General features: G+C 42.5%; 5 protein-coding genes across 14 annotated transcripts; 2 read left to right on the top strand and 3 right to left on the bottom strand.

Annotated features, from left to right (window-relative positions):
- The first annotated feature begins 553 nt into the window (after nucleotides 1-553).
- On the top strand, nucleotides 554-4,860 carry LOC140564760 (enhancer of rudimentary homolog). The gene is made up of 4 exons (XM_072690394.1): nucleotides 554-654; nucleotides 1,221-1,308; nucleotides 1,530-1,650; nucleotides 4,033-4,860. The coding sequence occupies exons 1-4, from the start codon at nucleotides 652-654 to the stop codon at nucleotides 4,133-4,135; spliced, it is 315 nt and encodes a 104-aa protein (XP_072546495.1). The 5' UTR covers nucleotides 554-651; the 3' UTR covers nucleotides 4,136-4,860.
- A 3,887-nt stretch (nucleotides 4,861-8,747) lies between these two features.
- LOC140564214 (BRD4-interacting chromatin-remodeling complex-associated protein) lies at nucleotides 8,748-23,192 on the top strand. Of its 4 annotated transcripts, none has more exons than XM_072689449.1 (14): nucleotides 8,748-8,985; nucleotides 10,097-10,263; nucleotides 11,491-11,536; nucleotides 11,765-11,807; nucleotides 12,139-12,204; nucleotides 12,449-13,957; nucleotides 14,068-14,292; nucleotides 14,395-14,851; nucleotides 15,942-16,063; nucleotides 16,195-16,253; nucleotides 16,454-16,602; nucleotides 16,832-16,926; nucleotides 18,489-18,591; nucleotides 19,782-23,192. In XM_072689449.1, exons 3-14 carry the CDS (start codon nucleotides 11,496-11,498, stop codon nucleotides 20,498-20,500), a joined length of 3,588 nt encoding a protein of 1,195 aa, XP_072545550.1. In that variant the 5' UTR covers nucleotides 8,748-8,985; nucleotides 10,097-10,263; nucleotides 11,491-11,495; the 3' UTR covers nucleotides 20,501-23,192. The 4 variants fall into 4 exon arrangements, with proteins under 4 accessions (XP_072545550.1, XP_072545553.1, XP_072545552.1 ...); XM_072689452.1 differs by having other exon boundaries at nucleotides 15,942-16,051; XM_072689451.1 differs by having other exon boundaries at nucleotides 14,071-14,292.
- Nucleotides 23,193-23,312: 120 nt separating this feature from the next.
- exd2 (exonuclease 3'-5' domain containing 2) lies at nucleotides 23,313-32,605 on the bottom strand. Of its 3 annotated transcripts, none has more exons than XM_072689455.1 (9): nucleotides 32,477-32,605; nucleotides 30,465-30,870; nucleotides 30,104-30,360; nucleotides 29,069-29,195; nucleotides 28,540-28,832; nucleotides 27,532-27,638; nucleotides 27,251-27,386; nucleotides 26,426-26,836; nucleotides 23,313-24,731 (listed from the first exon to the last, which is right to left on the bottom strand). In XM_072689455.1, the coding sequence occupies exons 2-9, from the start codon at nucleotides 30,846-30,848 to the stop codon at nucleotides 24,515-24,517; spliced, it is 1,932 nt and encodes a 643-aa protein (XP_072545556.1). In that variant the 5' UTR covers nucleotides 30,849-30,870; nucleotides 32,477-32,605; the 3' UTR covers nucleotides 23,313-24,514. The 3 variants fall into 3 exon arrangements, with proteins under 3 accessions (XP_072545556.1, XP_072545554.1, XP_072545555.1); XM_072689453.1 differs by having other exon boundaries at nucleotides 30,450-30,870; XM_072689454.1 differs by lacking the exon at nucleotides 32,477-32,605 and adding an exon at nucleotides 31,842-32,468 and having other exon boundaries at nucleotides 30,450-30,870.
- Nucleotides 32,606-33,370: 765 nt separating this feature from the next.
- Nucleotides 33,371-74,811, bottom strand: numb (NUMB endocytic adaptor protein). 5 transcript variants are annotated; one of them, XM_072689459.1, is made up of 11 exons: nucleotides 74,640-74,811; nucleotides 51,865-52,004; nucleotides 47,141-47,215; nucleotides 40,405-40,437; nucleotides 39,643-39,717; nucleotides 38,329-38,469; nucleotides 37,696-37,900; nucleotides 37,130-37,414; nucleotides 36,888-37,031; nucleotides 36,079-36,225; nucleotides 33,371-35,736 (listed from the first exon to the last, which is right to left on the bottom strand). In XM_072689459.1, exons 2-11 carry the CDS (start codon nucleotides 51,988-51,990, stop codon nucleotides 34,946-34,948), a joined length of 2,022 nt encoding a protein of 673 aa, XP_072545560.1. In that variant the 5' UTR covers nucleotides 51,991-52,004; nucleotides 74,640-74,811; the 3' UTR covers nucleotides 33,371-34,945. The 5 variants fall into 5 exon arrangements, with proteins under 5 accessions (XP_072545560.1, XP_072545562.1, XP_072545563.1 ...); XM_072689461.1 differs by lacking the exon at nucleotides 74,640-74,811 and adding an exon at nucleotides 52,900-52,917; XM_072689462.1 differs by lacking the exon at nucleotides 40,405-40,437.
- A 6,889-nt stretch (nucleotides 74,812-81,700) lies between these two features.
- On the bottom strand, nucleotides 81,701-119,232 carry galnt16 (UDP-N-acetyl-alpha-D-galactosamine:polypeptide N-acetylgalactosaminyltransferase 16). Its single transcript, XM_072689465.1, has 15 exons — nucleotides 118,788-119,232; nucleotides 108,904-109,085; nucleotides 105,394-105,492; nucleotides 105,088-105,155; nucleotides 101,752-101,817; nucleotides 100,916-101,037; nucleotides 94,556-94,643; nucleotides 94,224-94,308; nucleotides 92,604-92,707; nucleotides 90,544-90,670; nucleotides 90,306-90,398; nucleotides 90,048-90,131; nucleotides 89,123-89,246; nucleotides 88,763-88,879; nucleotides 81,701-83,383 (listed from the first exon to the last, which is right to left on the bottom strand). The coding sequence occupies exons 1-15, from the start codon at nucleotides 118,995-118,997 to the stop codon at nucleotides 83,240-83,242; spliced, it is 1,713 nt and encodes a 570-aa protein (XP_072545566.1). The 5' UTR covers nucleotides 118,998-119,232; the 3' UTR covers nucleotides 81,701-83,239.
- Nucleotides 119,233-127,154: the final 7,922 nt, after the last annotated feature.

Here is a 127,154-nt window from a genome sequence, read left to right on the forward strand (position 1 = left end):
TAATGTATGTATTGTATTATTATTGTATGTAATAATTAAATAAGGTAAGGCTAAAGTAAGGCTGTAATTTAGCTCGTGAGAGTGAAGGATGCATGTTGAAAGTCGCTTTCCTATATCAAACCTTTTATTTTTCGAAAAACATGGGAAAACGTTTTTGCACAATGTGCGATTACTAGCTATGTGCAATACCCCCCCCCCCCCCCATGTGCAATTAAGAATCTTTTGCTGTAAATAATGTTGTTATTGCTCTTTTAATTTGTAATTCTTATTTATATTGTGTATATAGTGTAAATTATTTATCCAAATTTTTGTAACTGAGTGTCTTGCTATCCCTTTCTGCTGTTACACTGGGAATTTCCCCACTGCGGGACTAATAAAGGACTATCTTATCTTATCTTATCTTATCTTATCTTATCTTATTTTTGGGTAAACTGCACTAGACGTTGTAATAAGTGAAACAGGCCTCAGTACTGATGGTGGTGGTGACTTCTCTATTGCACATGTGGGGACTTTAGGTTTGAAATTCGGGACAGTGAGCAGTCGTGGACTCCCCCTGTTGAGAATACGAATCGGAGAGCAGGATACGCTGTTTGCGGAAAAGCAGGAGGAAAGTCGGTTATACTTGTGGGTCTCAAAACTACTCCGTCAAATATGGTTAGTCGATATGATTCATTTCTAAAATACGGTTTACAGTTGTATGCCTGTTCTACAGTTAAACTATGTTGGATATTCCGTGTCATTCGCTTAATATGCTCAGAAACTCGAAGTGAAACCATCCCCATGGAGAGCGATGAAGCTAATTTGCTAGCTAATGTTAGCCCACAGTGTAACCTGGCTATGTAGCACTAGCTAGCTATAGCTTACTTATAATTCCAGCTTTTCTATACCTAAGTGAGGTGCTAATTTTTAGCATTTGCTCAAGTCAGTTTACTAAAAACGAAGACCGTAACGCAGAGCTTGTGTAAACGCCTTAATAATAAGTAAAGTTATTTAGCTATCTAGCATTAGCTAGCTAGCCAAGTTAACCAGTAATGTTAGCTAATAGCTGGCTAACCTTTCTTGGACGATTTGAACGAGCTGTAGTTTAGCTAGCTAGTTAGCACTAGCACTAGCTAGCTACCCCGCACCCCTCACAAGCACAGCGTTTTAGATGGGCTGTGTTACTGATTCATTTGAGTTTTATGAGTTATAATCTACATAATCCGTATCTTTTATTTCAGTCTCACACTATTCTACTGGTTCAGCCCACCAAGAGGCCAGAGGGAAGAACATACGCCGATTATGAATCAGTTAATGAGTGCATGGAAGGTAAGGAGATCACATACTACATAGTGCTACAAACAGCCTTGGATATTTGTTTACGTTTCATATTCATGTCTTTTATGGTCTTCTGTAGTGCTTTAGAGTTGCATTTTAGTCTTGTTTTCATTAAATGGAAACTATAAAAAGGCGAGTAACTGTTAATATGGGAGGAAATGTACAGTGTAATGTATGAGTGATGTGCTGATGCCAGATGTTGTGTTTGGCAGGAGTGTGTAAAATGTATGAAGAACATCTGAAGAGGATGAACCCCAACAGTCCATCAATCACGTATGACATTAGTCAGCTGTTTGATTTCATTGATGACTTGGCAGACCTCAGCTGCTTGGTGTGAGTAGGCTTTCTGTGCTGTCTTATCAAGTACTTTAAAACATGGATAATTAGTAAATGAATGAGTTGTTACTGTCAGGTTGAAATGTGCTTATTATAACACTTTGTTATAATAGTCAGTGTGAGATTTGGATACATGTTTTTATGTAGTTTTGTAATACTTGCCTTGATGATGTGTTTTACTTGTTTAGCTTGTTTGGCTATATAGAAGCATCTGATATTACATTCCTCACCAGCACAACCAACCAATGTTTCACACTGCTGTTGGGAGATCATGTATCAAATCCTAACAGTATCAACAAAAGTACTTATTATGAGAGCAATGTTGTAGGACCACTAACATATCAGACAAACCACCATATGTTATGAGGAACCAAGCCTCCAAAGAAGAGGGTCCCAGGATCCTCTGGACAGTATCAGATAGGTTCTTGTCATAGAGAAGTTTACCTGAATGTTAGAGTGTTAGAGAAAAGGTCCTTCCTGTAATCTGTAGCCCAGTGCTAAACATTGTCCAGGTCTTGAAGAACTAGATTATTGTTCGGCTTATATGAAGATTCAGAGCACAAGGTTTGTGCAAAAGACCAAGAACTTCACTGTCTTCGTGTTTGTGCCTATAGACTTGTTCAGCAAAATACTACAAAATAACAACCAAATACTAAACAGAAGCTTCATGTTTACATGGGATGTATCTAAAAGCCACAAAGATTTAGAATTTACTCAGTCAGGTTTTAGAGAGTAGAGGTTGATGGCATACATATGAAATACAGAACCTGTGAAACGGGAGAGTTCCTAGAACAGAGACCCAAACTGTGCTTTAGTCCAGAGAATTCTTTGTTTAAATTTACAAACTGGAAAGTCAGGTTCGGATCTAAGCAAGGAGGGTGCCAGTCAGCGGGATTTTCCCGTCTTTCTAGAATTGACACTGTAGGACCAAATGGCACAGATAAATCTCTGTTTCTCTACAAGATTGAGTGTTCTGTAGCTGCCAAGATTGAGTTTCGATTTCTTATTAAAGAAAAACAATTAAGAAGTTTAGGCAAACAGCAAATCCTGAGAGCAGAGCTTTTATTGGTAGCAGAGGCCTGATGTTTCTGGTTGCATTTATTTGAGTATGCACATAGGCATTGGATTAAATGCACAAACAGATTGCTTTTGGACAGTGTCTACACTTGCAGTTAGTGTACACTAACAGTGCATTTCCAAATTTAGCAAAAGTCTTGTTAAGGCCTTACACACTATCTATCTTATTTTTGTGGGTCCTGCTGCAGAAACGGTATGCTAAAATAGCACAAACGCGTTTAACTGTGGGATATATGTTAACTGCTTTAATCTTCAGTGTGATTAGCGTGGTCTTGCACACTGTAATTGGGCAGGTTTGAAAAATGGGACACCCTTAAATATGTACTGTGAACACTGGGTAAGGCCATTTGATGTCGGCTGAATGAGCAACAAATAACAAATAATGGACTTAGATTGTCACCAGTCATCTGCTTGTAAATACTCACACAAATCGTCATTCATTTGCTTCAAAAATCAAAGTTTATACCTTTATGTGGTTTAGTAAAACATGACTAGACCTTATGGGGCTGTGGTCTATACTATTTGCATTAATTGCATTAGTGGCTCAGGTCAGGATGGTTACATGCAGAATTGTAATCTGAGGTGTAAACACACAGTGAGTTGACTGTAGTGTTTTAAAGGAACTGGGAGCTGAATGGTCGGGGTGGGTCTTATTAAACTAAGTTATTAAACACTCTATAAAACAAGTCCTTTTAAAAAAAAGTCTCTACTAAACAAAATCAGGCTCATTATAAGTCTCAAAATTGTATAGTTTATACAAACACAAAGATTACATCAGTATTGGCATTAGGGACTTGGATTCGATTGGGACATCCCAACTTCTAGATCTCCTCTCTTTGGCTTAAGAAACTATTACCATTTTGTCAGTTGCCTGGCCTTGGCCTAAGATTGACAAAATATTATTTAGTTTTCTGGTCACTGGAGAGGTTTTATAACTTCAGTGTTACCTTGCTTGATCTCTCTTTGATTTTGCTTTGGGTCTGAGGTGGCTCGAATGAATGTTCTGGAACTAAATCTGTTACAAACAATTACTCAACTGTGTTTGATTCTCAGACTTTGATCAGAACCTTCAAATAAAAATGTATATAGTTTGGGGAAATGTCCCTGACCCTGATAATGTGTTTATTGAAAGTTGTGTGTTCATAATTTCAGCTGTTATAAAACCCCTTGGTAATGTGAGGCCATGTAGGTCCTTTAGTTTTGGTTTTTTTTTTCTTTGAAAGGATCTCAGTCCAAAGATATTACATACAGAGCGTATTGAAGATTAGGTCGATCACCCAGTGTCTGTCTTCTCTCTTTCAGGTACCGTGCGGACACACAGACATATCAGCCCAACAACAAAGACTGGATCAAAGAGAAAATATACGTTTTGCTACGTCGACAAGCTCAGCAGGCTGGAAAATAGACTACACGTTGTCCTTGCGCACTCATCAGACATAAGCTTTGCATTTCAGGGATTTGGTGGGCAGTTCATCCTAGATCAGTCTGAAGAGGAAATGTCTGATTAGGAGAAATGGGAGGATTGTGGGTCAGAGATTTAAATCAGTGGTTCTCGGTCATAGTCCTGCAGTCCTGGATGACCACTACATTTTTCTCAGAGAGGCCATGGAGATGAGCTGAAGGGTAGATGAAGGCAAGGCTAAAGCTGACATGGCCAGTCTTGAAGATCTACTACCCTGTGGAGTTTAGTGCCATCCCCCAGTCTAACCTACCTGATTCTTATGTGCAGTCTTGGAACTCTACGGAATATGTCATCAGTTCCTGTCCTGGACGGCCAGAGTCTAGCACAGCTTGGTGAGTTTTCCCTGCTCTAGTATAAAACCAGAATCTGAGTTGAGATGTGTTGGAGCAGGGACTGCAAAACTGTACTGGACGCTGGCCCCCTGGACCAGACTTAATGTCCCACTACTATTAAGTCTTTATATTTACTCTTGAACCTTCTAAACCGTTTATATTACAAGGGGTTCCAGGACTAGGATCGAGAACCAGTGGTCTGTATGAAAGTGTGAATTGAATACTGGGGACAACCTTTTACTGTATGTTAGTTGTTTATTAATTATTTGTTTTCCCTCTTTATAAGCAACTCTGATATTTTCCTTCTGCTGAATTCTAATAAAATGACTCTGTTTACGATGGTGTTAGACAGTACCTTTTTAACGTGAACGTACAGTGCAGTAAACAAAGGAATATATGGCTTGGTTATATGGTTGGAATATATGGTTTCTAAAGCGACATACTGTAATGTTATCAAAGTGAGAAATCCTCAAAAAAAAAACACTTAAGTCAAGAGGCTTTTATTGTCATTTCAGCTCTGTACAAGTTCACAGTGGAATCAATGGTGCAACATGGAACAAAACGTGGGTCCTTCACAATGCTGATGGCCGTACGGGTGCAGCGTGTGGGGTGAAAGTCTTGTCCTCACTATTCTCTGCAGGGTCTTGCGGTCTGAGGCATGGCATCGGGAATCGGGGGGACATCAGTACTCAGTATGGTGGTACTGAAGTACCTTGCTAGGTAGCCAGCACGACTCCCCAGTTCTGATTAAAAAAGCCAACAGACAGCTGTGCTGACCAACATCACACTATGAGTGTTATGGGGAGGAAGTGCTATCAACCCACCCCTGAGAGGGTTATGCCAATTTTGCTCTCTCTGATTCTGGCTGCTGATGAGAAGCATCACTGGGATTTGAATCGGTGATCCTCTGATCAAGAGGACCTTAGTCTAATAGAAAACCCACACATTTTAGCTTCTATTTTAGCCTATACTGAAAGCTAGTTTGCCCTGGATGAGTATATATGTTTAAGTATTCAAAAATGTTTAAAATATATGAAAAGTTGGGAAACTTTTAATAATATTATATAACAAATAGGTGTCAAAGAAGTGTATGCATTTATTTTAAAATTAATTGTAATTTAGGTGCTCACTAGCTCGTAAGATAACAAATAATTAGTAGGAAGCTACTAATGAAAAAAAAAATGAAATATTGTACACGTTATAGAAGATACACTATAAGTTAATGCTGGGTGATATGACCTTAAATCAGGGTCATGATTCATTGAGCATTTGACCTCGACTATGATTAATGGACGAGTATATAAACTGCCTATATTGCTTTTTGAGTTCTCCTCCATGTCCCTGACTACACATGCGCTAGTATGTTTTTAAGAGGACAGTATGAATGTGTCCAAAATGGAAGGCAGCTGCCTTGATGCCTTGCTGCCTATGCTGTCTCAGAAATCAGTACCTTAAAAGGCAGCATTGTTATTAAGGTACGTACAACCAAATTGCTTTTGAAGCACCGTTTGAAGGCAGCTTTGAATACCTCATGAGGCCGCTAGCATACCGACAAATACTGTCAGCTGGTGGCATGACTTATTAAAATCCTTAAAAGCCAATATTTGGCTATTACTACTGGCAGTATATTATATATAAATACTGGTAAATAAAATTTGTACAGACTACTGCTTGCTTGTGCAGTGTTGCTTTTTCTCTTGAAACAAGCCAGTGCTAACCCAAAGGATCATGATAATACGTTAGCCAGCAAAGGATGCAGCTATGCTGCCTTTACAAACTGGCCAGATGAAGGTACTTTTAGCTGACAGCATTTTATGCAAATACTTGATATGGACATGACTTGTTCCTTCCTGCCCTCGAAGGCTGCCTGAGTGTTTATTATGTTTCAGACACAGCCTACATGAACACACAGTGGAGATAGTACTAACCAAAATAATGATACATATAAATATTAACAGAATTGAAAAATAATTGTCATGGACAAGATTCTGAATGTCTCAATTCATTTTTGATAAATTACTCAGCCCTACAATAAAGTTGTATTAAATGTTGCCACAAAAATATCCCTGATGTGTAAAACCTTTTAAAATGTGATCACATCTCCAAGAGGACGACAATAAAAATCCTATAAATAGATCATTAATGTGCATTATGAAAACATGCATGTCTAAATGCAAAAACATGTTAAAAGTAAACATCGTTGTCTAGTTAAGATTGTAAAAAGCTGTGTGTGTTATTTACATAGAAAACTTGATTTTGAATAGTGTATATATCTACACAGACATCTAGTCTGCGCTTGGATAAGAGTGAGCTCCACAGCTCGGGGGGGGGGGGCTTATACCTCAGTGTTCTCTAGAGCTCTTTACTGACTTACATCCATACTGACAGAAAAAAAAACTTTAGAAATGAATGGCTTTTATTTCTCCTTTATTTCTGAATAGAAAAAAGTGATGAGGAAACTGAAATCCGTCATTTACCATCACAACCGTTGGTGCTTGTAAAGACCTGTTGCTGTAATGACAATTTTGACTTTCAGGGGAAAAAACTAAAGCTATGACATAGTTTTATAGCCCTACTCGACAGCTAATATAATATACACTTTAAATGCATACAATAATGTCAATATTTATTTATTTTTAGTTTTGGTTTTTTTTTTATTGCTAAATATTACTGTAACGGTATAAACGGTAATGCTGTTGAAAACATCTACTCAGGTGGATTATGTGCTTAAAATACTCTTATTTTCCACACATCAAAATGTCACTTCTTTCATGGCTAACATGCTCACCTCTCAGTCTTTGTTTCCATGGTTACGACATAAACAAGTGCTCCCTTTAAATCACTTCTTACAGAAATCACAGGCTGTTGCAGTAATGGCTGTACTGTTAAGGAGGGTAATATATTGTAAGGTTGGGCTGGAGGCAGAAAGCACCTGAAGCTTAGCCAGTTCTGCTCCTTCTATTTAAGCAGAAGGGTTACAGCACTGGAAACATCAAAAACACAACACTTCAGTCTGCCTTTTAAAATGGCCCAAATCTATATCTTAGCCTGGCTGACACCATGACTGACCATCCAATACTCTCCAAAACACGAAAACCTATCCCTTAGAACCTCAAAACAACACAAACTCCTAAAAATCCTTTCTTTAACTAACTACGAAGACGAAGGCACCCACAGAATGATGAGAGTGCTCGTATGCCACATTATTGTGACGAAATCAGCAAAGTTGGATAGAAATGAACATAAACAATACATCATACAGACTAGATTTTGGAACATTTCTGTGAAGATTTGATTGTATTCAGTAACAAGAGTGTTAGAGAGGTCAGGATGTTGGATGATCTTCACACCAACCCATCCCTAACTCACCCCAAACAATATTACAATATAGATGGAGCACCGTTATTCCAGAGCCCACAGTTCCACTGCTCCACAGCTCGGTGGGGGGTGCCAACAGGCTCTTGTTCCAGAGAGTCCTATTCTATTGGCAGAACTACTAGACTACAGAGACTAGACAAGCTGTGTGTGTGCATTTGCACATCTGTTTGTTCAGAAAAGTTCAGAAAAGCATTTTAAAAGTTAGATGTGAACATAAACGATCCTGTATCTTACTGAGTTATTGTAATGTTTGCAAATTCATTATTTTTAGCGTTTTATTTCTTATTATTATGTCTGGTTTATGAAGAAGGCAAAATAGAAAGGTGTGGATGTTTAATGTTTTATGTTTTTTTACAAATGGAAATCATGATTTTGGTTGGTGCAATTTTGATGCAATACATAATTTATTTAATGACATTTTTAGTGACAAAATATAATTAAAATAATTGTAAAAAATAAGCTTTTTATTTCTAACATTAATTTATAAGTTGGGTCGACAAAAGTGTGTCCTCTAATGGAAAAATCATTTATATAACTGATGTTTTAGAGAATCAAGTCTCTTTACAGGAAACCTGAGATTGGGGTCGCGCGTTTCCCTCCTCCTGTTCTCCCTGGTGACTCTGAGGTGGCGCCTCGTTTGTATGAAGTCTCAGCAGCAGCTCGGTGTGTGCGCTTTATCCAGCGATCATTTTAAAGTTTACTGTTTTTCTCTCTTCTCTCTCTCTCACACACACACACACACACACACACACACAAACACCCCCCCCCCCCCTCTCTCTCTCTCTCTCTCCCCGGTGGTCCGCTGGGGTAGAGCATCGCGCGCCCTGCTTCTGCCGCCGCCTGCACCGAGCACCGAGCGTTGCGCGCGACGTCTGATGGAGAGACCAATCGCGCGCCGCTCCGATTTTTTTTCCCACCTTTGTGTTTCTCTCCCCCCAGCCCAGTCTCCCCCCGTCTCCCCTCAGTCTCCCCCTCCTCCTCCTCCTCCTCCTCCCTCCCTCCCTCAGCATCTCTAAAGGCTACTGAGTGAGAATCGATGGCGCAGAGGCCCGCCTGACAGGACAATAAAACCACAAAGAAGCGGTGAGTGGGGTTTTCTCTCTTTATCTCTCCCTCTCGCTCTCCCCGTCCTTCGCCTTTCAAGTTACGGTGGGAGATTTCTTGGCTCGGGGGCTCGGGGGCTCGGCGGCGGAGCCCGGCATGCGGGCTGATATTCACAGCGGATTTTGAACAGCTGCCTTTTGTTGGTGTGAGGCAGCGGGTCTGTGTGTGTGCGCGTTTTCACCTCCTCAAGACATGAGCTGCATCCCAGCGCTAAGCTAAACTGAGGAGCATCAGTGTGTTATGCTAACGCACGCTCGCTACCACGGCGTTACGTGAAGATGGTACTGAGAGGGTGGGAGAGAGAGAGAGGGAGAGAGAGGGGGTGGGTGGGTTGGTGATGATGGAGGGAACAAACGGTGAAAGTCACTTTCGGTATGATGTTATTAGGGTCTCAAACACTTTCCCCTCCGGGTCTGGCCGTTTATTGTGGCGCTGCGGCACTCACACACACACACACACACACACTCTCTCTCTCTCTCTCTCTCACACGCGCGCCGTTAAGGGTCTCGGCTCGAATGCGGCGGCGGCGCGTGAACAACAATGTGATGGGGGGGTTGAGCTGAGGAGGAGGTCTAAGGAGGTTCTGCCTGGCTGAAAGGACCTCCCCTAGAAGAAAAACACGACAGGCAGACACAACAACAAGGAGCAGCCTGCGTGGTGTCTCTCAGCCTCTGGTTTTAAATGGTGTCCCCACGTTCCCCACCAAGGCGAGTGGAGAAATGCCCTCGGTGTTCTCAGGCCAGTGTGTGTGTGTGTGTATGTGTGTGTGTGTGTTTTTTTGTGTGTTTGTGCGAGCAGGAGCTCCAGAATGTCATTATGGTGAATGCAGAGCACAGTCTTCTCATGTTATTATCACACGCCTAGCCTGGGCTACAGCCTAATACACTGTGTACTAATAGACTGTTGACCACTGTGTGAACCGTGATGCCAGCCCTGAAGGTCGCTGTTGTTTAGAAGGTATCAGACGGTGTTAACTGCATAGCTTATTTGGATCGCATGGTATCTAACCATCCTCATTGCTGAGTGTCTGTTGGTGAGCAGACACTCTCCTCTTTTGCTGGTGTTAATGACTTTCTGCCAATTCTCCCAGGTCCTTTTTTTAAGTGAGAAGATTGTGATGTACCTGCTGTGGGACTTCACGGCCCGCTACCTAACCCTAACGGCCTGGCCCTGGTCCAGAGCCAGTCCCTGAAGTGTGAACATGAGGCGTCCACCAACTCTCTCGCCCTGCTCTTAATGGAGCCGCTGTTTCATGAGGTGAGCCTGCATGTATTTCACACCGTGCTACGGTCTAAGCACTTATCCTCATGTTCTGGGCCAATACATTGGGCCTCATTCACCAATATCTTCCTAAGACTTTTCTTACGTTTGTTCTTGAGAAAGGCCCTAACAAAAAAACTACGGCAGATTCATGATGTGTTCATATCACGCAGACCGGCTCTTTTCTTAAAATTATGATGATTCCACTGTCCTTGTAAATTGAACAAATCTCAAATAAAACACTGGTGAATGTCAGAATCATTGCCTGAGTTGGTCTTAAGAATAAGTTTGTACTTAAGACCTGTTGGTGAATTAGGCCCATTGCTGACACAGATGTGCACATGCACACACACAGCTTGTTTAATTCTTGTAGAGAAGTACTGCCTCTGTGGAGCAGATAAACATGCCAGACATGGGATAGAAGGGTAGAACCCCCCCCCCCAGTTTTAAGATGTGTCCTCTGGAATTATGGTGCTTCATCTAATACTTGTGGGATGAGCTGGGAGTAGGGAATGAGGTGGGGGATCATCCAACATCCTGACTTCACATCCTCAAATCCTCACAGTATCCCCTGGACAGTAGAAACAGTTACTCCAACAATAGCAGGATAAACTGTTTTTCACCATTTTTCACCATTTATATTTATTTTGTTGTAATGTCTGATATACACTGTATTTTCTATTGATCTCTTCCCATCTGCACTAATGTTTACCATTTCACACCCATGGTCTATTTGTTTCGAATAACTTGAGGTTTGAATGTATTACTGTACTACTACTTATTATAGCAATGGTTACCAAACCTGCTCCTGGAGATCTACCAGCCTGACAACCTCAGTTGCATTCTGTGTTGACCTCACCTGGTGCCCCTAATTATTGCCTTTGGAAGTCCATGGTTAGCTAAATGGGGTGTGGTAGATTTGGGTTGGGTTGAAACCTGCATAAAGATAGAATTCCAATAGGATAGTTGGTGAACATTAATTTACAGTATCATCTAGAATAGAAGTACTTTATTGATCCAGGCAAAACTATGACTGCATAGAGTAATGGTTGGTGATCCTGGACATATGAATATACAGTATCCTAAGGGTTAATCTTTGATGTGTAAGTTATTCATTGTATATCCATTATGGAATGCATACATACACTTAAGGCCTAATTCCTTTTGTCCTTCGTGGTGTTTCTAACAACCTTACATGTCCTGCATCTCTCACACATGCTTCAGTTGAAATGGAGGATGAAGATGGGACATGTTTACTTGATGTGCTGTGGTAAGTGCTGCCAAACTCTCCTTGCACAGAAAGTACTAGAACTGGGATGAAGCTTAGGCTTCTGCCTCAGATGGGGAGTTGGAAAGTCATTTTTCAGTGACAGATGTTTTGCTATGCAGGATTCATTGTAATCAAACCTCACTGGACATTAATAAATGTACGTGTTAATCCTCTTGTTCTCTGAGCGAAACGTTGTGACTGATTTATGCTTTTGTCTGTTTTTTAAAGTGATCCACAAGCTCTGAATGACTTCCTTCATGGGACAAAAGAGGTACTTATCTCTGACAACATAATAATTATAGCTCCTTAAGTATTCCTTAACTAATTAGTGTCAGTCTAGCTGTTACACTGTACCCAATCAAGTAATTTACATGTAAAAACATCATTTAATATTAATTTACTAAATTCACAGGCTTACCAGCAAGTAAAATAATGTATTGAGTACATAGCAATTTATTATATTATGGTAACATAAAGCTCAAGCCTTATAAATTGTACACTGGTACTGTTTGTGAATGAGAAAGCATATTTGGGAAATAGATGAAAGAGTCCGGTAAACCCTCCCTGCAATTAAACATCTCTCCTCCCCTCTGTTCAAGCAGCTGCTGAGTGGAGACCTGCTCATTAATTCCTCCTCTGGGGAGCCATCCCTGTTCACAGACACCCCGGTAAGTCTGGGCCTCTGTCCCTATGGAGGACATGGTAGATGAGGAAGATTTTTTACTAGTACTAGCTCAGCATCACCTATCTCACTCTTTCTCTTTCTAAAACCACCTACTGGTAAGTTGGTTACTACTGAGAGTAACAGTGCTCTAATTAGTGGTTTCAAGGAAAGCTCACTATTTTATCATCATGATTTTTATATATCCACATTTCTCAGCTGATTACTTGTTCACCTTTCTCTTTCTGCAGAGTCCTGTGTCTTTGTTGGCAGATGATGCTGGTTCGCATGACACGCCTACCTCAGGCTGTGTGGATCTCTCCTTCTTGGATGAGGCCTTGCTGGCTTCGCCAGCTGGAGGAGAAGATTCAGAGGAGCCACACGATGCCTCAGAAGTACAGGCAGAGGTGCCACAGCAGCAAGAGGAAAATGAGGAGGAAGAGGAGACGTGCGACATCTTGCAGCAAAGTCTCCAGGAGGCTGACATCACTGAGCACACGCTAGCGTTGGAGGCAGGTCTTGCCCAACCTGGAGAACCCTTGTCGCTTTACCCTGCTAGTTTGCCTCTTCCTTCACCGACATATCTGTCCAAATCACTTAACATCTCTGGGGTCACTGCCTTGCCCAGGGACACACAGGTTGCAGTAGACCCTCCGCAACCATCCCTGTTAGCTGTTGGACCAGGCTGTCCCTCGCTCAAACCTGCAGCACCCCAGTTAATGGGACTGCTACCTGGGAACGTATTCCCTGCACCTTCTCCTGAGACTTCTTTCTCCTTGAGTCCTGCACAGGGCTCCAGCATGATCATCCGTAAAACCCTACCTAGCCTTGCTGGCCGCCAGTTGATGACCCCTGCTGTTAGGACCACAGCAGCTCCAGAGATCATACTGCAGAGGGCTCCTCTGCCCATTCAGCCCAAGCTGCCAGTAAACATTCAGCCTAGGTTGGTGCAAATTAGCCCTAAGCCATCAGGGCAGAAAACATCAGCAGGACTTACTTTTATTCCACCAGCTGCATCACAAAACATCCTGCTGTCCACTCCTGTGGCCTCCAAGCAGCCTCCATCATCGCATCCGTCTGCACCCACACTAAACAAACCTGTCAGCCTCCAGCTAGTCAACCAAGGGGGCTCCATCGTCATTCAGCCTCAAGGCCTCTTTCAGGGCCAAAGTCACTTCCTTTTGCCTAGCCAAAGCTCTGTAACTGTGGCCCAGTCTACAAGCACTGCTAGGCCTCTTCTCACTACAGTGAGCAATCAGATGCCAAGCGGAGCCCCTCCAGCAGGACACCTCGTTGACGGCTCACAGATTGTGACGGTACGCCCTAGGCATCTGAATTTCAGCCCTGTATTTACAACTCCTACTGGCCAGCTCACGCTTAGACAAGGAGCTCTCCTGTCAGGGCCCCTGCAGCTTCAGTCAGCACCTCCTACCGTCTTCCAGATGCCAGCACAGCTAACAGGGGCCTACACTCCACATCAGCAGGGGCAGCATGGTGCTGTGGTCCACAGCCCTGCCTTAGGAAACCAGATCACCTTGATCAATAGCCCCAGTGTGCTCACCCCTGATATGACATCCATATCGATAGTGAACGGGCCATCAGTGGTGCAGAGCCTGCCCTTTGTGTCGCAAGCACAGAGAGTTATGGCAGGAGGCCCCGAGGAGCAGCTAAGTCTTCCACAGACCCCGGTGCTTCTCTTGCCTGAACGACCTGGAACAGATAAGACTGAAACAAACGAGCAGCTCCAAAGCATCTTACAAGTGAGCTCCCTTTTGTCACTCTACTGTTTGTGTTTTTTCTTGTTGCTGTTTGCTGAGTGGTCTGGGCATGGTTGCACAATATTTACCTGCCATTTTTATACTTATTCCAGCAGAGTAGACTGTCTTCTCCAGCCTCGGTCCAGCCACCCATTGCAGAAATGCACTCACAGCCTTCTCCAGTGGTCAGTCTTCTGCAAGCACCACCAGAGAGCGCTCATAACCCTGAGCCTCTTGCATCGTTACCCAAACACCTAATTACCCAACCAGAGAATCAACAGACTGCTGAAGAAGACCATAGTCCTCAGAATCAAGCCTTTATACATCATCTCCAACAGGTAAACCAGATGCTTGAGGTGTCACAGGCGAGACAGAATAGGCACCCTAGAATAAGCTAGCCTTACTCAAGTCAGACTGTTTTTTATTCTTTCTGCCCACAGCAAGCACTTAAACCTTCAGCCTCTGCCGAGTCCTTGTCCGAGACGCTGTTAGTGGATAGTCACATCTCTCCTGCAGCCAGTGAGACAGAAGCTTCACCCATAGCCCTGGCTGTGTGTGGTCAGTCCGATGCTCTCTCTGTTCTGTCTGAGTGTGGTGGGATGCCCACCCCAGCACATTCTGGGTCAGAGCACAGTGACATGCTGTCCTCGCCACCTATTCTCCAATGCGCTGGAAGCACCCCTTCCACCATGTTCCCTACACCTCCTCTTTCAGACAGACAGCCTGTGGCCTCCTCTACGTTCATGGCTCTCAGCACAAACCCCCAGGGTCAAGAGGAATCTGTGCCATGCCTGAGTCCATCTGCTCCAGAAAAGATGTGTGTGTCCGAACAACAGCCTGTATCCAACCCTGCTTCTACTGACATTAGTAGAGCTCAGCAGCACGTGAAGCAAAGCAGTGAGTAGGACGAACCACTACAACAAACCTCAGAACAGAGGTCTTCAGCCCTAGTTCTGGAGATATGCTTTCCTGTAGTGTTTACTTCCAAGCCCCTTCTAACATTTCAAGCCCACCCACTCTGTTTTTCCCTGAACCTTAGTGCTTCTGATCAAACCAGTCAGGCACTACTGAAGACATTCATTAGCTGAAACAGTTGTGGTTGCATCATAGGCTTCTCCAGGAGCAGGGTTGATGGTTGGCTTAGGATGTATATGTTAGGATGTGTATCTCTCCAAGCAATAAATGATAGGATTTCAACTCACCTTAAATATATTAAACCTAACAACTCACACTCATAAAAAAGTTAGGTTCCTAAATTGTTCTTGTTTAAAACATAGAGCTGTAGAACAATATTTAACATTTGCACCTAAGAATGAAAAAGACTGTCTGTAAGATCCCCTGCATAAGATAAAGGTTCCAAGCCAAGCCAAAAAACATTTTGCTAGTTCAGACCATGCCATCAGCATATGATGATATGGATGGAGACTGAAGAGAGGGGAGAGTCCAGGCTGCTTGTGGTAGAAAGCGATTCTAAAAGGGAGGAGACAGGGGTTGTAAAGATTTGTCATGGACACATGAACAAGGTAGAGATGGTTAAATATTTTAACACCCATTTATAAACCTTTATTTTAAAGACTGAGACATTCGGTATGACGGCTAAAAAAAACAAAACAAAAAAAAAACAGGGATATAACCTTTAACGTATTACAGAGCTTTGCTGGATGTGCACATCTATCTATGAGACATTAGGTTTGAAAGGAGTACTGAGAGCCTTAGCATAAGGTAAAGGATTTGCAACCTGCGTCCAGCCTTAATTTTTAAGAATGTAAGACAATAAAAAAAGTCACTGCTTAGGTTATATGTCACATAAATGGAAATCAACAGTACATTTGAATGGAATAATTTTGTATCACAATTTACATCTACCTATATAGCTTACAGCATTTTGGGCCCACGTGTTAATTTTATAAAAAAAGAGAATGTGGATTTGGACCTTTTAAGTTTTATTTAAGTTCTGCGGGTGATGTTTCCTTTTTATCTGTATCAGATCTCAGAGCTCCTGGCGTGGTGGCTGAGAGTGAGCTTGTCTCGCCAGACCTTCAGGAGAGCCACAAAGTTGTGTCATCACAGGGCACTCAGATGAAGACCAATATTCAGGTTAAGATACCAGTATGCAGACATTGTTATTTACTAAAGTTCCCATGATGTGACTAACAGACATGGGATTAGATATGACCTGACATTGTATGCAGCGTTCACAAAGTGTTCTGTTTGCCGGCTTGGTCTCTCTGCTTCTCTAGGTGCCCTCTGTCAGTGTGGAGGGAAAAGAAAGTCTCACTCTAGCAATGCGGCAGCACAGGTAAGCAGACGTTCATTAAGATCAAAATTCTTTAGGAGAGTTCAAGACATGGCAGTTCAGTCAGAATCTAGGAATTAATTTCAGAACACAGGACCTAATGCAATCACCCAAGACGAATTGGAATCTTGGTCTTAAAAAATATTTTTTAGGCTCAAGAGATAACATGGTCAAAATGTCCCTTTCATGTGTGTCATTCCCAGGATTAAGCAGCAGCTTTGTTTGGACCACAATGCCATTCTCAATCCAAACACTCGTTCCCGGTTCACTTCGCTAGAGGATGCACTGAGACAGCTGTTGCCCTACCATACCTGCTCCAGAGCCTTACCCAACCAAGCTGATCTGATGACAGGTTAGGCCCAGGTCAAGTTGCTCATCCAAGACCTCTAAACTGCTAGTAATTTAAGACTGACATAAATCACCTGATATGCAAGAGTTCTGTCTTGTGGAAATTCCTTTGGCTTTTTTTTTTTTGGATATATATGGAGGCTTTTGTTACCATCTCATCTCTTTACTACAGTGAAGCAGATTTGAAATGAATACTGCACATCACTGAGTCTTCCTTATCTGTCTCTGCGCAGTGGATAAGCAGTTTGAGAATGTATCAGGGCTGCTGCTGAAACGTACCTCAGACATGCTGAACAAGTACAGGAAACTCTTACTGGCAGAATCCCAGGTGAGCCAGAGCATCACACGCCTCCTTTGCTAAGCTGCCTGCCACATCACTCTAGGGCATTTCTCTAGGTGTAGAAGAAAACTTATAGGGCTGGTGAAAAGCATTTCAGTGGAAAATCATCATTGGCATTACAGTTTAGTCTTAGACTAGGCTTCATCTGTGTCTTCACCAGCCTACAGTATCACACATCTTAATATACACCTTAAGAATGGCTGCAAATGCTTTGTTTTTTAATGGTAACAATTCTAAGATGATCACGAGAAGACCAGGCTGAAAAGTCCTTGTGTAAATATCCAGCTAACATTTGGTCCTCTAGACATAACCTGTAGGGCTGTGTAAGAACCTGGTGAGATAATGTGTATCACGACATAAGATTTACAGTTCACTATGTTTTGATTTATCATAGTATAAAAAAACACCATCATGTGCATAAAATCTGAGTAAAAGAACTGTTTACTTTTCATGAAATCAGATTTCATAAAAAGTCTAGGGTTTGGGGCTTTAACCATCACGCACCAGTGCCTCAAATTCAATGGTTCTCAATGTTTCTATTAATATCATTGTGATAACACAGCTCAGAAATACGGTACACGTGTTTCCAGAATCTGCAGATCCCGCCCCTTTGACTGCATTGTAATGTCAGATCGTACGTGACTCAGATCCGGAGTTATGCGGCTATGAAGGCAGGTTGAGATACTGATCTTCCTCTCACCATGTCTTAACTGGTGGATTTGTGTGTCCATCACCTGCCTCTAATCTGTAATTGGAAGATTCACACGTTCATCTATGAAACTGACTAATTAAAATATTGTAAAAACTGTCTCTCGCAATAATAGACTTTGGTAAACTCATTTCAAGCACCAAAACAGTGTGTCTGCATGAGGAAAGGCATGTTTTTACAGGTATTATAAAAAAATCCTAAAATCAGACTTACATTTTTCAGGTTCTTTAAGAAGATATGCAAATATGCAAATTGAGAAAAGATGCAAAAGTGGAGAAAAGGCCTTTAGACTCCAGAAGGTTTAAACACAACACAGAATGAACCGCTGTCTGCTACCAATCATTACATGTAACTATTCATCAAAAATCAATACTGTGTTTTAGAAAATCGATACTGTGTTTTAGAGAATCGATATTGCAAAACATAATATTGGGATTCTTCAGTATATCAGTATTTTCTAACTTGCTTACTGATGAACACCTGATGAAGTCAAAGACACTAAAATGAAGTGTAATAAAAAGCAAAGAAAGTTGAGAGCAGATTTCCTGTATAAACATTTGGACATGATGGCTGAAGATAAGCGATCTTCCCTGGCAAATGTTATATTTTTAATAAGAGCATATTTTAACCAACAAATTCATTCATATTTTTATGGACATGAAAAGTAGACATGGATGCAGGAGTAAATTCCTGTGGGTCTGGCTGAGTGAATAGATGAATAAGAAATTAGACTGAAGAATTCAGAGTTCTGAGCTGCAGAAGGTGAACTTATGGGTATTAGGTGGAAATATAAAATGAAGGCATTTTCTCACCATAAAAGCGCTGTTATTGATCTGTACAGCAGGAGAGTCCATCAGCAGAGATGGTGATGCTGGAGCGGCTGTTCCTGCAATCAGAGAGATTTTCACTGGGGGAGGAGAGACGCAGAGCCAGGGGAGATCCAGGTCAGTTTTGTTGTTTTTCATAACTCCATGTGAGATCCAGATTCTTACAGTTAATTAAGAGCACTTTTACTTCATAGATAGTCTGATTTGCCAAGTAAATGACTTCTGAGAAAGTAGCGAACAAAAGGCATTCTTCCATGATTGCTGACCAGACATTTGTGGATGTATTTTGAGGTTTTTACCTACTTAATGGATGTAAAATCACTGTCTGGTAAAGTGGAGTAAAAACTGCATCTTTCTGATATATTTTACTTATATTACTCAAACCCACAAAACACTTCTAGAAGTAACTTCACTGCCTATCACTTCTACCACATACTGATACACCAGAAGTGCTTCTGCTATGTGTACATGAGCTCTGTTCTAATTGGCAGTCCTGTGCTATGTTTTATTCAAAAAGCAGGCCTGGCTGAAACACTCCCTATAACTTTGGCATAATTGGGTGAAGTTGAACTGCTGCTTTTTTTTTTTTGTGAGTTTAAAGGGGAAAATTAGGTCTAGGCGAGATGATATTTATTGTTATTATGGCTAAATGTCAGAGTGTGCTCGTTTAAGTAAAATGTGATTATCGTCAGTATTTCTCATTAGCCCTGTGTAATTGGATTTTGTATACCTCAGGGTGTCAAACGTTGCATATAAAGCATTAGGTCTATCACGGTAATTACGTTATCGGTTTATCGAACAATATATGGACATGACCTCGGTTTCTGCTGACCTGTATATTGCTCTTTGTGTTTAATTTGTGAGTAGAGCCTATTACTATGAATGAGCAGGTATGATTTATTTATTTAGTATTTTTATTGCAATGTCTGAATATTCTTAATTATGAAAAGTTCATTGCTCTTTAAAAGGGTGTAATTGTATTATTATGCTATATTATCATTATATCAGCGGCATTAAAAAGGTCCTAAAATGACAATAATGTCATTTATAGCAGTTATTTCTATATATTTATATTTTTTTTCAATAAAATAAAATAATCTGAATAATAATAACTAAAATACTTAAAAATACTGTTTTATTATACTGACTGTAATCAATTATTTCATATTTATTAGTATTGTGCTTTTGTCATTGCCAGCAATAACAGCAATGTATCTCACAGAATAGTGAGATCCCCTTGCTCTCAACAAACTATAAATCAGTGCTGCTAAATCTTATCATCTGTGCACCATTTGGTCGTTTCACAGAGTCGTTCCTGATGTCCTTGCGTAAAGCCTCATTGCATCACAGCATGGTTCCCTCAGGCCGTGCTGACGCCTCAAGCAGTCCTCCTTCTCCACCTGCGTGGGCTCTGCACTCGGACAGGCCTCCGGGCCTTAAGACCTATCGCTCCAGAAGCAGGGGGGCACTCCGCCTCACCATCAAACATGAATCAGGATCGCGCAAAGTCATCCACAACTCAGCCTGCGATAACCCGCACGGCCCCTTGGGCCACAAGCGTACCTCTGCCGGGCAGCTAACCAACGGAGGAGGAGACACGCAGGAGAAACCAGAAGCGCTTAAGCCTCCGTCGCTCAGTCCCCCAGAGAGCAGCTCTCAGCCTGTGCAGCAAGCAGTGGGGAGATGTCATACGGACACAGAGACAAGCAGGACAGCCTGCGATTTGCAGGAGCTCCCACATTCCACGGACAATTCGGAGTGCACAGCTGCAAGTCCAGAGAGTTTACTTCCAGAGCTTTGTCCTCCAGAGCTCAAACGGACAAAGCTGGACTCTTCAGACACACTGTGTCCAGGTTCCTCTCCGCTGGTGGAGGACAGCGGTCTTAGCGAGCACCTGCAGAGCGCCATAGACAGCATCTTGGAGCTGCAGCGGTTGCAGGGCCCAGCCGCCGGGGTCAAACCCAAACTACAGCAGAGCCACTCACTAGAACAAGCAGTCAGCTGCATGCTGGAGGGCGAGCTGTAACACACAGAAGACCCCCAGGACAAGAACAAGTGCCATTTTCACCATTTACTTTCCTGCAGCTGAATATACAGTCTAATGCAAAAGTTTGGGTAACCCTTTTCTCAAATTACGTGTTGTTGATAAGTGACAATAACTTAACATCCTCTACAGAGAAAACACCTCTGCATATTCTTTACCACCACATTATACGTGGTGTGCAAAAGTAATGGCACACACACAGCACTGTGCGGAGGTATAGAGGCACTGACAAAGTATGTTGGGCCTCGTTTTCCAGTATCTTCCCAAGAATTTTCTTAAAAATGTTCTTGAGAAAAGTCCTAAGACAAAGTCTACGTCAGATTCATGAGTTTTTAAACAGCAGAATTGTTCACAGCAATGCTCTTATAATGATGAATAAGAAAACACTGGTAAATGTCAGACTCTTTGTTAGAACTGTGGAAGTGGATTTTAGGAAGACATTTATTTTTAAGAACAGTTTTACTGTAAAAACTGCAAAAGTGCAAGAAAACAAACAAAGTAAAAAGTATTGTTGTATTTCTTGTTTGGAAGAAAAGAGTTGAGCTTTTATGAGCTAGTTTTAATAACAAAGCTTAATTCCAGATATCTCCTGGATGCCCCCAGCCAGTGCGTGGGTTTGTTAAATTCCACCACTTCTTTGTATTATATTATTTGTATTTATTTTAGTATTAGTGTTTTACTGAGCAAATAAACATTTACTGCCCAGAAATATTTTCAATTCGAATTGTCACAGGTGCCAAAAGTACAGCACAGTACTGTATATAAATAGTTTTATTTTTGCCAATATAACCATGTTTATATTTGTCTCCTGTAGAGGACCTGTTCACTTATATTTCCATTCAGGAAATCAACAAAATGTGTAATTTTAACAAGAGTGCCCAAACCTTTGCATAAGACTGTACCTTGAACACTGTCTGGTGTCCAGAGAAGACGCTAACTTCCTTAATTTGCCATCTAAGAGGGGTCTACCGTTAACCGTTTCCTTACAGGCACGAGATCGTTCCTTGGAACAAAGCACTGGAAGTGAACAAGTTCAATAAATAAGTTGATAATTCTAAATGTAAAAAGTAAAGTAGCAGTTAGAGGTTGGAAAATCTGATGTGCATCAATTAAGTGGAGCATTTTGTTTGAAACATGCACCACTGTAATTTTTTATATTCTTATTGGTTTAGTGTTACGGAATCCTCCAATGTGCTTGATTTGTGCCAACATCAAAAACGGTGTCAGTTACATTTGCAGAGTGCCTGTGTGTATTCTTGTCTTTTTGAATGTATGTATGTACGTATGTATGTGTGCGTGTGTCACAAGTATGAGCTTATGTATGAAGGGGAAGAATTCTTGTGGTTATAAATAGATATATATATATAGATATATATACACACATATATATAGATTATATAAATACACTACAGTTTAAGCAAGTTTGTAAAATGGAGATTCTCACACTTCCAGGTGTGAATAATCTGCAGGTGACTGTACATGAAATCCGTTTCAGCTTGTTTACCCCCAAAGAACGTGTGCTTCATTCTGAAATCACCAGCAAAAACCTACGACTGCATCAGTGAGATTTTAGTCTTTAAAAGGAATCGTCTCCAATTCAAAAATCAACAAAAAAAATGTAAAGAACATCATCCAGATTGGCTCGCGTCATTACTGTGCTGCCAGCTGTGATGCAGATGCATCTTCCCATTTTACATCACTGTCCGGACGGTTGACAAGGAGACAAAAAAAAAAGAAAAAATCTAAGATACTTTAAAGAAACAAGCAATAATTAATAGTTGGTCTGAAATGTGGTTGTGCCTCATTCAAAACGTCTAGTCCTTTCCTTTTGTGTTTGTTGGTTTGTCCTTTATCAGCTGGCATTAGAAAAGTGGTCAAATACTAAAGCACCAGTAGACTTAGATTCAACACTGGGCAGTTGATGCAAATTGATATAAAAAATGGTGAGATTAAGTTTAAAATGTTTCCTGACAATCTCAGTTTTTTGTTTGGAGTTCTCCACAACCATTTCCATACAGAGCTAGTCCTGCATCATTAGGTTGTGGGATTGCTGTGGCCCCATTATTTACTTATTTGAGCGCGGCCTGATTTATGTAGTTGGAGACCTCACTCCGTGTACTAAAGCTTTGTTTAACGATTCACCAAGTCAAACATTCATCGTCTTCATCGGACCTCAACCACAGATCTGCAGTGTTACTCCTTTAAATTGCCAATTTGATATTCCTCCCCAACATGCTATGCACTAATCTAGATTTAAAACCAAGTCAATACAACGCACTTCACCCTGTAAAACTGTGACCAGCCCGAAATGTGACAAAAGGTACCACTTTTGCAATGTATGATGTCATTTTGTTCCTGGATAGTAACATTTTTTTTTCTCTTCAGTTTACTACTGTGAACTTGGTAGCATGTGTTGAACACAGCTTCAGATTACGACACATTTGACTGACAGATTGTTCTGATGCCAAAATCAAAGAGGCCTTAATTTCGCAGTACCAGATTGTAAAAAAAATAAAATAAAAAAGTAACAGGAAAAAAAAAAATTAATGTAAAATCCTGACTATTGATTCCTGTGAGCCAATGTAATGTTAGTGATTCATTTAAAACATATAAAGAGAAAGATCTTTTTGTACACATTTTTACAAACTATTTATTTAACTGTGATTTTGTAAATAATAAAAAGTAAAATGGTGAATGGAATTGCTCTGTGTTGATCTGTGTGTTGAAATGGGGTGAGCCATGGGGTGAGCAGAAGTTCTCATGCTTTCCAAAGCACTCTCACAAAAGACACGTCTTAACATTAAATAATTCTTTTTTATTAACTGTTTAAGGAAACACAGCAGCTTTTAATGGGGTTACATCTGGATAAATGTAAATAAAATTAAACCGTAGTGTTTCTTCTTCAGTCAAATCAAAAGTATTTTCCGTGCTCAAATGTGGAAATCAGTGTCCTCTTAAAGGATTACAGGTTTCAGGACCAACTTCCTTTTATTACTGCTCACAGAGCCGCATCTCTCTGGTTGGATGAACCTTTATATCCTCAAGTACGTCACAAATCAGAACTTGATCACGTTGCCTTCACACAACAAGCCAAATCATGGATATGTCCCTGGTCAAGACAGGGGTAAAGAAAAATGGTCTGTAGTTAGAGGTGTCCTGACTGACCAGGGGCCGTAGAGGAATGCAAAATAAAGGAGTGGTCACATCCTTCCATACCCTACATTCAAACTGGTTAAAGGTTCATCAACCAGAGAGCCTAGAAGGTTCTGAAAACCCTGCAGGTGAGTTAACCGTAAAGAAGTGTCCAGTTTATAGTCATGTCAAATCTATTATAAAAGACTGACAAATAGTGTAACAGCAATTATTCAGATGTGGGGCAAGAAAAGAGTATTAGGACCACAATCAAGAGCCCCATAAGGCAAAACAACTGATTTAACCACACGCTTATTCAAAATATTTAATAGGGCCACAAACCTGCAGTAATTTTAGACTACATACATTTTATTTTAAGTTATTTTTAAGAAATTAGGTCGGTTTGGGCTGTTTAAAATATATCGATTTCATTTTCTGGAAAGCTGAGAACTGTTCTCCCACCACAAATATTTCTTTTTTCTAAAGGAGTGTGCACATAAATGTCTTTAACCCTCATCTTCCTTGTTTTTTTTTTTTTTCTTTCTCCGTCTTCTTGCTTAGTGATCCGCCATTCACCACAGTGACTTCCAGGTCCAAGTGCGAGAGCCTCTGGCTAGTCTCTTCAGTCTTTGCACTACCGCTAGGCTCAGCTCATACAGGATTCGGTATTGGATCTGGCACTAGCCAGGCCAAGTCTCCATCTCTTTGGAACACACTGAAATGACATCACAGGTTTTGGGGTGAGACCGCCCGGGTCCGACCCACACCGCAGTGACCCTCCTACCTGCAGGGAGAAACTGCAAAGTCTGCTGTGCGAGAGAGGAGCACGAGGGGGGGAGGGAGGGGGGTATTGGGTGGTCTGCGTCAGTTCAGGTTGATGACCAGGTCCTTTCCGTACTTGCGCAGGTACTTTTCGTGGTTGTGGTCCACAGACCACAGAGGGGGAAGGTGGCTGGGCTGCATACTGGACAGGAAGTGCTGGCGCCAGCGGCGCTCCAGATCAATCAGACCTTGCAGCCCGTGTTCGGCGTACGCTCGCACGACCTTCAACCCGTGTGGGACGTAATGCTCATTAAATATCCTGCAGATGCACAAAGATGGACCAGAGGTTAGGGAGCCACTGAGTGCCACGCAATTACAGCAAGTCAGAAAGTTCTGTAAATTAGTGATTATCAAACCTTCAACTCTAATCGATCCCAGCTGATACTTTTAAATACTACCTTCAGAAGTTGTTGATTAGCTTAATGGAGGCAAGGTAGATTTGTGATGGAGGTAAAACCTAAAGGAAGGTAGACCTCCAGGGTTGTAGGAGACCACATTCCAAATAAGTCCTATTCTAAACATCTGCATTTTACCTCCAATCTGCATCAATTAGGCTACATTCACACTGCAGTCAAAAAAGGGATTGAAATTTACTTTACTGCCCAAAGCCATTTTTATTTGTTTGTTCAGATCTTAAGATAAATATGCAAAATACCAGTGATCCACCCTGGTACCACCATTCAACAGGTGTCTGGTTTCTTTACTTAAGATTAATAGAGCTCTTTCAAATTATGCCTCAATCTGCTGAATAAACGACTACTTTATACTCAGAGGACAAACAGTAGACACCAAAATGATCTGCTGAACAATCTTTTCACTCTTTCACTTAACTGCCGTGAAGAAAAACACAAGCAAAGAGACTAACTCTGTGCGAGGATTAACACACTCTTTTCCACACATTTTAAGTAAATTTAAGGAGCCAGTAGATTTCTCTCATTAGACACTGCTGTGTTTATCTGTTTTCACAGCCAGCACACCCTCCCTCATCCTCCTAAATGAAAGACAAAATTTGTAACCATGGTAACATGAAGTATCTTGACGATACCGCCTTAAGGGTTCTGCTCTGATGATTCACCGGGAGAGTCAGGTGTCCTTGAGCAGGAAAAAAAGCACAAAACTGTGCAGGAATCTGACCCTTCAGGACTGGAATTGCCCATCCCTGGTCTACTCTGTCTGACAGAGTGGTTCAGCTCCCCTGCCAGGTCAGCACTCAATAGCCAGAATGCTAGCTAGCGCCCTCTGCCCTAAACCTGTTTGCTGTAGAAACAGAAATATACTTTACAAAAAACCTTGCCATTTTTAGCCGTTTAGCCCCATTCGTCTGCATAGCACTCGCTCAGGAGCGCCCTCTAGTGTTTTCACATTTAGTATAATGGAAGAAACAGGCAGATGCCAGACTCCTGAACAGACTCTGGTACCAAGAGATGACCACATGCAGACTCTGCTTGTCAGAGGAGTCTGTCCCAAATGCGCATGTTTAAACCAAGAGCCCTCTTGCTTCCTTCTTGCCCTATAGGTCTACAATTTTATTTACACCAAACAATTTATCCATTTTAAAATGATACATTTTATATATGCAAGTTATACATATTCAATAGCTGGAGCAATTGTTTAACCATGTGAAAGTTTCTGCTCTGAAAATATTTTACTAGTTTTAAAACACAATTTTTTTGATCGATTTTCAATATTTATAGCTGTTCATAAATTGAGGGTCAAAACATAACCAGTATGCTTCCCTAAGGGCAGAATTATTGTTAATGTGCATTAGAAAGAGTCTAAGCAAACACTCTTACTAACTCTGGGCTGTGTTTTCCAAAGCATCTCAGCACAAAGATGATTCTTAAATGGCCTTGTGAGCATCACACACTCTTGACCAGTTAACGTGATCTTAACTTGTCAGTGCCCAGCTTAACTTGTCAACAGCATGTTCATGTCAATGCTCCCTTCTCTCACCTGGTCTCCAGGTTAGCAACTGTCTGTAGCATTTCCTCTGTGACTTCGCCTTTCTCTTCTGTGACCAAGCCTTCCTCCTCTATGACCACGCCTTCCTCCTTCTCAGAGAAGAAAGTGCGGATGAGTGACAGGAGCTCGTCTCGTCTGGTGTCCGGCATGCTCTCTCCAGCGCTGAGGAGGGCACGGGCAGCCGAGCGAACCCGACGGCGGTCAGAATCTTCCAGCATCCTCACCCCTTCCTCACAGCCCTGAGGGGCAGAGTACTCATCAGCCAGCTGCTGCTTTAGGAAGCCATCATAGACATTGGACGCTGCATGACAGGAAGTACACAGCAGCAGGATGTCATGGGAGTTGTGGTCCTTCATCTCGGCTGGGAAGTGGCGTCTGTATTCGTGTGGAACGATGTTCTTTCTGATAGAGAGAGGACAATGTAGCTCAGATTTGATATACACATACACCATATAAGGAAAAAGTATTTGGACTCCCCTCATTCAGGTTCAGGTGTTTTAGATAACGGGTGTGCCATGCAATCTCCACAAACACTGGCAGAAGAGCAAGTTTTACTGAAGCTCTCAGTGACTTTAAAATGTAGCACAGTCATAGTCAGTGCCACCTTAACTGCAACAATTTCTGCCTTGCTAGAACTGCCCCAGCCAACCATAAGTGCTATTATTGTATCATTCAATCTTGTGGAAACCCTCGAATAGTGAAGGCTGTTATAGCCACAAAGGGATGATTTTGCAATAAAATAATCAATATATTTGTTCATAAGTGTGATGGTGCCTTGCCCATAGTGTGTGTAGATACACGGTGCAGAGGACAAACCTGATGTAGGACTCTGCTTTTCCACACACCACACACAGATTTTCTTTTGCTGTTAGGTAGTAGTCCTTCTGTGAGTCGGGACGGCCTGACGGCTCAAACAGCAGACGCACGATAAAAGGTTCCTCGCTGATCAGCTCTGAAAAGGAGAGGCAGAGGCATTCATCAACACTATGCAGACAGCAGTGCATGAGACTGTTTTGAAAGCTTTGTTGACAAATTCAGGTCATTCACAACACGTCTGCTTAAGGAAGTATCAAGTCAGTTTATTTGTGAGAACGTACCTCCTATTCCTTTGTCGAGGTACCATTTCGCCTTTTTCTTGTCACATGTACAGAGTGGTTGGCCATCGGGCGCATGAAGAAAGCAGTTATCATACAGGGGGGATTTCCTGGGGAGGCAGAGACAAAAAGTGTGATTTACTTTTTGTAAAGAGTGATCTCACACTCTGATTAAAGGGCAATTGAAAATGCACACTCAACAGGCTGTAATAGTTTGCTTCTTTCATTTAGCCTTGAACTGAAGCTGAGGCTAATGTAGATTAGTAATTAAAGTAATAATAACTGCACCAAAGTAATGGGTAAACATTGCGACCACATCAAAAGTCCTCTCAACAGGCTTTGTTTATATAGTTTTCTATGTTGTAGGACATATAATGAGTAAAACTGACAAAAGAATGGACAGCATTTAAGGTTTAAGATAGACCTACTACGATTGTGCAAGATCTGCTGATATGGGAACATTATGGAGACTAATTGTACCTGAATCAGCATTACTGGCTACAAATTACAGCATCATTTCTCTGGATCACAAATGCAATAAAATGAAAAATGCTGGAGTACAAAACACACATTTCCCAACATTAGCCAAATCTGTCCAGAGCCAATATTTTTAAAGCATCTGCCAAGATCAGGATGATGGCACATCTCTTCATCAGAGCAGTCATTAGCTCTTTAATTGGATCTGAAATGGGGGTCTGCATTCAACACAGAAACTTTCTCTTTGAGCCTGAACCAACCCACAGCACCACGTTGAGAGTCTAAACTAGACACCTAAACCCTACTCTAAAATGGCAAAAGAAAACCTGATATTTATACTAAACGTGCCAGTTAAATTACTGTACAGTGACAAATAGGATGCATTACACTATGGGTAAATAATATTAAAAAAAACTAAAATGCTAACAGCCACCAGAAGTAATGTGATTTTTGTATGGTTAAACTTCCCGTAATTCACAGCTTCTCAAATTCCACCTTCAACACTCTACTGCTTTTACCATCTGTTGCTCTTACCTAGCTGAATATCCAACCCCAAGAGGTTTGCGCTTGTTTCTGCGAGGGTCTGGTACTTGCTGGTCTCCAGACTCGGGACTGTCCACAGTAGACCTGCGGTTCCTGCGCCTGCGCTCACCCTCGTCTCCTTCACTACGTGTCCTGAACGGTACGTCTACCAAACCCTGGCAGGATGAGGCCAGCTTTGAGTAGGCGGTCTCCCCCTCACTTAACATACAGGGTTCAGAGTGGAAGCCCAGCATGTAGAGAAAGAGGGAAATGGACACCTGGGCATCACGTGCTGCATACACCATCTAGCACAAGCAAAGAGAACGGACAAGCCCATGAGGTGAGTAACGACATTTGATCAGTCAGGTTAACTGGATTTTTTGCTAACTTGTTCCTTCCAGAATAACCTCAAATCTAAAAATCTTCATTTTTGACTCAGACTCCAGAGTACTTTTCACATGCATAGTGCCTGCTTTCACTAAAACAAACATTGGATCAACTAGATCGAGTATGGGAAAGGGGATGAGGAGAGGTACTCCACCTGCTGCTGGGTTAGGTGCTCAGCCTCCCAGTTGCTACAGCGCAGCTCCAGTGATTTGTCCAGGCTGACGTTGAGTAGGTCTGCAGCCAGGGACTTTAGACTTAGTCCATTATTCAGCACAGCATGCCTTCATCATCCAGAGGACATGAGCACACATTCACTTAATCTCATCTCACCAATATTTCATAAAGAGAAAACTTCATACTGAAGTTAAAATGTGTGCAACACAATCATCACTAAAGGTCAAAGAGATCTACTAAATAAATGCAAAACTAACAGATCACTGTGAATCTTGAACCAATGTTACACTGGTAAATTCTCTATATACATATACGTTAATACTGTCAATGTGTATCGGCATGATATCAGCAGAAACTGCTGGATTCAATATTAAAATGGAAACAAAGAAAAACAGCCCAAAACACCACAAACACTCACTCAAAAGTAGCTCCTTCAAGCTTAGTAGGTTTTTAAAGAGGACATATCTGATCTATATCTGTCAATACTTAATATTTCAATATCAGCTTGGGGAATAACAAAAAAATGTCTTTCAATGCCAGCCCTACTCAACCTATTATTTAAAATAAATAAATAAATAAATAAATAAAGAGTCGCTATATGCCCATAGAAAATATTCTATAAGGTTCTTTAGGCAAGTGATTATCAACCCTGCTCTGCACATTTTAGTGTTTACTTTGCTCCAAACACATCTAATTTAGCTAATCAGAGAATTAACAAGCCCTCACTGAGTTGAAGGTAGTATTATAGAACAGGAAATCACTATACGTTCAGGATAGGCTGTCCTCCAGGTCCAAGGTTGAGAACCACAGCTTTAGGCATTGATTGTAGACTTGTGAATAGGATTCTTGCCATTGCTAAGGGCTTCTTCAGTTTGAATTGAAACCGCTTATAGTATTCTTTAGGGTTCTGCTACTGTAACAAGTCTCAGAACTATACAGACCCTTCATTTATTTTTAATGAAGCATCATTATGCTTTAATTTCTGAATGAGAGCACATTCCTGAATTATCATTACCTTTGTCTAAGGGCCAGGTATCGCAAGTCCACCGTGCACACCAGAGCCAGGCCGTGGTCATGGGCCAGGCGCTTGCCATCCTCATAACAGCCCACCCCCACCTTTAGCACATGAGGGTCCCGCAGGACCTGCAGCAGGCCATTGGGCAGAGACAGCTGGGCATCGCGAAACGCCAGCAGTCTGACCAGCATACAGCGGCCAGAATACGTAGCCATTTGGAGCAAGGACACCGCACATGCTTTCCCTTTGATGGACACCTGAGGGCAAGACAAACAACTTGTGAGGGAGGACAATTTCTAAGAGCAGGGGATTTTTCAACTCCCAACACTTGTAGAGTCCCTCTTACACGCATGCTCTTTACCCATTCACAATCCAAACCCAGAACAGGAAAGACAGCCAGGTCCTTTTGGAACGACGGCCAGAGTTCATCCCATTCTTCTGAGGAGCTCACCACCACCGCTGGGACCTCAAGCAACTTCTCGATAGATGGCACTGAAATACATGTCAGAGTTTTTGGAGGTGGTAGTGGTGGCGGTGGCGGTGTGGGCTTAGGTTGTAATTGTTGAACTGGAGCTGTAGTACATTCCACAGGTCCGAGCTGTTCCACAGGCAGGGGGTTCTGCTTTTTGGGGCTTTTCAGGGCTTTTCTCTTCTGTGTGTATATGGTGTGCCACAGGAACAGGCCTCCAAGCATAGCTCCTAACATGGTGGCCACTGCTGCAGTGAGGGTACTCTGTCTGGACATCTTTAAGGGTTGCAGCAGTTCTCTGTTAGGACATCATAAACAGGTTAAGGATAGGGTGATCATACTAAAAGTAAATGCATTTCACCAATTTCTGAACTTTCTACACAAATCATAACATTTGAAACAAACAATGTCATTAGGAGTGGTTTGAGGACTTCTTTACTATAGTGGTGATAGAAAGCAGGGGTTAAGATGTTTACAGCACAGATATTTGTGGGTTTAGATAGTAAATAAAAGGATAAGGCATTGTTATATTACATTTTGAGGGCAAAACAGTGGAGAACCAGGGTGTTGTATTTTGCTTTACAACATCCTACATATAGCACTACCTCTTCACCATTAAAAATGTTAAGCCAATATCTCTAATTATTGCAAAACAGTCTCAGGCACCAGACTTAGTTACTGTTACTTTGTTTACATCTTACTTAATTATTAAATCTCAGAACTATACAGAACCATTATGCTGTCATTTCTGAATGAGTGCACATACATACATATATATATACATACATATATATATATATATATATATATATATATATATATATATATATATACATATATACACACATATATATTTAAAAGACTAATATATATATATATATATATATATATATATAAAAGACTCTCTCTCTCTCATATATATATATATATATATATATATATATATATATATATATATATATATAGTCTTTTAATGGTGAATTTTTCATTAGGCAGGTTGTCACTTCTTGTCATGGGCACCACCTGCTGTGTGCCCCCCTGCGGATGCAGTTAAAGGGGAGAATCTGAAGTGAACTTCTTGAGGGGGGTTTTCTATCCCCCCCTTAAATGACAGAAACCACCCACCCTGTATTCAACCCAATATCCAAAGGAACTGCTGCACCGGTTAAGGTGGAATAGGACATTCAACCCCCTGCGAAAACAGCAGAGAAACACTTCTACGAGCTGCAGCAGCAGCAGCAGCAGCAGCTCAGTAGCTAGCTAGCCTACCTGGATCACAGCAGGGCTTTGGATTAGGAGCCAGTAAACAGCGACCGCTTCAGGGAGCGAGGAGGAGCAGGACGGCGCCGTTACCACCAACCGCTACTCAACGTCTAATGTAACGTTACATGGAGTTTTACAGCGCTCCACAGAGACTGTATCTGTGATTACACTCCTGTATTTGCCTAAATTGCTTGACCTACGCTGAGAAACTGGGGTCTGAAACGTTGAAAAGCTCCAAAGCGACAACTAAAGTGTCCTCCGTCCACAGACTGTTAGAACTGAAGCGAGGGAGGCTCAGGGCTCCCCAGCAGTCACTCATTCTCCTCGACAGTGGCGTTAACTGAATGTAAGTTCTCGAAGTGTGCTGTAAACACAAGTATTAGCTACTATTCTGAGTTTAGTCTCTTTCTCCGCATTAAGTGTGTGTGCTGGCGTAGCGCTAGCTAGCTAGCTAACGTTACCGTTCCAGCCAGCTCCTGGACCTGGTGAGTCTCTAGCAACGACTCCTGCACGCGCTCGCTGCTGTAGCTGTAATGCAGCTTTATGGAATTAGCGCCCAAACGCTGACAGCACCAGATCCCTTCATATCCTCTCAGGCCACTGTGGAGCGATCATTAGCCCATATAACGTTAGCTACTCACCCGGAGCTGTGAGCGCTGTGATCCAAACCTCACTAAATAACACTGCACGCGCGCACACACACATGCGCGCGCGCTCTCACTCTCTCACTAACACACTCGCTTTGGTTGGGATAATGAACAGCTGCAACGCTTCTTCTTCCGCCTCTATATCTACCACATAACTGAGTGTAGCGCTCACACCACAGCGCCCCCACAGGCAGACGGCGCTTCAGTGCTGATAACAACAGTAACCTACACATCCCACTGAAACATATTTCCATCACACTCCAAATGTAGTGAAGGTTAGTGTCTGAAGTTTGCTTCTTAATGGTGCACTCTCTTCTTTAAATGACAAATCTTGAATGTTGTTGGAACTTTGGGAAAATGGTGAAGATGGATTTTTGGGGGACGGTTCTTTGAGGGGTTTCCTTTGCTTAATAACAGTTTTCTTTGCAGTAGCCATTCATTCATTCATTCATTCATTCATTCTCTTATCCCCTTCTTCCTGATCAGGGTTACACAGAGTCCGGAGCCTACCCTAGACAGGGCATCAGTCCATCGCAAGGTACCACACACCCACACACACCCATTCCTAACACTCACACTTGGGGGCACTTTGGCACAGCTAATTCACAATTGTGATTTTTTTAGGAAGAGCACCGGACATTAATGGTAATAGTCTGGCCAGAGTTGGCTTGGAGTGACAAGTTTATAAAAGTAACGGAAAGCAATGAACTTTTATATTTGACTCAAAACTTGCAAAAAGTGCAAAACTAAAAGAGACTGGAGTTGGAACCAAGTGAAATAATTAATAATTAACAAATAGAAAACAGTGATGATTATGTACATTATCCCCTTTTTGACTCTCACACAAATCACACTGACGCAATATGAAAAAAAAAACAGAGACATGTCTGACTGTAGTCCTCCACCACCATCATTTTATTCAATCTTTTAGATCTAATTTTTTTCTGGAAAGAAGTGGAATAAAATAATGAATTACTTACAAAATGAGGAGAAATAAAACAAACAACTAAAACAGAACCAAATGTCTCCACAGGGTCGATAAAAAAAAGAAGAGACACTGCAAAAATGCCTTGACTTTCCCCTTTCCCCTCCTCGCAGCAACTAGTTTAAGACCACAGGTCATTTCAGAGAGATCTCTGGTAAACCTCAGTTGTCTTCAGGCATTATGGCTCACCAATGCAGTGCACTGGCCCTTCTTATCCAAATGGCCAAATCAACTACAATAGTGCTTGTGCAATGTGCAGAGATATCTTCATTAGAAAATAAAACAAAAACAAGTGGCTGGAGATGACATTGTCGATAGTGTTAAAATAAGTTTTAAAAGCCCCCCCAAACCCCCTAAAACATTCAATTAATGTAGGCAGTGGAAGAAAAATCAAAAGTACTGAGCGCTATAGTACAAAATGAGAAAATAAACCAGCAGAGATATGAGAGCATTGAGAGATCTCCCATTTCATCAGAGTCCACGATGATGATTGTAGTTGCAATGATTCATTATTTACAGAGGGATGCACATCCACAATGGGATGTTATATATACGGCAATGAGATAAAAAAAACAAAAAACCTCCCTTTGCTCAGTCTCTCTTTATACAACACATGAGTTTTAACTTGAGCTCAATGTGTTTAATAATGAATATAGATTTGTTTTATTTCTCTAGATATATCTATATAATATATGCTCATTTCCTGTATACACACAAAATCATTTCCACTGTAGCCTGCACCTTTGGCAAGATTACTTACAACTTCTCGTTATATTCCAAAGCTATTTAAAATATACTTAATGCATAAAAATAAAGATTTTGGCATTCTCTCAGTTCTTCTTCTGATTAGGAAGTTTTATGAAAACTTCCCAAATCTGGAAGCTCAGTTCTTCTCTCAGTGCCTCTGTCCTTCAGATGGGAGGAGCAGCCGTTCAGCCCCTCTCTGCTAGGGGGTGCTGTGAGCTGGGCTATGGGGAGATAGGGGCATGGAGGCAGGACTGGAAAAAAATCCAAAAACATAAGAATGTATAGCTGCGGGAGGTTCGTTACCAAATCAGGTTGGCTTTTTGTTTTGTTTTGTTTTTTTTTGTTTTGTTTTTTAATGTCAAGTAGCATTGTCAGCCGTTGATCAGCCTTCCACGTTTAAGGTGTGGAATCCACAGTTGCACCAGACAGAGTGAACGAACGGTAGCTGAGCATCACGTGTCCCCCCTCACCTCCCTGCTACTGTGCCCTCAGTAAATTTCACTGAAGCACCTCCCGCTCACCGGGTCATCCGCTCAGCTCATACTTAACACTAGACATAGACTGACGGACAGCAAAAGAATGAGACAGAGATACGGGGCTAAAGTGGTATGAGTGTCAATAGGGTCCCATCTGGTTTTTAGTCCCTCCCCACAACCCACCATCCATTTTCTCCTTCACGTGTCTATGCCAGCCTTTTTCCACTCGCACCCACCCCATAGTTTGCTTTTTCTTTACAGCTGGATCTCAAAGGTCTTTTGTAGCTCACTTGAAAAGGGATTTGTGGGTGATGGAGTGGTGCGCTGCCGTGAGCGGCTCTCCAGAGCAGCCCACTGGGCCTCGAAGGCGTCTGCCTGTTGCTGGGGTGGGAAAGGGGGCGCTGAGGAGGAGGGAGCTACCCAGCTGTCCGCACCGTTGAATGTAGCATTTCCGTTGGGTGGCTGAAACAGTGCCGGATTTGCTGTTGGAGGCAAGGGAGGTTTGCCAAATGGACTGCCCACACCACGTGCATCCAACTGCGCCAAAGGCGGAGTAGAGAAAGGCGAGGGCTGCAGTGTGTGTGTTTGGGGAACAGGTACGGGCACGGGCACCGGCTGGGTTTGCGTAGCTGAACCAAAGACGTTGGCCACCATTTGAGAAGGCGTGATGCCGACTACGGGCACACTTGGCTGGGCGTAGGGCAGCCCGTTGGACATTGGGTAGGAGGCTGGTGCCTGCGCGTGGAAGGCGGGCTGGTGTGGGGGCAGAGCGGGCACAGCAGAGGGCATGGGAGGCATGAAGGCTACAGGGGCTACAGGGGCTGCGGGAGCCATGGGGACAGGCATGGGTGTGGCAAACGGCTGCTGGGTGGGGGGAGTAGCGGTCCTGGATCCAGGCTGCTGGGCTCGTACAGACTTTGACACCTCCTCCAGCCAACGGTCAGCTTCAGATGGGGTGCGCTTATGATTAGCCACAGGGACTGCGAGAGGCGTGACAGCTGCAGGTGGAGCCACCACTGCGGGTGTAGGACTGGGCCAGTCACCTCCTTTGAAGACAAAGTAAACACATGATTACTGATCTTTTGTAAACATTAGTTACAGTAAGTCTGTAACCAGACATTTGCTATGACCTCTTTTTCCACCAACCCATATCTCATATTTAATCCAGCTAATCAAGGACTTTTTGATTTTTATACATTCAGAACATCAGGTATGACAGATTAGGGATGGAGATGCAGGCTGTGTGATCTCCGGGAGGCGTTTTGGTGACCACTAGGCATTAGGAGTGACATTATCAACATTAAACGAATTCACTGAATTAATCAAAATGTCAATTTGATCTCCGCTCTACTTCAGGGTCAGGAAGCATGTACTATAAGCATTCTTACCAGGATGTGCTGTTGCAGGGGGTGCAGCAGGGGTCTTAGACCAAGGGTTAGTGTCTCTCGCAGGTAGTGGGGGTGGCAAGGTTGGGAGGTTAGCAGCAGCAGTGACAGTGACAGCAGGAGCAGGGAAGGCAGGCGCTGAGCCATTCACTACAGTAGCAGATATTAAAGTGTATTAGAGACAAGCAGAACTGTGCAGAGCGTGCACGAACACACACGTCTATGTTGATTAGGGCTGGGTGATATGGCACAGACATATCACAATACCAAATATATACACATTATTTATTCATTCAGCTTCCACTATGGCCTGGGGGTCACGAATTTGAATCCTAAGCCATGCCGCTTTGCCATCAGCAGCTGGAATCAGAGAGCACAATTGGCTGTGCTCTCTCCAGGTGAGTAAATGGTGCTCTTTTAAAGTGATGTTGTTTAACAGCGATCTGTGTTAGGTGGTGTGATGGAGCTGGGGACCTCCTAGTGTGAGGGGCATTTCTAGTGCGAGGGGCAGCAACAAAGGGGTGGGTTAAACTGCAGACAAACTCATCTGACATTCAATTAGCATTTCACACACACTGCACTACAATACAATTCTGCTTATTAAAACATGCAGTTGGTCAGTGTTACAGAAAAAGTTACAGAAATGCTTGAATTGTAAGATACTGTTATATTGCCCAGCCCTAACATTTACCTACATCTCTCATACGCATGAAGATAAAAATCTTTCAAAAGCAGAGAAGCTGAAAAAAAAATGCATCTCTTTCTGCATGTTGGCTCTGCCAACAGAGAGCACAAGTGTTTTTGGTCCTGACCTGGTGCAGCGGGGGACTGTGGGGAGGAGCTGGGTTTAGGCATGGGTGCTGAGGAGAAGGGGTCCTCAGGAGGTCCACTGAAGGCTGATGTGATCTGAGTGCAGAGTGAACTGATGCTGTCCACTTCACCTTCTACCTCCGGCACTGATGGAACAGGTAATATTAGCTGAATTCTACTACTTTAAAAGTGTTTTTAGAAAGGTAAAATGGCCTATTATCTGTATGCGGTCAGCAATTCTAACCTGTGTTTTTGATGGGGAAGTCAGACTTGCGCTGCATGGTGGAGGGCAGATCATTCATGCGCAGCGACATCTGCCGCTTGAACGGCGAGGTCTTCTGGCTGAGGGCCGGGAAGCCGCGGAAGGAGCCCTGACGTGCCAGCGCCTCCACGGGGGCGTGGCGGCGCGGGATGGCATGGGGGTTGGCTTCCTGAGAGGCCAAGGTCAGTGGAGGGGAAGAAGAAGGAGAGGAGGCTGTGGCCGGGTTCACGGTGTTGCTGCCAGAGTTAACAGTGACGGTTTCTGAATCTGCAGAGACATACAGCGACATGCGGCATGCTGACTTTACCACAGAAAAAAGCTGGTTAGATATAAAACACATAGTGGAAGTGTTAACAGGAGAGCAAATGGCCTCACTGAGTTTAAGAACAATCCTGCTGCGCAGGGGCAGCCAAACTACTGAGCCTATTTACATCTTACACCACTGACCCGAATTCCTTGAAAACTGAAAAGTCTCGCTCCAAATCCTTTCTACAGGATTGCCATTTTAAAAAGCGTTCTATTTTAGTCCCTGTCGCTAACAAACCTACCTTTCTTGGCATCCTGTAATTGCCGCATGACCTCCTCTCGCTCAGCCTGTTCTGTTGCCGTGGTAACTCGGAAGGAGCCTTCACGTGTGAACGTGGTACGGTTGGCGTCAAAAGTGGCCGTGACTCCACACTCTTTCTCTCGCTTCTGCTTCCGCTCCAGACACGCCGCAAACGCACAGCCCACTGCGTGGCTGAGACGCTCGCCCTGAAACGAGCACACGTGCACATGCATGCCAGGATCAGCCTTGTGTTTCTGTTCTCACACTACCTGAACCATCTACTAGCAGAGCCTAAGTGACTAAGTGAAATAGGATTAGCACAGCAGTGGAGAGAGAGGGGGTCAGTGATTACTGCAGCCTATTCGACAGCGCTGGGCATTTAGCTCCAGCAGGACCTCAGCTAACTCCATTATTAGGTTCAGAGAGAGGACAGAGACAGGCAGCAGCTAAACAAGGCTTGGGTAAAGGTCAGATTACGAAGGACCATTAATACTTTGCTATCAGACTTGAAAAGGACATCATAATGAGATGAGAGGGCGTTTAGATCATCAATAAAAAGCATGAGCAGACTGGGTTAGACTGAAGAGTGTCTTTTCTTTCATCTTCGACATTCAGCGTAAATGGGAGCACTCACTGAATCTTTAACGGCCATGAAGCAGTGGCAGATCCAGCGTCGGGTAGTGCCATCTCTGCAGATGTAGGAAAACGCCCGTTCAAAGTTCCGGTCAGGAGCACAGAATGACACCTTCTCTATTGTCTGGTCCAGAATCAAATCCTGAAGAAAAGAAAAGCAGATTCCACTGAAACCATTTAACAATCCTCAATCCAGAACTGCATTCACATTTGTTTTTTGTTTTTTTTAACATCCTTCCCTATTCATTAGGAATGCACACTTGCCACCACTAGGTGGCAGAGAAACCCATGTTACGCTTTGCCCCACTGGACCCAATATTGCTTGTGAAGCGAATGTTTAAAATACAGTGTCAGCTTAGATAGAGTACAGCTTGGATTGTTTACTTTAGGCAGAGGCTGAAACAAAAGCCCAGTATTCCTATAAAAAACATGTGTGAGAGAGAAACCCCTGAAAGACAATAACAACCGACAAGTCTCCAAAATGATTTAATAGGGGTTCGCAATGCAACGCATCATATTGTATTGTAGTGCATTGTAGCTTATGGTTGCATCATGCCTACTGTGTTAGCTTATGGCCAGTGCATTAGCTTGGGCCCAACCTTAACGTGTGGCAAGAGTCTCAGAATGGGGATTACAAAAGCACAGAGCTTGTATAGTACTTCTACACTGACAGACAATCAGTCTGAATAAAATCTAAATACATTTATATTGAACAATATACAACATAAATATACTGATATTGAAGAACTTTCACCAAAATTCTCCAAAAGTCATCAGAAATCAACAGTCATGCCCCATGATTATTAAAAATGTACTCATTGTATCTAAGTGTGGAGTAAAATGAATGTCGTTAGGCAGACAAAATAGTTGCAGCATAAATGTGCTTCTTTTCATTTAATATTGCAGGTCCTGTGATGTGACTACTGCTCATGTTGGAGGGAAAGGCGTTCTACTAGATTTTGGAGCACTGCTGTGAGTGTCTGATTGCATCAAGGATTGAGGTCAGGCTGTTGATAACCACTCCACCTCATCCCCCAACTCCCAAAGCACCATCCATCATTCCAAAAACACGGTTCCACTGCTCCACAGCTCAATGCTGGGGGGGTGGGGGGGCTGTGTGTGTGTGCACATTTGCACATCTGTGTGAGCAATGGGTGCAACTTAGTAGCTAAACTCCATCAGGGGCTTACTGGAAAGCAGACTGAGCACACACTGTGATGAGCACAAACATGTGGATTAGTGGAAAAGCATGCTTCAACTCTGTGGCAGAGTAAACACAGGTGTGTACACAAGCAGTCAGGAAGACGCGAGTTACCTTTGTTTTGTCATCTACGACCCTCAGGCCATCAGCGGATACCCACAGTACAGCCCTGACCGCCTTCTTCCCTGCCTATGGGAGAGAAGGAGGAGGAAAGAGAAGGAGATGAAGAGAGAATGAGAGAGGGTGAGAGAACAAAGTGAGTTGGCTGGAGAGATGAATACGGAAACTCGCAGTACTTTCCCGCTGAGTCTGTTCACACTTCTGTTCTTTAAAACATCCAAAAAAGAGACACACCTTTATCTACAAACAGACCCTGCAAACAAGAACCATCAATACCACTCTGAGGAGATTATTCAGGAAGAAGAAGAAAAATGTGAGTCAGTGTGTTTTGTGAAGGGACCAGAGTGAGAGAAGAGGGGAAATGAGAGACAGAAACAGCAACACTGCAAATGACACAGTGCCCCCCCCTCCCCTTACCCCACATTCACACATATGCACACACACGGTCACACACTTACTCTACTGAGGACAGCCCAGCCCAGGTGTTCACCCTTACTAGTTGAAGGAGAAGAGTACCTCACTCAACCCGGTTTTCTCACACACACACGCGCGCACACACACACACACACACACACGCGCGCACACACGCGCGCAGGACACAGAATTAGGTCCACTTTTTCTTGTTGTTCCAGCAGTGATTGAAGTGTGAATAATTATAAGAGGTATAGGAACACTCGTTCTCTTTCTCTCTCACACACACAAACACACACAGTCTTGCACGCACCAAACACACTAGCCCCACACAGCAGAACTTACTTTTGTAAAGAAGCCCTTGAAGAACTTTCTGTCCTGGAATTGAAGATTTGGTAAAGGGAGATTGGGGGGTGGGGTGGGAAGGACAAGGCAGGAGAGTGTTACTGATTGTGCTACAGAAAATCCTGTGTGTCCAGATAACTCAGGAGGAGTGTGCGTGGGGGTGAGGGGTAGGGTGGTATATGAAGGGTGCTAGTGTGGCAGGGGGGAAGGGTTTGAGAGAGGTTTGTAAGAGTGGACGAAAGAAGGCAAAAAAGAGTGTGGGGGGAAATAAATAAATAAAATCACACATTTCTAGCTGGTGAGCAAGGCCACAGGCTCAACACGAGAGCCATCCATTGTGTTTGACTTGATCACATCACAGGTGTCATTGTTTTTAGTTGATGTTATTACAGTTATTAGTACTGTTATTAATGTTACCATTAGGTTAGTGACGTGCCTACTGGTGGCACAGGGAACCATCACCAAGCGCCTTGACGTCCACCGGCTATCTGATTCTACATCACGCTTATGTACTGTGACTTTAAAAGGAAGAGTCAAAAACGCATGACTGGCCAAACTACAGGAGAAGCACTCGTGGCTCGGTCCTTCAGTTTGGTACAGTTGTATTTCTTTCCACACACACACACACACACACACACACACACACACACACACACACACACACACACACACACACACACACACACACACACACACACACACAAATACCAGCACCAGCAGAGAAGACAGGATGGAACAGTGTCAAGGCAAGCTGAGGTCCAGTTATAGGGACCTTACAAAATCTGCATAATCAAACAGTTACGATGTAAACAAAATCACCCACAGAGGTTGGGTGAGAAATGATCCGTTCTTTGGAAATGTACAGGAATCTGTCAATTTTTACAAATGTTTACAGTGGTGGTGATAGGAACCAGACATCTGAAGCGTTTCTGTAGTATTTTTACCTTAAAAGAACAGCTTCAAACTAAATGTTGATCTCCTCTCAGCTTGTTCAAAAATGCATGTGTAAAACGTGTCCTGTAGGGGTGGCTCAAAACACTAATTACACCTCCCAACTATAGGGGGAACCCAGGAGCAAGAAATACCAATTCTCCCATAAGGCTGCTTTAAATGCTACCTCACAGAAATCTATTACACAAAATGGCTCTGAATACACTGCTAGATTGTCTGGAACATTGTTTTTCAGCAACATTTTTAAAACACATTTCATGGTGGAGCGGTACATGAACAGTGTTGATTACTGTGTGTCAGCGTTCCACATTTCTAAGACTTGTGTAGGTTCATGGTTGCTTTTGAATAATTCATATTGAGGCCATTTGAATCACGTTACACAGGTAGGCAAACAGCATTAGCATTAGCGTTGCTGCATTCTGGATAAGTTCACACAGCAGGTAAAAGTGGCCCAAATCTTTTTCTCCATATGTGACAGAAAATGGACGATAGCAGCGAGGGAGGTTTTCCAGTGGCGGGACAGCGAAAAAAACGACCTCATAAATATTTGATGTCTTTGTTCAAACAAAATTAGAAGTCATCACATATTGCAACCATTCCGTGTTTGAAGAAACAGGAAAAACGCTGCAACAGGACTTCACTGTATAAGTGTAAAAAGCTTAAAAACAAGTTTAAAGGACGCAAATCTAAGAAGTGGCCGTGACCAAATAATGTGCCCTTTTCACAGAGCTTAAATACGTCATCAGTGATAAGCCCAGCTGTCAGCCACGGGAACTCCTTGATAGCTCCTGTGATGCTGGCATCACATCATCACATCATTGGATTTGGGACACTTGGTTTGCTGTGTGAACGTAGCCTGATTGTTGTAGTGTGGTGTGCTGGCCCAGCTGGGGAATCAAACCCTATTCTGGCGTGGAGAAGGCCGTGTTGTTACCCACTACGCTACACCCTGGTTCCTATCACCACGGTAAAGAAATCAGTCGGTAGGTTTCTCTGCAAATCAACCCTTTCACGTTAAACCACTCTGAATGACTTTGTTCACATGCCAGTAACTGGATTATGCAGACGTTTTGAATAGCAGGTGCAATTTCCCATTGGGGAGGTTTCAGATGATAAGCAGCAAAGCCACTTTGTGCAGCATCAAAAGAAGGCGACACCACTCTGCTTAGGTGAACAAGGGGACCGCCAGCACAGTCTTGAGTGCTGTGCACCACACAGATTTGCCACTTTGCTGCTGCATCTTTCCACCATGCTGCAGCTGCTGCATCCAAAGTTCAATCAAAGTTTGACCCATTTCGCCGCTGACCGAACAAATTGTATGATGTGGATACCCCTGAGCTGAGATACATCTTTGCATGCGAAGACAGTCAGGTGGATAGTCTGCAGCGAGTGCGTGCTCAAACCCAAACCAAAGTGGTGCAAGCTGAGTGGCAATGTACTCCCAACCTAGCAAGAGTCGATCCTTCTGCTAGCTTATCATCTGAAAGTGCCCCAGGTTTGACCACCTCATTCACTTGCAATCCAACATCAGCCAGCTTTGGTACCATTATTGGAACCGTTTTCTCTTGCTCATTTGAGTTTTTAAAAGCTATGAATACCACTGCTGTACATCAGTGCCAGCATCTCATAGCAGAGCACTTCCTTGTGTATTATTGCTCAATCATTCCATCTCTCTCTTTGGTGAGCTAACAAACATACCCTTAAACAGGTGCTGTGGCAGCAGCTCACCTGCTGCCAGCTGCTACCAGGCTTGTGGTTAAGGATACGGTATGTCTAATGGAGAGAAAGGGTTAAGGAACCATTAGCCATACACACCGAGCGTGAGTGTATGAGTCATGCAGGGAGTCACTCACGCTCACAGCTACAGAAGAAAGGCTACGATCATTGGGTTAAGGGCATTGAGCTAAGGGAAGTTAAGGGTAAAGGGGGGTATTAAAGAGGCTCTTTGTGGGTCATTGTGAACACAACCTGCTAGAAAAAAAATATAATACATACATAATTTAGAATACATACATAAAAAAAACACATATGCAAGGGAAGAGAAAGATACAACTATGAATGCTAATAACAGGCACAGAAAAAAGGCCTTTTAAAATTGGTTCAACTGGGAGAGAAGGAAAGAGGACTGCAGTCACTGAGTCAGAGGTATGGAGCTTATAGCAGGAAATAAAAAGGAGGTATTAGATCACTAATGAAAAGGAGCTGCATGAGGGATGGAAGTCTTTAAACAGGAGTCCAGATGAGTAAGAGACTCAGTTTAGTCCCTGACCTTTCACATTGTGATATTACAAATAAGGTCCAGCGAAAAAGCCTGGAGCATTTGTGCTGAGGAGAAGCGGAGTTTCAAGAAACCTCACTATCTATATTAGCACCACTTGGGGTAGGGCGCTGATCCGGCAACAGGAAGCTTGTAGGAGACACGCTACAGTTTGGAGGAGACAGGAAGTTACATGACAATCAGCAGAACAGGGAGTGACGTGTTGGGCGGCAGACTGTGTGATGTCACGCTGCAGACGATACTCCGTCTCCTTCCTCAAAGCTATGAGTCAGAGGACAAAGAATGCTTACTCACTCAACTCCCTTATTCACTCACTTTCTCTCCCTCTCTCTCTCACACACACACACACACACACACACACACACACACACACACACACACACACACACACACACACACACACACAAATCCCTGGTAACAGAGTAAACATGCTGATGCAACTACCCTTTGTGACAAACAGCAAAACATTTTATTACGCCAATCACACACTTTCAACCTAACACCTACACTTGTTGAGCAGAAGGATGCGAGTATCTCTGGACTGAACAGAGTTAGCGCTTACACACACCTAAATGGCTGCCTGTGAACTGGATCTCGATCAAAAGGTCATATGGAGCCCCTCCTCAATTACAGTTTGTCCAATGCCAGCTTGCGAGTAAAGTTCAGACAAAGTTCAACTGGCAGCCCGAGCCCAGAGCATGTGAGGAGTTCCTAGCATGCCAGGAACCCAAAAGACACACGCTGGATGACATCAATAAACATAAGTGTGTGTACAGACACATGTGCTTCCAGGAACCAAGTGGCTCAGCTCCAGCGAGAGGAAATCTCATTACAGTCCATGTGGGTCAGAGAGATATTCCTACTTCAACACACACACACACACACACACACACACACACACACACACACACACACACACACACACACCTTATTAGGAATGCTACTAGGTAGGGCCTCCTTTTGCTCTCAAAACAGCCGTAGGTCTTCGTGCTGGGGAGTCCAGGAGAAGCTGAAAACATTCCTTTGAGATTCTGGTCTGGATGCATTTTGCATCATCGTGCTGGATATACCAGTTAGAAGAAGGGTACATTGTGATTTTGCAGGGATGCACATGGCCAGAAACAATCCTCAAACAGGGTGTGGTCTTCACCTCCACCAGCCTAGACTGCTGACACAGTGCTGGTTGGTTCCATGGATTTATGCTGTTGGGGCTGAATTCTGTGGTGTTTCGACAGAAATCAAGATACATCGGACCAAGCTACATTTCTCCAGTCGTGGTGAGCCTATGAAACTGCGGCCTCAGCTTTTTGTTCTTGGTGGACAGGAATGAAACCTTCTGCTTTCTGTTTCCTATATTGCACCGTTCTGCGTAAACTGTAGAGCACAAGAATCCAATCCTCTAGCTCCAACAATCATGTCATTCTCAAAATCATGAGGATGCAGGTCACATTTTTCCACATTCTAATGACTGATGTTAACATTTCTTAAAGCTGCTGGTCCAAAATCCAGTCCAGGAATACAGATAAGAACAGTATAATAAAAAGAGAATAATTTCTACTTATTCTACTTCCCAAAAAAGTGCTAGTCCATTATTCTGGTTCATGTTGTTGACAAACACCCACTGGTTTCTGAAGTTAGCTAATTGACAGACACAGAAGAGCTGCTTTAGTTAAAAATGGGCGGGGCTGAATGAGGTGAATGCCGCAATAAACAGCAGGCCAGTGCGTATTAGCGATCGTTATTGATATTAGTGCAAATGTAAGTCTCATGGCACATCACAAGGCAAAACAGTATCTATATGTGGGCTGAAAACAGGATGCAGCAGTGATAAGAAGGTGGTATGAGCATAAGCGTATAATGTGTGTTTACATCAGAATCTATGGCCTCCTGAAGACTGTGCTACGTGTGTGGTTTTACTGAGCCATGTGAGTTAGACTCCGAGATAAAGCAAAGGCATGCCATTAGTTGGCTCACAACAAACCATCCCACGACCTCTTCTACAAATCACGTACAGGCCAAGACCAAGCTGTAAATGAATGACTCGAAACACCCATTTTATTATGCTAAACGCAAACCCTCTGGCCATATAGGAGGCTCTGTCAGACCATTTATGAGCATTTCCAGACAAGTAGGAGTTTATGTAAAGATAGTAGAGGTCTGCTGTAGCTTAAACACGCATCATGCTTACATCTATCCACTGTTTCTTGACTCTACACGCTATTGGGTCTGGCCAGGTTTCCTGCCTTGAGACTCCTGCACAATACAGAGTGAGCAGCACTGACAACAGAGCAGGAAAGGAATAAATAGCAATAGAAAAGTACAAAAAGGAGTGGACACTACTGAAACTTTCTACGAATATTATGGGTGAAGGACAGACAGAAAGAGAAAAACTCAGTAGATAGAAAGTGAGAGAGAGAGAGAGAGATAAATGTGAAGGAGAGAACTGGGCTGCAAGCCACATTCTCCATTAACCAGCAGCAGAATGGTCTTCTAAAAGCAGCCATCATCTTTAAGCCTGCAGCACTAATGCCATTAAAAATGAGTCTCCTGCCAGCAGGATGTTCACTACTCCCCGCACCTTCCTGGAGGATCCCAAAAAAACATCAGAAGAGTCACAGAGAGAGAGAGAGAGAGAGAGAGAGAGAGAGAGAGAGAGAGAGACAGGAAGAAAGAGGACAAGAGGAAGAGAGAGACTGATATGGGCCCACTGATTGTGTTCTATCTAACCCAACTTCTTAACCTGGGTGGAGGCGTGCAAAGCCTTGTCAGCTTGGAAAATGGATAGCTCAGTGGGTTTCCTTCCCCTTCAAGATACGGCATGTCTTCCCTTTTATAAACTCCCAGTGGACGATGGCTGGACCAAACAGGAAACATGCGTCTGTCCGTCCCCAGGGGCACTACGCAGGAGGGCAGGGTGACAGGCCAGCAAGTGTCCGTTCACGCCACTGGACTGAGCAGGCGTTTCGGGGCAGGGTGGAACACTTAGTCATGTTGCTGGTGAAGATGGGCAGGCACTATATGAGGTGACCTCATGCTACGAGGAATGGCACCACCCTCTTTACCTGCTGACTTTGCTGAAGGAAATATGGGCGGTGTTCGATTAAAATAAAAATGGAACAAAAGGATGCTCTAGAAGACAACTGGGATCCTCTTAAGGCAGGTGTGGAAGAGAAGTCTGGGATTGCCTCTCTTTTTGGGAACTGGAACTCAGGGCTGATATGGGAGAACTGTAATAAGACTGTAATGGTTTATGGGAGAAGAAGAGAGGTGTGGGTATGGAATTAAGATTCAAGGGAAAGCCTCAAACAGATGAAAAAAGTGTACAGTTCACCCTGCTCAAAAGGAGAAACTATTGCAGATAAGAAAATAAAACAGTCAAGAAGATCAGGAACATGGGTCAGATTAGTAGACAGGTCCTAGCTTCTGTGGCTAGCGTGAGAAAGAAACTGAGAGCAGCTGAGAGGTCCTGGCCTGTAGACAGCAGAGCTCTGTGCGGTAGACACCTACCGTCTTCAGCCTCTTCACTGCGTCTTCACAGATGTGCATGCCTCGAGACTCCTCCACCTCCACATGGCCCAGATACTGCAAAAGAGAGGGAGAGGGGGAGAGAGAACAAAATTTAGCTATGTTGAAGGCAGTGGCAGTGAGTCATCTTCCCCTCCTGTCAGCACAGTCACATTGCTGGCCTTTCTGCTCTCAACTACAGGACCACAGTGGCCACCGTCATTTACAGAGGAGGAAGCCATCGTGCGCACACCATGCCCTCACTCAAGTTCCCTCTGCGCCTCGCCCCCCGGCCTCAAGGGAGATTGGAGATCAGGCACTGAGGCACGCGGCTATTGTGTATGTGGTGCTGAGAGGAAGTCCTATCCCTTCCCTTAATGAACGCACAAATGTACAAAGACCCCCCCCCTCCCCTCAGGCCCCCACCCAGCTCAGGCCTCCATATAGCTATTCTGAGATCGTGACACACTCAGGACAGAATGAATAATTAGGCACATATAGAAACAAGCACATATTTATACCATCTAGGGGTGTGTATTGGCAAGAACCAATTCAATATATTGTGATATATCAAGATACAGTAAAACAATATTTTGCGATTTGTTTATTATGTAATTTCATTAAAAAAAAAAAAAAAGTCATACCAAAAAAGGTCATTAAATCGAAATATCTAGCGAATGAATGAAACTGCCATCAATTTATGTATGTAAAGTCATTTGTTTGGGAGTCTTTTCCCTCCTTGAAATAAAGATTCTGACTGGCAGTTTAACTCCCTGTTGCCCCGCCCCTCTGTTATGCCTATAAGTCAGTGTTGGTGCGGTTTAGAGAGAATGGATTTGTTTTATTATGCAGCTGAACTCAATTAAAAAGTTGAGCCGTTGAGAACACAGACTCTAAATTTACCTGGCGAGCCGTATCCGAACCTTAAATCGGGTCATTTGTTCGATACCCCTGATGTAAACTATTAATTAACTGAACACGGTTTTTGAGAATTGATACAGTATTGCTAAACATAATATCGCAATACTTCAATATATCGATATTTTCTTACACTGCCAATCGCAGTGACTTCCAAGGGGCAGCTCAAGCTGCTGCTGGTTCACAACTCTTCTTTCCTGATGCAGTTCCTAGAGCAAAAGTCAGGCACTCTTCTAAAAGAATGGCAAAATAGGTCTTCGAGTCTAGCCTCATTCCAAAGGAGAAGGCACCCCTCTGACATTGCTATTTATACCTGGCTCTGAACCAGTTATTGAGCATGAGCAAGGAAAACCAGCTGCCTATAGCCACGTGAGCAGCCGTTTTCCGCTCGGTCTGAGCGGGACGGTGTTAAGACTTACCGCAAAGAAAAATGCAGATATCAGCCCACTTTCCAGCTGCTCCGTCCAAAAAGACACTCACTCAGCTTTTGCTGAGCATCAGCGCAAAGAATGAGACGTCCTACGCAATGTATTCTTGACATAATACTGTATAGAGAACAAGTCAAGCGCTATATGACTGAACTCTGTCCACTTTCTAACGGTTCTAAAGCCGTTAAACAAGAGGAGCGTCAAGTTCGAAAGCTCACAGGCGGACACATGCACAGTTTTAGTCCCTCGCGGCGGGATAAACCGCAGTCCAGAGGGAGTGCTGTGCTGGTGTAATGAGCGTAGAATTGGGCTTTTCCTCTCTACTCGCCTCACACTGCAAAACGTTTATGAGGGGGAAGTTTCGACACCACACAGCCTGGCTGCAGACCCATTTCGCCATCCAATTCCCCCACTTCCACTTTCTCTCGCCATCACTTTCTCTCGGTCATCCTTTACCACCTCCAGCCCCTCTGTTAAAAGGCACTATGCACTAATCTCCCTGCAACTATTTCAACCCACACAGATCCTTAGGGGATGGGGAACACTGAGAGGGGGACAGAGATGGAGAGACCAAGATGGGGTGTGAGAGAGAGAGCGTGCGAGAGAATGCAGGACAGAGAGAGCAAGAGGGAGGGGAGGGGTGAACGAGCACAAGGCTAGCTAGCAAGGTAGGTTGCACTAGCACAGTGAGAGAGAGAGAGAGAGAGAGAGAGAGAGAGAGAGAACAGAATGGTGACAGAAGGAGGAGAGAGAGGACAGGGCTTGCAGTTCCAGAAACAGCACTCCGTTTCTCCCTCTGCACATACAGGCCACAACACACAGAAACCCGGCTACTCGGCTCAACAAACAGGCACTCGGGAAGACTGGTAAATCAAGTAAACCCTGAAATGCCACCAGAACGTGACCACACTTAATGAGGCCATAGGCACACTGGAAGAGGTACAGGGCAGCATGCAGAAAGTGGACCATCTCAAATGTTAGCAGTATAGCAGTAATTTATGATGAGCAGCTGGGAGAAGATGAGAGAGCATACTACTGACGGCACAGGAATCTGGGCCATGGCAAAAGTACACACAGTATTATCGGCATTAATGTAATGCCTACAGTCTACATCAGACACCAACAACACTACATAGTAACAACATTGCACAAATATCATAAAACCATACTTCAAGAGCTTATCGTATATCATTTATATCATAATGTATACAAAAACAATACACATCACAATCGAAGAGCCACGCTGGTAAAACTGCCATCAAAATGTTTTTATTTCACATGCTGAACAGCAATACATCCAACTGAGCAGAGCAATTATGCCCTCTTGGACTCCAGTATCAGGGTGATCTCCCAACAATAGAGTGAAACCTTAGCCAGATCCGCCACTGAGGAGCCTATTCTAGAGCCCTTTTGAAAGACGAAGCTGTGGAAGCCCTAATGACACCCATGATACCCTCTGAAAGCCTTATCATAGCACAATTTATCATGCTAAAAATATAGTACCACAGCTAAAGTGAATCAGGGCCCAAAAATAACATCCTTTCCCCTCCCCCCAACTCCACTAATCAGGAAAATGAACTCAAAATTCACAGTCTCAAACAGACAGACAACTTTGAAAACTGACAAACGTGTACTTTTATTTGTCAAATATAAATAAGCAAACATAAATAACTCATTTTTTTATTCTAGCATTATTATTATCATGATCATCAATCATGGAAAAAAAGACATTGCTACACTCTTTAACGGTCTCCTGAGTACAAAATACACATCTAAGCATTGGCCCCATCATCAGATTACAGGTCAGATATCCAGGTAATACACATCAATCAATGGTTGAAAGTCCCACAGAGCATAACTGGCCTCACTCTGCCCCCCAACCACTCAACAGAACTGGCATTTATCGTTCTCCTCCAAGTGTGCTGGTCCTTCCAATGGCGTCATGTTAGCAGCAGTACATGGCTGGCTTCATGTAGCCTTCATGCTCCCAGCGCTAGTAGCATCATGTGATCAGGCGGTTCTATCTGGTCATCTCGTCCATGATATTTCATATAATGTGATAGGAGGATTCCTAACTAGTGGGTGGGAATCGAAATGGACTAAATGAGGAGAAAACAGGGTGCTGTATTACTAGTAGAGTCCTCAGTGAAAGCAATATAAAAGCTGTGTCATATTGAATTGAATTTTTCACACCATGATAAACTAGTCAAAAAACACTGTACGTCACTGTATTAAGGAATGGTTTACAAATAGGTAAAAACTGCTTGTCATTAGGACCTTCTAGCAACTAACGCTTTTTCAAAAGCTTGTCCAATTAGGGAGAAATACTTCTTTCCTTTGGAAAACTGTAGATGGGAAGGAAATTATAGACCAGACAGCTCATCATTCTTTTCTAGAGTTCTGTATTTTCTGCTTAATGCCAGCACACTAAAGTATAAACAACAGAGAGCAGCTCTAAAACCTGCTTTGACCTGGTTCAATCTTTCACCTTACTCCATCTCTCCTCCCTGCTCAAAAACATCACATGACTCCCAGCATTACCCCGACCCACCCCCCTCCACCCTCACTGTGGAGAAGGCAAAGTGACACCACACACACACACACACACACACACACACACACACACACACACACACACACACACAGGGAAGCAGACCATCTCAACACCATGTTGCCAAAAGCCTGGACTGTGTTGCCTCAACACAACAGGCTGTGAACTGCTGTGTGTGGACAGGCAGCAGTGGGCCTTGACAGAGAGGACTGACAGGGAGGAGGAAGGACCACATGCAGGCCGCACAGCGAGAGCCTTCAGACGAAGGGGGCAGCCACTCGCACAAGTCTCGGTCTCTCTGGGCTGCTTGTGTGGCAGCAACAGAGGTATGAGTTACATCTGAACACAGCAGCACTAGGGCTGGCCTGCATGCCTTTGCACAGGCTTTCAACAGAAAGATTTTCAACAGCAGATTCATTCATTCATTCATTCATTCATTCATCTTCTTAGCCACTTATTTCTGTTGAGCATTGCAGGGGGTCCAGGCTATACCCAGAATCGTTGAGCGCAAGGCAGGAATACTTCATGGAAAGGGTACCAGTCCACAGACCAATTCATTCCCACACAGAAACCTTGGGGAAATTAAGCATGACCAATTCAGCTACCATGTGTGTTTTTAAAAGTAGGAGGAGACACAGGAAGAACACACCCTACTCCTTACAGATAGAGACCAGAGCGGGGACTAACTTACAACCCCTGGCCTGACAGGGCTCTAAAATGTGACCTCACTGTGCCATCAGCATTACAGTGAATCAGGGGGTGGAGGAGAGGAAGAGTGGTGGTATGTATTGCAAGAGACCAAAAAAATAAAATAAATAAATGATTGTTACCTTGACTGCGAAGCTGCACTTGCCGCTGCGCACTGCCTCCTCGTCTGTCTGCCACTGGTGCGGCCTGCTGGACTCAGGCACGTACACATCTTTCTTGCGGCGGAAGCTCTGCCGTAGCTTATTCATGGTTTAGCCTCCTCCTGCACAGGAATTGAGAGGAGAGGAAGTGAGGGAGGGACACATGGACACATTGCTTGGGTGGGAGAGCTTTTCACTTCCACAAAGTCAACTGCCTGCGATAGTGACATGGTCACTTCAGCAGGTCAGTAAGTTGTTTTAATTCTTATAATTTTTTTTAAGAATTCTGGGAATTACTGATATTGCATAATTGTATTTTTTTTATAATTAATGTTTTTATTTTTATAATTACATATACATGTACACACACACACACACACACACACACACACACACACACTTCCAAGAGAAACAGATATGGTTTAATGGGGGTATAAATTCCATGTTAGGAGAAGTTATATAGGAGTGCGTTATATAAATCACAGAGAAAAGCTAAATGTAACTTTCTTTTTCCAACAAGAGGAAAACATCGTTGTACTATTTCATGGCAAGTTTAAACATTGGCAGAATCCCAGAAGCATACCACGTAAGTTCCATCATTAACTGTAAAGACATGTCAGTAATGCCATGTCTTAAATGTGATTATTTGTATGGTTTAATGCTGACATTACTTTTAAACTATATTTTGGCTCCATATATCCATATTCTAACTCCGTATGACTTCGTATGACACAGAACCCATATGTGACATTGATGTGATCATACCTACAGATGTGACCAACTTTTCCATGACAAGTTCAGCCTAGTGTCTGCTTTTTAAATGTTTGAGACCTCAGCTTAGCCTCCTGACTCTGAACTGGCTGCAGCCTAAAACAAGCTGTGACACATATTACAACGGTATAGCTACACAACATCTACCCAGAAATGGCGCACACACACACACACACACACACACACACACACACACACACACACACACACACATGCAGCACGAAGTCAGATTAGCAGGGCTGTCACCTGCAGAGACAAGTGGAGTGGGAGGCAGTCACTCTAAAGCAGACACTCTGTCCCTCTGATAGCCAGCAGGTCCCATCACACTCCAGCACAGCAGGCCCTGCCTCACTGAATGCTAACTAACAGAGCTACCAGAGCACAGTGGAACAGTCAAGCAGGAACAGGGGCGAGGATGAGAATAAGAGGGTGAAGGAGATAGACACAGACAGACGGAGATCAGCCAGAACATTAGTATCACTGACAGATGCAGTGAAAAGATTGATTATCTTCATCTACACTGGCATCTGTCAAATGGTGTTATATATGAAGTAGCAAGTGAACCATCAGTTCATTTAGGTGGTGTGTTAAAGCAGGAAAAAATAGACATAAGAAGCATAAGGAACTGAGACACGTTGACAAGGGCTTGGACGACTGGGTTAGAGCATCTCCAAAACATCAGGCAGGTCTTGTAAGGTTTTTCGGTTATGCAGCGGTCAGAACCTTCCAAAAGTGGCCCAAGAATGATAACCAGTGAACGGGTGACAGACAGAGATAGAGACTCTGCAGTGGACACTACTAACATCATTTAGTTGGACTAGGGCTGCTGCTGTGGTTCATGCTGTAGTCAATGACGTTGTTGCTGTAAATATGTGATTTGCATGTGCGCTCATTTTCTTTCCATGTTAAAAGACCTGAGAGGCTATTTCTAACCCTAATCTACATTCTAAGGAGCCTTGTTTGGTAGTTCTTGCTGTTGGGTTAATATATCACACTTTTACAATCTTAAAAACGGCTTTACCTTAAGAAATAAAATGACTAAAAGTGTTAAATTAGCCAAAGGTGGTTATTATAGCCTTTTTTCCGTAATCAAGCCGTTAAAATGTGTTGCATGTTATGACCTTCATGTAACACTTCATGCTACTATCTGTAACTGGAGTTACTAAAGCTCTCACTTGTTATTTTTATGCAATTAGGAAAACTGTCAGATGAGCTTCTCTCTCTCTTTCCCAATGTAGACTCTGTGTAGACAGTGCTGGTGTAACCAGATTTTAGCAAAAAAAGAGACACAGATTTGTATAAACACTCGCTGTAATCCTGCACAGTTTTCTGATACCATCATAATCCAATTTGCGAACCTAATGCAAAAGTAGACTGTGATCTGACAATAATACAGTCATACTCTGCTACCACATGAGTATAAAAGTTGCGAACATTCAACAACTGCTCAAAGAGCATTACCAACAGTGCCTTTTCAGCAGTTGTAACAGTACCTTAAAGCTGAAGGCCACCACAGTTAACTGGAAAATAACAGCCTGCAGTTCATAAGTATATTGGTTTGCCTCGTTTATTATTTAATCCACTTAGCATAACGTGGTTATTTTGTTTTGGCATTCTACATATTAGCCTCTACCCAGCTCAATTATTCCCTGGAAGTCTGGATGCAAGCACTTCCTCTCAGCGAAACAACAAATTGTCCAATTCCAAATAAACATACGTATACATATTTGACATATTTCCATAAATATTTCCATAAACATCCAACCGTACCAGATCTTGAAGTGGGAAAGTGCTGGGTCAGCAGCTTTCCGGAAGACTTGCACTTTTAGGAGTCTTCAATAATATTGCTGGGCTACAGACTGTGTGTTTTTCGTGTGTGTGTGTGTGTGTGTGTGTGTGTGTGTGTGTGTGTGTGTGTGTGTGTGTGTGTGTGTGAGAAATGGGTCAGCGAGTGTAGATCTGCAGGGGAGAGAGAGCAGAGGACTCATTTGAATGAGCCAAAGGAAAGACTCATTCAAATGCACGCGCACACACACATACACACACGGCTGCGGTCAGCACGGTCAGTGACAAACACCTTGGTCTGAAAAGGGGGGGAAAACTACAAACGCTGCATCGTAAAAGGCTTTGCCCAGCACACCTCGTGTGTAAGCTGTGAGCCAGAGAAGGCACTAGTGACGAATCCCATAAGGGGCTGCTTCCTTATCTCCCAGTCACACACCCGGCCTCTAAGGCTCTGCGCACCAAGCTCACACTGCTGGGCCTGTCTCCAGAGAAATACTGCTGAAATCAGGTTCCCTTCTCTCTCTCTCCACACACACACACACACACACACACACACACACACACACACACACACACACACACACACACACACACACACACACACAGTTCTAAATATGGCCTGTGATGCACCCACACACACTTAGACACTGTATATATGTATCTTGTGGGTATAAATTGTCTTGATTTTATAAAGAATGTGCATTCTGACCAATTCTGAGTATTTAGTTAGCTCGCTGAGGAACACTTAAACAAAGGTTAAAGGTGCACGTATTCGTCACTGTACAGTGTGGACTGTACAGCGAAATGTGTCCTCCGCATTTAACCCATCTGGTAGTGAACACACACTCACACACACACACGTGTTAGGGGCAGTGAGTACACACACACACCCAGAGCGGTGGGCAGCCAACTCCAGCGCCCGGGGAGCAGAGAGGGTAAAGGGCCTTGCTCAAGGGCCCAACAGTGGCAGCTTGCCGAGCCCGGGAATCGAACCCACAACCCTGTTATCGATATCCCGGCGCTCTAACCGCTGAGCCACCGCTGCCCCCCATGTTGAGTTATAGCACATGAGCTCATGGGTCAGTACAATAATGAACGCAGATGAGCACTTGTCTTCTATACAAGGTCTCGGATAGACAATCTAGCATCAACTACACTATTTAACATCAACTAGCAGCCTCATTGCCTCCACCCGCTCACTCAGGTCCTTAACAATTCATCCTTGGAAACATGCCAACCTTTTGCAGTCACAGAATTGCAAATACAAGGAAACAAATCAATCAATTTAACCATTTACTATACGCTATATGTCCGAATGTTTGTGGAAACCACTTCTAACAAATGTATTTAGCTACTTTAAGCTGCACCCGCTGCTGATGCAGACACAGCTTGTCTGGTCCCTGTAAAGAAGTACTGCTCACAGAATAGGTCTCAGGAGCAGACAAACATGAACCTGTTGGCACCATGCCTAATGCCAGGTGTGGACATTACTAAGAGGAGCTGTATGTAGAAACGCAAATGTACGGATCAGCTGTATATATACATAACCCGGACTTTATCCTGCCAGCCCCCCCCTTATACAACGTCCAGTACAAAGTCCAGATAAGATAAGTGTCCAGAGAATTCACAGTGAGCGTGTTGATGGAATAAATACAGATGAGTCAGGAGCCTCGTTTGCCAGTTTTGATGTGCTGTTAACAACACTGCTATTTAAGCAGCATACTTTTTGGTTCCTGCCGCGCCTCCTGAATGCGCTACACCGGTGCCATCCCTTGCCTAGATCACGTGGAACATTTCCTGTAGCGAGAAGCAGTCAGATACTGAAAATCTCTGGCCTAATACTTTTGTCCATGTAGTGTATTTTTCCAAAAACCTTGCATGCTGAAATGTTCAATACCCAAATAATGATATGGTCACCTCACCAATCCGAGCCTCAGCATGATTTAAGGCTCGGATTGGTGAGGTGACCATTTCAAACTCTACATAAAACTACTGACTGCTATGAACAGGCCCAAAGTGTGCCAAGAAAACATTCCCCACACTATTCATGTCTACACCAGCATGGACTGTTGACAATAAGACAGACTGACACCCTTTAAGGATGTTGAGAATTATGGCAAATCACACCATAACAAATCATATAATGACAATTCTTAGTCCAGTAAGTGTCCTTAAGGTCTTCATAGTTCAATTCTTCTAATACATTTACCGTTCAGTCAACTGCATATTTATTGCTGCCTTTTGCTCAGCCTTTGGACTGTCAAGTCAACTGGTGCATTACTCAAACACTAATAGGCGTTTGTGACAGCCCTGCACTAAATATTGCTTTCTGAAGTGTTGAATTCACACATTAGACACACATTATTTACAGAGCAGCCTGGAACGTCTCCCTCAATGAAAGGGCTCATAGAAACGTCAAAAACAAAGACGCAAAGAACATGAAAATGCTAATCGAATGGAGCATGCGGCGTGCAACCAAATAATAACATGGAACAGAAAAGTCTGTGTGTGAAAGCAGACTGAATGATATCTAAAACTATATCTTGAACTCGATAAGCAGTGTGGTGAAGATCAACACGCAGCAAGAGTGAAAAAGAGGAGCAATCTGTTCAGCGTCTGATCAGTACATCTCGCTCAACTCCTTCAGGACAAACAACCAGTAATGTCAAGCCACCCCCCACCCTTTCTCTCCATTTCTCTCTCTCTCGCTTTTATTTAGGTCATATTATATCTGTGCTGAGTGCAGGCTTCAGGCGAGCTCCTGTCACTGTGCTTCCACAGCAAAGCTGAAGAGAGAGGAGAAAGAAGGAGGAGGAAAAGATGAAAACTCTCCTCCCTCTTCTCTCCAACAGATTTCTGCCACCACCAATTCACTTCATTTGCCCCTTTACTCCCATTAGTCTGTCTGCCTTGCTTTCTCGCTCTCTCTCCTCTTCAATGGGCCTTCATTTTTTACCCTTTAATGTTTTGGCCCCTGCGCCCTCTTTCTTGTGCCCTGGACTCGGCGGGCCCTCTGTACGTTTGTCTGTCCTTCTCTCTCTGCCTCTGAAGGTTCAGACGTGTGTGGGAGGGAAAGGGGGGTGGAGGGGATCTGGGAGTTGTGTGTGTGGGGCCAGAGAGCTGAGCCAGAGGTAAGACAGAAGCAAAGAAAGGGTGGGAAACGAGAGGAAAAAGTTGGAAGAGAGAAAGTATGAGAGAGAGAGAGGTGGGGGGACTGGGAAAATAACCCACGGGGCGGGCTGAGTCATGTGAGAGGGCTTTGCAGTGGGATTGTCTGAGAGGGGTCCTGCTGTAGGAGGACTGGCTGGGATGGGGCAGCAGGGTAGGGGTCAAGAAGGATCCAGCACGGCAGGGGCCCTCAGTACCTCGGCTGTCCCACACACACAAACACACACACTCAAACTCTCACATTCTCTCTGTTCTTTAATGAGACCATTATCACGTGCCCATTAGGACTTGAGCCCGTGCCAGATAGAAGCTCACTCCTTTCACAGGTCACTCCCCTAACTTTCCCTCAGATCTATCCATTCATTCATTCATTTATTTATTAATGGATGAGAAAGACAAATGATAATGCAGAATAATATCTAGAAACAATGGAGGAAGCTGCCTCAAGTATCTTGATGGTCTTGAAAAGAGAGAGGCAAATAAAGAAGGACAAGAGAGCAGGCCAGAGAATGAACAGTGCTGGCCTGCAGATATGGGAGTATTTGAATAATCTCTCCAGGAATGGAAAACTGATTAATCCCTGCAGAAGGATCCTGGGGAAGAGCACAAAAAGCCTTTGAGAAAGGGGAGGGTCTGAAGGGAGGAAAAGAAGAGAATCTATAGGTCCATCTCCCCCCTCTCCCAAAACACAAGAATACAGGCCTCTCTTATCCTTAGGCTCCCTCAATCACATGTGCACACACACTCACACTCTCACTCACACTCACACACACACTCACACACACACTCACACACACTCACACACACTCACACACACTCACACACACACACACACACACACACACACACACACACACACACACACACACACACACACACTTTGTGACGGCTCCTTTCCGTGTCTCACAGTGCCATGAACGCAAATGCCAAAAAAATGCTGTTAGTGTAGTAATCCAATTTTCAGCAGCACCAGCTTACGTAAAAATGGAAAAACTCGAAAGCCGGGCACATTACATAAAGTTGGGCTCTACGCACGCTGATGCTGGAGGAGCCGGCTCCAATCAGGCAGTGCTGCTCAAAAATGAGCCCATGTCAGCAGGCGCCAGCGCATGCCAGTCAACAAGAGAGCTATAGCCAATCACTGCCTTTATATAGCTGGCCTCAGCTCCTCGTTCTGCAAAAACAGGAAGTCCAATTAGCATGGATGACACGGCTAATCAAGAGGTGATGGTTTCCATTACAACAGTAAAATAAAGTTGATCTAGACGGCCATCTCTGATTAACAGATTCACACACAGATCTTTAACTAATACTACTAACATACAGTCCGCAGAGCAACACTGGGCCTTTTTCTTATTAAGAAGTTATTAAGAAGTACTGTTGGCTTAGCTAAACCTTAACATAGTCTAAACTGTGCATTTATTATGATTATTATGATTATTATTATTATTATTATTATTATTATTATTATTACTACTACTACTACTACTACTACATGCATTCAGTAAAATGAAACTTTTTGTAACAATCAGCAGAACTCAAATCAGGAAGTGCAAGGTACCCAGTCTTTGTATAATCTGCTATGAGGCTAAAGGTGACCCCAAAGCACACATGGACATGACTGAAAATCAGATGGAAAAGTAAGAAGAAAGGACACAAGTTCGTGAGAAGAGTACACCCTGACAATATTGAGTAATGAAGAGGACAAGCGCACACAGTGTCATTAACACAAAGCACCACAAGCTATTTAGTACTAGGAGAGTGGGAGGGAGAAAGATACCAGGTCCAAGCTAATTTATTTATGCACAATTTGCATAAAAAAAAAAAAATAAATAAAAAAACCTGCAAATCATATTGTCAGTCATACTGCAAAACCCATACAATTACTACATTATATCCAATAAAAACAAACCCTGTGAGATATGCTGCAACATCTGAAATCCCAGCTCCATCAGAGCAGAGAAGCAGGACCAACAGAGAGAGGGCGAGAGGGGAAAAGACATAGAAAGAAACCATCTGTGGAGAAAATAACAGAATATCTTAAGTGTTTGGCCAAGAGCTCCAGATTGGCCAGCCAGGGAAACTGGCAACAGTTATGGTCCATGCCCAGGACTGTAGCTCAACAATAATTACACTCAGTGGTGCCAGATAGTGCTGAAAAAATGTGATCATTTTATTGCTAATTAATTTCAATTGATCTTTAAATGGCAATGCATTTAGAATTGAGGAAAACCAGTAGAATTATGCAGGGATCCTAAACAGAGAATACTGTGTGGCTGCCAATGCACTAAACATTAACCTGAAACCACACTAAAAACACAAAACACAACCTGTGACATTCAGTGTCATTGAGACATGAAAGCTGTCTGTACCTGCTGTTTGGGTACAACGTCTCAGCTTTTCAAAGGAAAGAAAATACAGAGAACCACAAGAAACAGAGCCCAGGAACAGAAGGAGAGGGGTGTGAAAGAGCAGAACAAGAGCAAGGAGTATCAAAGGAGCTTCTCCCTGCTGTTTTTTAACTTGGTGGATACTCAGTGGGGGCTGTCCGCTTCAGAAAGACTTGCCTTAATTGCTGTTAATTGCATCTAATGACCCCAAAAACTAAATTCAGGCCAGGACTGTAGGATCTACACTTGATGCTGCATTAGTGTCTAGCTCAGGGTGTGTGCTGCACATCTCAGTCATTATGAGAATGTCTCAAACCTGTTTACTAAGTTCTTCAAATCACCGGAAGCAATTCCTGTCAAAATGAAAACCATAATAATGAACTACAACCGTGATTCTCTGCCCCGACTTTTAGAGCTTCTACTACTCTAAAGACAATGGATGCAACTAATAAACTAAGTAAAGAAGGGTTTACTGAGGGGGGGAAAAGAAACTCACATACCCCAGATGTAGATGATCAGTCAAGACTTGTTTGAATCAATAGTCATCCAATGTCTTTTCATAAATTCACATCTCTCAACCCACTCAGGCTGCATTCAGGCCTTCATGAAGATTCTACAGCCTTGTCAGTGTAATGTAGGGTACAGAATAAGCTGTGAACAACAAGAAAGAACAGAACTTTGTGGTTTAGCTGAACGCAAGGAAAGCCATTTTTGACAACAGGTGTTTCAGAAAAAGAAACCCTTCCTGAGGTGAAGTTGATTGGGTCAGAACAGCAGAAATGCTACAACATGCAGAGCAGGACTAAAATTGAGAAAGCCTACTGATCCTGAACAGAAAGCTCTAGAGAACGTGTTTTTAAATGAAATGTATTACCAAAAATGCTAGCTCTGTGAAATTAACCCCTTTAGTCCACTTAAAGCAACAAGATGTAGCATTTATATCTTAACATGACAGCAAAATCATTATGATGCTCCACTGACCTGTAAAAGGGAGACTAGTGTCTCTATCATTGCTACTGCAGGCTAAACGCAGCTAACTAAACTATTTAACTTTGATGAAGCAAAGGCAGGACAACACTTGTGAAAAAAACACAAACACTCCACAGCTGTAGGAGGAGGCCAAGAGCAAGAAATGCCAATTCTGTGTAACACTGCAGTAAGGGGTCAAGTGAGTTGTGTTCAGACCAAGCTAGACTTTATTTATATTGTTTTTAGGGCAAAATGAGGTATTTCAAAAAAGAATCCTGTTACTTTATATATAAGGGAAAAAAAATAAAAAATCTAAAATAATGAACAAGCAACAAACAGTGTTAACAGTCCAAGTTTTAGAAGATCTTGGAGAGGAAGGTGTAGCTCCAAAAACTACATATTTGACACCCTTAACAAGTGCCTCAGTTTTTCCCACTTTTGATCAATCAGCAGCAAGACCTGATATTTTCGAGCCTGTCACTTTGCAACTGACCTACTTTCAAAGTTTTTGGGCAGGATAACTGGGCCCTACGTTAAGGCAGATTTGAAGACATGTTCCCAAAGTTTTGATACTTTGGGTCATTTGCCTGTTTTCTCAACAGTTCTGGAGAACAGAGGAAAAAGTTGAAGCTTTTGATTATTTAAGCTTCTTTCTGTCTAATATGACTTTGCATTGTTTTATGTAGTTTCATGTAGCAGAATGTGACGTCTGCGGCGTGGTTCAACACGCTGTTGTCAACAAACAACAGTTGACAGAAAGTGATATCCCACACCACAAACAAATCATTCTGTGACTTACTAATGAGTTATAAAGTTTTTTTATGGCACGGAAAAAAGTGAACTTTCTGTCCAGACAGCTACTAAAACTTGCAGATCACAAAGCTACAAGAATACAAAAAGTCAAACTATATAAAAATTCAGTCCCTACAGCTCCATCAGTCAACATCCCTGAATGCGGTCCACTGTTCAAGACTAAATCTACACTGATGTTTCAGTGTGTGCATGTGTGTGTGCGCGCTCTATTCCATATTCAGTCCTTTATTTGTATCATTACTACTAATTTCTTAAGCAACCACTATCTCGCTCTAGCAATAAGACCATTAGCTAAGGTGTCATTGCTGTGTTGGAGGTGTAGCGCCTCTGAAAGGATGGTAGGAGGCAAACGCTAACATGTTTCTGATGCAAAATTCTCATTTTTAAACATTTGACCGGCATCCTTATTCTAAGGCCAGTTATTCAGTGCACATATATTGAATCCTCAAAAATCATCACGTTGCACCTTAAATGTGACAACATTAACCAGGCTTTTCTGCAGTGTAATCTTTTAATTATTCAACAGAATTTGCATACAGACGATTTTATATAGGAATCAGCCCTTGTGTGGACATTTCCAAGTTTCTGTGGACCATAAGGAACAGGACAATTTGCTGCTCAATTGTTTTCTGGGCCAGCTGTGTGTTGTTGCATCATTAGTTTGTGCCTAGAGGTGATTTAACAAGTGGTACCTGAAGTCCATACCACTGAACGTTAGGAGCAAATCAACATGAACAGCTGTAAAGCATGGCACCGTTAGGCTCACCAAAAAAATAAATAATTAAAAAATAAATAAATAAATAAATAAAAATTAGGCCTCAGCCTCAGTAGAGTTCACCGCAAGACCTCTGGTAAGCCCCACTAAGAAAAAAGGCTAGAACACTGTTTACTAAACAGAACATAAAAGCCTGTTGCATAAACGTTGCAGAGCAATGGAATAAACATATGTGACAACAAATGATAATCTGTGAAACATGGTGGCGTGGGCATTTATGGCTGCTAATCTCAGTTCTCTTTATTGGTGATGTGACTCCCAGGGGCTGCGACGGGACAAATTCTGAAGGATCAGAACATCACAGATTCAAACAAATGCCTCAAAAAAGGATGTTGCTTCACCTAAAAACATAACCATGCCCAAAACATGGGAATTATGGAATTTAATAATATAGATTTAAATACAATCAAGTAAAAGCTGGCGTTCTGCACATTAGCCTTAGTCATCGTTTCACTCCAAATCAATTAGACTGGAGTACAGAGCCAAAACAATAAAAACCTACCTCACAGACTGCAAAACATTCTTCATTTGAAACTGGAAGAACTCTCTGCTAATTAAATGGCTACTTAAAGAATGATCATGCTTGCAATTATGGAGACGTTATTATGGAGTGTAAGGGCTTTAGTGTACAGCACTGTGTGTTAATACAGTAAAAAAATTCATACAGAGCACGTCGCTCGAATTATGGCATTCTAACTGCTGAAAGTAAAGCTGCAACTCTGAGTGAATGGCGAGCTAACGTCAACGGCTGTCAGCCTGCATTTTTACAGCGTATGCTCTTTGCTGTATTTTGTGTGGATGCCTATTGATTTGTGATTTAACAAGGCAGGAAAAAGAAGCAGGCATGGGAACATCATGGCCACAGTGAGACTTAGGACATAACAACAATAATATTAGTTTGTCAATATTGATTACAGATGGTTATAGAACTAAGGAAATTAACCACGTAGACCAGTGGTGGGAAACTCTGGTCCTGGATGGCTGGATTTCTGCACAGTTTTGCGCTTTTCCTGCTCAAAGTCACCTGAAATCCACCCACCTGTTAATTTGTCAGGTTTAGTAGGCCTGTTAGAGCAGGGAAATCAGCAAACTGTGCTGGACTCTGGCCCCTGTTGCCCACCTTTGCTTTAGACCCTGTATTTCTTCACTTTTATAACATCAGTTTTATAGGCCCTAATAGACAACCTGGTGGGACTCCACAAGGTATGCTAAACCAAACGGCTACCCAATAATTCACAATAATTTCTACAATACGATTAAGAACTGCATAATAACCCTAAGGTTCAAGAGGTTAAGAGGTTTGATAGAGTGCGAGCTACAGGATTTCCATTCAAACCTTTTTAAAGTCAGGCAGCGAGAAAGGTACACAATGTGAAAGAGGCTTAAGGTATTTTATAGACAAACCACTGTTGCCCCCCCCCCCAGTGTTCTTAACACTGGTAATAATATGTGACTTATTAACAGGGCCAATAGCAAGATCACTCAAGGTGTGGAGAGAGAGGCTAATGTGTCGCACATGTAACCTCTACACTTCGTTTCAGGTGAGACCGAGCTACCCCTCACAACGAACAAAAAGGTAGACAGGCGTACGAATTATTCAAAGAGAAAGATGGAGGGAGAGAGAGAGAGATGCATAGTGACACAGACTGCCAGACACAGAGATATAAAACGTGTGTCTGCGCTGACTAAGTACCCTCGTCCAAGGACAAGCTGACTGACTTATCTTCCATCAGAACAGATATGTTTCAGATGAGAGCTGCAAGCCCTGCATTATGAAGCCACTCACTACAGTTACGCTTTCCCAACCAGCAACAGACAGAGATGCTCCTTTTTCCTTTAGTGTACTCGGCATATAATGCAAAACAGTAACTGCTGAACAGAAAAAGCACATCATCCACAATTAAATAAAAGCCCCTAAGAGATGTGCTCCAATTGGTATTACTTTTTCCAGGCAGCAGAAAGACGCTGAAGCACCAAGATAACAATGGGCTCTTGTTTTATACTATTTTCACACAAGTGTGGACTTGGGTTTTGCTACTCGAGTGATGGACCGCATCTGGACAGGTCCTATGGCAACCCAGCTGGACAATAAGAGCCAACCATTTCACCTTATAATTCCCCATACGTCCCATTACAGTACTTGATTCAGAACACTAGAAAAAAAAGAAGGAAGTTTGAATTGCTAACTTATTGGCGAGCATCAATAATCTGTCAGTAGCAAGGGTGTAGCAGCACACCACAGTTTGGACATCAGGGTTCGATATGTGTTCGGTACGTCAGGAAAAACACAATATTAAGCCCCATAATGCATTAGGCCAATATATATATATATTCTGCGAAGAATCACTTTCTATTTCTAACACATGGCACCTCACTTCTTTGGAAAGTCACACAACAATCTAGGTCTGTATGTCCAACCAAATTAGTCAATGCAAGGACTGTAGAAAACATGGACAGTGCAGCACCTAGCACCTTTGCTGGATGGTTGCAGTATGACGTGTAGCTCCGCTCATCCCCATGTTTCATATGTATGACAAAACAGCCCATTTTCCATCTCAATTCTCCCCTATAAATCATCTTTCCATCCCCAGTGTCCAACTGCTAGTTGTCCCACTGGCAAGTTTGTTTTGTCCTCCAGAAATCAGTGTTTAAGCGGTCCTTCTGCTAGATCGTAAGAAGGTGGGTTACACTTTAATATTAAATAATTGACAGGCTTGGCTGGAACAGACCATCTGTTGGACCTGCTTAACCCCTTTTCTGTTAATCACATTGAGTAACTGAGTTGTAGTGGAACTTACATGAGCTGCACTTTTACTGTTGAAACTTTACACTTACCGGCCAAACTGGGTATCCACAGGAAAAATCTGCTTAGCTTCAGCACTGTCAGCTCAATGAAGATGGTCTGAGAGAAGGGGGTGGGTCTACCAAATGAGAAGGCATGTCTGGCTTCACCTCTGCTCTCTATTTTTCAAATATGACAACATGGCAGACATGTTTTTGTTTTTTTTTACAGTCATTGAGCGACATTACAAAAGGGACACCTCAAATTAGCATTTTAGCCCATCATGTCTAACCCTTACTACGCACATTAAAAATAAGGTGGCAAACGGGCAAATATTACAAGAGTGCGCGTATCTTCAATTGCGCAAACACATATAAAAGCAATGACTGAGCAAACCAAAGTTCAAATGACTCATGCCTTCCTCCTCCGAGAAGATATACCCTGCGGTACACTGAAGTGTAGAAAGTACACGCAAAGGCATTGGCTTCTGTCACCTCAAGGGTCAAGGTATGCACCCTTCCCCAAAGTCAACCAGTTAACGCTTATGGAGTCAGATTATTACCGTAGCTTAACAATAAGAAAGATGGAAACAAGCATCATGTCAACAGTGTTGCAAAAATGCCTAGTAAGATCAGGTAAAGAGCATACAGCAATGTAGTACTTTACAAGCTCGCTGTTTGCTGAGTTACAGGTCTAGTGAGAGTCCGGTCAGAGTGCTGCTGAAACTGGAGCCTTCTGGGAAGGCTCAGCTCATGCTTTATTCAGGGGCTGTCAGTCATTTCCTTCAACAGGACAAACAGATCTGGAGGCTAGAGTTGTGCTCAAAACACCGTTATGAAAATATAACGATATTACATTCTCATCCTTACGTGAGTCTTGAATAGGCTTTGGTGAGCCCTGTTTACATACATTCTAATATATATATTAGAAAGTAAACTGCTCAAAATGACTCGTTTCTCCAAGATATGTTTTGTTTCTTCTAAAGACTTACATACTATTCTGTTCTGGTCCAAGGCATCTATTGAAACCGGCTATCATGCCAGGATCAGACTCAAACCTATTCTCATTAAAACAACTCTGGGTTAGTTCATTTCTCTAAAATAAACTTCAAACAGATGTTCCCAGCTGGGGAAATAGGCTTGGAGCCTGAACAAGAAATGAACACAGATCTTAAGCTCAAATCTCAGATAAGGTAGAAGCATATTAAAGGCTAGCTTGAACTCTAGCCCTTTAAGTCCGGGACCATGTTTAACCTGCGTTCAAGGGTTGCTGTTTAAAACATGCATTAATGTCCGTAAGGGAAGCTCCAGAAGTAAATGTTAAGACCTGTAAGCATCACTTCCCATGTGAAAGAGGATATTGAGTGAACAGGTAACAAGAAGCCATGTGACTCAAGCCAACAGGGGAGATTTCATCACACCCGATCAAACCAGTCTTACTGCTCAAAGAGGCCCAACAAGGCCGGTAGTATTTAACACTAGCCTCTCGGGTGACAACCCTGCACCTGACTTGCACTCAAAGCAACTAATCTGCCCATCTTTCTCTAGTTTACTCAAAACTTCAGTGGAGTTAACTGAAAGAGGTCAGTGTGCATTTCGCAAGACAGTGAAACCAGTGGTGGCACTACCCCAAACCAGCCCGGACCTCAGATTATAAGGGGGCCTTCAACTGGACGAGTGGAACTTTCACTTATACAAGCCCAAATGGCAGCTTCTGAGAATGGAGGCTGGGGGCTGAAACCTAGGCCGGAGGGTTTAGACCTAAATGTAGGTCTAATCAGCAGATGCTGTAGACTCTCCAAAACCATCAGGCCTGAAAGCTAGGTTAAAGCTCTTGGCACAGGCCAATGATGGCTGGATCAGCACAGCAAGGGCATTGTTTCCCCGCTGTCACCTCAGTGGAGCGCCAACTTCACATGGCCTGTGCCAGATTCACTATGGTCCGAGTGGCCTTTCAACTGAAGAGGTGCGCCCAGACAAACTCTGTCTGACTCACACGCATACTCACCTCACGGGCTGTAGCTGTGATAAATGCCTGAATGACTGGAGGCAGCCCTGGCAGGTTTCTGACGCAATCCAGAGGAAATGCACTCCCTGCCACGCTACCGCCTCCTTCTCAAGAAAAACACACACTTGCATTCTTCACACATCACTTACACTACTCATGTCTGAGGGAGGACACAGTAAGGGGAGCGTGGGGTGTTCTCACACTGTCGTTTACCCCATCATGGTCAAGTCTTCAAGGACATTTGCGAAGATAACGAAAACTTAAACAGCATGTTTATGATCATAACTGTGGGTATGTGTGAGGCAAAGGTTGAGTTTTGGTTTTTGTTGGGGGGGGGGGGGTGGGGAGGTGGAGGTCCTCCATATTACACATTAAAAAGCATGTAACCCCCCCCCCAAAAAAATAATTAAGTTCAATTGCTATAATTGTCCCACAGTGAGGAGCCAGTGGTTTTCTTCCACAGCAAAATACCTGTAAAAACACTTGTATCAAGTAATAGCAGAAATCAAACTGTGCTCCCCTTCTTTCTCAAATATGAAACACACATCTTAAAAACCTCAAGCCTCATTTTTGGCAACTGTCCATCGTGACATGTACGCAGGAACAAGAAATGCTACAATGTAACCTCAGTACTCCACAACAACATCTTGCAGTTTGAACAGCATAGACATTACTGACAGATCTAGGTGTAGAGCCAAGCACCACCACAGATTCACACAAGTCGGTTTCACACGGGGTAAAAGTGGCCACCTCCCAGAATCCCTCAGAAATGTCACTTGGTGTTCATTCTCTGATTTTTCTCCCCATCATGAAAACCACGGAAGACAAACCAGAAAGCTCGTCTTTCTCATATTAACTTCATCCAAGTGTGACGCGCTGCAGTTGTCCCAAGAAGCCACAGAAGCAAACAGAAAACAGCACCACAGCAGTTTGTGTACCCCAACGTTCCGTTACACAACACTGTGTGCTGATTCAAGTTAACAGGCCAGGTTGAAGGTCTGTACAAACCATGACTCAGCAAAAAGAACAGATTTCATGACAGCAAGGGGTAGAGGAAAGGGCCTTCTGTTTGGCTTCTTTATGTGTCCCAAAACAACCCTGTTTACAGACAGTGAGCCAAAAAAATTGAACAGGGTGTGTTAGACTGAGTTCCAGAACAGCTGAGGCAAAGATGTGAAGGGCTGCAGCAATGATTCTCCTCCCCGATGGGGTGTGGATCTCTCATCCCAATAGCACACAGAACCTGCAGCCGTTACCAGGGAACTAGATCCAAACTAAAGTACACAGTAATCATGCACATAAAGCTCTGTGACTCCAGCTGCACATGTAAATCACCCCATTCAACTGGCTGTTAATTACTATTACACTTTTCTACACTATAGGGGTTGTGAGGGGGACCAAATCATTTAGAAGAAAAGAGTGGAAAGTGTTTCTCAAGGTCGCTAGCTTTCGCATTGTTTCGGACCTTGGGAGCTGGACTTGCACATTAGATTAACCACCAACAAAATGAAGTGCTGAGAAGAATAAAACAGAGCTTAATCCTGATGCAGCTCCGATCCTTTGTTTTAGCCACTGTGTTCTAGCAGAGTGCCTTCTGGCATACTCTAGTGGTTCTAGTGCTTTAACTGTGTTTGAGCTGCTTTTTCTTCTGATGTTTCACAATTTTCTGTAATTTTTTAGCTCATGCTGCCAAATACAATTTCACTGTACTTGTGCAATGACAAAGATATTCTGTTCTGGGCCAAAAAAAAATCATCATCATATCTTTACTCTAACTGTCACAGACCGCATACTGACATGAAATGTATTCCACTTTTTTATTAAAAACATCCCTTAATCTGAATTAAAAATGCAACCAAGGGAAAAAAACAACAACAATAACTTAATCAATAAATAATATCCATTATACTGCATTTGCACTCATATGTGATCAACTGTATTATTATTTACTACTAATAACCTTAAGTGTAAAAACAATGACCTGTGAATATCCTGAAAGTCTCTTCAGTTCCTTTACATTTTATCACAAGGAGTTAACTTGTCTGTAGTGCCTACCATTCAGTCAGAACTGACGACTGAACTACGCATGCCTTTGTCACAGTCTCAATAAACAAACCCTGCCCATTTTTTTTAGGTAGTGGGGGAAAAAAAAAGTGAAAGCTTGCTTCATTCACAATAAAGACACCTAATGACAAACTTCTCATGGTGCATGAAATTCTAGGAAATGAACACCCATCCTAATTAAACGTATTGCTCTATTATCACATGGTTGCATATTTCATATTCAAGAACTAACGCGCTAGAAACAGGACACAATTATACGCAGTACAGCAATTATCTCAGTTAGAACACAAGTTCACAAACAGGTTTCTGCTTACAGCCTCGTCTACATCCACTTAAATGGTGCAAATGCACCCAAGACACATTCGAATTCCAATCAAACCACGTCAAGCTGTGTTTTGAGACGCATCCCGGTCCAAAGTTAAAGTTACAACAACTCAAACTCCTCCCGCTGGCATGCAACATAGGTGTCCAACGTTCACCTGAAAGAGGGAACGCACATGGTTTCACAATCACAGGAACAGACTACAAGCACGGGTGGGTTTGGGCAAAGTTTCATGTTTACTCACACTCACACTGACCCATGTTCAGTACAAGCTCCGGCTGCGGCTGCCGCATTCACTTCTATTTTAAACATTCATCAGCCGTCGTCTGTGCACTTGACTGAAGAAGATAGGGTCCTGTATATGCAATACAAAATCGCAGTTCTGAAAGTGCCTGCCATCTGTCACTACGCACTATTTCACATTCTACAGCAGTTCACAGTGTTGCATGTGCACAAATAACATCACACGTTAGAGAAATTGCAGATGTTATTGATGGCGTGGTTCTCAAATGAATAAGAACTTCAAGACTTGTTTAAAACTAAGGTAGTGGGCAGATGTTTCCTATTAAAAAACAGAACGTCTGAGGTTTTACTGAGTTGCAGCCTTTTTACTGTTCACATCTTGTTTGGTCTGGACTTTTGAACTTTTCAGTTTGGTAGGAAACAAAATAGTAGGTGTGCAGGGTGCCGCAAAACACAGTGCGAACCAAAATTTGATGGTCAGGTCAAAAAAAGTTGTCTTTGTCCGGATCAACTGGTTGGTTTGCAGCATGAAGACGCTTTTTCGGATGGTTCAGACTTTTTGACCAATAACCAAACATGAGTCGTGGTAGTCGAGAGAAGGAGGTGAAATGATTGCTGGCAGTCTTTTCCTCGCTATCTGTCGGCTACGATATAATTGCTGCACTACAAGCATGTTCATTTGGTGAATTTGAACTAGTTTCAAGTACTGTGCCTGAAGTTGGTGCCGCTGGTATAAATACAATCATATCAGTAAGAAAAGAGTAACAAATGAACACACCAACGTCAAGCAAACACGCTCCTACTAACTAATCAAATACAGAAAGATTCAGCCCACATAGGTGACGACATTGGGACAAAGGTGTATCATGCAAGTCCTTGGTCTGGACTTTCAGGTGTGAAAACGCCTCTTAGAAGAAGGAGCACATCTCCGACCCTACCAAGAGGACCCTCTTCTGATCAGGGTGACTTGGTATTTATTCACTGGGAGAACAGAACAGAAAGATGTTGAGAATTAGGTTTGCTTTGGGATAGTTGAGAGCCGACTGGCCAAAGGTAACGTGTTTAATCCAGTTTAAAGGCACAACACAAGCATAGGTATTTTTGAACTTGACCTTAATCTGACTGCCTCTGCTTAAACACAGCCTAGCCGGACTTCTCCATGTGGCTAACCTGAGACACACCTGACTGTAAAGAGGAAGTGGAAACGCACTGTGGTCAAATCAGATCCAAAGACATGCTACACGAAATGACCAGACGTAAAGGGAGCCTGGATGTCACTGATGTTTGTGCTGAATGTTGTAATCAAACTGGCCTACCTTAGTATCGGTTCCATGGTAGGTGCACAGCCTTAATCACTCCGGCTACCTGCCAGTTCATTCATGTCCAAGTAGCTTTACAGGACTTGGTGTTCCAGCACTCATTCCTTCACACCGAGATGTATGGCTCATCCTTCCTGACGCAACCTAAGCTCTTCATGAATGTTGGAGCATGTGCTGCGGTGTGGCTGTGAGGGTTTGTCTCTGAGACTATGTTTAAGCAGGCAAGTCTGAACACTCAAGCTCTGGTCAAGGGTTCTCCTCAAGCCAAGTACAGTCATTGTTTGCCTTAACGGTAAAGAAAACAGAAATCGCCCAAGTTCCACTGATTGCAGAGCGAACGCATTAACTCCTAATCACACAAAGGTCTTTGTTTAACATAAGCCCAACAGATACCTGTGACTTAATAAAAACACTGTTTGGAACTGCTATACAGCTAATTCTGGCAAACATGCTGGAATCCTTTAAAGCTACAGACCAGACTGAGTTACTATGGTTGTACCCTGGGGAGCTGCCAGGGATTTTGGGCCCCATGAAAAGATATTACACTTGGCCCCACATCTCTCTGCCAATACATTAATACATGTTTAGGGCCCCTGTTAGTCACAGGCCCTTCCCCCATACGGCACCCCTGGTTGTACCAACTGTGGGAATTCTAGGCCAATGCTCAAATGCACATATTTGCTTTTCTGAAACACAATAAATGTGACATGCTTATTTTTCGTTTCTGCTGTAAACTGGCAGAAACAAAAAGAGTGGAAGATGTGTGGAAGAGAACACTGAAAAAACCTTAACCCGATTCATAGTATCCAATAAATCAAAGGCTAAAAGTCCATGAATGCACTGTCATTGTGCAGCAGAGTGTGTGAACGTGACGTCAGCGATCAATCAGCGTGCTGGAGGTTTGCCAGAGCAGAGTCCCTGAAGCCGGCTCAGTGGGCAGCAGAACAGTCTCAGTATGCCTCACAGCACCCGTCACAGCTTTCCTACTTGTCACCATTCCCTAAACTGCTGCTCCGCACACCCTGCGGCTTTGATACTAAGAATTAACAGCCTAAATCCTCCAGAGGTATCAGAGATGCACGGTGCTCCTTGCTATTTTCTCATCTGCGGTGGAATTGGAGCTGCCATCTGGTTACAGGCCTTTTTTTCTCGAAGAACTAACACTATCATACCTAATCCAATGAGACGGAGCTTGTTTCTAATAGTATAATAAAACGCAGCTTTAAAAAAAAAAAAAAAAACAGCCAATATAAATCAACTTGGGCATAGTGCAGATTCCTGCAGTGATAACCATTAACTGTTTAGTATCATTTCAGCTTTGCTGGACAATCTTGACAGAGTTACCAGATAAGAGCCTCTTTATATTCAGGCCTCAGAAACACACCACATTAGGTAATAGGGGCTGATAAAGAGCACAGAACACTACACGTGTATCTATTGTAACCTTACCCATATTAGACTCGAGAAACCCAATGACTTCTAAGGATTGGACATTTCAGCAAGGTTTGCTGAAAGATGCCATTCAAAAATGTTGACTCGTAAAAAAAGAACAAGGGTCATTACAAATATGTTACCAGGTATAACAAGGTAAACAAGGTGCAAAAAAAAAAAAAAAAAGGCACAGACCCTCACATTAACACTTTAAGGCATATGCAGGAGACAGCATTTATTTCTGCTATGTAACCTGCTTCTATATTCTACTAAATGATTTCTCCATGCTGTTATTGCATTCGTTCTGACATATAGAGAACTCGCAAACTAACAAGCAACATTTTACACTTCGTGGCCTTTTACTGAGAAAACAAATCAATAATAATTGCAGATTATTTGCACCTGAATTGCAATATTTGCACAGGCTCGAATCAGAAACTATCAGAGAGCATCCAACAATAAAGGTAGCGTAGAGCTTGGTTTTGTTTTTGTTAACTACAGTGCCGGAAACATGGCAGCACACAGAAAGCTCTAATTCCACATGTGGATCCATTTTACTGACTAATGTGGACCTGCATATTATACTATACTCTGGAGGCAGACTTTAACGAGATAAAGAGGACAAAGCCAGAGTTTCTGAGCTGATCAATGACAGGGCATTAGCCATGATAGGGTTAAGCTTCGAGGCTACTGAGAAGAAAACTGACAGGATTTTAAAAAGCTAAACCAAAGATATAGGCACTTTTAACAGCTGTTATTGACGAGTTTGATGTCAAATCGTAGTCATACTGTTCTCAGAAAGCCTTGAGGAAGACCCAGACTTATGCAGAGCTAAGTCCACGATCAGCAGCCGCATTTCACTGGATTGCAGCGATGTAGATTCAGATGCACTGGTTCCAATTATTCTGATTTCTCACAAGGAGCCCTAGAACTACTCCAGGCCAAAATAAGCAAGTTAGCTAGCTGGCTGGTTGTGTAAAACATCTGTACCCGGAAAGGCTGGTTAGGAAACTATCGCTTGTCCAACTGACAGACTTTGCAATGGTTCAAATGCATGTCGTAAGATCAACAGCAGCTAGTAGCAACAGCGGTGTGTTCACGTAAAGGTAGTTAACTGAGCAAAGCTGTGCATTTCGGTAGGTGGGGTAATTCGTCTAGCTGGTACGACAAGACTGTGCCTAGTACCCTAAACGCCGGGCTGGTTTATAAGAGCTTTTGGTCAAGTTAAAACCAACAAAACGTCGAGACAGACTATATTCTGAAGCTAGACCCGCCAGGTTTAGCTAGATAGCTACGTTAAGTTAGCTAACCTATCTAGCACTACCTGCTGGAACAGTTCTTGCCCTTGCCGAGCTCTGTCTATGTAGCTATATGTGTGTGTGTGTGTGTGTGTGTGTATATATGTGTGTTAGCAAGATGGTAGCTACAGTTTAACATATCTGACCATCTAGCTAGCACTGCGTAAGTTAGCCAAAACACCAGCCTGTACTGCGTCGGGTCTGAGATCACACATTAACAGCCTCAGTAGGTGAGCTGTCACCAGCAGCTGTATCTAACTAGCGCTAAGACCTGCTAGCTATGCTAGCTATCACGGTTCTCTAAACCGAGGTCTGTAAACTCGGGCGAGACAAACTGCAACAGCCCTGCTAGCTTCTTACACCAAATATGTGTTAGCTAAATAAAAGTAAGCTTAGCCAGCTACAGCAATGTATTTTGTGAAACCCCTATTCGGTTCACAGCCACTATAACTAACTAGCAGCCAAAAGTCACCGGGGTCGTCCAAAAAGTCCAGCTAGCCGCGGAGCAGGAGCCCTGGAAATTAGCTTGCTAGCTGCGCCGCTCGCTAGCTCGCTAATCACATCACCGCTCTGCTGAAAGAGGCGAGTTGGAGCAGATCTGCAGACTCCGCTTTACTTACCTGCTCAACAGAAACGACAAACGAGCTCCGGCGTATCCGAAAGCACGGTCAGAAGGGGTCAATGTCACTTGAGCTCCAAATGTACGAGACGAGGTGAAACATGAAATGTAACGTGCCCGAAATCCAGCGCTCCGACAGCCGCGGCTTCACCTGCCCCTCTCCCTCCGTCCGCTGGTCCTGCAGCCCGGCTCAACCAAACCTCGCCCTTCCTTAGCAACGGACCGCCCCCATTTACATACAGGGCGGCGTCATTCGGCCACAACACACGACCCTGGAGTGGATAATGCACAAAATATGGGACGATCAGCACTGAGTAGCATTGCCGTCTTTTATTCCAGATAAGAAGCTGAATTGTATATTTAATAATGCTGTTTTGTATATTTAAATATGCTGTTGCTTTCAACTATGAGTCGGACTGGTAGTACAATCAGTACTGTGTGTGTTTATTGGGTGGGGGGGGGGGGGGGGTTTAGACCACTGTGCTATTAGCTATTTAGACCCTGGAAATTCAATGCTGAAAAATCACATGGATGATTAAACATAGTGGACGTGGATTAAACATCTTTAACCTTATTAGGGCCACTATGTTAATGCTAATGGGCCTCTGTTGCTCTCTCAACAGCTTCTATCCTTATTGGCATGATTTCCCGCAAGATGCTGAAATAATGCCAAAGGTGTTCGATTGGATCCAGATCGGATTAAGACACGCTGAACTCATTCTCATGTTTATGGAAGTTGAAGATGACCTTTGCTTTGTGATGAGGTGAATTATTATGCTGGACGTTGTCATTAGAGGAAGGGTAGCTAATCTATGCCTATAAAAGGAATCACATGGTCAGCAACAAGAACAATCAAATAGACAGGCCCAAAGTGTGCCAAGAAAACACCCCCCACGCCATTACACCACCTCCACCTGCCCCCGGTTGCATGCTGTTACGGGCAAATTCTGACCCTACCATCTGTGTGCCGCAGCAGAGATTTGAGGTTCACCAGAATTGGTCTTTAACTGTCTGGTATCTTGGTGGATCTGGGCCCACTGCAGCCTCAGCTTTCTGTTCTTGGCTGACAGAAGTGCAACTCAACGTGGCCTTCTGCTGTTGTAGCTTTTCTGCTTCAGTGTTTATTGTGTGGTGCGGTCTGAGATGCTTTTCTGCTCACCACTATTTTACAGAGTAGCCTTTTGTCAGCTTGAATAAGTCTAGCCAGTCGTAGACATCTCAGTCTGCAGAACTGACACTCAGTAGATGCTTTTCTTTTATTGCACCATTTTGAGTAAACTGTAGAGACTGATGTGCTGAAATTCTCAGGAAATCAACATTTATAGAAATACTTAAACCATCATGCCACTAAAATCACTGAGATCAAATTTTTTGATGTGAACATTACCTGAAGCTGCTGGCCCATACCTGCATGATTTTATGCATTACCCTGTTGCCGCACAATTATCAGATTAGATAACTGCATGAAAGAGTAGGTGTACACATGTTTTTGAAAAAGTGATTGGTGAGTGGCGGCTTAGTCTTAGTCCTGGGCTAGGAAACCAGCTCAAAGTGTCTTAGGCTGAGTTTCATGGCCTTGGTCTAGCCTTGTCCTGGACTACATTGTAATGTCATTGGTGAGCTTACTCTTGATCCAGGAAACTGGATCCGCTCTGAGCAGAGCAGAGCACAGCGGCATGCGTGGCACGCCAAAGGGCAGTGACTGTAGAGGGGCAAGTGGACTCATCAGAGCTGTCTAGGCTGTTGTCCTCTGGATCTATTTATCTCTAGTCCTTCCCACTGGCCTGTTTCTGTCAGTGGCTCACACCAGATCCTGTGTCGTCTGAGTGTCACGATCGCTGGGAGATCACTGAATGCCTTTTCTTTGTTCCCCACCTTAAAACACTTGTGTGAGGAGAGATATGAATGTACCGGAACAAGAAATAATTGAATGTTTTTTATTCAGTGTTACGTGAAGCACACAGACGCACAGACAGCTGGACTTTCACTGACACATTTGATCCATAGGTCACTATGACCTCTGAGTCGACCTTTAAATACCAAAGCATCAATAGCCTGCTTTGACAAATTGTCAGAGCTGAAGGACAGGTTCTTGAGTGGAGGCGGATGTCTGCTGAAAGTACTGTCAAAACATGACATGGAAAGCATGAGAGGTGTCATGCGTTGATAAACAGGTCAGTATTAATAGCTTTAATAAATATTACAGTGATGCACAATGTAATGTGATGTAAAATGTGGATCATGCTTTTATGAAATGCATTGGTTGTTTATTAATATTCCTGTCGATTAATTGCATGTGTGGGGAATGCAGCCTCAGGGGGCCACGCTGAAGCGTTTCTCATTTATTTAAAATGTTTCAGCATGAAATCTGAATCTGCTGATGTTGCGGTGCGCAGTTGGACAGAATCCATCTTCCATTTTTTATGGCAGCTTTCCACCCAGTGGCCACATTCTGAACTGCAGTCAATAAACTGCACTGAAGGTATTAAATACAACATTCCTCCAATTTCCCAACAGCATAGATGAGCAAAATAATGTGTGCTGAATATCAGTGGTGGGACTTTCCTATTTTTTCCTAGTTTCTGCAGTATGACTAGTCAGTGCCTGTGCTGACTGACTACACTATACAGTTGTATGGAAAGGTTTGGGCACCCTTGGCAAAATGACATATCCATCCACCCATCAATTCATCTTCTTGGGACATCCTAAAGCTGGCACCCCAACCAGCACATCCTAAAGCTGGCACATCAACCAGCACATCCTAAAGCTGGCACCCCAACCAGCACATCCTAAAGCTGGAACACCAACCAGCACATCCTAAAGCTGGCACACTAACCAGCACATCCTAAAGCTGGCACATCAACCAGCACATCCTAAAGCTGGCACACCAACCAGCACATCCTAAAGCTGGAACACCAACCAGCACATCCTAAAGCTGGCACACTAACCAGCACATCCTAAAGCTGGCACATCAACCAGCACATCCTAAAGCTGGCACATCAACCAGCACATCCTAAAGCTGGAACACCAACCAGCACATCCTAAAGCTGGAACACCAACCAGCACATCCTAAAGCTGGCACACCAACCAGCACATCCTAAAGCTGGAACACCAACCAGCACATCCTAAAGCTGGAACACCAACCAGCACATCCTAAAGCTGGAACACCAACCAGCACATCCTAAAGCTGGAACACCAACCAGCACATCCTAAAGCTGGAACACCAACCAGCACATGCTAAAGCTGGAACACCAACCAGCACATCCTAAAGCTGGAACACCAACCAGCACATTCTAAAGCTGGAACACTAACCAGCACATCCTAAAGCTGGCACACCAACCAGCACATCCTAAAGCTGGCACACCAACCAGCACATTCTAAAGCTGGAACACCAACCAGCACATCCTAAAGCTGGAACACCAACCAGCACATGCTAAAGCTGGCACACCAACCAGCACATGCTAAAGCTGGAACACCAACCAGCACATCCTAAAGCTGGCACATCAACCAGCACATGCTAAAGCTGGAACACCAACCAGCACATCCTAAAGCTGGCACACCAACCAGCACATCCTAAAGCTGGAACACCAACCAGCACATCCTAAAGCTGGCACACCAACCAGCACATCCTAAAGCTGGAACACCAACCAGCACATCCTAAAGCTGGCACACCAACCAGCACATCCTAAAGCTGGAACACCAACCAGCACATCCTAAAGCTGGCACATCAACCAGCACATGCTAAAGCTGGAACACCAACCAGCACATCCTAAAGCTGGCACACCAACCAGCACATGCTAAAGCTGGAACACCAACCAGCACATCCTAAAGCTGGAACACCAACCAGCACATCCTAAAGCTGGAACACCAACCAGCACATCCTAAAGCTGGAACACCAACCAGTACATCCTAAAGCTGGCACACCAACCAGCACATGCTAAAGCTGGAACACCAACCAGCACATCCTAAAGCTGGCACACCAACCAGCACATCCTAAAGCTGGAACACCAACCAGCACATCCTAAAGCTGGAACACCAACCAGCACATCCTAAAGCTGGAACACCAACCAGTACATCCTAAAGCTGGAACACCATCCAGCACATCCTAAAGCTGGCACCCCAACCAGCACATCCTAAAGCTGGAACACCAACCAGCACATTCTAAAGCTGGCACATCAACCAGCACATCCTAAAGCTGGCACATCAACCAGCACATCCTAAAGCTGGAACACCATCCAGCACATCCTAAAGCTGGCACACAACCAGCACATCCTAAAGCTGGAACACCAACCAGCACATCCTAAAGCTGGCACATCAACCAGCACATGCTAAAGCTGGAACACCAACCAGCACATCCTAAAGCTGGAACACCAACCAGCACATCCTAAAGCTGGCACACCAACCAGCACATCCTAAAGCTGGAACACCAACCAGCACATCCTAAAGCTGGAACACCAACCAGCACATCCTAAAGCTGGAACACCAACCAGCACATCCTAAAGCTGGAACACCAACCAGCACATCCTAAAGCTGGAACACCAACCAGCACATCCTAAAGCTGGAACACCAACCAGCACATCCTAAAGCTGGCACATCAACCAGCACCACCACACTGTTTGAGCCTTGAAGATGGATTCTCTGGATCTTGGAGTTTTCACTGATGTTTTTATAATACAGAGGTCATTCTGGGTTCTATGGTCCATTCTCAGCAGAGCTTGACTCTCTACATGTGTTCATAAGCAGAATCATGCAGATTCATTCAGTACACGCAAAAACCGCATGTGTCAGCAAGGCAGGGAACCTTGTGTGATCTACAGGAGAGTGTCTTTCAGATGAGTGCGCTTTAAAATGTAGACTAAGGTCAGTTTAAAGAAAACTAACAGCAGTGTTAGTGGACTGTTCTCATGTGTGCCGCGTTCATTACCTTTAACTGGCCAGGGTGACTGTCCAGAGTCCAGATCAGATTCATATATTGTAATTAATTTACAGCTGAGATGTAGTCACGCGATGGGTTTCCTCTACAGCTGTTGTAATGTCAGTCTGGGCGCTTTCTGGGGCGTTTACGCGCGGCGCGCCTTTTTACGCACTCGGTGCGTTTTTACGCGTCTGGGGCTTTTTTTACGCACGCGGCACTACAGTACACTCTACGATAGGGGTCGTCTCTTCTTTCTGTGCTGTGACGTGTTGATAAATGTACCCACACACGCTTCATCACCAACACGCAGCGCCCCTAATGTGGAGAGTCCTGTTTTACCTAAGCTTCCCTAAAATGCACAGATGCCTCAGTTTAACGGTGAGGAGTTCAACTGAGTCGATTTATGAAACATTATAATGGATAATATTTATATTTAAAAATGAAAAACTGCAAAAGTGGAGAAACAAAGTCTGGTTATGAGGAACGGGGAAATTACGCACGGAGCGGCGGAGCAGCTCGTGAACCAAAGGTTCAATAAATATGACTTATCATTCATTTTTTGCGCGGTGTTCGTCTTAAGGATGTGTGAGGAAGGAAGGTGGTGTATCAGCTGCTTTAGGGAAAGCTTTAGGGAAAGCAGCTGCACTGGCTCTGCCCAGTCCTTGAGTAACGGTTCTGGTCAGTTTTCTGTTGTATCTCAGCTTCAACATGGACTAACTTTTCTCTCATGCAGGGCTCTGCGCTCTCTGTCGGTCTCATCATTTTAGGAGCAAACGCAGTGTTCACAGCAGAACCCCCGGATTCAAACGACCACCAGACATTCAGAGCCATCAACTGTTTAAACAGTCAGTCTAACAGGGCACACCTGGGCAACAAGAAACACCTTTCAGTCACATGTTCAGATATTGTTCTTACTTTAAAATGGGTTTAAATGATAAACCTGCAGACACTTAAACAAAGGCCTGAATTCTGTCACTAAAAATATTTACTTGCTGGACAGGCTTTGTCCAATAGTACAAGCTCTACAACAGTCTTAAGACATGTCATTTCATTCATTTCATTACATTTCTAAATTCCTAACTACAGTGATATTTTTGGCATGTCCTTACTTTCAGTACTTTATAAAAGTGCTGTTATTTACTGAGATTACCCACAGTCAATTAACAGTTAATTACAGTACAAAAATATCTATATTATATTTAATAAGCCTCATCTGTCAAGTTGAACAAATTTGTTTGGGGCAATCCAGAGCAAATAAGCTCAAAGATCTGTAAAATGAGCACAAATGTTCACCTAACTCAAAGTAACTCGAGTAATATAAGAGATACATCCAGTGTTAAGTACAACAGACTTCACTTATTTGGCCAAAAACAGCTTTTGGGATTACAATATTTTACTTTATATATCATTTTTATATTTATATGTATAATTGTGTGACATCTAAAGTGAGCAGCTGTTTTTTAATACACTTTAAACACAAGTATTTCAGAGGTTTATTAAATGCACTTAAACTAATTCTTAGGTAAAAGTATTACTTCATATTAATGTATTTATTAAAACAAATTACTATTTGTAAGTGTGATCAAGTTTCCTGGCAAGCATAGTATTCATGTATTTTTAACATATATAAAAATAAGTTCATAAATTTCCTGGTATATTTACAACATGTTTTAAATACAATCAGGTGCAGTTTTTTATACTAGGGTAACAGTGCAGATGCATCACTGTATATCTGCAAGTCTATACTCTTGATTTAACAAACACTACTAAAAGGGTCTCTGAGTGATGCCATAAAAGAAGCACTTTAAGGTTTAAGGAAACGTATCTTGATGGAAAGGTTCTTCACACTCACACATATGTATTACAAAAATGGTTCTTCCATGGCATCAGTATAAGAACCTTTTCTAGCACCTGGAGAGCTACTTTCCTTCACGCTCTCTAACCCACCCGCCTGATTCCTCGTATATCCACTCAGAAGCTGCTGCCTGGTTGAGTGAGGTGTGTTAGATGTGGGTTGAGGTTCTTCAGGAAGGTAGATCGGGTAGATCTCCAGGAGAGGAGTGAGTAATGCACAAATAAATTCAACATCAATGTTTTAAAACGTGACTCCACATGTTTGTGGAACATTGATACCATGCAGGAAGACGTTTTGGGACTATAGATACTTTATTTTTCAAATGACAGCTCTTTTTGATCATGGTTTTGGTTCAAGTATTTACAAGTCTTAAAATGATAAACAAACAAACAAGAAAAACAGTCTTTGGACTTGATATGTCACATATGCTTTTTCGTGGTGTTTCACAGTACCATGCAAAATGAGAAATCCTTAAAAGTGCTCACTCTTGATCTAACGCTAAACAGAACGAATCAGTTCGCCCACACTCGCAAATCAGTTCATTCGTTCATTCAGTCCTGCTCTGCTGGGTTCTCCAGCCCACAGCCTTGGATGAAGCTTCGGCTAGGTGGGCTTTCCTCATTGCTCTTTGCTACTAGAAGCAGTTTTAAGATCAAGTTTCCAAACTTTTCAACACGAGAATGGTATTTACACCGAGCCCAGATCAGAGCCTGGAGAGCAAAGTCATAACAATAATAATAAAAAATGAATTGCTTCAAATCTACTAAACACTCTTAAAGTTAAAGGTGCTATAAAGGGTTCTCTAAGAAATGCCATGGAAGTACCACTTTCGTTTTTATAGAGAACCATCTTTTCAAAGAAATGTATATGAAGAACCTTTGAAAAGTTTAAAGAATGTTAAGGTTATTTGCCAAATGAAAGGTTCCTCTATGGTTCTTTTATGGCATCCCTCAGTGCAGCACCTTTATTTTAAGGAGAGTAGCTCACCTTAAGAACTGCCGAATCATGGATCTCAAATGAAGTCTGTCTGGTGTTTTGAGAAGCAAAGACAGTTTGATTGGAGGGTGGCCTTCTCTAGTATGTACATTTTAGTCTCAGCATATTGTAAATTGTCCCTTCATCAGAGCCATCAGTGATCAGAATGGTTAGACATTTAATAATGGTGTTTAAAGACGCACACTGACTCTATTAAGAGCTTTATGAAAACAGCTGCTTAGGTCTACACTGTGGGGCCACAACAATTGTGGATAATGAGTGTTTACAGGTGGGCACTCTGTGACCATTCTGAAAGGTAGTAAAAGGCATAAATATACATAACTAGTCTCTCTCCCTTTGTGTCCATTAACCAACACTACAAAATAGAAAGCTCAAAGACGTCACAAGATTCTCCTGCCAGCTGCGGACAATGGCATTATGATTCTTCTCTTAATGTAAACGCTGACCGTGTTCAAATATGTGACTGAATGAGAGTAGCCTGGACAGAGAAAAGTCCATTTTAGGAACCGCAGCTTTAGAGGTGAAGGTTTTGAGGTGTGGCTCATAGCGTTTTCCTATCTGGCTACTTAATATCAGTGGTATGAGCACAGAAGCAGGATTACAGGTGCTGAAGAGTGTTTTTTGGACATGGCCACGGTCTACTGGTCTGAAAGCAGCACCTTCAACTAAAACAGTGTGCAGACATTGTTCCTCTGGGCCTTAAAGCACCGCAAGCTTCTGCGACCCTTCCAAACTCCTCCTTCTTCTCCTCCTTTTCCTTTTCCTTCTTCTTCTTCTTCTTCTTCTTCTTCTTCTCACCCTCCTCGTTACCTCCTTACGACCCGCCTCCACAAACTCAGGTGACCAGCTGAGGCTCCCAGGACTGGCTGGCCATCTGGGGGCGGCATTGTGCAATAACCGGCGGACCCGCTGGGGGCTGGCTGTCCAGACACAAACCACTGATCATGTGTTGCAGAGCTGGACCTCTGGGCCTCCATTTCTGTTGGCCAGAAGGAACAGAAGACAGAAAAAGAACAAATTACTCACATAATTAAGACCAGATGCAACCTGATGACAGTGATACATACAAGAGGTTACTAGCTCTTATCCTGCACATCATCACCATCATATCAAAACCTTGTCACTGCTTTTATATGAACTTCAGAAGTCTATAAATGGGTTTCCTGTTAACATACATTACTGGGTGCATGCAGCCAGTGGGAAAAAAGGGAGATACGACCCCAAAGCATGATGTTGCCACCCCCATGCTTCACAGTTGGTATGGTGTTCTTTGGATGCAACTCAGCATTCACTCTCCTCCAAACACAACGAGTTGTGTTTGTACCAAATGCATCCAAATGCTCTCTAGCAAACTTCAGACGCGTCCAGATATGTACTGGCTTAAGCAGGGGAACACGTCTGGCACTGCAAGATCTGAGTCCTTGGCGGCGTAGTGTGTTACTGACGGTAGCCTTTGTAACGTTGGTCCCAGCTTTCTGCAGGTCATTCACTAGGTCCCCCCGTGTGGTTCTGGGATTTTTGCTGACCGTTCTTGTGATCATTTTGACCCCACGGACTGAGATCTTGCGTGGAGCACCTGATCGAGGGAGATTAGCAGTGGTCTTGTAGGTCTCCCATTTTCTGATTATTGCTCCCACAGTAGATTTTTTTTCACACCAAGCTGCTTGCCTATTGCAGATTCAGTCTTCCCAGCCTGGTGCAGGTCTACAATTTTGTTTCTGGTGTCCTTCGACAGCTCTTTGGTCTTCACCATAGTGGAGTTTGGAGTGTGACTGTTTGAGGTTGTGGGCAGGTGTCTTTTATACTGTTAACGAGTTCAAACAGGTGCCATTAATACAGGTAATGAGTGGAGGACAGAGAAGCCTCTTAAAGAAGTTACAAGTCTGTGACAGCCAGAAATCTTGCTTGTTTGTAGGTGACCAAATACTTATTTTCCACCATTATTTGCAATGTGATCAGACAATGTGATTTTCAGAATTTTCAGAATCTCATAGTTGAGGTCTACCTATGATGTCAATTACAGGCCTCTCTCATTTTTTTAAGTGGGAGAACTTGCACAATTGGTGACTGACCAAATACTTTTTTTTCCCCACTGTATACCCATCTAGCCACCACTTTATACCCCTCTAGCCCACACTTTATACCCCTCTAGCCCACATTTTATACCCCTCCAGACACCACTTTAAATCCCTCTAGCCCACACTTTATACGCCTCTAGCCCACACCTGGAAGTAGGTGTGGTGCCAATAGATTCATGTTTATCTGCTCCAGAGAGTCATATTTTATTGACAATACATCTCTACAGGGACTAGACAAGCTGTGTGTGCATTTGCACATCTGTGTTAACAATGGGTGCAAAGTAGCTATATGTATTCATTAGCAGGGGTGTCCACAAATAGTGTAGATTACTTTAACAGAACTGGGTTTGGTTTATTTTAAAAGAACTATACATGAAAACACCCTAAATGTGCAGTGGGCAAGGCACTGGCTAAGACAGGGTTAACAAGCCCTGGCTGAGCTGGAGTGGGTGTGTTCCAGTAAGAATACTCCAGGACCAGGGTTAGGAACCACTGACGTAAGACATTTATAATACACATGTAAAGCCAGGCGTATGGCAAACACTGCTGGAAAAAACGCTTACTGCAAACCATAAAATGATATGATACATTCACAGGGAGCTCGGCTGTATTACAGGCACTTACATCAGATCAATATGCACAGCAGTAAAACCCAGTCCGGACTGGATGCTGGATGATGTAACTGGCTAAAAGCTTTGGCAGCGTTAAAGAGTGAAAGGCTGGGAGTGTGTTTAGCAAGTTTAATCAAAGAAAGCTTTCTAAATGCTGCAGCTTTTCCTTTGCATACAAGAGTTTGAGGGTCTGAGTGTTTGTCTCTCTTGGTGGCTGTGTGGAGCAGCAGGTTTTGTTTAAGGATGAGCAATGAACTTTCTACAGAGTGACTCACGGAGTCACAGAGTGTTCTAATCAGATGGCTGATTGGGCTGGGCGTTGCGGAAAATCGTGGGCGGGCGAGCCAGCGAACATAAACTCTCCTCAGTACTGACAGTGACCTACAATGCCTCTCCAAGGCGTTCCTCAATTACTCGATTTATGCTGGCAGCTGCTCGGCCCTGTTTGTTGACTATAAATTTCATTCATTTGGGCAAAACATGCATTTCTTTTTCTTTTTTTCTTCCCACTGCTTAAAAGTGAATAATGGGTTATGCACCATTTATTTCTAATGACTGAGATGCTGTTTCCAAAGGACAGTCATTCAGTGGAAAGGTTGGGGGTTCTGTGAATAAATCTGCTCTCTAAGAAACGCTCCCCTGGTGCCCATTACAAAGAGGAGTACGCAAATAGCTGAGCGGTCTTCTAATGGAGCGGGGTCTGTTTGTGCAGGGCGCTCGGACTTCGGGGATAACTCTAAATGACTGCAGCGTACGTCATTATGCAAGACGCAAGCTCAAACTGATGATAGCTTAATAAAGATCAGATGGGAAAAGGTGCAGCAAGGTCTAACATTAGTAAATGGAGCCAGATGCATGACAGTTAGAGATGTGTGTGAGTGTGTGTGCTAGCAATAGGTAGGTAGAGAGGAGAGAAAATAGTCAGTAATTAAACAAATTCATATTTGTATGTGGTTTTAAGCATATTGTATGTTTTTGCCTTCATGCAAAAACCTTGTAACCCAGTTTTCCACATTTTGACTTTTTTTTTTTACAGTTTCATGATGACTGGACCAATAGAAATACTCTAAAATGACTTTAAAAAGATTTTATTATTGAGTTCATAAGGTTCTTTCTTCTTCAGTAAAGTTGCTATTTTGGATGATTTACAGTACTGTTTAAAAGGCTTTCCCCAAGATTGTTTAAAGCCATTAATCTTGGCAGGAAGTGGGTTTCTGCCAGTAAAAACACTTCAAAACATTGAACTAATACAAATGCATAATTACAGTAGCCAGCAGTCAGATCAGCATCAGACAGCTTATACAAACAATGTATCTGCTTGTATTCTCCTTTAAGTAGGTGGTATATCACCTTGGAGAAATATGGAAGAGGTCTGAAGAAATCAAGAACAAGAACTGTATGACACCCCATCGCTATCGTGCAATAAAAATCTCAATCTTTGACTTTTTTTTAGCTTTTTTTCTCATAATTTGAATCTGACAGTTGTTCAAATGATGAATGGACTAACAGAAAAGTTATTGATATGTTGATTGGAAGAAAACAGTTAGATACACATGTTTGATTTTCTCCAAACTTCAGTCATTTTACAGAGTTACTCTAATAAAGGAATGATTATAGAAAATACATATTTGAAAGGAACTAGAAATACTGACTTTAGACTCTAGAAGAAGAGTCATATAACACATGTGCAACATGTATTAACAATGGTTAATGTAATACTCTTAGTTTATTTGTATTTATTCTAATGTAAGTGAATTAATATAGAATAAATGATTACAGTTCAAATAATTTATTATTTAATGTATACTAATAATCAGTCTACTTGTAATTTTCTATAAAGCCTAAAACATTTGCTAATTCTGCATATGCCACACCTACAGTCATATTCAAAATGTTGGCCACCCCTGTTCATATGACATTTTTATAGATTTTCTAAGTGAAAACAGCAACAAATCCTCAGTAGAACCACAGTAGTTCTCAAACCAGTCCTGAAGGACCTCTAGACAGTCTAGATTTGTGCTCCAATGTAACTCATAATACAAAGAGAGCTGTACAGCTGTACCGCTCTACAGAAAACAAACTTAAATATGACTGTGTTTCAGAAAGTAACATACTGGGGACAAAAATAATATATATATAGAGAAATATACCATGCCACACTTTAGCTTTTTCAATATGTTACACAGAGCACAGAAACAGTATTAGTAACTGTGCACTAGAAGAGAGTTTTCTGTACAGGATCATTTTCCCAGGGGTGGCCAAACGTATGCACATGAATATAGAAGTTAAAACACCACAAACATTTACAGCATTCTGTTTGTGTGTTTGCTAAGAACAGACCACATGTGATGAGAAAACACCATGTCATCAACAAACTATACAAATGCTTGGGAATCTAAGAGGAAGCTCAACGTTATCCTATTAAAACTACCCTCGGACACCACAAAGCCAAGTTCCCATAGCAAGACGACTCATCTGAGTCCGTTCCATGAAAACACTTAAGAGCTAATTTTCTTCCCCTCACCACAGAGCTCTGTGAAATGAGGCACTATGTGTAAACACACATGTGCACAATATGCAACCACGTTCGCTAAAATCATTGCTAGTACAGATACACACACACATCCAACACACTCACTCACACATGGTCTGTGTTTAGGCCCAATCTCAAAGTCGTAAATCAGGCCTGGGTCAGTGCCAGGTCTAGCTGTGCTAGATAGAGAGCATGCTCTCTTATGACGGATGGGGAAAAGATACAGGGGAATTGCTCTGCCTGATGTTTTGGTACTCGAGACGCCAAGTTCCACAGTAACGTGCCAATCATACCTCAGCATGTTAAGACTTACATTAGCTACAAAAAAAACAGGTTAAAAACAAAGTGACGGTTCTTTAAACTTTAGGCCGAGCCTTCAGGGAGAGGCGTGGGCAGTCAGTGTGAGAATAGCACCAGGTGGTTATAATGTAAATTACAAAACATTATATTTTCACAATTTTATTTAGCCTGCTTGGCAACACAGACTTCCTTTGTGCGTATATTATCAGTTTCGTCTTGTTACACGCATCTGAGATTCATTTTACATCCAGATTGGTTGTGATAGCAACGTAAACTGCATTGATATGTTTGTTTGCAGTTTGTTCTGATTTGCAAGTTCAGGCAGGGGGTTCTTAATAATAACCTGATGGGTCCCAAAGCAAAACAGAGATGTTGTTCATAAATGTCTATTTTTTGAATAAAATAGATGTAGAGTGTGGCTCACAGTATCCTCCAAATTATGAATTCTTGGGTACTGACATTTAGGGGTTGTTTAGTCACTCCCCAGAATGGGTTATTATTTTAATGTCTAAGACTGTACTTATAATTGAGTATGTAATTTGCATTACCCATAGGCTTATTATGAGTTGAAAAACTACTAAAATTGATTCTGCATCTACTATTAATGATTCAGTAACTACTGGAAATGATTCTGTATCTACTACAAATGAATCAGTAACTACTATAAGTGAATCTGTCATTCTTATAAATGATTCAGTAACATCTATGAATTATTTAGAATTTATTATAAATTACTCTGTATCTACTATAAGTGTTATAACTGTTCTATTTTATTCCGTTTTGTTGACTGCAGTACATGATCACCGTTACCATATTTGCTAATCTCCAATTCTCACCTGTCTGGACTCTTTAGGGCTGCACGGCTCTAGCCTAACCTTAGACCCTGAGGAGAAGGCTGTGCTGGCCAAGCACAGGTCCTGCTGGCGGATTTGTGGCTCCATCAAAGTCCATTTCTAAAGAAAAGAGGAAGAGACACTGTAGGTGAGCCTGTGATACATCAGACAAATTCACTCATGTTCTCCAGTGTGTTTTAAGCATTATAACATGGTTATAACATGAAATCAGACCAAAAAGACTTTTTATTTACTCCTTTATCATCATCAACAAAGTCCATGATGATCACTAATTACGGTTTAAAGAGCACGGCAACCGCACACTGATCTATAGTAGATAAATAACACACTGACACTTATTACCTGTGACGCAGGTATACTTGACCCACTCTTGCACTCTGCTAAACCCAGACTGTCTGTGCTGTGGCTTTCCAGGCAGAGCCCACCCTGTTTCAGCAGACTGTAAGCAACTTTCTGCTCTGGAATCCTGCCAAAGACAAATACAAATGGAAAACATTAACTCTTAAATGCACACCCATCAACGAATGTAGCCTCATTTTCCCTCCTCTACCCTGTCAACTATTTTCCCAGAATTGTTTTCATCATTACAGCCTGATAGAAAATCAGTTTCTATTAATAATAAGTGGCTGTTAATAATAAGTGGGACACCTGCTTAATCATGGTTCATCTCTACTGTCCATGGAAGGCTTTCTCCTAGAATTTGGAGCATTGCTGTGAGAATGCAGTAGCTAGTAATAGCTAGTTAGTGAGATCAGGATGTTGGATGATCACCACCCCACCTCATCCCAAAAGTATTGGATGAAGCACCATCATTCCAGAGGACACAGTTCCACTGCTCCACGGCTCAATACTGGGGCTTTATACCCCTCTATCCCAATCCTGCTATAAGGCATGGTGCCAGTAGGTTCATGCTGATCTGCTCCAGGGAGCAATACTTCTCTTCTACAGGGACTAGACAAGCTGTATGTGTGTGTGTGTGTGTGTGTGTGTGTGTGTGTGTGTGTGTGTGTGTGTATTTGCACATCTGTATCAGCACTGGGTGCAACTTAAAGTAACCGAATGCATTCATTAGAAGGTGTGTCCACAAACATTTGGACATATAGTGAAGTTGAGATTTAAGGGGGTTAAATAAAAAAAGTGATAAGGGTTAATAGACAGTGCAATAACTCTTGACTGTTGACTGATGTGTTACACATGGAAAGATGTCTGACATTCCTTCCTCACTGAGGCTGGTACAGTCGCTCTAGACATAGAGAGGCTGACTCACCTGAGCTCAGGGTACACATTCTCCAGATACCAGCGGAAAGAGTTACAGTTCAGCTTCCTTCTCAGAGCCAAGCGGTCGGCGATACTGCAGAAGGAAGGGGAGATAAGACGGAGAGGTTAAGGAACAAGGGACAGAATGTGATGATTTCATTTTCAGATAACAGACAAAGCAGTTAGACTTGATGAATTACAGCAACAGCTAGAAGCCTATGTTAGATATTAATACAAAAACAGCAAGGGTACAGAGAAGACTCCTGACCTCCCGAAGGCCTTGCCCTGAGCAGAGGGTCTTGCAGCATAATAATACTGCTTATACTCATCCATCCACACCTCTGCAGCTCGCCGTGTATTCCTACACACACACACACACACACACACACACACACACACACACACACACACACACACACACACACAAAAAGGTATATATGATGTTGAAAATATAAGCAAAGAAATATTATTTTTATTGCGTTCTGAAAGGAAGAGATTGCACTCACTTGATGTAGGTGAGAGCATTGCCTTCTGGGAAATCATATGGATGGCGTTTTCTGAAGACGTGGCCCACACGACTGCAGGGCAGAATCTCCAAACTGCCTCCACACATCCACACACGGAACGACAGCTCTATAGAAGAGAGAGAGAGAGAGAGAGAGAGAGAGAGAGAGAGAGGATAAAGACCCATGAAGTTTAGAAAAGGAGAAACCTGGAATTCAATTATAAAAACGCATAGCTTTAGAGAGAGCGAAGGTACTTCAGGTACAATGCAGGGGTCTGATTTGAGAAGGGAGTGATTGAAAGAAATGTAAAGTTGAGGTTATTTAAACAAAAGGTAATTTTTAGTGTTTTAATTTCAGGGATGTTAAGCATTTAGAATATATAACATTTAAAATTATTATTTTATTATATATTTTTTTATTATTATTAATAACAATAATACTATCAATAATAATAATAGTGTGGATTTAAATATTACAAATTAGTTAAAAGTCAATTTCAGTGATGTTAGATTTATATTATTTACTATAATATATACAGTATATATATAATTTAATTATATACTTTAAATTACAATTTAGTGTATCATTTATATATTATATTACTTTAAATATAATGCACTCTGAATATTGAAATGATCTACTAATACTATTAGAGCTCACTTTATCCCTTCATCTGAAAGCTTTTTTTAGTTACTTAATTTTCTTTCTTTATTACTACGGTATAATTGCAAAGGCAACTTTGGATATAAAAGGGTTTATTAATTTTGTGCTCTGCATGTTTTAGTTTGTTTAAAAGAATCACTGTAAGCAATACATCATGGATGTGCCAAATATAAGTAAAATATGCAAAGTGTTATTGGATTTTTTTAAATAATTGAAGGTGAAATAAACCCTCCAGTTGTAAATAATTAGATCTTTCTGGTTATTATTTGATGGTTTAAGCTTTAAAGTGTTAACTGTTAATAATATAATAATATAATTTCATAATATATATTATATATACAGATCATAGATGTTAACATCTGCAATATGAAAGCACTGCATTAATAATAACATTATTTAGCCAATAACCAATTTAGCCAAAGTGTTTTTACTAACATGCAGAACTGACCTCACCATGCAGTAAAAGAGAAAAACAGTCTTTTACTTTTTAATGGGAAACTGAATTCTTTCACTTTTGGGATGGTTATTGGAATATTTTCAAATCTCTGAAGGGGATCTAAATAATAGATCATTTCTCCACACATAACTAGTTCAGTGTGGATAAAGCTAACACAGCACAATTTCCCAACTCTAATGTCCATAGATTAGTGTGGAGGTGAACAGCAATAAAGCCTTTAGGCTTTAGAGAAGCATCCGGGAGTAATATGACAATATTATTCGCTCAGCATTGCTTTAATATTAAGAGCAGTAATATTTCAGTTTCAGCCAGCAGAGGGCTCCAAGCATGCAAGCACACACACACACACACACACACACACGGATACATGCACACACTTGCCGAGCACACAAACTTGTGCATGCATACGCGCACAGACAGAATCTGATCTCTATTATCTTTATCCCACTCTGGCATCATTCAGCTTCAAAAGACTGCAAATAATAGCAGCAGATTTCCTTGCTTCTGAACTTGCCATAAATTATACATTTTACATTAGACTGATGCTGAGGAGATTAATTGAGACGTCTCGGATTTTGAAGGAGATTGTTTATCAAACCTGACAGAATGGGCACACTACTACCAGCTTCACCTCTCTCCAAAGACATTCAAGTAGATGTACTCCAAAAAAAAAACCCCAACATACTCAAACTAACAAACACAAGCATACACACTGACAGACAGCAAACGTGCAGCCACAACCCCACAGTTTAATGTACCTAATTAACACTCACAAGGAATTCTGTCACTCATTCTGGTGTTAGAGACACCATGACTTCCTCCGTACTAATACGCTTCATTCTATACACACATTCTCAGCGAGAGAAATTTCTATTAAATGCCAAAAGAAGAAATAGGGCTCAGTGAGCCCAGTGCAGAGTGTGGCGTCTAGTGGACTCACCAAAGTTTTCACCACCCCAGATATCCATGTGTGTGTCATACTGGCCCAGATGATTAAACCAACTCTTGTCCATAACAAAGATCCCACCAGCAATCACTGGAGTCCTACAGGAGCACACAACAGCGATTAATCAGAGAGAATGAGAGAGAGCATGTACAGTCTTGTCATCATGCCATGCTAATAATAAAGAAATAATGTAATAACTTGTGGAGTGCAAATTGAAATATGATAAGCTAGAAACAAGAAAAAAAATTGGGACCATACAGAAGCAATTACCCACTATTACTTCTATTACTTTCTTATTACTAAGTAATATATTATAATTACACTCTGTGTCTAATTTTTTTGCTTCTGACACAGATGTGCAAATGCACACTTACAACTTGTCAACTCCCAGTAGAGAGGAACTGCCAATAGAGTAGGCTTTCTGGAGCAGATAAACATGAAACTAATGGCAGCATGCCTAATGCCAGGCATGGACTAGAGAGGTATAAAGCCCCCCAGCATTGAGCTGTGGAGCAGTGGAACTGTGCTCTCTCAAATGATGGTGCTCCATCCAATACAATTGGGATGAGTTAGGGAGTTGGGGATGAAGTGTGCTGGTGATCATCCAACATCCTAAGCTTACCCAATCAAATTTCTTAAAACAATGCTCCAATATCTCTCCAATAACTATTTTTAATACTCTTGATTTCAGAAGAAACAATGAACGAGCAGGTGTCCCAATACTTTTGTCCATAGAGTCTACCTTATCTGCTTTTTGATCACTCTGAACTGATTTTTACAGCTATCAGTTATTTGACAGTAATCAGCTACAGCTCTGCTCATCCTTTTGTACACATCTGACTTCTTTATAGCCTATTAGATCAATCCTATAAAGCTGTTATCATAAATGAAATAATTATACAAATGTAAATCAACACTGTATCTCCAAAAAAGGCAAATTTACAGGAGAAGAACAAATTCTTGTTAACTTTCAATGGAAGTCAATATAAAAAATATCTTTAGAATTTAGAATTTTAGATTACCTAATTACCTAACCCACTCGTTCGTATTCTCTCCCATCCCACATAACGCTTCCGACACTAGGAAGGTGAGGACTGACACATGCCTCCTCAGACACATGCCCAACCAGCCTCTTTTCCAGCTTCTGCCGATTCAAAGTCACCAGGCAACCAACATGCTCAGAGTTAAGTGCAGGGTACCCTGCACTGATGCGTCAGCCAGCCAGAATTCACACTAAAGTGATGTGGGGAGAGAATGAGCCATCTACCCACCCGGAGAGAGCAGGGTCAAATGTACCCATTCTGGCCTTTAGCTGCTGATGGCAGGCAGCACAAATTTTGGAGCATTTCTATTGGTCCATTCAGTTTTTAATATAATGTAAAGGACAGCTGGAGTTCTCAAATGATGTGGAACAAATGGAGACACAAGGTTTTGTTCCAGCAATATTCAACAAAATGACTTTAAATTACATACACATTTTATATAAACTTTCCATATAATCATATAAATTGTGAATATTAAACTGGCAGAGAATGTGTGTGTCACTGAGACGGAGAGAGAGAGAGAGAGAGAGAGAGAGAGAGAGAGAGAATGACATTATTTACATGACTTCACCTTATTGGCTGCGTAGGATCATTTCTGGCCATTTTCTGCTCAATTGGAATCTGCTCCCATTTAAAATGTAAACTCCAGTCAAACCCTGCAGTCCAAGATTGAGAGAGCAAGCTGGAGTCAAGTCACTCTTACAAGCCTTACAAGACCTAATGACCAAGGGTTCTTTCAACCGTATTAAGGACATTACTGGTAAATGACACCTCGAACACATGTCCATATGTTTGCTGGTCTCGGCTATACTGGTGAGATGTAGACAGTACACTGAACAGATCTGTTAATCCTACGCATTCTGTAGGGATTATCTGTATTGAGATTACAGATCCTGCCCTCACCTCCCCTGAGGTCAGCAGAGGCTGCCAGATAAGCAAAGTTATCCAGGCTGATGACATCAATGATGGGACTGACAACACGAGTGTGGTCCTGGGGGGAAACAGAGACAGTGGAATAAGAATAGAAATAAGACATCGCACTGTGCTCTCTCCACACCAAAATTACAATGACAAACAAAAACACATATAAGAAATAAAGGAAACAGACACAGATAAACCAATCATAATGGTCATTAATAAAACGGTCCATTACTTTATAAATAGACATTAATAAAAGCACCCCAACAGGCATGTTTTCAGTGTTTTAATTCTTCTCCACAGGCTGGCACATCATGTATAACTGGTGTAAAACATGAGAGTGGTCTGAAGTTCTCAGTGATAATAAGCAGTCACATTAAATGCTTGAGAGGCATATACTCCAGCCATATCCCCAGTGAGTCAAAGATGACTCAGTTCAGTTCTTTCAGTGGTTTCAGAGCTAAGACAACATAATGGACACGCTTCAGCTTCGGGTCATTGACTAAACGCTACTCACTCGATGCTGAATACATCCTTGTTTCTGAGACTGTTCATGCTTACTAAAGTGAAAAGGGGTTCATGCTCTATCACACACTTCAGCACAGTGGCTGAACATGTTATCTCCAGCAAGAGCCGGCTCAGTGCAGAGGAGGCCAAGGTTTATTTACAGAAAGCTCTCCATGGGAAGAGTACAGAGCATTTAAGGTTATCCATAAAAAGAGTACACCCAATACCAATACACCCAATACACCCATTAACCTGAACTACAGAGTAAACAACTGAGCAGCAGGTGGGTGGGTGGGTGGATGAATGGATGGATGGATGGATGTATGGATGGATGGGTGGATGGATGGATGGAAAAATGGATTAATGGATGGGTGGGTTGAAGAATGGATGGATGACTACATATGCAATATGGGATGCATATGTGGCTGGATGGATGAGTGGGTAGATGGTGGGTGGATGAATGGATGGACAAATGAATGAATGGGCAGATGAATGGATTTTTGATTGGGGTAGATTGGGTAAGTAGGTGGATGGATAGTTGGGTGTATGGATGGATAGGTGGATGGATGGATGGTTTGATATGGGTGGCTGGACGGATTGAAGGTTGGGTGAGTGTATGGGTAGGATGGTGTGTGAGTGGATAGGTGGATGGATGGACGGATGAATGAATGGATGGGTGAGTTGAAGAATGGATGGATTCATGGATGGGTGAATGGATGGGTGCATATGTGGCTGGATGGATGAGTGGGTGGATGTGTAGATGGTTGATGGGTGGATGGATGGACAATTGAATGAATGGGCAGATGAATGGATTTTTGAGTGGATGGGTTGGGGTAGGTTGGGTCAGTAGGTGAATGGATGGTGGGTGTAGGGATGGTGGGTGGATTAATGGGTGGGTGGATGGATTAGATGAATGAATGGATGAGTAGGTGAATAGATGGATGGGTGGGTGGATTGCGGGTAGATGGGATGAGTGGTTGAATAGATAAATGGCTGGGTTGAATGATGGATGGAGGGATGAATGGATGGATAGATGGATGAATGGGTGGCAAATGGACATAGAAACATACAGACAGATGAATATGAATATACAGTATTTGACAGGTTAATACAGGAAGGACAATGTCACAATGTGTGGATGCTTATAAACTCAGTTTAAGGGTCCTGAAATTACAACAGCATAATAAAAAACACATTTTCAATTAAAGCTGTGGTTCTTTTTAAAACGGTTAACCTTCTGTTGAACTCTGGGTGCAGTTCACATGATCCCACAAGGCCAAGCCTCCACAATGACACAGCTTACCACAGCAACAACCAGTGACCACAAACTCTGACTAAAAGAGGTGTGTGTTCATTCCCCATCTTTTTCTGTCTCTCTATAGTCAAAGGTGTCAATTATGTGGTAAAGTCCTTTTCACTGTATGACATCATGCTCCTATTATCTCTTCTTTTCCATTTCCTCTCTTCTTCTCGGTGTTACTCTTTCCCCTTGGTCTCATCAACACCTGCTGGAGTTCAACAGAATGGCTGCAAAACAACTGTCGCATCGTCTCCCTTGTCATACACACACAGTACACCTCTGTCACCCTGCAAATAGGGCTGTTAATGTGTGTGTGTGATGTGTGTGTGTGTTTTTGAGCAGAGCTCATCAGTACATTTCCTTTCCATCTGACTGGATGTCATCAGCTCTGCTGGCTTGCTATCTGTGTGTATGTGTGTGTGTGTGGCAGAGGGCACATCATTCTGTGCGGATCATTAGTTTGCTTGTGGTCCAGAGCCACGTGTCTAATTGCTGCTCCAGCACTGGCCTGCAGCTGATCTGCAGCCTCACACTGATCCGATTAAGCAGGACAAACACACAGAGCTGCAGCACCTGCTTACAAACACCTGATAATATAGACATACACCCGCTAATATCTAAACACTGACTGACAGCACCATTCCAGTGCTTAATGCACACAATCCCTCAATGAAACCTGATCGTTTCCACCACTGCTTTTAAGCTGCACAGGAACACACTGCTGCACAAAATCGCCACTTCAATATTTGGAATAAAATTATTTAATAATAGATATAATACATTTGGTTGCAGATAATTATATATATTAGTCCTAACATTCTAGTCATGTGCAATAACAACAGCACAAAAGTATTTTACAAGTTTCATTGGTTTAAAAAGTTTCTGTTTCCTTTAGTGGACTTTCTTTGCACACAAGGTACTGTCATGTATGCTGCATATATTGTATATATATATATGTGGGTCAGATACTGGGCCGGTGTAGCCAATAAAAGACAGAATAGAGATTTCTTTGTTGAAACAAAGAATGACAGTCATGTCATACTGCCAAAACCTCAGCACAGTGTTTTCCAAATTCTGTCCTGGAGAAAAAAAATATATAAAAAATATACGTTTGTGTTTTCTCCCTACTCTAACAAACCTGACCCAGAGCACAAGGAGCATCTTCATTACTTATTCAGAGTTGAATCAAGTTTGCCAGTTGAGAGAAAGCAGAGTCCCAAGGAATAGGATTAGGAAGCCCTGCCATAGTGGGATCAAGACTGCAACTCATTTCCATGACTGCACAGCCTTATATAACTAGCAGCTGCAAGTAGACTTCTGTATCCATAAATGTTACCTTAGTAGTAAAAGTGTCAAATTAAAAGGCTGCAGATTTAATTTCCTTTCATTTTATTCTCTTTCTTATTGCTGGCATTGTGTGCATCATCATTGATCTAGCCATAATTGATTCAGACTTTATACTCATCAAAGGTCATCAAAGTCTACATGGTTTATTAAACATTTCTGAGGAAATGTATTTAAAGTTTCTTGTGCAGGGTTATTAAAAAAATTCTGTCAATTACATCTATAATGATAACTGGGGCTGTATATAATTTTTCTAAACAGTAAAAGCTGCATAACATCCAGACGTTAATACATTTAAAATATACAGTGCCTTCTCCTTAAAATGTGTACCAATCTCAAAATGTACGCTAATATTATTTTTTATTCATCTAATATAATAATGTAATATATTTTACATTTACATTTTTAAATAGCATTTCTTTATAATATTAATTATAAAGATATTATAATACATTAGAGTACTTTGTATCATTATTATTAAACATAAAATAACAAAAACAACTAAACACTGCATTTCCTAAAGAATACGCAGAACTGCTCTGCAGCTTAAGCGGTTCCCACTTTTAGGCAGTTGTTAGAATATTGCTATGTGGCCACTAAGGCTGAAACTGTTTCTAAGGAGTTGCTTAGTGGTTACTAGGGTATTGCTAGGTGGTTGCTATGATATCCAAGGTGGTTGCTATGGAGTCCCTGACAAGGAAAATTCAGAATGGTTGCCCAGCTTAAATGGTTCTCTATTCTAGGCAGTTGCTAGGGTGTTGCTATGCTATCCAAGATGATATCCAAGATGGCTTCTATGGGGTCACAGATGGTTGCTAGGGTGTTGCCAGGTGGATGCTGTGGTACCCCATGTGGTTGGTTGGATATTTAAATCACTGCAACAAAATAAAATACTGCACCCTAATCATTCCCATGAGAAAAAACCTATGTCAGATCAGAACGTTCGGGAGCACGCAATCAGACCGAACAGTCTGAAGTTGGAACGATGTTGATATTGCAAAAACGGTGGGATGTTGGTTAGCAAAATTCCGGCTCAAAATTATTAAGAGGAAAATAGCATATGATAATATAAAGTGGATAACTATAAAGTTATGAATTGCTTTGCGATCATAATTCATATAAAAAGAGCTTCCATACACTTTGAAAAGCATGTTGGATTTTTTTAAATTGCTATTAAGACCTGCTTGGTTGCAGACCTAAAAACATACATTTTAAAAAAAGCTAACTTTCCTTATTATTATAAATATTAAAAAAACAGCATCAGAAACAAGCTACATTTTCAGTATTTCAGCATAACTCAGGACTGGCTGCTGAAGACCACTGCACCCTCAAGCAGAAGACAACACTACTGCTGAGCTGCAGTCAGTTCTGCATGACTTGTGCTCTGCATGGCCTGTCAACAGGGCAGCTAATTAGAGTTCAGCACAAATTCACAGTTAAGAAAACCCCTCACATGTCAACATGTCCTATTCCCTAATCTCACACTGCTTTTCAAACACCCCCGGTAAAATCTATACGAGCCTGTGAAAATGAAGTGCGTACAGCAATAAGAGATAAGACAAAGCAGAGGCCCCTGTGCGTGTTTATGAAAGAGACAGTTTAGCTGCAGGGCAGAGGATATTAGATCATATATCAAAAGAATGAAATTACTGTTGAGGTATATTGAAAAAGAAAAAAGAGGGCTCTCTTGGAGCTGAGCGCTCTCTTGGAGAACAGGACTGGAGAGGATAATGGTCTCTCAGTGATTTAGTTAACTTTGACAAAGGAGGGGAAAGGCAGCGGTTGTTTGGAGCAGCTGTAGGAGTCTCTCTCTCTCTCTCTCTCTTGCTCCCTCGCTCTCAGAGGAAGTATTGTTGAAGGCCATGCTGGACTCCGGCCATTTGTGAGTTATAAATGACTCTTAACAAACAAAATGTCAAAATGTCAAAATGTCAAAGTGCTCTCATCTGTCACAAGGTTATGTGTGTTAATGTGGATGGTGTGTGTGTGTGTGTGTGTGTGTGTGTGTGTGTGTGTGTGTGTGTGTGTGTGTGTGTGTATTGGTTGGCTGAAAATATCCCAAATGGCCCATTTCCCACATAAGAATAGAAATCAGAATCATTTTATTGGCCAGTAAGACGTCACTTACCAAGAATTTGTCTTGGCAGAAGCTCACTCTAAACAGAGGTCAGAGTGCATTGTTTGTTTGTAACATTACTGACAGTCAGAAGAGCACAGTCAGAGATGCACAGTCCGAGGAGCACAGTCAAAGGAGCACAGTCAAAGGAGCACAGTCAGAAGAGCACAGGTTTGGTTATTGACTCCTCTGTGAACTCCAGTTACTGCATGAATTTTTTCAGTTCCACCAGCAGCTCTCCTGATTTGCCGTAATGAAGGACTGACAAACTAGGTGTTGGATGGGAACTGTAAATGCTCTTCCAGGAAAAATATTTCAGGAGAGCTTGGTTAAGAGACATGGCTAAGCTAATACACTCACAAAAAAAAGTTTTTTTGTAATGCAAGTATTAAAAAGCCCTCATACACATAATTCATTTGATTAACTTGCCAATATTTGGGACTGAAAGTTATGTTTTTATCATGGTAAATGGGGTCTTCAACCCTCTGAATTCTCAATATTTGCATACCTTCCTTAACCCGCCGTTAAAGGCACTTGCATATAAGATAAAACCCACATGTTTTATATCAAACTGTTTAGAGCAATCTCAGCTCTCTCTGTAATGAGACCTCGCATGATCTAAAGCATTGTGCAAACCCCTAAACCAGATTTAGAAATTCTTCATATCTCTTGTGAAAACATACCTTTACTCATGTGGACGAATTGTTTTAGTGTTTGAAACGGGTTTGCCAGAGTCTTAGCTTCACAAAAGTAGTGGAATGTATGGATAAAATAGTGTATAAACAGCGAGAGGCAGAAGGCGAGTTTCTGAGTGTCACACAAAACCATAGACGAAAGCACAAATCTTGACCCGTCGTCACAGCCTCGTAACTCTGGATGTGAGTCATGTACGTTCTTGCAATCTGGCTCTGAAACTGTGTGTACTGTATTTCTGCGCTGTGTTGTCGCATCATCAGGAAACATAGAATTTGATGTGCCGGCGTGTTGGTAGACTCCAGTAATTGTAATAATACAATTGTAATACTATGATGCCCTAATGGCAAGTCGAGCGTGTGCTAGGATTGGTGTGAGCACGCACCTCTTTAACTCTCTGGATCATGGGCTGTAGCCAATCCGTGTTGACCTCACAGTGGCTATCCAGGAAGGTGAGGATAGAGGCAGAGGCAGCGCTGGCCCCCCTGACCCGTGACCTGATCAAACCTGAACAACAGAACAACAGTAATAGACTCCAGCACACTTTTCATCCAACATTCACATACAACACAAGTGCAAAAGACAGGAGTGATATCCTGACCATGAAAGTCAAGCCAAAACAAAGATTTTGATCAAGGCCGATGAAGCCTAGAGGGCATTCTTTTTTCCCCCACATATGCCAAATTGGCAAGTTTTAGACTTAGAGTGGCCAAATGCCAGCTGACTGAAAGAACAAACAGAGAGGTCTAGTTACGTCCTTCTACATTTCTACTGATAATCAAGAGAATTAAAGCACCAAAGTCTAATCTAATCCAGGCCAGAGAGCCTTTTGTGCGTGAACTCGCAGGCAGAATTTCACCGATTTGCTGATAAACAGCCTGAATAATTCATTTTCAGAGTTGTGTTGCTGTTGTGACTGCCAAAGTGCTTGCTGTGGAAAATTGGACTTTTTTGTGATGGATTTTTTCTTTCTTTCAGGGGTTTATCAAAAAACGGTCATCACCAACAACCAGCAGCCTGAATTACTGCTGCAGCTGCTGACTACAAATGTTGCCTAATATCTGACCTTTCTATTAGAATTTAGTAAAGGCCAGAAAGGTGTGTGTTTATATGCATATACGTGTTGGATTCAGTCAATAGCCTGGAGGCAGAACAAGCAACTGTGTTTTTTCGTGTGCATCACTCCCAGCCCCCACCATCCCCCATGAACTCAACACTCACCCTCTCGCCGATCATTTCTCAGACACCGCACCTTTGGGATCTGAGAGAGCAGCTGGCAATCCTCAGCTAATGAGAGAGGGGACATCAGATTACACAGAGAAAACACACACACTCCAATCAACACACATCTCCCACAGTTAGTATGCATCTCACACACGCGTAGCGCCCACAAACACATTTGTCTGCCTATAGATGTGAAAAGAAAAGGATGGAAAACCGAACTGGAAAAGTAGAAAGAACCAATTCCAGTTGTCTTTGTCAGTAATGCACTTTGTACATTCATTAGCATATTCTCTTCTTCGATGCCAAGCACACAGTTAGGCTGCCAGTAAGCAAGGTGTGACTTCCGATTATAATAACACAAAAATCACTCAGGTGTGAGACGTGTTGCATTCACAAATTTCAACTACAGTCTTTTCAACTATTCTGCTTACATATATTGTACTGTAATTTTCCATTTTCATTATTTGTCATTACGAGAGACGTTTGTGTGTGTGTGTGTGTGTGTGTGTGTGTCAGTCGAGGCGTGGGTCTACAATGTGTTTAGTATGTGGTTAGTTCTAGAATTGGGGGTACATTTTGCACCTCTCAGATGAAGCTATATTTATTTTTCCCCAATAAGAATACTAAATATATTAAACATACCCCATTAAGAACTGCTTAATGTTCCATCTCAGACACCACTAACATGGTAGGATGTTCTAGAGACGCTGTAGTGAAGAGGTACTGAGAATGGACTTCTTGCACATTGAGTGCTGGCTTAAAGCATAACAGTGGTGCCCCACGAGTCATTGACAGCGGAGGGGAAGGACGACTCCGGCGAAGGGTATAGATTAATAGATGGGCCACTGTGGATCGGTTCAGTTATCTAATACAGTCCATGGTTATTCTATTAACTGTTAGGTAGGTGATCATAATATTCTGATATGACTGTCCAATTTACACAAAAAACATAACTAAATGACTTCCGCCCTGTCTTAATGTTCTGGCCAATTCTGTTATCTCTGTTATGAAACTGCCTTAAAACAGCAAACATCTCTTATACAAAAAAAAAATTACCTGCATCCAGTGATGTCACTTCCTATGGCTGCTGAGACTTTATGGTACACACACACATGCACTGACTCTAAGCCGAGGCAGGCCTTTGAGAGGTTCAGATAAATAGCTGTTGTCTACAGGCTCTACAGATCAAGCAAATCTGCCCTGTGGGCGCACAACTTCAGCTGAACCATTAACACTGACCGACCTGATAATCCACACACAATAGACTGTGTATGTATATATATGTGTGTGTGTGTGTGTGATACTGTGTGTGTTAATGCATCTTAAAGCTTGTGTTTGTTTGCTGTCAGAATCTCTGTGCCCAAATGCATGTACATAAGCGTGTGAGACAGAGAGACAGAGAGAGTGACAGTGCCAGTGTTGGTGAGGGAGAGGGAGAAAGAGAGAGAGAGGGAGAGAAGTTAAATGTATAATGTCACTCCTGAATCAGAGGGGAGGGTCGACAGATGGCGAGGGGGAGGAGTAAACTCAGGATTACCATGAGGGCAAAAGTCAATCGTGCAATATTACACACTGGCATGGTAGACGCTGTATGGAGCCTGACGGACGCTTTTCACACCACGTGCTTGTGTTTGTGTCTGCCTGTGTGAATGTACGAAGCTAATTCACATCTTCCATCTGCTCACATGTGCATATATGTTTTACAAGGCAAGGCAACCAGGCAGAGACAAAGACACAGTGTGTGTGTGTGTGTGTGTGTGTGTATGTACGTCCTTAAAGAATTAGCTCAGCCACAATCTGTTTACTCAGTTTTTTCCTCAACTCAAATTGCTTTAGTTCTGGATAGTTTTGCACTTCTTTAGTTAGTGTTTGTTTAGATTTGCTCTTCTTTAGTTCTGTACTTTAGTTTTAAGCTTAGATATTTTTTTTGCTAGTTAATTTTTATGCTTATGCTTATATTTTTTTTTAGTGTTTGGGCTTTAGTTTTGAGCTTTTGAGCTTTGTTCATTTTGTTTTGTCACTGTTATTTTGGGCTTGTTAGTTATCCGATTTTTTGGCAATTTCTCCCCAATTTGGACTGCCAATTACCCCACCTGTATGTACACTCCCCTCCATTGCACGCAATGCCCCAGACACTAGTGAGGACAGATCAACACACAACCCCTCCGGCGCGTCAAGCCACTCATTTTTCGAAGTCCCGCTGATGCAACATCACCACACAACCAACACGCCTAGAGGGAAGCACCGCATACCCGGTTCCAACACACCAGCCTGCAGATGCCAGTGACTGCCAGCACTGCAGCGAAGTGATGAGGGGACAGAGCAATATCTAGGAGAGAGCAAGGCCTACTGTGCTCTCTCTGGGTCTTGGCTGCAGATGGCTAGCAGCACGACCGTGATTCGTTTTGCGTTTTGTTGGTTAGAATCACTGCACTTTACACCAAACAACCCCGTTTCACATAAAAAAAAAGAAGAGTCACATGCAAACTCACGGCCAGTGCAGAGATCACGCTGCTTGATTAGGACTTGCATTAATGGGATTTAAAAGGGGGTGAAAAATCCTGCCTTCCCACAGATGTCCTGAGAAGGCCTATGCTAATTCTCCCCAGCTCCCATCTATGCAGGAACATGCTCTCTGGCTTCTTTACACACAGATAGCGGCTATTAGACAGCATGCAGCCTGGCAGGATGATTCCTACGTCCACATGCATCCTGGCAGGCAGGAGCCTACTATCGCATGCTGCCTGGCAGGACTGCTGACTTGAGTAATGAACACAGCCAGGCCAGCAAACAGATTAGCAGCTTTCTGGTTCATTTGTAAGCAATAATGAGTATGAATAAACAGACACCCACTCGTTCATTCATCCACTCACACACACAAATACATATATATGCATATGGACAAGTTGTGTTTGCAATCAAAGCCCTTATCGCTCTAACATGGCCTAATCCCTATGACCCCCCCATATGTGTGGGTGTGTGACTGTGTGAGGTGTATGCAGTGCTAATCAGTGCTGAAAGCAATGGGGAATATTATGCACTGAGTGAGATCACTGTATTTATTTGGCTTTTTCTAAAAGCGCAAATCATCGATCGCCAGTGTTGTGCAAACGCGATTATACTGGAGCTTCATTCCAGACAGCAGAGCTTATTGTCTTCTCCATGACTACCAGAGAGTTGGAGAATCAACACAGTCTATTATCTCAAGCGTTCAAGAAGCCATCTCTACTACATTTAGGCATAACATGAGAAGATAGGAAATGTCATCACTGGATTACTTCCATCTGTGCGAGTGTGTATCCATGAGGGGAAGAAGAAAAAAGAACTACTTACGGTCAGAGCTGAAATCATCCACAAGAATGATCTCCTGTATCAAATGGGGCGGACTTCTGACGAGTACGCTGAGGCGGACAGGGAGAGAGAGCGTTAGTGGACACACTGGCTTTAATGCGTAATGTTTTTAGATGTGCAGCTGAAACTTAAAATCACAGATGTCTCCTCTCTTTCACTGCAATATTAACTGACCTCTGATCTCAAAGACACTTAATTTCTCATTAAGAGGGTGAGGGCAGAATGCAGAATGCGCTGAGCTGCGTGTGAGAGGTTGGCAGAGGCCGCGTGAATACATATGACTGTTACCTTTTAATGGTGCGCAGGAGTGTGGAGCGAGCTTCATTGTGGAAGGTGATGATGATGCTGGTAGAGGGCAGGTCCGGGTCAAAAGTCACCGAGGCGCACCTGAAAGACAGCAAACATACTGTCCTACCAGGAGTGTAGCTAAAGAGGAGGACTGGAAGGGAGTAGGCCTATTCACATTAAAGTCATGCCCATCCTTCATCGAATTTCAGACGGTTTAAAGTTTTCAGAGTGTATTTTGTTTGTGCATATATATATATATATATATATATATATATTTATTTTTTTATTTTTTTACTGTTTTTAACCAATTAAGGTTGACATCTTTTCAAACTACTGTCACTGGGCAGCTCAACACATTTGGAGGAGAACACTAATTGCCAATTCTGTCAAGTCAGTTAACAGAAGCCATGTTGCCTTGCATCACACTGAGTGACGTGGGGGAGAGAAAGGGTCTTCCTGCTCGCCCAGAGACAGCTAGGCCCGTTATGCTCTGTTGGACTCCCAGTCATGGATGGCTGTGGCATCACTCATCATCAGACAATAGGGACCCTTTTTGTACACTCTTATAACAAAGGACAGTGGTGTTTGCCTTCATATTTTTTAATTACATAAAAAAAAATCATAGTGACAAAATCATAATCAATTCAGCAGCAGTTCTTATCATGGCAACATTTAAAATGTGTGCTTATACGTCACCACTCGTGGCGTAACTTTGCAGCTTTAAACCAGCCCTCTAATAAGGCAAAACAAAGTCTTTAGGAATATGAACATCAAACCACAGCGGTACTGTGCTCAGCCCTTTCCATAGACTGTATAAACTAGACTGTGCTAGTTCCTAGCATAGGCTGCTACTCACCAAGTTATCATAAGTCTTCAGACATGCAGTGTCTACTCCTTCTGGTTAATTAGCCTTTGCCCGTGGTGGTGTGCTGTCAGCCGTTATAGTAGTTACATGTGAAGTAATTGTATGTTATGTCTGGAGTTCAGCAATTACAATACAGTGAAGTAGCCTAGCCGACATGATGGTGTCTGTCAGCTTCACTATAACAATGAATCTGGAAAATAATGCTTCATAGCTTGGCTCTAAAATGGAACTCTAGGGCCTACATATGAAATAATGTTATTTCAGATGCACTAGGAGCAGAACGAACGACATTCTGACTCATTTTGATATATGAATATCTGTAAAGGTGAACGAGAACGTACTCAGTTAACCGCAATAAAGAAAGAAGGCTTATCCTGAAAGGCCAGTATGATGAAAAGAAAACATTTTCTCCCTGCAGTTAAACTTTCCTCCAGTCTGTGTGTTTTGGACAAAAGCATTATAGAGAAATAATGAACAGAAATTCTGAATGCGCTGCAGAAGCTTTATTAAATGTCGACACATAAACCTTGTTACAGGCCAAATGCAGCTCTTGCTCATAATGCACAAATATGGTCAACTGGTGTGTAATTTAAGCTACTAAATTATTAAAATGTCAAATCAGCATTTGATTGAATTCTAAGTCTAGTGTATATTTTCTCCACTATGTCCCTACAAGGTAATACAACAACTGCCTGAATAGTGATATCAGGATTCAAAAACTGGAGGCTAGAACAGTTAACCCTATCAAACCTAATGTTTCACTGGGCATAGATTCAGCGAGAGAGCACGTAACTACAGATGTGAATTCAGATCAATAATGACTGGCTTAATCCAAATAATAATAAAACATGTCTGATTATGCCTGATGTGTGATGTAAACATTCGTATTCATGTGTTTTCTTAATGAAAGAGGTAGTCTGTGAACTTTTGGCTTTAGGAGGCCATGATCTATAAATAAAAAAAATGTAAGCATCATTAAGGAATCATTCACAATTATGGCATTTAGCAGACGCTCTTATCCAGAGCGACTTCCAGGGTTACTCATATTACAGAGTAGGGCCAGTGTAGTGTTAGGAATCTTGCCCAAGGACTCTTATTGGTGTAGCGCAGCGTAGTCACCCAGACCAGGAATTGAACCCCAGTCTCCCACATGGTGTGGTAGCTCAGTGGCAGAGACGGATTTAGTAAACAATTTGAATAAATCTAATTGAACTCTATTTCTTATTATACAGTTATTTATCTTAATTATCTTAATACTGATGATCCAGCAACTACTATGGATTACTTACTAGAGTACAAGTTCTATATTTATGATAATAAGGGACAGCCAACAGCTTCAAGTTTGCCAATAATAAAAGGTAAAGGTAAAGGTGCACTGTACAGCAAAATGTGTCCTCCGCATTTAACCCATCTTGTAGTGAAAACACACTTACACACACACGTGTTAGGGGCAGTGAGTACACACACACCCAGAGCGGTGGGCAGCAAACTCCAGGGAGCAGAGAGGGTAAAGGGCCTTGCTCAAGGGCCCAACAGTGGCAGCTTGCCGAGCCCGGGAATCAAACCCACAACCCTGTTATCGATATCCCAGCGCTCTAACCGCTGAGCCACCACTGCTCACAAGCGATTACGATCTATGGACAAAAGTATTGGGACGCACCTCTTAATCATTTAATTAAGGCGTCTCGTTCAGTCTCATTACCACAAGGGTATAAGATCAAGCACCTATTCATGCAGTCTGTCTTTACAAACATTAGTGAAAGAATGGGTGGTTCTAAAAAGCTCGCTGAATTCCAGCGTGGTGCCGTAATAGAATGCCACCGTTGTAACAACTCAGTTTGTAAATATTTTTGGAACCACAGCAAGCTACACAGTTAAGCTACCAATTGACAGACCATGTGAAGATAAAGAAACTCTGGAAGGCAGTGTACAAAGATTTCATTCCAAGTCATGTTGGAGCATTTCTATTGGTCCATTTATCATGAAACCATGACACTATGTAAACAACATCTGCTTACATCAAAAAGTGGAAAACAGCAAAGGCAGAGACATAATGTTTTAGTGTGATAGCAACTCTATGTTGCTGTGAGTACATTTTTTAAGCTCGGGTGATAATGTCGGTTCAGACACAAGACAAATGATTATGGTCTGCAGAAAAAAAGACAATATTACTCTGAGCTAAAATTAGTTATGAAGTATCGCATGTGAGCGTTGCATAATCTTTCCTATAACCTGCATTTTCCCTGAGGGTAATATAATTACTGTATAATTACCACCTGGGCCAAATTCCAAACATTACCTATTCATTTATAATGGTAATTATGTTCTGCACTGACTGCATATAACCCTTGTTAAAATCCAGTGGTTTTCACGTATGTTTGTTTGTTTGGAAAACCAAATACTGCCAAAGTGACGTGTTGGTGGCCTTCTTCCAAAAAAGCTCATCATTTTTGCTCTCTACCTCATAAACCGACACCAGTGCTATTCTATCCATAGCATTCCTTCAATACCAGCCAGAAAATCCATATTTTAATCTTTTCAAAAAGTGTTCAGAGTATGTCATTTAGTAGTTAGTGGCACTAGTTTGTATAGCCCAAGGCTACGAGGAATGCTTGCAAAGTGTGTGTGAATGTGTGTGCATGTACCTGTAGTGTCGAGTGTCCCTAATGGCCCTTTCACTGCCCAGTCTGTCACTTTCCTGTAGGTTGAAAGCATGCTCTCTGTATGGATCCTCTCCAGCTTTCAGCTGCTTACTGGCTAAATAGGCTTTCTCGTCAAAAGTGCCCAACAGCTGTCCCTGCTGCTCTCCCCGCGGAGGGTGGGTCACCTGAGAAACAGACAGACAGAAACAGACAGAGAAAGAGAGTTAAAGAAAATGAAAGGCTTCTATCGCTCGCTATAGTCAAGCTGGGTAAAAGTCAATATTTAGGATACCACACTTGAAACACATTAAAAAGCTAAAAATTGCACCCTTTGTTTTAGAAATCCTATTATTTTCCCTCAGAAGCATTTCTGTGTCATTAGTGCTCAGCAAGAGCATGCTACAGTAGAAGCTAATTAGCAGTACCAGATGTATTTGCAATCCTAACACTGTGTGAGTAATCTCCGTGTCATACAGTCTCTGGCGTCACAAAATGAGCGAAACTTTTTACTGCTTGTTCCTCAGACTTTCTGCAGGCTGTGTGTTTTACTGTTGTCTGAATTGTATGCTGTGAGGGCAAACAAGACTGGGAATGAGGCAATGCAGTCATTAAGTGCATTTAGGACTATATTATCACACTCAATTAGTCATGCGTGTGGTAATCTTTGCCGCAGTACTTTCGCATTCCAAGTTATGCCGTTACATAACATGACACTCCATTCTGATTATGCTGCATATAGAAAATTGCAAATGACGGCACAAGAGAAAAAAAAACAGGGTGCTATAAAGCCTGATATGTTTGTCGTTATCACAGGACCCCACAAAACACTGTGCCCCCACCGCAAAAGCACTAACATCCCTGTAAACATCCGTTCTCATAATTTTATGGTGTTTACATAAACATGCTGTGCATGGATTGCATGTGTATGGCACTTCGGTACACTTGGCCCTGAACTGAAGCTGCGGTGGGTTCAGCCCGGACCACCGCTGTGCTGTGCTGTGCTCTGCCGGTCAGACAAGCAGACTGGAAAAGCAGAAAGAAGCAGACACACAAAAAAAGACCGGATGGGCAGGACTGGAAGTAGAGCAGACAGAGGGAAGGATGTAAAGGCAGCGTTTGGGTAAGATGAAGTCGGGGGAGAGAGTGATGGAGAAAATTGGGGAGGGAGCAGCATTCTTTAGCTCGGTGTTATTAACGAGCTGTCGGGAAAAGCTTAACCCTCGTGCAGGTTTTCAGTCGCTATGACTTCACTTTCCATTTCGGAGGGGAAAAAATAAATAAATCCGCTGACAAAGTTCTTTTGCTCCTAGGCCGCCAGATTACAAATGAATTGGCAGTCACAGAGTGCTGGAAGTGTCTGTGAATCTGATCTGCATGTCACATGAGAGCGCTATCTACCCTCTGTTCTGAGCCATATGTGGTCTCTGAGCCGAACTTCTAGGATACTGGGTACTGTAGCGCTTCCACTGAAATGCATCCAGCGCTGATACAGCCAGACTGACTTTAACACACTACATCCAGGTGCACCTCTTCCAACTTATCGACCGCTCGCAGAATGATGCCTACAGCATCAGGTGGGTTTCTGCTTAGTTGGAATGAAAACCTGCATCCGCACCGGCCCAATGTGGATGAGCTTGGCAACCCCTGATCTGGACTGCAGAGGTATAACTTCTTAACCAAAAAGTACAAAAAAGCTCAAGATCAAAATGCTACTTAAGCTTGAATGAGCTGTTCTCCTTGATGTTCTTCTCTTTGATGTACCCTTCAGGTTAAATAAAATGAAACACCTCAAAAAGAAGTCAAAGGAGGGACCAATTACAAGGTAGTGCAGATATGAAATGGAACCCAATTAAACGCAGGAATTAATCACTAAATGTATCTGAGAAACACGTGGATTCCTTTTCTCACAATTAACACACTAAGATGTTGACGTGAAATCTGAACATCCAATCGTTAAAAAAAACACACGTTAATGACAGACTCTTACTTTCAGTCCACTGCATTTCAATTTAAACTCTCCTACTATTTGAAATGAAAAAATATACTATATAAAAAAAACATACTACACCCTGCACTAAACCCTGCCTCCAAATATTGATTTTTTTTATCATAGCTGTGTAACAAGCAGCTCTACTGAGTTAAAATACAAAAAATGCTAAAATACTAAAAATGTACCCTGTTTCCTTATAAATGCCATCTTTTAATTAATCGTAAAATACAGGAAATAGTCAGGTGTATTATTCAGTAACTACAGGGACTTCTGTACAAACTGGTGGGGCTATTCATTTGGTAACATTTGGAAGTTTGTAATAACACTTTCAGGCCGCCAGCAGGCCATAGGCCTTTTAAGAGGTTAAATACCCTCAGAATTCTGTACTTTCATACTTCAACTGCAGTTGGAACATAGACAGAAGACTTCCACTTTTAGTATCAGACTTCTACTTTCACTTAAATACAAGACTTGTGTACTTTGTCCACCCCTGCTTTTATGGTACAGTGGTACATACTAAATTATTTCATCACGTTTATCGTAACTTTGTGTCCATATAAAATTTTAGTGCCTGAGAAATCATATCATATCAGCACCAAACAGCCAAAAACACCCAGAAGGTATCAGTAAGAGTTTTGGAAGTGGTATGGAAATCAGAGCATCGGGAAACAATCCCCAGCACTAGTTACTACCCGCCTCTGCCAGACTTTGTAAAGCGTCTTACTATGCAAGTTACTAATCAGAATGTAACATGCAATGTTCTGTTGCTTCCTGCAGGGCAGAATCTGCTTCTAGAAGCAGATTTCCTTGCTTTTTTTAAACCCATGGAAATGCATAATTCCCTCTGAATTCCGAAATAGAGATAATGAGATGCATCTCCCCCCAGCCTTGTTAAGAAGCATCTGCCGAGTCAGATAATAGATGCACAGTCAGATTGAGAGTGCTCATGCACTGATCATTTTCACCTACATTAATTCAGGTAAAGAGTAGGAGAGCACCTGGTGCCTCGGATGCCTGAGGAGAGCAGGTGAGATTTAGAGTCTGAAAGCTCAAAATGAGAGAACACCAGCTCCATCAGTCCTGTGAGAACGGGGTGTTCTGCACAGACTGGGCCATTCAGGGACAGTCAAGAAATATTTGCCTCGAAAAGTTACACTCGCAGGTATCCACATGTCTGCAGAGGTGTGAAGCGTGACTCCATCATTTGGAATGGAACCACATTCCTCAAAGCAATATACACACCTGCGCTCACAGCAGCTCTGAGTAGGACTGCTGACCTAAGCTCAGAGTCTGCTCCATGTTTTTGAAGATTTTAGTCCCATTAAGTTAAATCCTAAATCAGCACTCGCAGTCTGACGTGTTTTGTGAGAACCGATCCAGAGCTTAAATATCAAGGAGGAACAACATGGTCTAAGGATTTAGTGTTCTGGGACTGCTGAGAAGGAGTCTCGTCACACTTTATGAACACAGGTCTTGGTTAAAAAGAGATGGCTAAACATGCGGCTTAGGGGGATTTTGTCCTGTTTATTATATTTACTCAAGCACCTGCCCAAAGTCAATAAGCTAGAAGGCAGAATCTCAGACTCAAATAATGCAGGACAAACATACAGATGAGCAAAAACAATACAATGAAGTGAATGAAGTGTTGATTATCTCATAATTGCACGTTCCTGGGATATATGTGTGCTGGTAACTGAACAGTCTTGTTGTGCTCGTGTAATTTCAGCCCTTATTGACAATCCACAGATATACTGTATACATACTAAACAAGAGCTTAAGAGGTCACAGTGTTGGCCCTTCCTTTCCCCAGAAGAAAGTAAGAGAAAGCCCGAAAATCCCAAAAGCAAAGGTGAAAACACTGAAATGACTAAAATGAGAAAATCTAATCAGCTTTAGTTTAAATTGAAATAGAGGATCGAGTTCATCTCTATGGGAACAAAACTGCGCATAGTGTGGCGTTCAGCTGTAGGGCAGAAATACAGTAAGGAATAAAGCGAGAGTTAAATTATAGAGCGAGAGACAGAGAAAAAGAGAGAGAAAGAAAAAGAGAAGGAGAATGAGGAAAAGAAAGGCAAACAGCCCTAGCAGGCAGCAGGCTGCGAGCGCGTTTCCAGAATAAACTGCAGGTAGAAGACCGTAAGAGGTCGATTCACCCAGTGTTCAGGCTGATGCAGTCAGAGCCAAAACTGAAAAAGGCAGATCAAACATCAAAGCGCAGGCTAGAGCGAAAGTAGGAGGGGTTGTGTTACAAGTGCTGTTTGGCTCTTGTGAACACGTCTCTTATTAAAGTAGAAGACGTGCTGATCTGGATCACCGCTCACAGTGAAGTCACATGAGGAGTGAGGGCGATATACTGCACTGCACAAACACTGAAAGGACAGGCCCAGCATCAAGGAACTACTGTATGGAGACAGACCATTAAAAATACCCAATGCCAAAACTACCAAATACACAGCGTCAATACACAGCAATACACTGGACAGTGGAAGCATTACTGTTTAGTTGTTGCTGATCAGAAGAAATGCAATCTACATACGGCAGAGTTTTAGGAAGACGAGTGAATAAGCGCTCAGGAGTAGTTTTAAGGACTCATCTGTACTTCTACTTAAGATATTTCTGTGCTTTAAAGCAACACTATGTAGCAATTCTACCTTAAAATAACAGCTTCAATATAATTTTGATATGAAGCTCAAAGCCCAATTTTTGTCTTCCCTGCAGTGAATTACACCCTCCACCTGTAGGGGGAGCCCATGAGCAATAAGACCTTTCTTTTGCATAATGCTGCTTTAAATCCTGCTCTATCGTGTCAGTCTGCATGATTTGTATTTACTGCAGAGACCAAAACTAAACTAATTCTCTTAAAGCTTAACACTGTCTTGCAAACAATTTTCCAAATTCCCTTTTCCCTTAAACGTAAGTGCATTTAAAGTCATTTATGGATGGGATTCAATTTACAAGGGGTCCTGAGGTAATTCTCTCCTTCTCCTCAGAAAAAAAAAAGCTGGACTACCTAATAGGATGAACTAACTAACTCGGCAGTCATCTGATCATTTTAATCCCATTCGGAATCACATCTCTGTGTTTTCTCATGCAGATGACCACCTCCCATTAAAAAAATAGATATAAGGCATACACTGAAAAGAACATCCTGCCTACAGTGAAGCATAGCAGATGCTGTGTAATGCTTTGCTTGCTGGGCTGCTTTGCTTTCTCTGGTTGTGGAAACCTGCAGCGTGTGGGGGGCAAGATGTATTCTATCAAGTATCAGGAAATCCTAGCAGAAAACGTCAGGCCTTCTGTGAGGAAGCTGAAGTTTAGGTGTCACTAGACCTTCCAACAGGACAATGATGCCAAGCATACCTCGATGTACACCAAGGACTGGTTTCAGAAGAAGTCCTAGAAGATTCTGAAGTGGTCGCCGGATTTAAACCCTTATAGAAAATCTTTAGTGGGATTTGAAGAAGGCGGTTGCAGCACGCAAACCCAAGAAAATGAGTGAACTGGAGGCCACTGCCAATGAGAAATGAGCTAAGATACCTCAGGAAAGCTGCCTCAAGCTGGCGCCTGGCTGTGCATCATGTTTGCCACATGTCCATGTCAGTCATGTAGTGCCGCTCTGCTAAGCACTAAAGACGCTTGTCATGAAGGGGTTGGAGACTGCAGTCTCTAAAAGCGGTATATTGTGTTGCATTTTGGGCGAAAGCACTTCTTCTATTAGTTGTGTTAAACTATTTAAATTGTTGTTGTTTGATTGGTTTATTGCATATAAATGTTGCTAATAAACCTAATTTGCATTGAGGGTTGAATAATTTTGAGTGTAACTGTATACAGTTTTCTTATTTATATCGTATAAATAAAAGCCAGCATCTTCCTCTGTTTAAACTCAACTGTTGTGAATGTGATCATGTGACACTGGATGCAGACCTTCAGGTACTAAGCTCACCGGTCCTCTCAATTTTCAGTTTCATCACTGAGGAGATATGATTTTTTTTAAAGACCCACCCATATAAACTAATCCAGTAGGGCTAAGATTGATTTATTAAAATTATATGTTTGGATGACTACAGTGTATCGCATTTCATTAAAAAATAATTTTAAGCGACACATCATATAACTTCAACATGAAGGGGAGGAGCTTAACTGTTGTAGGCTGAATGGATAAATACATTCACTTCTACAGCTTAGTTTCTATTTATGAACTGTGTGTAATAAAAATAATGGCACATTTTAAAACTAACAAGGTTTACATATAATACTAATCTCTATAATCTCATATTTCATATTTCGGATTCCATATTCCATATATGAGCCCTTTAAAGAGCGAACAGAAGTGTGTACGTTCCCATACTGAGACCACATGTTGTAAACACACATTAAGCATATGCTGGACTAATGGGTTTTCTTTGTCGTGTGGAGCTGTAGACATTAGTCACAGTGACATGCTAGCTGCGCTTTGGTCACTGCTGCTCTGTTGCTATGGAGCTGTAGGATGTGGCACATGGAGACGGGATTCATTACAACTCTTTCTCTCTCTCTCTCTTTCTCTTTCTCTACTGCCTTATACTCTCTCTCTCTCTTTCTCTCTTTTTCTACTGCCTTATACTCTCTCTCTCTCTCTCTCTCTTTCTCTCTTTTTCTACTGCCTTATACTCTCTCTTTCTTTCTCTCTCATGCGCCCTTTCTCTCCTTACTTTCTTGCTTTTTCAATTTCTCTCTCTTTCTCTTTACTGTCTCGCTCCTTCTCTTTCTCTCTCTCTCTCTCTCTCTTTCTCTTTCTCTACTGCCTTATACTCTCTCTCTCTCTCTCTCTCTTTTTCTACTGCCTTATACTCTCTCTCTTTCTCTCTCTCTCGCGCACCCTTTCTCTCCTTACTTTCTTGCTTTTTCAATTTCTCTCTCTTTCTCTTTACTGACTCGCTTCTTCTCTTTCTCTCTCTCTCTCTCTCTCTCTCTCTCTCTCTCTTACTCTGTCACACACATACACAGAATGTGTCTCCTTTTAAGCCATTGATTTATGCTGATAGGGGATTTCTGGACATACTGAAGACAAGTCCCCTGCAATAAGACTATGTGTGCGAGACCCGCGCCCCACCCCTGCGTTTAAGCTCAGTCCTTCTTAACTAGAAACGGCATCTCGGTATTGATGGGTATCAGGCCAATAACAACAGAGCTGGATCACATTTCGGAGGGGGAACAAAAATGAACAAATGTAGCCAGAAACAGCACACACTCACACTCAGTGATGTCATGTTGTGAGCTGTGTGTTTCTTCCTGTGGGGTAGTTCAGTGTTTGAGCAGTTGCATCTTGATAGTCTACTTTTGGATCCTCACCCTGTGAAGAGCTCATTTTAATGGGCTCACATGCAGAAACATGGCTGGAGTCGGATTCCTCAGTCCACACCGGAACACTAAGCTTCACAAACAGCCTATGTCGGACGTATTGTGTCTGTGAAGTCACAAATATCAGATTTAGTTATTAATTCATTTATTTATCCTCCTAATCAGCATACAGCATCTTAGCCCTGCCTATTCCCGCTGAGGTTATGAGGCACATTACATGGTGGCCAATCAGATCAGGGGGGATTGACATATTCAGCCTTAAAAACACAGTAACAAAAACAGCCTGAGTAATTCTAAAGGCTAAAGAGAGGTTGGGAGAGGTCATCTATCAATGATTTTTCTAAATATTACTGCATGTATAAACTGTAGGAAGATACAACAACACAAGAGTCATAAAAGGGACCTTAGGGGCATATGGCCCCCATGGAGGATATGGGCTTTTTACAACGTGGTCGTTTTTAGAGTGAGAATATAGACGAGAACATTGACAGTACTAAGAATACTATATTTAATACACTATTATATTAAATAATATTTGAATATTTCGATTCGTCTCAGGACAGAAAAAGTGGTATTTTGTGGCAGCATGTTTTGTGCAGACGTTGGAGCAGCAGGCAGACAAACCGAAACAGACAGAGGCTTCTGACGATGTCAGATGCAGACTTATCATTTATCACTTTGCGGGAAAAAGAAAACACATAAACCACCGACACCCCGTTCATCTGAGACACCAAGCCAAGGCTGGTACACACACAGTGTCAACTTTATACAAACTCTTTTTTTCTCCTCTGCCTGATGAATTTGGCATTCAGCTGTGAAGCGGCAACCAAATGCCAGTCATGTCCTCGAGCGCAGCTGACACGCTTCTGCTAGACTAATAAAAATCCCCACACAAAGGGAGTAATGCTTCATTTTAGACCACACTGCATTCAGCACTTCCCTTTACGCCTCAGCCACGAACCTGATTACACAATTAAAGGCCAGCATTAGTTGCAATATCACTGCAATGAGGCAGCTTAAGGAACTGTGTTGTTGTCAGCATAATGTCTTACCCCTAGTGCAAGGGGCAAACTTTAAGAGGTAGAATAGTCAGACTACAACACCTCCCTTCAGGGGGTACGGTGCAGTATCTTAAAGGCAGGGGTACTTTAGGTACACTAGTAATCTGGCTTCCTACAGCATTTGCCAGCTAGTGGAGAAAAACTAAAAAAGCTTCCCACGGCCCAGCAGTTTTTCTACGACCTCCATGCAAGAATCATCCACATCAGTCTGGCTAGAGTGTCCCTTTAATGCAGTGCTTCGTAAAGTCAGCACATTTTTTGTGGTGTTTTCACCACTCTTACACACCTGACACAGCACAAGAGGAGTGGGTGCATTCAGTCAGGTATGCAGGCTGAGGGAAGGCCGGTTAATGTGCAGAGTGTGGGCTTCCCACGACTGGGGTCGGGAATGTCGGCTTTAGGGAAGGGAAATTCCATCCACTTTTTGGAAATTTCAGTATAACTGAATTTAGAGCGGTTTGATGAGAAATGCTCCAATTTAGAGAAATTTAGAGAGTCATGATTGGTCGCAGTGGGGGTGATGTGAACCAGACATCCAAAGTGTTTAATGCCTCGGAAAGCAAAGTGGCAGACACAGTGTTCTGGAGATTGGAGACGGAGATTGATGGAGATAGATTGCTGGGGCAGTTTTGAGGCCAAAAAAATGATGTTTTAAAATGCATTCATGGCGGAGAGATACATACAGGGTGTTATAAGACAAAACAGTCCTAAAAGAAGACTTCATTTTTGGTAATTACCACTATTTTACCCTATTTTACCACATTAGCATTCCATATAAAAACACCATTGGGTTCCTATCACCACTGTAAAGAAATCTGAGTCGTTAACTTTCATACCAAACCACAGTGGACGAGTGTTTACATCTCAGCCACTGAATCATGCGCTCATTGTGAAACAGCCTTTGCAAATCGACGGAATCCCCCTTTAACGACAAGCCTTAGTCCTCAGGCTTAGTCCTGCTGAAGACACGCTGGACCGAAACAGACCCTGTTACGAATGTTTCGTGGCTTCAAACTCCACATCAACACTCGAGAGTGCGCTAAACCCCCTACTCAGTCCAAATACTGGCGACCGTGTAGGTCCGCTCCCTCCAGTGTATGGAGGTCTCCAGTCTGAGGGGAACTGGGAGCGCACCTGCACGGTAAAGCCTCTTAACGTGGACATCAGCAAGCCACGGGCTCTAAACACGCCACAGCACCGAGCCGCAGCTCACACACGCCATCGACTGCGTACCCCTGACCAGACGCCCTAAAATGGACGTGTCCTTTCAACCCGATCACCTCAGAGCAAAACGCAGCCCCCTAGGAGAAGGAGGCGCGAGGAAAAGACGCATCTCGAGCCGCGCATACAGTGCCGATTATCAGCATGCAAAGCACACACACACACACGCGCGCGCACACACACACACACACACACACACACAGCCTTAAAGCACTGCAGCTCGCCTTCATGCAAAAAAATAAACATCCTCGTCCCCCCTTTTCCCGTCTCCTTACGATCAGCGGGATGGTCCTGTCCTCCCGGTGCAGCTCCAGCCTCCCGCCTCCAGCTTTCCCCCCGTGGCTCTTGCCGCCGGTGGCTCGCGGCTGAGACGCCGAAGCGGAGGCGGCCGTGCGAGGCTTGTTGTCCTGCCACAGGTAATAGAAGGTGCCCAGGATCCAGGCGACGGTTAGGATGGCAATGGCGTTGGCCCTGATCCTGCGCATGCTGGGTCCATAGGGAGGGCTCGCGGCCCCTGGACGATGCTGGCGGTGCTCGTGTCAGCTCCTGCTCGCCCAAATGGGGGCTCCTGTCTGTTTTGTTCTCGGGCTGCAGCCCGCTGATGCCTCGCGCCGCGCTTTAGCGTGCACGCGCTGTGGCTGAAGGCTGCTCGGACCGAGCGCACATCCCCACACGAGCAACCAGCGCGGTCCTAGCGCCCACGGATTCAGCGCGGCTCGCGGGTGCGCGGAGCGTTTGTGCCCGTGTCTCCAGCTCTTCCAACAAACCCCTCCCACTAAATCCCTCCAGGACCACCCAAGTAAGTGTAATTTTTTTTTTTACACAAAAAATTATCCAAATTGGACCTAACGATAGACATAACATTAGACATGCTTACCTGTAAAAACGTCCAATTTCTTAACGAACAGACCAATAAAAATGCTCCAAAATAATTGAAAAAATGGACTTCTATAATCTATAATATTTTAGATATAATATATAATAATCTACTCCCTTATTAAGCACTCTAAAAGAGACTATAATAATCGCCTGAATTTACGATAATACTCCTATAGGAATGTAGGTGGAGCTCATACGATATTGCACATCTGGCCAGCATGTTATATAAATATAATATTAAAAATACTCACTGAGCACTTTATTATGAACACCTATACATCTGTTCATTCATACCATCAACTATCTAATAAGCCAGTCGTAGACACTGCATAGATCTCCTGGCATTTTTTTTTTTTAGAAGAGTCTCTGTTATTAAGACAAACACATCTGGTGAGTGTCAGTTTAGCAGAGGGAAACACTTTGTTGATGAGAAAGGCTCAACAGAGAAAGGCCAGACTGGTTCAAGCTAACAGAAAGACAAAAAAAAAAAAAAAAAAACACTGTGTAAAACCGCAGTGAGCAGAAATACATCCCCGAAATGCACAACACATCAAACCTTAGGGCTTAGAGTTGAGTTACACCAGATCATGTCAGGCTCCACTTCTGTAGGAACAGGCTCACCATCAAAACTGGACATAGCAGACGTTTGCTCTGCAGACTTTGGGCTGTTAAACCCAATCAGGCACCACTGTTTGAGTATCGCTGCTGACCATGTGCGTCCCTTTATGGCCACGATTTACTCTTCTTCTAATGGCTACTTCAGCATGAGAACGCACCATATCACAAAGCAAAAGTCATCTCCAACTGAGTTCAATGTTCTTCAGTGTTCGTCCCGTCACCAGATCTGTATCCAATAGCGCACCTTTTGGATTTGGTAGGACAGGAGATTTCCAGCATGACAGTGCTTGAGGAATTCGCACTATGAAGTGTTAAGACTGTTAATTCTGATGAGAGCAAAGAGAGGCCCTATCCATTATTAGTACAGTGTTCCTTATAAAGTGTCTGTTGTGGGTATATTAGTCATTTAGTAGCTTTTAGAGCGAATTAATAACCCCATAACACATAAAAAACATTTCCTTTCTATAATAGTGACAAATAATGTCATATGAATCAATTAATTGTATCAATTAAAGTTGGAAATTGAACTGAAATGTTAATGATCCCACAACCAAATATCAGTATCAGCTGATTTCTGATACCAGAGAAGACAAATGCACCACCCCTCTAATCCATGAATGTCTAAAACGGTATTGAAACCTTCCCCCCCTCCTGTCTTTAATGTGTGTGTAGCCTACAGGGAGCGTGACCTGAGTGTGTGGGGTCAGAGGCACATCAACACTATTATTTGGGTGGGGGACCATTCCCAACTTAGCATGGATGGCAGGGTTATTGTGCTGCTACATGGCACAACACTGTTGCTTGGTACCGTTTGTGCACTGTACTGCAGCTCATCTTTTCCATGTGGAACCTTTGTTAGTCATCCTCTAAGGCCATATTAGTGGTCAGCTTCTGACCACAGGACAACCATTAGCTAGATGCCTTCGGTCGCTAGAGTATTTTAAGCTCAACAGCAACAATGAGGTGAGTAAGACACACCTTTGTTCACTGAGACACTTGTATCATACTACCAGGATGGTCCTAGGATGTGTTCTGAAGTTTAGGGGGTTAGGCAGCCTGAGTAGAACTTGATATTGATATTTTGACATGTATCACAGTTTGGAAAAACATACTGTAATATAGAGTAGTTGCTTCGCTTCAGCTTTAGCTACCAGGTCTTATTGATCATCTTGTTGGTCACTGGTGTGTGAGAAGAAGACTTAATGGTATACGATCTGAACTGCAGTGTTTTTTTTTTTTTTTTGTAATGTAATGGGTCAATAACACCAGTATTAAACCCTTTTAGGGTCTTTCAGAGTTTCTTGCCAATCTGCTCAGTGTCTTTCCAGCGGTCAGGATTTTCAGGCCACTATATCAAATATGGCCTAGACAAGCAGAGTCATGGGAACAGCAGTTGTCCCATTTGGGGAGGAGAGTCGTGCTCCAAATTCAGGCCAGTCATTTTCTTCTAATCACTGAAACATGATGAGGTGGGTGGGATATATTGGCCTCTTCCTTGGTGCACAGTACAAGCAATCAGTCATACTGACTCTCCTCAAATCCACAGCAGAAACTGCGCCAAATCCAGTGCAAAATCCATGATGGGTGGGGCTTGCTGGGACTTCTTGCTCTGTAGTCTTAGAAAAGAAAAGTGCTGACATATGCAAAAGAACAATATTCGAGTCAAGATGATGGATTTTTGGCCCGTTAGCCAACTCTACAAGCGAAGAACACACAGTGCTTTTTTGGAGATTCTGACAAAGAGGGGGTTTCTCCTTCTTCTGAGGAGTCTGTTATTTTTTTTCCTTCAGATGAGATCATTCAGACTCCACCTACAAAGCTTAGACTCTGTAATACCCTGCAGCTGTCTCAACCACACCAGCAGAAACCGCACTTACCAGGTTTTCACAATGAAATCTAAACACCGACTGTACAATGGAAAGGGAAGGATGAGATGATCTGCAGTTATCAAAGGTCCGATTTGTTGCCTCAAACCTGATGCACTGGATATAATATTGTACACTGCTGTCCAGAGTCCTGTACCACCATCTGCACCACCGTCTGCACTGTATCTTAAAGTAGAAGAGCTGTCTAAGACTGAGCAAAGAGATCACTTTTGTCACCTTCGTGTCGTGAGCGGCACTGGCCTGCTCTGTTTGCGCTGTAAATCCAATTATAGCTTCCATGTAAGCTCAAAGATCACATCATCACAAGAAGACTCTGACCTTCAGCCAAGTATTAGCTGCCTACTCTGGACAAAGATGAAGCAGTGGGCCTTTTAACTAACATCCACCCACCATTGCACTTATAATAAAAGTATTTAGATTAGATTTCAGTTTTTTTGTGTGAAACCAATATGCTGTATCTGGTTATCTTACTTTTCTGCATATTGGAAGAAGTCAAGCCTTAGAAGCTCTAGTAAAGCATGTCCGTTATCTTCAACTATCGTTTAAGAAATACAGATGTCAAGGTTCTAATATGTAGGGAAGCATTAATACTGAAGTTTCTGTACTTTGTTACTGAAGTATTATTAAAACTAAATACTTTACAGGAGATTATTCCCTTAGCCAATCAGAGTTCACCATTTTTCCCTCACAGTTTATTGTATTATTTGTTTTATTAAATCATCCAACCACTTGTTGCTTCCGAGTGGCGCATCCATCTAAATGTTGGCCCTGTTGTTGGGTCCCTAGTGATGCCACAGTCCCAGTGATGACAAGGCCCTTAACCACCACCCCCCCCCCCCCACCCCCCAATAACATGTGCTCCATAGTTACAAATAAATGGTTCTTTGAGTGATGCCATAGAAGAACCATTTCTGGTTCCATAAAGAACCTTGTGTGTGAGAGTGAAGAACCTTCACTGGATGTAAAGCTTACCAATTTAAAGATTCTTCACACACTACTAGACTTCTCTATTACAAACATGGTTCTATAAGGAACCAAAAGTGGCTCTTTTATGACATCACTCAAAGAACCATTTGACCTTTATTTTTAAGAGTGTAGCTCATTTAACAGAACAGGCAGTTAGTGCTCTCCTCCAAGCATGTTCAGCTGTCCAATTACTCCAATGCATGCTAACTTCCACCCTCTCAGCACTGGTTTTGTGATGCTGGGAGTCTTTTCCTCTGATAGAACATTTACTCTTTAACATACAGTACTCTTACTTTCACTCTAGTATACAGTATTTTCGGGTCCATGCTTCCACACTGTTCTTTAACTTGCAACAATAAGGGAACCCCTTTGGATACAACACAGTTTTAAAGTTTTACAAATGTAAATGTAAGGTGGATATTCAGGATGAATAAGAAAGAGGCTAGCAGTACAGCCTCCTGTGTGTCGGGAAGATCATCAAAGACAAGGAGACGGGAAGTGGCTGATGAATTCACACTAGAAATGCTGCAACCTTCAAAACGCTCAAACACAGACTTAATTACTCAGTAGAGGAGAAAATTAATACAGACTCCACCATTCCTCACTGCTGCACAAAAGATGCTGCTCAGAGCCTGAATGTCTGATTGATTAGAAAGTGTGACTCTCACATTAGGGTGTTTAATTAGTATGAAATAAAACATAGTAACTAAAAAAAAAAATGCTCTACCTGAGAGCTTTTTTGTATACATAAAGAACAACCTATGAGTGGCTTTCTTTGTATTTGAAGAAGCATGTCAGCATTCAAATGGCTCTTGAAGTTGTCAGTGGCTTTGATATAGAGAATAATATTTTTTCTTATTTTAAAAGTGTGCTTTTTAATTGAGCGATTAAAGCTATTTAGAGGAAATTAGACTCAATAAAATAATAAATAAATTGTAAAAAATAGTAAAAATAAAGAGTAAATTATGCGTCAAATAGGTTTCCACAGTAGGGTTTTCAAAAAAGAGGACCATGAGGGAAAAACAGGATGTTGTGGGCAGGTGCTTTAAATAGGCCTAAGTTGTAGAGCTGTAGCAGTGGGTCTATGTGAAGGTGAGAGGGAGTTACATATACATCTAAAACCATGGAACTATGGTAATGAACATTAATACATCCACAATTACTCATTAACCTAGACTTAGTCTAAATAATAAGCCTAAACAATCTCCTTTCATTTTGATTGCATGTCTCAAGAAGAATGCATGCAAGAAACATCACTGGACACTGCTTAGTCCTCCTAATGCATCCAACGGGCTATAAATCTATATGCAATATTAATTTGATGATTGAGAAATGCAGTGCTTTTGGAGCTTTCCAAATATTTGGTCCAGATGATCCCACGAAGAGGAAACCACCATATTTTTTTTCTGCTGCTTTTATGCCGCTCTTGTTTGACCATTCCCTGCTCCAGCCCTGTGAGAGGCAGTTTGACCAATGTTTGCATGTAAATACAGGTACATATAGACCAATTGTGGCAGCCAGAAATGACAACATGATATTTGTTCCAATTTGGATGCAGAGTCTGCATCCTCCAAAGCTGCCATGTCTGCTGTGAAAGCATGCGAGAGTGCATTCCTGGCTTCCTTCATGTATTTATTATACCTGCTTATGGTGAAGGCCTTAAAAGAAGGTTAAGGAACATCTCACTCAAGGCCATGTCATTGCAATTCAGTTACAGCGGTAGTGTGCCGTCATCAACTCACAGGACACAGGAAGAGATCCAACTTTTCAGGTGCCAAGAGAGAGGCACACATGCAGTCTTTGTTGTGCCTTCAGGAACTAGGAATGTCCACGGGAGACATCAATGGCGAGTGTACATCTGGAATTGTAGCCATGATCTAGGGCAACACTGCATATCATGCTGACATTTCCCCCTAAAACGATGCCTTGTCTGAGCCTCAAACACACCCTGTAATGAACTACACCAACCCCCTAATCCCTCACATAGCCACTCCTGGCATTTCAGGCTCTGTGTCCAAAGTGGTAGTTTCCCAGAAAGTGAGCAAACAAAGACAAACACAGATCTCCTCCTCGGGTTCACTTTCTCCCGCCCATGCAAACAAGCAAATTCCACAGAATTCCACTATGATAACAGTGGAAACGCCCAGGCTCCAAACAGCGGTCAGTGGACATCTCCACTGTTACAAGGGTTAGAGACTGGAGGAAATATTCTAAGCCTTAAAAGCTCCTCAGACATGAAATAGAGCAGCTCTTCGACCTCAAAGCTGGTCGTGCAGTTCCTTGCTACTGCCTGGAGATGAGATGCAGACTTAATTCAAACTGACCTCCACAAATTCCGGCTTTTGGGGCCCAAATTCTTTTGGAGAATTATCACGACGGTTTGTACAGGAGCTAACGTCTCCTCTGAGGGTGGAAAAGGAAGCTGAAGTGAAGGATGGATGGATGGCCCGTACAGAAAGGTCATGGCGTGCCTGCACAGTCAGCTCGTAACACCCTTCTGGGGCTTTAGGCTAACTAGTGTCGGAGTAGGGGGCAGACGGAATTTACTGCATCTATAAACGGCATTGAGAAGCATACTTAGTGTGCTAATGTCCACTGCAGCCAGCAGGCCGTGAAGAACAGACTTGATGGGATACGCAGTGGCATGTGTTGTTTTGATGCCCGCAGACAGATGTAAGGAAAATGCACAATCTGCTGCTAGCATCAGTATTGGGGAGTTAAAGGCCAAGGTCACGACTTGGCCTTGCTTAAGGCCTCCGATCAGCACAGTCAAGGGCGCTGGAATCCAACTACAGATCTGAAAACTCTCGTTCAAACCCGAAGACTTGAGTATCATCCATACCCATCGCAGCATTTATTAGGTTATGCCTGGATTATGTGCATAAAAGCCATTGTCCCAGCATCTGCAGACAACCTAGAAACCTAGATATGGGAAAGACAGAAGACTAAAGAGAACATGCGTGAAGAACAAACACTGACCAGGAAAACAGCAGACAAGAATAAATATTGAAAGCAACAAAATAGGGATATCACAGCATACACAACTGTGGTATATTTAAAATATATATATATATATATATATATATATATATATATATATATATATATATATATATATATATATATATATATATATATATATTCCAAATGAATCCTGTTCCCGGGATGTTGCTGGAAGGCCTTAAGCAGAGATCAAGGACGCTCTCGGCAGAATAGGACATCATCTGCTGCCCACTTCTGCCAACCAAACTGGGCAATTTACATCCTTTCCACTGCTGCCCTGCAAAAAAAGAACATTCCAAGACATAGAAGCTTCCAAGCACAATATACACAGCAAGGAAGACAGAAGTCTACATCTCTTGACTGGAAAGGCAGGTAGGTGCCGGTATGGTTAGCCAATGTCACAGCTGACTGAAACACTTTGACCCAAACATATGCTGTGAGGAGTTGTTATAATGGAGCCAGGTTAATCAGGTCCAGGTTTATTTCCCTGCTGCTCCGTTCACTGGATCCTCCAATGTCATGAGTCATAGTGCACTGTAACAGAGTAATGCGCAGTGACTAACTCCAGTTTGGAGCAAGCGGCGGTTCTGTTGCTCGGGCTGGCTCACATTAGCGTGAACATCCATTAGGGAGACATGTAGCACTCACCCACACTCCTACAGGCTCTCAGGAGTGAGAAAATGGGACTTTGGTGCAGGAGAAAATCTCAGAGTAGAAACAGGAGGACAAATAAGACTGTAGGATGACCACATGCACAAGCAGCAGAGGACAATGTGTGCACAGAATAAGAATCTCAATTCACTGATCGTTGGAACGTGTTAAGGTTTGTGAGGAAGGGAAAATAAACATACTTATGAGACCACACAGCACATGACAAGATGCATGTTTATTAGCATCAACATATCCCCCAATTCTTATGTAAAATGATGTAAAATACAACCTGTACATGTAACGTTCTTCAGTCCCAAATATCTTATATGTTACAAACACAAGCAACCATCTTTCATCCTCTCAGTTTAAGCAACAGTCATGGTCTAGGTTGAGGAAAGCATAATTGAAGGAAACAGGGTTGACTGATCCTTTGAGAGACAAGTATTTGATGACAGTTATTCTGACAGATCACAGAACACATTTTAACAAGAAGCCAGAGTGCTGGTGCCCCCTAAGGGCTGCTTTCCATCTGTGAGAGATTATCAAACACCTGCGTAGAAGGAGCCACTCTAATCATTAGTCACTTTTGTATAGAATAAATTAAAGCCATAAGTTAAATAGAAGCCAGAAAGTGCCATG

This window comes from Salminus brasiliensis, chromosome 10 (genome assembly GCF_030463535.1).
Source record: "Salminus brasiliensis chromosome 10, fSalBra1.hap2, whole genome shotgun sequence".
Taxonomy (NCBI): domain Eukaryota; kingdom Metazoa; phylum Chordata; class Actinopteri; order Characiformes; family Bryconidae; genus Salminus; species Salminus brasiliensis.

Bases quoted from the DNA above. Each gene is read 5' to 3' on its own strand.
- LOC140564760 (XM_072690394.1), top strand. The intron at 1,309-1,529 runs GTAAGGAGATCA...TGTGTTTGGCAG, and splicing joins AGTTAATGAGTGCATGGAAG to GAGTGTGTAAAATGTATGAA. The intron at 1,651-4,032 runs GTGAGTAGGCTT...TCTCTCTTTCAG, and splicing joins GCAGACCTCAGCTGCTTGGT to GTACCGTGCGGACACACAGA.
- LOC140564214 (XM_072689449.1), top strand. From the start codon at position 11,496: ATGGAGGATGAAGATGGGACATGTTTACTTGATGTGCTGTG. The intron at 11,537-11,764 runs GTAAGTGCTGCC...TGTTTTTTAAAG, and splicing joins TGTTTACTTGATGTGCTGTG to TGATCCACAAGCTCTGAATG. The intron at 14,293-14,394 runs GTAAACCAGATG...TTCTGCCCACAG, and splicing joins TTATACATCATCTCCAACAG to CAAGCACTTAAACCTTCAGC.
- exd2 (XM_072689453.1), bottom strand. From the start codon at position 30,848: ATGTCCAGACAGAGTACCCTCACTGCAGCAGTGGCCACCATGTTAGGA. The intron at 28,833-29,068 runs GTGGAGTACCTC...TGCTTGTGCTAG, and splicing joins AGCACCTAACCCAGCAGCAG to ATGGTGTATGCAGCACGTGA. The intron at 27,639-28,539 runs GTAAGAGCAACA...CTGCCTCCCCAG, and splicing joins GGGGTTGGATATTCAGCTAG to GAAATCCCCCCTGTATGATA.
- numb (XM_072689459.1), bottom strand. From the start codon at position 51,990: ATGAATAAGCTACGGCAGAGCTTCCGCCGCAAGAAAGATGTGTACGTG. The intron at 39,718-40,404 runs GTAAGTTCTGCT...TCTCTCCCATAG, and splicing joins TCAAGGGCTTCTTTACAAAA to GCAGGGAAGAAGGCGGTCAG. The intron at 37,032-37,129 runs GTTAGAATTGCT...CTGTTCCATCAG, and splicing joins CTTCCCCATCAAAAACACAG to TGCCGGAGGTAGAAGGTGAA.
- galnt16 (XM_072689465.1), bottom strand. From the start codon at position 118,997: ATGCGCAGGATCAGGGCCAACGCCATTGCCATCCTAACCGTCGCCTGG. The intron at 92,708-94,223 runs GTGAAGTCATGT...GTGCTCCTGTAG, and splicing joins GATCCTACGCAGCCAATAAG to GACTCCAGTGATTGCTGGTG. The intron at 83,384-88,762 runs GTGAGAATTGGA...TCTGGCCAACAG, and splicing joins GCCCTAAAGAGTCCAGACAG to AAATGGAGGCCCAGAGGTCC.